Raw genomic sequence first — 138,645 nt, 5'->3', positions numbered from 1 at the left:
GATGCCGTAAAAAATTAGATTCTCACCTCATGATTCAAACATCCTTTGAATGAAATAGTTCCAGACTCATCAATGAAGAATTCAGTGTCTGGAGTGTTTGGAGTTACAGATTTGATTTCATAGTGGAATGTGGAGTTTAATGTCCCTTTCTCATCTCTGTCGTAGGCCAAAACTGTCAGAAGATAGGAGCCTTTTGGGAAATTACAAAGAGAGAAAGAACTTCATGTATTTTGTAAAAAAACAAAACAAAAATGCAGCCTTGTCAAAAAAACAAAACAAAAAAAAAAACAAGTGTATTTAATATATGTTTTACCTTGTGTGTTTTCCTCATCCACAGTGATTTCATACACATCCCTGTCGAAGCGCGGTGGGTTGTCGTTGATGTCTCGTATGTAAATCTCAACCCCTAACTGAGTGTCAGTTGATAGATCAGACTTTCTGGCTGTAAATTTCAGCTGTGAATTGACATGATTGAAGTTTAGACACAATATAAAGAAAAAAAATGTTGGATAAATTGTTGTATGCTGCAATTGTGATATAAAACTGGGTAAATTATGGTCATTTATTGCACCGCTCCGCTGTGTCTCCTTTGTCCATGCACTCCAACTATAAACTCTGTTTGCATCTAGTTTTTCTGGTGCATCTTTTGACCCCGGGTAGCAATAACATCATTATTCTATATATGTTTGCTTACAGGCCTTGCATCTGTCAGTGTCCCTGTTTTTAATCTGAGGGTGCTGCAGATGTAATCGAAATCATTGGATTAGGGCAGTAAAGCAGAGAATTGATGGTGAGCACTTCTCAGTGTGTTTAAGTATCAGGATCAGAATATAGTGTGTGTTGAGTCTAACCCTCAGCAACCTCTTCTCCTCATAATCCACAGACTTGTAAACAGTCAAGAATCCAGACTCCTTATGAATAGAGATGACTCCCTTTGGATCCTCATCCACTCCTTCCCCAGAGAGGTCAAAGTATACTTGATATTTACGGTCAACGTTGATCTAAAACACAATAAAAGACAGTGAACTTTGTGCCCAACATTTGGAATCTTAATCTACATTTGGATTAAAGTGATGAATTAAATTTTTGAATTCAAAATTCAGAAAATGTTCAGAACTGCTAAAATAAAGCTCATTTGTTACAGATAAAGATAGCTAATGAAAGATTTTGAGTTTGAGTGTTCGTATGTCAAGCAATGTAGTTGTTTAGACAGTTTGCCCAATTTCTTTCCTTTATGGTTTTCTCACCTGGCCCAGCACATAAGGGAAGGGTCCTGGATACTCCTCCTCTATTGTGAAGGAGTCAATAATCCAAGTCCTTCTGTGCCGACTCAGCAACTCTGAGCCTGCTGCAATTGACAAATATGAAACCTGAAAGACCAACAGTCAAAGGAAAGGTGAAGTTCAGTCAGGAGCTATGCAAAGAAGGACAATTAGCTCAAGGTGAAAGGTGAAGGTTCTTGATTTAAGTCATGTGTTCACTTAGGAATCAACTTGATTTATTGCTTTAGTGAACCAGTTTTCTCTGACTTGTTAACACGGGGGTAATTTACAACACCATATTTATGCACAAAATATTTTCAGCGGTGGCCTGTTGATTATGCCTCACTGTAAAGAGTTCGTCTTCACGCAGATTGACTTCTGAATTCAGAAACATCAATTGCACCACGTGTCCCTGACCTTATATACCTTATAGAGCTGGAAACTGCTGTTAACTGAAAAACATACACAAGGCCAGTTTGCGCATAATAATAATCAATTCATTCTCAGAATAAAGAATTAAAATGACAAGAAATTACAGAAAGATTTAAAGCCGTTGCTCTTTACATACCAAGAAGAAGAAGCAGAGCATGATGCTCGTTCAGGATCCAGCTTCGAGTGCTTGAGGACTGGCCTCTGACATTTGAACAAAGGGAGACGAGACCCTGCCCTCTTTGCTTTACACCCACACACAGAAGCATCGTAATCATGGGTTGCAGCGTGAATACGTATGGGTAGGTGTAGTTGCTGAGCCCATACTTCGTCTATAACTGTGAAGCATATCAGTGTTTGCTCCTGAGAATTTCTAAAGGAATGCACAATGTGTGCACTGATTAGGACTGACCCTGAAAGTAAATAATTTCACCATTACATTCCAGTCATTTATATTTATGTTAAGAGGTTGCATCACTCTGCCGGTGTTAGCATAGCATAGTCAACAACTATTTGTAGATTTATTTATGAGCTTGCAATGCAGGTTTTACCTCTGGTTTTAGCCTCCACGCCTCAGAGGAAATATCAACTCATCAAAGCTGCTTGATTGTTGATACTGAAGAACACAATGACACATTTTTTTACTTTATTATTAAAAAGGATAATGTGCCGTTCTAAAAAGGGAGCACATTTAAGAAATGTTCGACAAAATTCACTTGAAGTCATCAATTTTCTTCTTCTTTTTATTCGTGTAACTGCTTTGAAACCCTGGACATGTTAATGCTGTACAAAATTCATTGTTCAACTACAAATTCTGTGAGGTCAGTAAACTTCTCCTTCAAACATGCTGAAAAAGGAATGAAAACTGCTAAGAATTAGGACGTCTCTTTGAAGGTGCATTTACATGTCACGCAAATGACAACTTATAAATCAAAGGAAAGGTTGAAAATCGGCGATGAATGCCATAAATTAAGAATGTGGAAGACTTTCAGCGACTGACATCACAAAGGCCAGTCGTTGCCTCCAGCTGAAGTGTCAGCTATTGTCCTGCAGGGGAAGATGTGTTGCAGAGGGCCGAGCCCTGGGAGGATGAAGTGGTCTGAGTTTTTATGTTCTCTGTGCCTGGAGGCGCAGCCCTCCTCTTGACTGTGCTGGTGTGTGTCTCCTCGTCGTCTGAGCCAACCACGGGGGTGCTTCCTCCATTGGCATTGATGGTCTGGCTGTCTGAGGAGGAGTTCGAAGATGTCGAGGACACCTGGGTCTTGGCATCGATACCCTCAAGGACATGGCGAAAGAGTCCATTAGTGATGATTTCCTCGTTGTTGTTGTTTCCTGTGAGTCAAATGAAAAACGTTGTCAGGGACGTATTTTTGTTTCGTCACTGGTAATCAACACTTCTGGTGTGCATACCTGGCAGTGGGGAGGCAAGCACTCCCTCTTCACCACCAGAGCTGAAGAAAACATCCAAAGCATCCTGCTCAGAGATGTCAATCAACTCCATCTGATCTAGCAAGTCCACATTCACCTCCATAGATGAAATGCTGCCAATGGGGGCTGCAAGAAGAGAGGAGAATAAGAACTCATCCTCATCTTTAGATGAATGAATGTGCATGTCTTTACAGAAGTCTAACTCACGTCTCTTATAGTCTCTGATACAAAGGTGTGCCGATGACAGGTAGACGTCCACATCGTGCTGGAAGACCTCCTCGAAGAAACGCTGTCTCTCCCTCAGTTTGAGCTGCTGCGCTGAGTCCACATCTGGGAGCCTCTGGCCTCGCTCGGTCTCCGCTGGCAAAGAGAACGGGAAGACAGGACATCAGACGCCAGCTCAGGTAAAAGCAGAATCAGGAATAAAGATCAGAAATATGTTTTTATCGATCCCCGGAGGGAAATGGGGCAAAATGTTACACAACACAAAATTGTTTCATCACTCAAGAGGAAGCTCCCCTGCTGCCGCAGGGTGAGTCTACTGTCATATAGGAGATTTATGGCAAGAGTTTGGAGGAGATTTTAGTAGGTTAAAGGAAAAGTTTAGCAATGCATGACACGCTGAGATTGAATGATGAACTAAAACAGCAGGACGATTAGATAAAAAATCTATCACACATCTAAGGCTCAATAAAAGCTATCATTGCTATTGTAACTGTAAACATGGGCAGAGTGTGACTGCAGGGGGAGCGAGAGGAGGGGAAGTTCTACACTCAGGAGACACTGTAAATGTCAGCAAATATGAAATTAGGCCGAGGAACAATGCTCTGATGATTTTGCACGATATTCAAATGTGAATAAAAAATTGACAGCAATGAGTTAATGAATTAATGAATTAAAAACCTAAAGAAGTGATTGAAAGACACCGATATTCCTTTTTTGTTGAGTGATTGATATCACTCTCATGTCTGTCAGGTAAATATGAGAAGACTCAAAACGAGGAGTCGCCTAATCTGTGTTTGGGTGGTAGCTTTATAATTACCTCGCAGATGCACATATGAAGGGTGAGACTAGAGTACATTAAGAGGGGCTTCTGGAGATTGATGAATGTGTGAGATACGGTAGAATCACTTGCCATGTCTTTGGACATCTACTGTACAGCTAAGATTAAATTTAAACTACACTACACTTTTTGAAAAGAACGCTTGAAAAGCATTTCCTGATGGCTGACAACTTAATTGGTTTTGAGACTTTTTAGAAAAAAATAACCTGCCTGGGAGCTTCCTCTTTGTCCTTCGATCTCCTCCATAGTTATCAACCTGCACACAGGGCCAGAGGCCAGGAGGAGGAGATGCTGTGCCACTGCTGACTGGAGTCACAACTCATCTACACTAATGGAGAGTGGTAAAGACCATTGCTGTAAACTCGGTAAACATAAAAAGACACTTTACATGTTTGAGCACATGATCTGAGTAAGCAGGGACCGTTGCTATAATTATTGTCATACCCTGGGTGCATTTCCATTCTGTTTCTTATGTCGTCGTGTGGCTCGATCACTGCTGCTATGTCTGAGCTGCGAGGAGCGACAGCAACTTGCAGGCAGGGATTGGGCTAATTGGATGAGGTTCTCAAACTGTGTCTAAACTGAGAACAATGCACAGATTATCTGGTCTGTGTTGAGAGCGGCAGTCACAGCAGCTCTAAAAATATACAGCTCAAGATGTTTGCACATAGCGGGAAACGAGGGATTCTGGGGATTTTCCTTTGTCTCTGAAAGAAAGAGGGGAGACTCCTGCTGGCAGAGATCTCCCATAATGTACTAAATTTGTAACTGCTTTAGTCAGGATAAATGTACTATCGCCTCAAGTCCAAAAAGGTAGATGCAGCCTAAAAGCACCAACAGGTTGACGGTTCAGAGTGCTGCATCAGCACAGTACTCCCCCTGAGTCACGCCCAGGCACATGTCTGTGGTGACGGCAGGACACGAGCCTGTCACTGCTACTCTTCTCTGCCCTGTTTGACAGCTCGCCTCTGGGACACAAGGCAGACAGCTTAGGAAGGAAGAGAGGAAGAGGACAAGTCAAACAGCTGACAGCACCTGCGGGATTACAGTGTGTATCTACGGGATTCCCCATAGACTCAAAACAAAAATCTACAAGCGGTTACGTGTTTGGTTCAAATACTGGAGCTTTTAATAGGTTGTATGTCACATCCAAAAGCTTCTGTCATTTCTATTATTGGTCACCGTGGTCAGAAAGCAGGTGTCACGATGGGCCCCTCCCCACCCCTGCAGGACATGTTGGTGACAGCGCAGTGAAGGAATTTGACTGTCCACTAACATTACATTCATTCATTCATCTACAACCACTTATCCTGGTCACAGGCAGTGCTGGAGCCAATCCCAGCTCACTCTGGGTGAGGGCGGGGTCACCCTGGACAGGTCACCAGTCCATCACAGGGCCAACGCACAGAGACAGACAGAGACCAACAACCACTCACACTCACACTCAGACCTACAGACAGTTTAGAGTCACCAGTTAACCCAAACATGATGTCTTTGGATGTGGGGGGAAACCGGAGTACCCGGAGGAAACCTACACAGGCACAGGGAGAACATACAAACTCCACACAGAAAGGCCCCAGGCCAGGAACAAAACCCGCAACCTTCTTGTTGTAGGGCAACAGTGCTAACCACTATGCTGTCGCGCTTCCCTACCAAGTTACTGAGTATTATTATACTGAGATGATGGCATTGTACTGAGATGACCAGTGAGGTGTCAATCATTTTTGGCTTTTTGCCCTTATGTTGTTGCTCTATTTGGATAGAGATGTGAGACTGTGAGCCTGTCATGCACAGCTCTTTACACCGATACACAATTTTCTTAAAGAAGCAAAGGTGCTGACAAAGCAAGATGTCATGAATGAGAAAAGATCCTTGTTTAATGTGATCAGCTGCGGGCAACTGGTCAGAAACAACACTGCGTTCTCTTACAAAGGGAGAGCAGATAGCAGTTAAATATTACATTTATTGCGCTGCCATCGACAACAAAATTTTGCTTTTCATTACAGCTGACAGGTTTAAACAAATTGCTTATCCAGGAGTTTTTCCCCTGCTCACTTAAACACTGATTGATTACATCATTGATTGTTTCTGCCCAAAGGCCATGGCCCACGGACAGCTAAAGGTTAGCTGCAGATGCACCACCTCAGATTGATTTTGCCTCCCTATCCAGTTCTTTTTTCCACTGAACCACCTTCATCAATATGGCTTCCCTAGCCACAGACGGCCCCAGTGACCTCTGTTTAGTGCAGCCTCTCACACGGGAAAATCCTATCATAAGAAAAGCCTGACCACAGTGTCTGCTGCTGAGGAGCTCACATGTCCTGTTTGCCTCAGCCTGACCACAACACAGAGACTTCTGTTTCATGCCAGAAGATGTCTGGAGGGTCTGAAAAGCCTGCAGGCATGGGCTTGACCTCATATTCCAAAGAGTTTCTCCTTCTCCGTGACTACTTCCCGGTGTCTCTTTATCTGTCCCTTGGTCTTCTCTGTCCCACTCAATATTTTTAACTTTAACTATAATTCTTTGTCCTTCATTCTGTTTTTCTCCATCTCTTATGTTTCACTTCTGTCTCACATATTGTCTTTGTTGCTATTTTTTCTTTTCCTGATTCTTTTTTTATCCTCGTTCTTTGCTTGTCTTTCTTTATTTCTTTCTCTCCCTCTGTCTTTCTTTTCCCCCATCCTCTCCTTTTTCACTGAGAGCTCTGGGACTTGGAGAAGAAAAGGTCATAGATCAGGACTCAGGACCAGCTGGATATGCAGAATGACTGGAAAAGAAAGAAAGATAGAGACAGACAGAGCTGGCCACTCTGCCTCCCCACATAAAGACAAACCCAGATCCTCCGCTCAGGGGGCATGGGGAGAAAGAGCCCATTCAGAGCTGGACAAAAGCAGAGATGTAAGGGAACAGGACTGGCTTGCAATCCTTAGACAGGATGCCAGTCACAGGAAATCTTTTTTGGATGCAGTGGAGGAAGCATTCACCTAAACTCAGCCTTGAATTTGTCACAGAAAAGATAATGAAAAACAATTGGCAGATTATTAAAAGGCATGGGTATACAGTATCTATTTCCATTCCAATTATCTGGGATCTTTTAGTGCTCTACTTTCTTGTGTCTCACTACACTTGTAATTGTAGTCTTTTTGTAAACTGAGTATATTTGTCTGGAAAGTCGTAAGTGGAAATAATCAAGTATGAGTCATGGGACCCTCTCCACTGTCACATTTTCAGGCCCTGTCACATTCAAGACCCTGAAATGCTGGTTTAGAGGCATCAATGGTACAAAACAGCAGAGGCACCACATTGATCTGAAGGCTAAATGTAGGGATAGGCGGGCTTGGTGTCATTTGTAGCTCCCATTAGCCCATCACTGTGCCGAATGAAAATGTGAGCTCACAGTCAAGTTCCCCTCTGTCCAGGAAGAACGAAGGTCAGAGCAGCTCAGAGCTAGGAAGACCACCTCTCCAAACGATCCAGATGTTTTGGGTTGTCGGGGCAGCACAGCCAAGATCCCCTCAGTGGATCATGAGTTAAACAGAAACCCCAGTGGGAATCACTGTTTCTTCCTCTGCTTTGATTAGAGACCAGTTTGCCATGTTTGATACCACTCATCCAAGATTAGCCCTTTTTTTCTGAGAGGTGGTTTTCTTACACAAATGAATGAATCATCTTCCTTTAAATGGTTCTTGTTCATACTTCCATGTGTTGTCACAGCTTTTTGATTTTAAAAGGCAGAAAAAGCATCAAACACTGTAGTAACTGCTGGTTTGAGGGCAAAAATGTCAGTACTTACTGAGTTTTTTTCCATTCCCTATATATATGGATGACTTTTTGAACCGTAAATAGATGCGTAAAATATAAGTAAAATAAATAAATCGATGAATATGCCAATAAATAAAGTAATAAATGCTGAAATCGCTTAAGAAATTATTTATTTAAATACAGATTAATTATTAATTATTATTAATTAATCTGTATTATTAACTTATTAACTCAAAACTTTATTTTTCTTCAGTTATTTCCATAATTTAATTATGTATGTTTACATTTCCATTTTGTACTTCTGTAATGTGCCATTTTCAAAATGATTTAATTACAGCACTAGTCAAAAGTTTGGACACTATCTTGTCCAAATGGGTTACATTATCTCGTTCAAATTAATAGGAAAGTGTGTCCAAACTTTTGACTGGTACTGTATATGTAGAATTATCCATTGTTTTTTATGTAATATACAAATATGCATTTGTTTATTGATTGATTCAGGAATGGGTCATTTTTTCTTCAGTACCATTATAGAACGAGTAAGTATGATCACCTGCTGGCATTGAGGCTCCTATGTGTCAGGACAGCCCTGAAATACTGATGTAACATTTGTTTGGGCTGAAGGGCGACTACACTCTCTAGCCAGACAGTGGTTTGTCAGAGGAGAGAAAGTTTAATTCACATTGACAGATTCCCAACTGCAATGAGGGGGTGGGTGGTTGAAGGGAGGCGATAAAGGCAAGAAGGGCAGCAAGAGGAAAGGAGGAAAGGTCAGGGAGGACAGGAACGTTTTCAGAAAGGCTGAACATGAGCAGGAGGGTGACTTAAAAAAATCTACAGCATGATGGGAGAGAGGTGAGCCAAAAGTGAGTCAGCGCAGGGCTGTGAGTTGTGGAAGTGGAGAGAATAGAGAGAGGGAATTCTGCCCAAGCTCATTAGTTAAAGAGGACGTCTTGTTATTTTTACTGGAAGTCTTTCCCGTACCTCCCGGGCCTCAGCAACAGCAGCAGCAGGCTGTTAACTGTCTACAGCTGGTCATTAGTGGATCAGTGTTTCACTAATTAATGGTGTCTCAGTCAAAACGAACTGTGGGAGTCTTATCCTGATAGAACTAAGCAAATGAATGAAGTGCAACATGAATTTAAGTCTAAAAAAACATGATCAAGTCAAGTCACTTTTTATTTATATCATACATATAAATAATAAATACACATGATGTTTAAGTCAACCCAGTCAGCACATCCTGAAGATCTCTGTGAAGTCACTATGCCTGTTTTTCAGCTTCCTGCTTTCTAGATCCTGCAGTTTAAAAACCGTTGCATTCCCTACTTGTATCAATTTGTCATTCTTGGAAGCAGAAAACAGCTTGAAGAAAGGCAGACACACTTGAAACATTAACATTTTTCCTGCTCTGTCTCCTACTTTTCTTTTTTCTTTTCCAAAAATTGCCATACACTCAGCTCCACTTGCAAGAACAATTAATTATTTATGAGAGCTGTTAATGTTTCTTTGTGTGTTTATCTGGTCTATAGTTTGTTGCACATTCGTGTTGCTTTCATTTGCATATTTGCTGGATCAGATTTGTTGTTTGCACTGGGACAAAGCGGTGTCCAGCACCATTAGAGCAACAATGACATCAGTGTTAACCCTCTCTTTCCTTCCCTCTTGCCTGGATTATAACAAAGGGACTGTTTGTAGGTCAGTGTCATGTCCTACTGCCCTCCATAAACGCACAAGCAGACTGTCATGAGTACAGATCAACACAATAGGCTTTGCCAACAAAGTACCTGCAATTATAAATCCTCTTACCCAGAATACTCAGTCACGAACAGCAGAATAAGGTTATTAACTATATCCAACAGAGAATGAACTGCTATTGGATCAATGCCTGGGTAAAGCAGCGCATTAGTTATCAGGACAGATAGAAACATAGTTAGATGTAAAAATTTCAGAACCAATTACTAGAGTTTTTATGGAAATTAATTTTGAGCAGACTGAAAAACGTTTGGTTATCTAGTAACAGGCCAAGAACATCTGCTGGGCAGAAGAATGTCCCTCCCTGTGTCTAACAGAGAGAGAAAGGGGGATCCTGTTCTTCCTCCCTTTAAAATTTTCACATGAGCTGATGTCTTTGATTGCAGCCACTTCAGCATTCACACTGCTCCTTGTTCTTCCTGGAAAAGCCGCACTGTCTGTCTGGTTATTATGAGCGAGGTTCTATTTTCTCCTCAGCAGGGAAACCTGTAGGAAATATTTGAACTCAACACCATCACTTTGACTATATTACAGATCTATCCTGTCTTGTGTTTGTGCAATAATTGCATGGTTATTTTTTTTCTGTTTCATTGTATTTGTCAGTAGAGGTAATTTTTTTTCCTCTGCTGGAAATTACATGAGGTCACTAAACCTCATTAAACAATAAACAAGGCCTCAAGTCCAATCTGGCAAAATAGAAAACACTAGTGTTGCATTGCCTCTGTGCCTGATGGGTGCTGGACTGATAAACTTGTCTTTGCTTTATTGAGGTATATTACGAGCTACATTATCACATTTTATTTATGTTTGGAAACAACCCTGAAAACAGGAGGGCTGGAGTTTGAAATTGTTGAAACTTATTTCTATTCCTGGGAATAAACTATCAGTGATTAATAACTGCCGCACAAAGCAGTGGTTTACTTTCATGTGACAGGAGGCAAAAAAGACAATTTTAACATTTTTGAGGCTGGAACCAGCAAACGTTGAATAATCATTTAGCAAATAAGTTATACTTTCTGTAGCTTAGCTGAGTAAGCTACAGAGTTGGTTTTTGAATAACAGTTGGAAAGTTGAAGACTATAAGACTAAATGACAAGTCAAACGTTTGAGCACTTGAAATCAGCGAAAGCTTTTAATTAGTCTGATCCTCCTACCAAGATCAGTGCCAACAAACTGCAAATCATAAATAGTTGAATTTGTGTCACGTGCTTTGCACATTTGGGATCAGTGTTCTCATGATGAATTGCTTCTGTATTTCTGTGTAGGGCTCCAGACATTGTATGCCTGGAGGCATTAGCTCTATCTACACACAGAGGATGCAGCTGAACAGAATTTGTCAGAGAGGTAATGAGAGGAGCGAGTCTGTGTCCCCCTGGGCTGCACTCCTTAGACTATAGAATTGATGGGAACCTTCACCCATCCATGCAAGGCTGTTCAGTACAATACCACACAGAGACACACATGTAATTAACTTAAAGTGCTGACACGCCACCAGGCATTGTTTGTAATGGAATAATGTATGTATTTCCACCATGTGAGCGTTCCTCTCACGAGCAATGAGACTGTTAGTATTCCTATTATCTCTGAAGTATTAGCACATCCGATCCTCCAACAGTGATCGAACTGCTGACAATTTGCATTTTGATGCCTGCGGTTTTAACAAAAAAACTATAACCATCACAATTGTTTCACAGCAAAACGGGCAGAAGCCTTACATTTAGGAAAACTGATGTGGGGGGGAGGGGCATTTTTAATTCACCTTTTGCTCCAATTGATAATGAAATTGAATTGAGGCTGAATTAGTAAATCATTCAGCCTCAGGTTTTGCCTGATGTTCCCATCTATTGTGTCTCAGATATGACGCTCCAGTGACTACATAGCAGACCCGTACTGAGAGTATCCCTCTGAGTGTCATTAATTAAATAACAGTCAGATCATGATATGGATTCTTACCCCTCAAATTTGCACATTAAACAGAATTCCCCTCTTCTGTCTGTTGTGGGGTCGTGTCCAAGGAGGCTGAGCTGAGAATACATGAAGACTAGGAACAGTTCCACTCAACAGAATGCTGACTGTAACATGCTTACAACAGCTGGTCAGCCCCTCGGTCCATGGTGCACCAATGCACCTCTTTCTCTCTTCCTCCCTGGCACATTCCCACAAGCATCAAAACGTGACAGAATGGTGTATGGCGGCACCAAGGGTGGGGGCCAAGCAACAGGTGGAAGGTGTCCTGTGGACTCGCGGTCCTAATCATTTTTAGCCTCATGAAATCACACACTGATCTCACTGGGACTAATTGAATTTCAGGTTCCATCTGGGTTTGTGTGTCTGCATGGAACAAGCTGCAGACCTCACTGCAGTCAGTCAACTCTGATGAGATCTGCAGGCTGAATCCCATTAGAAATAAGATATCTTTGTCTGGGGCTGTGCAGTGGCCCCAATCCAGGCCTGCTTCTGTGTGTTTGTGTGTGTGTATGTGGGGATTCATTCCTGTTCCTGCGCACAGAGTGTGACCTATTCACTTGGTATTAGTGAACATTATTCAGGGTGATGATTCAACATTCCTGTCTGATTTTTGGCTGGCAAAGCACTTGGACCAGTCACTTCAGGCAGCATCAACACAATGGCAGCTATTTAACACACTGGCTGAGCTGTCACACTATCATGCCTTCACATTATGTCTCTCTCTCACACTCACACACAGACACAGCTTATGCCTCAGAGGGATGCAGCAGCAAATGAATTCAGTGTCTATCATAAATAAAGGAATTGCCAAAACATGGTCAGAAAAGTGTAAACTTTTGCTTTTACTTCACTTGTTTTGGACCATATATATTACACTGCTAATATCAAGTCTTAATATCATAATGAATGATTTTCTTTCATTAAAAGGTGAGCAAGCAATGATATACACAACCTTTCATACTAACTCTTGCGCTGACTCAAATGTTAAGTCAGTCTGTTTGTGTTTGTGTGTGTGTGTGTGTATGTGTGCTCTATATCAGACAACCTAATATGGAGAAGAATTAACCCCACTCTAATGTCCTGCTCCACATCGACAAAAAAAAATTGTGTTACTAGAGTAAACTTGTTATCAGATCTCAAAATATCCCTCTCAACTGAAAAATTAAGTTCTGAAAAGGTTTCCAATTTCAAGGAATTACTCACAAGGCAGGCGTTTGTTGTGCAAGTTAGATGATGAGGAGCTCATGTTGCTGAAGAATCGTGGGAATCTAATAAATGAGTGTGTGATGGCCGGTCAGCCCTGTGAGAGTCCAGCAGAGAGGCTGCCGTTCATCTCACACCTCCTCTTCTCACTGCAAACTGCTCCAAAGTGACTGCTGACTGCTTCCCATACGCTGCTCTCCTTCCCTCGCTGCCCTCTCTCCCCTCAGTGGACTCTGAGCCACTTGGATGAGGCGAGAACAAGTTTGTGGCTTTGTGGAGCCGACCAGCTGACCAATGACAGGGAGGAGGGAGGAGCTGAGGGAGAGAGTTAGGAAGAGATTGAGGAGAGGGAAGGACAGATTTTATGTAACACAGTGGAAAATACCAAGGAGAGACAGACTCATGCCTTTGTTATTTTTATCTTATTACACCCCCCTCCACCCACCTCCTCCGTTTTCTCTCTCTTGTTCCCTGTCTTCCTCTTTTGTTAAAGATTTAAATTCTCTATATTTAACCTTCAGGGTCAGGGTTATCAATGAGGGTCCACATTTGGAGAGATACATTTTCTGCTTTATTATTTTATTGTCATCTTATGTCTGTTGTTTAAAAATTACTGGAATAACGCTGACGTTTGCAAGCTTTCCCAGGTTTCATCTCCTCAGAGAGCATTTTGTCACAAACAACATCTTTATTTTGAAAATGTTGATGTACTCTGAACTTTCTCGTGTATCATCTTCTCATCTTTAAATTCTGTTTAAATCAGAATGAAAAAAAAAATACATTTTCTTCTCCTTGACTTAATTTTGGTGAAAACCCAGATAAACTATATTTTTAGACATTAAACGTCAATGTGTGCTGTTATGCACATAGATTAAAACACAATACAGGAGTCAGAGACATGAACTTGTCAGAACTCTGACAGCCTTGAGTATCTAAATGTATGTGTGTATCTTGGATGTCACCTAGTGGAAGTGCGATGTCACTTCCACTTCCTCTTTGCCGAACTTGGTGGTTACACAATTTTCGCATCCCGATGCTTCACAAAACAATATTACATCATTGCCTTTTTCAAACCACTGCATCAGCATTTAAGTGAGGCTTTTAAAGAGCATGGATGTGAATATATGAATTATTTTTACTTCCAAAGCATTTTTTTGGTACAAGGTTATTTACATTGTACAGCAGCCTTCTCATTAAGCTATATGTGCTGATATAAAAAATACATAGAGTTCAAGTGAATGCATAGAATAATCATGGAAACTTTCACAAGTGAAACTTCTAGTTGGCATCTGTGCCAAACCACAAAATGAAACTGCAGAAACAGGCATTTGTGTAGCAGTTGGGAAGTGGTGGGAGTGATTGGCATCTTTGATCAATAAAAAACATGCACTTGATAAAGGTCAGTGGTTTTGATGGGTTAGCCGAAATGTGCTAGTTGTGGCAAACACTCACCGTACAGTGAATCATCTATAACATGTATGTGTGTGTTCAGAGAGAGTACAAAAACTGACTGAGAGAAAACAGAGAGAGTGGGCAGGGGAGGTATGATGTGACTCAAAGTGAGATATCCTCTTCACCTCAAACAAAATTATGTGTGGGCTTTTTCATGAATAGGGGCTTCACCTGATGAAGCCTGCAAAATCAATAGCTAGAAAAGGGGCTGCTGTGCAACAGCCAAATATATTTTAAATCAAGATCATAGAGCGAGACAAACCAGCAAAAAGAGTGAGAATGTGAGGAAAAGAGAGCGCAAAGTAGGCAATGGGGTAAAGGTGATGGAAAATGTTTATGTTGTCTACACAACTATAAAAAGCCTCTTTTTCTGCAGAGGATCGGCTTTAGTACTTAATGTTGACCTTTGAGCTCTTTGCTCCAAAGCAATTACTAACCATTTCAAAGCAATCATTCTGTTTTGTGGCTCACCTGTTCAGGACAAAGGATTATTCGTATCTGCTCCTGAGGTGATTGAAGCAGGAAGAAGCAAAAAAAAATAATGCAGGCCCATTGCTATCAGACTGCAGATGTGATAGCATTATTCCTGATTTGCAGTTGCTTTTATCTTACATGAGTGTGCGTCCAGGCTCGTCTAAAGCAAGCGTTTCCCGCCCTCACTACACCGGGCAAAACGCCAAAGCTATCAGGCAGTCATACGCCTACCATCAGCTGAGGAGTTGCACAGCAGTCTCATTTCTAATTATACACCCAACAACAGAGCTACATGGAGAAAAGGAGAGAGTGTGAGAAATATGGTGAGAGAAAGAGGAGGGTGATTACAAATGGAAGAGAGGCTTAGAGTGCCACTCAGCAGCAAAAGCAGGGTGAGCGTGTTCAGATGCAAAAGAAAGGCAAGAAAGAAAGAAAGAAAGAAAGAAAGAATGAAAGACAGACAGAAGGAAGGAAAAAAAGACATCAAATCTGTCTGAGAAAGGTTAACAGGACTGACTGATTAGAGTGGGAGTGTAAAATGTAAAAGCGAGTAGGAGGGAAGAGAGAGAGGAGGAGAAGAGACAAGAAGAGAAAAGGAGGAGAGTGTGTCCGACAGACAGTCTGTTGAGCTTGTCTGAATGTTTCTGCTCATTCTGCTCTGCAGAGTGCACACAAGACAGACAGTTGTGTGTGTCCATTTTTGGAACATGGATGGAAGTGCCATGTGAAGATGGATGCAGAGAAGGAAAGACAGAAGGATGGAGGAAGGAATATGTGAGTATGGTCTTTTAGCGACATGAAGCTTCTCTGATGTCTTAATTCAGGTAAAGAGATATTCTGAATGTGTAGCTTTCCTAAGCTCCTAAATGAGCCATTTATGATGTATGCAACAGTCTTACTCTGCATGTTTGTCAACTCTTCCTGGTCTGCAGGATTTAGCACCAGAGGTTAAATGTGGTTGTGTTGTACCACATAGATATAAACATCAAGCTGACTAAGTGCAACGCTATTACTGCTGGCATGCAAAAAAATCCTCGATGCCGATTATTATCATGATGCCTTCAAACACATTAAAAACCACTGTCTATAAATTTCATTTAAATAGATTAACATGCTGCAGTGAAATATTCACCTCATAAGGTTATTAAGCTCAGGCAACATTACAGTGTAGGCCTGTTAAAGTCATGATCTGATCATGCCTTGCATGTCGTCATTGGGAGTAAGCAGCCAAAACCTCAATACCATTTGAATGAATTTACATTCACATTCCCTTTATTTATGTGTAACCCTTTCTTTACCTTTACCATAGGCAGGGCCCTGTGTTCATTACTTTTATTTCCCCCTTGTGTTTTTTAATTAAGCCCTTTAAAATCAGTGACTCAAAATTAAACTCTTTTCCTTTTTACCTGGACTTCTTACCGTAAAGTATGAATTATAACTTCTAGATATCACAAACAACTTCTCTCACATTAGATACATTTATTAACTAAAACGAAAATAACGACCCTCTCAGAGGAGATACTTTCACAACTTTTAAATGAACTTTACTCTTTTAACAAATTTTATTTCAGTATAATGAAATATTTCCTGTGTTTTTAATTCAACCTATAACACACATATCTATGAAATGCCTTTTGTTTAACAGTGAAATATAATAGGTTAGACTAATGGGCCCACACACTCACACTCTCACACAAGCCGGCAAAAATGTCAAATAAAGACAATAACCCCACGTTGCAGGCCTGTAGGAACTCGGGATCGTAGAGGCCAAAACAGGTAGCCGCTTCACTCTAGCCGAGCAAAACCAATGGCGAATACTCACAGTTTATAGCAGAGTTCGAGTCACAGTGTCTGTAGCGTGGCGGGAAGTGAATGACGAGCAGAAACACTAGCCGAGTCGAAGCAGTAGCCGAGCTGAAAACTCGCAGGTTGCATGCTCCAGATCCACCAACCAGGCAGACCAAACCGTCTCGCTCCCTCCACTAGTGGTCCTTTGCTGACATGAAGAAAAATGTCCTTTCTCCCTCGGGAAACAGACACGGCCGCAGGTGGACTCCTAAAGCTCCTCCCGAAGACGAACTTTTGCAGCTAGCAGGAGAAAAACCTTTTTTCCTCCGGCGCTTCACATGAACAATTGTCTCTCAGTTTTAGACTCTATTTTCTATAGCCTCACTGTTACGACAACTCCAAAACTTATATTTTTACAACTCTTTTTACATCCCGCTTCTTCTTTTTCTGCCGCTACAGCTCTCCTCCTGCTCCTCGTCTTCTTTTTTTTTATTTTTCCCGCCCCTTTTCCAATTACAACACAGCAAAATCACATGACTTTACAAACAGCCAATCATATTTAAAATAAAATAAACAAGGTAAGTTGTGCTCTCTCCCCCCCAAGGTAACACACAGAAACACATGTATTTGCTCTGCAACCTATCTATTTAAAGTGATACACTCATTCTTCATATCAAACTCAACACCTCAAACAAAATACACTCATCTTGAAACACAATATGAACTTTTACCATCTCAAATTATTATTACAATAAAGCCAGGGGGTATTAAAACAACCTAGGGCTACATCCTCCCCCATTTAAACGTCTGAATGTCCTCATTAGACTTATCAACCATACTTTTAAATACTAGAATTATGTGTATGACTTCCAAAATGGATTTTAGGAGTAGTGTGGAAAAGTTACGTGTAGTGTTCCAATTAGTTTATGTATCAAAGCTAATTTGAATCACCATGCCTTTATAAGTTATAGTCACAGGTCTGTCTGTAGGCTCTCCAAGTCGGTCATAGCTGAGGCGTAGAACAGGTTTCACCTCTCTTCTAGCACGGAAGTCAAGGGAGGAATCAACACTCACAGCCGAGGTGCTAGGTACAGGGACGTCTCCCTCTCCTAGTTCTGTGTCCACCACAGAGTCTCGGAGTGAAGGTGAACATTCTCTCAATTGCTCTGTTGCTTCCTGAGATTCAACTACAGTGTCCTCCTCTGCAGGTAACTCATGAATACTGGAATCAGCACTAACAGCAGTGTCTTGTGAGACTACAACATCTCTTTGCTCAAATTCCAGACCTTGCGTCCCCAGGCAGTTATCAAGCGTCCACTGGGGCAAGTAATATCCTTCTTCTCCTTCAGACTCTGAATTCCAGTCCTCTGGACTGAGAGGCTCTGATCTTTGTGTCTGACTTTCACTGTCCTTACTTGCTTTCTGTGCCCGAGTCACTGGTTTACTCATTTGTGCTTTCCTCTCGGGTAGAGTGGACATCCTCACTAAGTAACCAATAGGCAGCAAGTGGTCTCTATGCATAGTCTTCACAATGCCTGTCCCCCTCTCTGGTTTTACACGATACACAGGGAGATTGGGTAACTGGGCCAGGACTACATAGGGGAGTGAATTCCATCTGTCCTGCAGCTTGTGTTTTCCGGTGATGCCAAGATTCCGAACCAGAACTCGATCACCTTTCTCCAGGATCTGATTTCTGACTCTCATATCATACAGTCTCTTATTTCGTTCATGGTTTTTGGAAGCTGCATCAACTGCTAGCTGGTAAGCTTTCCTTAGTTCTTCTCTCATGTTAGCCACATAGTGGTGATGCTGTAGACCATCAACATCCTCTGATCCAACACCAAAGCACAAGTCGACTGGAAGTCTGGCCTCTCTGCCATACATTAGAAAATAGGGCGAGTACCCTGTGGCGTCATTTCTTGTGCTGTTATAAGCATGCACTAGCAAGCTTACATGTTGGCTCCATTTTGACTTCTTGGCTGGATCAAGGGTCCCTAGCATGGACAATAAAGTTCGATTGAATCTTTCAGGCTGAGGGTCACCCTGAGGATGATATGGCGAGGTTCTTGATTTGCGGATGCCAAGCATAGTTAAGAGCTCTTTTATGACCTTACTCTCGAAATCCCGACCTTGATCGGAGTGGATGCGAGCTGGCAGTCCATAGTGTACAAAGAACTTTTCAACAAGGACTTTTGCTACAGTTAGAGCTTTCTGATCTTTTGTAGGAAATGCCTGAGCATACCTAGTGTAATGATCAGTGACGACCAGCACATTTGCTATGCCCTTGGAATCAGGCTCGATGGCAAGAAAGTCCATACAGAGCAAATCTAAAGGACCAGTACTTGTAATTTGCTGTAAAGGGGCAGCTCTTTTTGGGATTGACTTCCTTGCTACACACCTTCCACAGTTCTGGATGTACATGGCAATGTCCGAGGCCATTTTAGGCCAATAAAAACGGTCCTTGATAAGCTCTGTGGTTCGCTCCATGCCGAGATGACCAATGTCATCATGCATGGCCCTAAAAACCATAGGTCGGTATTGCGCAGGCAAAACCAGCTGGCTCACATCTTTTCCTAATGATCTTTTAATGACTCTAAATAAGAGGCCACGCTTTAACTTGAGTTTAGCGCCTTCTCTTAACATCAGAGAAACATTGGAGTTTGAATGTTTTGAGGATAGAACATCTGTGCCCTTCTCGATTTGCACCTTTACCACACTAATGTCCGGGTCTGAGTTCTGCGCCGCTATCAGCTCTTTGAGGGACAGCTGTTCAAGCGGACTTATTTCTATTTGAGTGAGGTAGGCATAGGTATCCGGAATGGCTTCAGGGGAAACACCCAGCTGGTCAACACATCTAATGGTGTGCTCGTATGTGTCACTCACATTAACCAGACGACAAAGAGCTTTGACTCCCGAGGGTGGGATATCTACCCATCCATCCTCGGTCTCCCGCTGATGTCTTGAGAGCAAGTCAGCATCAATATTTTCACGACCCGGCTTGTACTGAACACTGAAGTTATAAGTGGAGAGATCAGCTAGCCACCGGTATCCCACAGCATTAAGCCTGGCGGTTGTCAATACATAAGTGAGCGGATTATTATCTGTGCGTACTGTGAATTGGGCCCCATACAAGTAGTCATGAAACTTATTGACTATTGCCCATTTCAATGCTAGATATTCTAGCTGATGAATAGGATAGTTGCGCTCAGATGGGCTCAATTTGCGGCTGGCGAAGGCAACTGGGCGTAGCCCTTCCGGATATTCTTGGTTCAGCACTGCCCCAAGCCCGTTTAGACTTGCATCGACATGCAGAACGTAGGGCTTGGTTGGATCTGCAAAAGCCAGGACTGGTGCGTTTGTAAGTTTCTCAATGATTAGGTGGAAAGCATCATCACACTCAGAGTTCCAGCGTTCTTTGAACGGCTCAGAAACTCTGAAATAGTTTTTCTGGTTGATATCTTTCTTTTTTTGTTGCGTGGGGGGGTATCCTTTGGTTAGTTCTGTAAGTGGGCGGACTATTGCAGAGTAATTCTGAATGAACCGTCGATAGTATCCACAGAAACCCAGAAAGGACTGTAGGGACTTAAGGTCCGCTGGTTTTTTCCACTGGGTGACTGCGCATACCTTCTCAGGATCTGTCGCCACACCAGAGGCAGAGACTATGTGTCCTAAAAACTTAACCTGGGGTTGGCAAAGGAGGCACTTGTCAATGGAAAGCTTGAGACCAAATTCCTCCAACCGATCCAGGACCTTGAGGAGGCGTTCCTCATGCTCCTCCAGTGTTTTTCCAAACACTATGAGGTCATCAAGGTACACAAGAACCTGCATCAGGTTCATGTCCCCAACAGCTTTCTCCATTAACCTCTGGAAGGTTGCTGGAGCACCCGTGATACCTTGAGGCATTCTCTCAAACTGGAAAAAACCCAGGGGACAAAAGAAAGCTGTTTTTTCCTTGTCTTCTTCAGCCATTTCCACCTGGTAGTAACCGCTTCTCAAATCCAGCACAGAGAACCATTTGCTCCCTGTTAGACAGTCAAGCACATCATCTATACGCGGCATAGTGTACTGGTCTGGAATGGTTCGTGAATTCAACAGTCGATAGTCAATGCACATTCTCACCTTGCCATTCTTTTTTCGTACAATGACAATAGGAGATGCATACGGACTACGTGATTCTTGGATTATGCCGGCGGCCAGGAGTTCTTGTAGATGACATCGAACATCCTCAATGTCACCTGGCGCAATTCTGCGAGATCTCTCTCTGAATGGACGAGGATCTCTTAATCGAATGCTATGTGTGACACCTTTTGCTAGACCCACATCCCACTCCTCCAGCGAGAAGACATTAACTCTTTCCGCAAGCTTTGTGGCCAACCGAGTCTTATATGCTTCAGGGATGGGTGACTCTCCAAAACTGAAAAGCTTGGGGTCAATGGACTTTGTGTGAGTCGAGTTCTTCTTTAATTCAGTGACACTGTCCACAAGGTACACTTGAGCAAGCACCGTTCCAGAGGGGAGAGTTGTCTCTTTTTCAGTTTCATTCCTCAGCAGTAATGAGAAACCATTGACGTCCATGGCAGAAGGTGGCAGCACAACCGGCGGCACTAGCACACCGTTGGGAAGGCCTGTTGTTTCATCAGCCTCCACCATGAGAATACTCTTTCCCATAGGATGATACTGCTCCACTTTGCATGTGGCATAGTGCACACCCCCGGGTGGGATTGTGAGAGGCCCAGGTCCTTGCCACTTGACTTGACCAACAACGCCCGCTGAGGAGGTTAAAGATGATGGGGGCTTTTCTGTTGGGAGAGTGTTTATTCTCAGAGTGTGCACACAGCCTTGGTCAATTTCATCACAATGTTTTTGTAAGGCACGTAATTTCTTACAGTTGGTGCCAATAATGACAGGAACTGGATCGGGGCTCTGTGGATCTGGGCATATTAAAGCCAACACGGAGACCTTCTCTTCCACTCCCCTAGATTTAAGGGGGAGCTCCAGCTCAACTGCCACATAACCTTTGTAGGGGTAATTGTCATTACTCAAACCCCATATAGCGAGGTTTGTGAGTGGCTGGATGGGGACATGGGAGAGGAACTGGGAATACCAGCTCTCAAATATGATTGTGACTCTAGAGCCACTATCTAAGAGGACTCTGCTTGGTTGTCCCTCAATTTTCACTGTAGTCATCTGAGCTGGACCAACCAGCCCTTCTGGTAAGCCACTCAATTGAGAAGTGTCAACTGAACCTTTCCTGATTGAAACAACCTCCTTGGCTTCAGCTGAACCTTTCGGTGTCCCTTTTTCCTCCTTACTTTTACGAAGAGCACTGAGTAATTTCTGAATTACTTTGGAGTGGTTCTCAGGAGCCATGCAGCGTGTGGCAATGTGACCATCTCCTCCACATCTATAGCAAAAGTAGCTTTCTGAGTCTTTTGTTGCATTAGGTTTTTCTGCTCTGCTGGCTCTCCCATTTTTGTGTTTAGGATCAGCTGTCCCTGAACTGTGAGACACAGACAATACAGTCAACTGGTGTTGCAACTGTTGCACCTGCTGCCTTAACATCTGCACCTCTCCAGAGTCGGTTTTGGAGTCTGCAGCTTTCTTATTTGAGTGTGACTTTAACTCAGTGGATGCCTCTTGCTGCTTGTTCCTTAACCCACCAAGTTCAGCACGTAGCTCTTTGACTTCTGCTTTTAGGGTTTGGATGTCAGTAGCTTTGGGTGTCATTTCTTCACAGGTTTTTACCTGTCTTACTGTGGTGTTTAGCTTGCGTCGTGCAATCTCATATTCTTCCTCCTCACGAATCTCACTTAGTAGCTTTAAGAATGTGGGGGGTTTCTCTTTCCGTTCTCTCAGTCTCAGATTTAATAGCATTATATCTGATTCTGTAGTACCTCTGATGACTTGGTCAATGCGTGCGCGGTCTGCTCTCTGGGGAAGAAGACCTCCTTTTTGTACTACTTTTGTCAGTGAGCGTTCAAGCCTTCTCAGAAAGTCTGACAACTTTTCACTTGGCTGCTGATACATGCTCCTGAAAGCAAAGTACAAATCTTCACCAGACTCAGGTGTTCCAAAAGCACTTTCTAAAGCCTCAATACAGCATTCTGGACCAAAATCTGGGTCGTTTAGCCGAACAGCCTGAATTATTTCCAAAGCCGGTCCCTTTAAGCTCTCAACAATCCTCTTTCGTTTCTCCCTAGCTGAGCAGTCGCACTCCTCAATCATCAGGCGGGCTTGTTCAAGCCAGTGATCAAGACTCTCCTCACCAGCAGGTGTAGGAAGGTTACCAGAGAACATCCGAAGGCGTCGAAATGCATTGTTCTCATTTGTTGGTTTCATGGTCTTTCCAAGCAGGTCTCCTACAGCTCGGATGATAGATTCCGGTGAATTCTCATTTGGAGACTCTGGAGGTATCAAAGCATGAATATCCTTTAGATTTTTTCCCTGAGATGCCATTAGTTTGTTGAGTTTGTCTAGGAAATCATCATCAGGGCTCTCAGGTGCAGTAAAGAGAGTGACTTTCCATGAACCTCCATTTTCTGGTTTCAAATAGGGAGGTATGCTGTCGGGCTTTATATATTCACTGCATTCACAGAGCACTAGGCTGGTGCCTGTCTTCGTGTCACTTAGTTTGTCTTTCACTCTCACTCCTCCGAAAGCCTTCACCATTAGAGCAGCACCTTCAATAGCTGCTTTGTCAGCGTCATTAGGCACATCATGTAATACAAAAGCATGGTTTGAATCTAAGCCTGCATCACTGCACCAGCTACTAAACTCAGATGCCAGCTGGGTATCAACAGGAGCGCTCATTGTCAATATTACTTATGTTTATTCTTTCTAGTCAGAAAAATACTACTTTAAAGGGCAAAAATTACAGGGAAATATCCCAGCGGTGCCTCCATTTTATGTAACCCTTTCTTTACCTTTACCATAGGCAGGGCCCTGTGTTCATTACTTTTATTTCCCCCTTGTGTTTTTTAATTAAGCCCTTTAAAATCAGTGACTCAAAATTAAACTCTTTTCCTTTTTACCTGGACTTCTTACCGTAAAGTATGAATTATAACTTCTAGATATCACAAACAACTTCTCTCACATTAGATACATTTATTAACTAAAACGAAAATAACGACCCTCTCAGAGGAGATACTTTCACAACTTTTAAATGAACTTTACTCTTTTAACAAATTTTATTTCAGTATAATGAAATATTTCCTGTGTTTTTAATTCAACCTATAACACACATATCTATGAAATGCCTTTTGTTTAACAGTGAAATATAATAGGTTAGACTAATGGGCCCACACACTCACACTCTCACACAAGCCGGCAAAAATGTCAAATAAAGACAATAACCCCACGTTGCAGGCCTGTAGGAACTCGGGATCGTAGAGGCCAAAACAGGTAGCCGCTTCACTCTAGCCGAGCAAAACCAATGGCGAATACTCACAGTTTATAGCAGAGTTCGAGTCACAGTGTCTGTAGCGTGGCGGGAAGTGAATGACGAGCAGAAACACTAGCCGAGTCGAAGCAGTAGCCGAGCTGAAAACTCGCAGGTTGCATGCTCCAGATCCACCAACCAGGCAGACCAAACCGTCTCGCTCCCTCCACTAGTGGTCCTTTGCTGACATGAAGAAAAATGTCCTTTCTCCCTCGGGAAACAGACACGGCCGCAGGTGGACTCCTAAAGCTCCTCCCGAAGACGAACTTTTGCAGCTAGCAGGAGAAAAACCTTTTTTCCTCCGGCGCTTCACATGAACAATTGTCTCTCAGTTTTAGACTCTATTTTCTATAGCCTCACTGTTACGACAACTCCAAAACTTATATTTTTACAACTCTTTTTACATCCCGCTTCTTCTTTTTCTGCCGCTACAGCTCTCCTCCTGCTCCTCGTCTTCTTTTTTTTATTTTTCCCGCCCCTTTTCCAATTACAACACAGCAAAATCACATGACTTTACAAACAGCCAATCATATTTAAAATAAAATAAACAAGGTAAGTTGTGCTCTCTCCCCCCCAAGGTAACACACAGAAACACATGTATTTGCTCTGCAACCTATCTATTTAAAGTGATACACTCATTCTTCATATCAAACTCAACACCTCAAACAAAATACACTCATCTTGAAACACAATATGAACTTTTACCATCTCAAATTATTATTACAATAAAGCCAGGGGGTATTAAAACAACCTAGGGCTACATATGTGTCACGGTATAATGGTGAGTGTTCACACAGAAACGTAAGTGTCTGTTCTCACACTCATATAAAAGAGAAACAACTAATATTATCAGACACATGCCTGTCAGAAAGTCAAAGAGGTCCATTCAGCGGCAGCGCTCAGTTATGATGATGACATACTATGGGGCATTGAAATGGGCTTTGCGTTGACAGGCTGTAAAAGTCCTGTGCTGCTCCTCACCTTCCTGCATCACTTAGCGTAAAGAAAGATGTCTGCAAAGCCGTGTAGGTAATGTAGGTATGTGTGTGTGTGGCCGCCCAGTGCTTATATTTAGCCGCTCTGAGTGCACTGACTCACCATGCATTCATGTAAAGAGGATGAAGGAGTTTTAGTACCTTGAGGTGTTGGCGATCACTTTGGACCTACCAGAGAAAGACAGAGAAAGGCTGCAGCTGTGTGTGTAACATCATGAACCAGTTTAGACAGCATGCACACGCTTTCCTTTGTTTCTCACGGGAATTGCCACATAAAACTTGACCTGAAAGATATTATATCCCTCAACGGAAGTTAATTTACGAATGAAACCAAACATCTAACTTTGCAAGCACCTGACCTTTTATTTTGTCTTGTCCCCACGACACTGATTCCTCCACCAAGAATGCTGTGTAGTATTTTGCTATCAAAGTAACTTTTTTTTTAATTTTTTTAAAGGAGTCGGCAGATGTCCATCAATCTAAACCACACCAATATAGATATAGATTAAATTCAGACTGATGTTGAAGTTATCATTGGAATGTGATGGATGAAGGTTGATAAGTAATTTACCTACATTTTAAAGAAAGACAGAAATTTTTGAGAGGCTCAGAAGAAGATGAAATTATTCCACTCCGCCTGACACATTGTTTGTGTAGCTATAGAATTTCGAATAATGTTTGTTTCTTCTACACTTCAGATCGTGACAACCTTGGACCTGATTATCTGCAATGCTTTCCAAGAAACTAATGGAGTCTGCATCACATGATCACAACACCTCCTCAACTTCTGCAGGAGGACACACAGCGCCATTGTGAGTGACAGGCAGTGTGAGCAAATGAGCTTCACGCCAAACCCAATTCTAGTCCCAGACAGGGACAGCCTTCCACTGAAAAAGAGGGACCAAAGACCGAGCTCACCGTCACAGCAGCAGCAGAGTGATGCTGCAACATTCAAGGCGCCTTACCCTTACAAGAATCACAGTGAGTTTAAGGCAAAACACACGGGCCCATTTCAGCCAGTGCCGAGGCGGGTCCCTGCACTCTATCAGCCTTGGATTCAGACTCACACATCCACCAGATCCAAGCCACATGTGCTGTCTGCATTCAGAGAGCATCATGGATGGGCAGAATGGAGAGAGTTTAACCCCCTGCACCCCGGGTGGGACATTTCACACAGCTATCAGCACCACAGCCCCATATCTGGCACACCTGCAGTTCACCCAGGGCAACCACACCACCCCTCCAGATTCTGCCCTCCCTCGTTGCTCTTCGAAGGTGTCCACAGAACGGGTGCAGGCTACAGCTGGGAGCAGTTCAAGACATTAAAGGAAACAGAAAGGCAAAGCAGTGATAGGTATAAAGGGCCATATGTGAGGAGAAAGGACAGAAAGGCTGAGTATTTTCCCAGGATCACAAAAGCAAGCCCACCATTGATGAGCACATGCCTACCTCACTCTCTACATGAAAACCAACATGATTTGTCGCACAAATCAACAAACAACATCAGACATCATGTTTCCGGACATTCCTTTCCTGATTCAAACAGCACATACACCTCAACGAAAGACCACACAGCAAAATCCTTCATTCCGCCTTCCTCCGAGCATGCTTCCTCCTCCTCTCCTAACCAGTTCCCATGGCTGCTCCCTCACTTTGTGGCTGGCTCTCTAATCGAGCTTAGAGACGGCCGGCTGAGACGAGTGGAGCACCTGCAGACGGAGGACTTCCTGCTGGGATCACTGGCATGTCCGGACCTACATCTGAGCTGCTGCACGGTGCAGAGCATCTCTCCTTCAGCTTCCTCCTCCCTCACCTCCCGCCTCCTCTTCCTCCTTCATGACCAACAGTCACAGGTAATGGAAAATCTGTACTATAGACAATATAGTATGCATTATTCATAGCAAAGCCCTTCACTAGAAGCTGTTATTTTTCTTCTTAAAGAAGTAAATGTGCCATTCAGAAGTTAAATGGCAATAGCTAGACATAAAGTTTATGTCCTTTTTCACAGATTTCACAGAACACTGTCTTACTATAATACAGCATTGACCCAGAAGATGTGTATTAATCCACAGCTGAAAATAGTCCCTGTGTCCCCTTCGTTTGGGTCATTGATTTTTGTGGCTGAATGCCACAGACAGCGCTGTAAGTCAAAGAGCACTGTGTGGATTTTCATGGGATTTGTCCACAACAACGAAGTATATTGAAGAATTACAGCCTGAATGCCGCTTTATGGTTTTCAGACGAGCTTAGACTGCATATATAGACACTTTTCACAAAGGTACTCCGAACATAACACAACACTGTGACAGCAAGATGCTGCATTTGGACAGAAAATTGTGTGAATAAGGGTCAAGGACGGGAGAAAAAGCAATAGGCACTACATACAGACTGGCTGCTCTGTGGACTGTCGATACAGACTCAGACTCTGGGCTGAGCAAGCATTTGAACGGATGATGAAATTGCATCACTTGCTTCTTTTCATGGCAATATTGAAATGATGCACTGATCTTTTAAGCTACTGACAGCATTGCATGTCACTTCTGTTTCCTTTTTGGACAACTGACCAAACAAACAAAAAGCTGATCTGACTCATTAAATCAGACTGTAGTTTCTGACACAGCTTGACATGAACCCTTCTCCAAAATGGAACAACACCAACCCGAAGTGAAAACTTTGCAAACTGCTCTCGGTTTCATTTCACTGTCAACGTGTATTTGCTTCCATCAGGAGTTAGTGGATGTCTATGTGGAGTACCCCTTCTTTGTGCGTGGGCGGGGCTGGTCCTCCTGCAGCCCTGAGAGGACAGTCCGTCTCTGCGGCCTGCAGTGCCGTCAGCTCAGTGTGGGGGACGTCTGCCTGGCCCTCACACCCGTCTCCACTTCACAGCCAACGCCGTCAGCCACTCTGGAGCCAAAAACCTTGCTAAGGAAGTCAGAGATGGGGTGTGAAGCCATAAAGGTATCACACCCGCAGGTTCCCCTGGGGCCACAGTGCCTAGCAGGGGGGCAGAAGAAGGAGGGAGAGGCTGGCCGGAGAAGACATTATTCAGCCCCTTAGCTTGAGAGATTCAGGGACAAGTTGAAGGGACAAGAGGGTCAGTGGTTTATAGGCAGGGAGCAAGTCAGTCTCTTTTTAGCTCTGCTACATTCAACCTATATTTGCTGTCTTTCTACCTCCTTTCTGTGCTTGACTGTCTTTTTCTACTTGTATTGAAGGCGTAGGGGAAGAACAATAAGTTTGAGTCTCAGGATCCCCTTGGGGTTATATTATCACATACTTGTCAAGGTTAGGGTCAGGGATCATGCTCTGTGATTGTGAGCAGAATCAGAGTTCAACATCACATCCAGTGCATGTCCACTCTCTTAGAACACAGATTAAAGCTTATCCGTGCAAGAGAGAGTGTTTGAGAGAAACTGCAGTGCAGAAGTACAGGAAAAATATCACCACAGCTAGCTGCTTCAGTGACAGTGAATTTGTGACATAGATCTGATGAATATTGTTTTCAATATGGGGGTTTATATTATTTCTGGCAGTTCTGACAGAATCCTTCTTTGCTCCTTAAAAAGCACATAAAATCAGTCCCTCAGGTCGTCCACTGCAGATTTTGTCTAAAAGATTGTCTTTTTTTTCCTCTTATATATATTAATGCAGTTTGAGAGAGAATTTCTCATTGACAATCATCATCATATATGATTGTGTCAGTTGAATTTACTTTCGTGCTTCTACCTCTATTTTTCTATTTACAGTGACAGAATTGTGTTTTTTATCAGTGTGGGCTGTGATGTAATGTACTTTGATGGGAGCTTTCAGCTTCTTGTTGAATGTCACTATGAATGCCTTTATTTGCTACATTATGTAAAGTATGTGCTTTGCTTTTTGTACTAATGTGTAGTTCAGAAGTGAAGACAATCTGTGATATTTTAAGTACGTTAACGACACAACCAGGAGCAATCAGTGTACAGTATAATTTGTCAGCACTGTGCTGTTATTTTCCTTTGAATACACGGTCCGTACTTCAATAATTGAATGGAAAAAAATGTGGGCCGCATAAACTCAACTCTGACCCAACAGATTAGATCCTTTGTGAAACTGTTTCCTCTGTTAAATAAATTGATTTGTCATGTACATTTGCGTGTATGTATTTGTGTGTTTTACAAAAACACATAATTACTAGGTGAAAACACACATTTGGTGGTTGCTTCTCTGCCACCTTTGGTCACATCACACGATCTTGGCTCTTTTGGAGAAAAAAAATGTGAGTAAAGCAGCATGGCGGCATAGTGGTTAGATTTGTTGCCCCACAACAAGAAGCAACTAAACCTTGTGGACAGAATAATTTGGCAGCTGTGGCTGTCAATGTCAGCAAAGCTCTGTCACTATAAAGAATATCAGTAAGGTTATTCAGGTAGAAACACACTTCAGATTTTGGTTTGATAGTTTCCATTTATTCAACTACTCATACCTGACAAAATAAAATTGCAGCCTCTGTTGCATTACCTGAAGCTCTGAATCCAAGAGCGGACTAGTGTGCACACACTGATGCCCATGTCATGAAGATAAATCACTGACATTTTTAAAGTCAAAGGCTCACATGCATATATCCGCATGTCTGCCTCTGGAAACTAGGACCACCATTCAGGTCTTTCAGGCCCACATGCTTGTTATTAATAGTCTTGGCTGTCATTTTTCAGCTCCTCTAACATCAGTGCTGTCAGCTGTATTACACCTGACCAAGTCCAAGTGGCCTGCTGAACAACCACTTCTAGTTCATAAGAACTTAAACACAGTTATGTATAGCACATTATATGATCCTGAAAAGGAGAAAATTGATTGAAACATTTTACACAATTTCAGACATATTTGGTCTGAGCTTCTGAAATAACTCCAGTCTCTTTAGTGCACTTTCTCCTGACCCACTAAAAAACAAAGCAAATCCTTCAGTCTTCCTCTGTCACCAATAGCTCTGATTGAGCCATGGTAGTGATTAATACTGCGTGGGTGGCTCATCTGCCGGTCATAACAGTCCCCCAGAATAAAACTTATTCTGTGGCAGGAGCTCCCTGATGAATAGGCAGTCAGTCGTCTTGTCTCTAGTGATTCTACCACTGCCATCAGTGACAGCCACAAGCTCTAACCACCATGTTGCGGTATTTCTTGAGAATGACATTAGAGCTGTCATCAAAGTAGAGGACTGAGATGCCGTGTAGCTGTGTAGGGGCGCAGCAGGGTTTAGGCACCGTTTCCGGGTTGATAAAGTGCACCTGTTAGAAAAAGCATCAATCAGTCGTCACAGCAAGAGGTTGTAGCACGTGTCTTTCACCAGGGGTGGTATGGGACTTACCAGAGTTTGCACAATAGCATGATTAGTAGCATTCATGTAGGAGTTGAGAGGGAAAGCACATTCCCCTTCACAGTAATATGCTGCATAGCCTTCTGGTGCTATGATCCAGTCCTGACCAGAGAGGGAAATCACACACAGGCTAGTTAACTGTCTCTGCTGGAATTTCAGTTTGGTCAAATTTAAATAAATTTACACAAAATTGAAGTCCTGAATTATACCTGCCATCCCAAATCTCTGAAACTGACATATAGCTCGTGTTTTTTACATCCCTCTTTAGAAATGCCAAGATTATCTGAAAGTGATAAGGACACACAAATGTGTTAAAAGTGTATAAAAGGTACCAGTCATTAAAGTTATATGATGATGAGATTTTAAGGGTCCAGACACCTGTTGCAGCCTCCACTGCCTTTTGTGTATCCTGAACAGTCCTGTGAGGTTTGGAGCGGTTGGACTGGCGACCTTTGTGGCCGTGGGCAGAGCGGATGCTGCGGAAACGCACCTCACTGGCTTTGAAGAAGACAACAATAAAGGGCTGCTTGTCCTGAGGCCCAATGCCTGTCACCAGTCCTGCTTGTCTGGGATTCCTCATCTGGCCTACAGGGGGAGACAAGGAAAGCAATACAACCACTCAATGTGACCGCTACAGACATCACTACTTTGACCACAACAACCACCATAGTGATTTAGTCTGACAGAGTTCAAGATGTTCGTACAAAGGCTCTACACAGATCAGCATGGAATTCGAAGCGCATCAATCATAACCATAAATTATTATTCCAGACAAACACTGTCATGGCTTTGATTCCCACTCCAAGACTGTGTAGCAGTGACTGACCGTGGCTGTCCTCCAAAACCAGGTGAAGTCTGAGGTTCTGCTCTGGGTTGACCAGCCAGAGGTTACTGGGGGTAGTCAGGTCAAAAACAAGCCAGCCCTCCTCTGCAGCCCAAACATCTCGCTGGTCCAGCAGCAACAGCTCCACTTCCCTATGAGGAAAATGAAATTTGTTTATTCCTGAGGCAGATCTACATTTTAAGGCATTTAATGAAGGGCCCCTATAAACATGTGCTTTCCTACCACAAAGTCAATTCTCAGATTCATTGAAGTCTCCTTGGAAGCGAGACAAGCAGTGATAAGATGCCCTGTGCTGTGTTTTCAAGGTCCTGTGCTCTGAATTTTATTCCTGAGTGAAAGGAGTGACTGTCTGGAAGCTATGGAAGCACTCTGAAGGCATGAGACATCAGGAAAACAGGTAGCTGTCATGCAAATGACAGAAAATTATTATGTCATAGGGGAAGAATGCCAAACTACATGTGTGGTCCTGTAATATCTACAGTGTAGAGAGAAAGTATGAGGATGGCTTGTTTTATTTTGTTTTGGTAGAAAACATCAGCCAAATGGATTTGAAGTGAAACAACTTTGAGATTAAACAACTAACTTTCAGCTGTGTGTCTGATAGTGTTTATATCCACACTGGGAAAACTGCATAGGAATCATCAGTATTTTTATACACAGAAGAATAATACATCAATGGCAACCAAAAGGTTTTATGGCCAAACACTGGAAGTCAGATTGATGACCTCAGTACAAATGAGAGCATGTTTCTCAGATTTGCTGAGGACCAAGCTGGAGACAAAAAATCTGTAAACAAGTAAATATGTTTCTATGGCTTTGGTTCCCCTATACTAATTAAGTGGAAGGGACAAACATAAGAAAATAATTACCACACAAGAACAATCAACTGAAATTTCATGTAATTGAAAAAAATGTATATTAATATGAACACTCAATCTAAATTTCCCTCACGCGGTGAGCCAACAGCCTAAACCACTAATCCACTGTTTAAGCAGCACTGCATTGATTTCCAAGAAGAAAACCCTACGCTGACGTGCGTTCTTAAGGGCAGATTTCACAGACAATAGATTTGTTTACAGAATGTTACTGAGTTTCAGACTGGGAGGCAGACGTCTTGTCTTTTAGTCCTGCTGGCTGCTCGTTTGAACTGATTAGCCTTTGTGTGTCTGTGAATGACTATGGAGTTGCCCTCAACACCACCATCAACCAAGCTGTCACCGATGCTGATTCCCTGTCTGATGTTTTGCACGTCAATTGGACAAAGATTCAGTAATATAGCTGATTTGGGATTGGCGTGGGGGGTGGGGGCCATGTTGTTATCCCATTTCAAACATGTTTTGAAGAAGGAAGACAGTGCGAGGGCAAAATGAAAGTTGGCCTGGTCGACTAACAGGCAGAGGAGGGATAACCACCAGTGTGAGACGAAGTCTTGAGGCTTCAGAGTGTTATTTGTGGTTGGAGCTACTTGTCATAAATGCAGGTCTTCGAGGGATTGTCCTGCTGTAAATGTGTGAGAATACATTCTGGTGAGAAGGACTGTGTTTCTGTAATTGACGGTAATGTCTGTATAGACAGACACGACAGATCTGTGGGTCCATGCAGCAGCTCAACAACCAGCTTTCACAGAATAACAGAGTGGCATAATCAGACCCGACGTTAGTACTATGTCACTAGAGTAAGTAGATAATCATATGTAGTGATGATAAATCCAGCTATCAGCAGATGGGTCACTTCACCAAACCAAAAAAAAAAAAAAAAAAGTCTAATCACACAAAGTTTCAACTTATATGAAGCTGCTTTTAAAAGCCACTGTTTTTGCCTCCGCACAAATACAACGGAGATAGGATTTTAGGATGGTACTTCAAAATCTGATCAAATACATTCAAAACTTCCAATATCGCTATATCCCATTAGAGATTAGTAAAACATGATGTTTTTCAAATAATTAGGCAAATTGAATGCAAAAACAAAGAATAACCTCAATAAATACAGTTTAGGTCAGCACGGCGGCATAGTGGTTAGTGTTGTTCCCCCGGGTGCTCGGGTTTCCTCCCACCGTCTGAAGACATGCATGTTTAGGTTCATTGGTCTGTAGGTCTACGTGTGAGTGCGAGTGGTTCTTTGTCTCTGTCTCTGTGTGTTGGCCCTGCAATGGACTGCCAACCTGTCCAGAGTGAAGCCCGCCCTCACCCAGTGTGAGCTGGGATTGGCTGCAGCACCCCTCGCAACCCAGAAATGGATAAGTGGTAGAACACGAATGAATGAATGAAATAATGTAAACATGAACATGAAACAAGATTACATTCATATATATATCAACACTGAATGAAAGCTTAAGATAAAACTCCATACCTATTTGGAGGCTCCTGCAGGACATGGTAGATGCTGACTCTGAAAGTCTCATTCTCATAGCGTTCCTGCATGAAATTCTTGTAAGTCCTGAACTCTGCTGCTGTCACAACCTCTCCCTCGGGAATACGGGAAAGGTCAAAACGAAATTCCCTTCTGTGCTTCTTTTTGAGAAGATCCTGATCCTGATCAACTATGAGGAGAGGAAGATGAAGACGATGTAAATAACAGAGCAGAACAACAGGCGATTTTCTGGCAGAGACTTACGTCAGAAGCTGTAAATCAACGTTTGATTGACACTTGTGTTTCATCTCAGTCTCCAACTACTCTTCAACCAACTGTGGTACAACTGTGAATAATGGTTTGCTGTTTTCCCCGCTGACACACACACAGTAAAATTATATTCCTGCCTCACAGGGAAAGTTTGTACATGCGTGGAAAAAGGAAACCACTGAGTGTAATCAGATGGTGAACCAGTCAGTGGCTGCAATAGCTGTCCAAACTAGGAGTGTGCCAAAAAATGGATTCATATAAGAATTGCGATTCTCATTTACTACAGTTCAGAATTGATACAGAAAAAATTAAACAAATCTGCAGGCTGTCTGTCTCCATTTTGTATGAGAAACTTCCTGACGTCACCACAGAGCCAGTTCTGGAACATACACACGGGCAGTAAGCAAAATCCATTTTATTTGTTCTCAAATGCCATTTTAATTCTTCCCATATTCTTTTTTTTTGTTTGTTTTTGCTTTTTCAGTATTCTGCTTTTAGCACTTTACACAAATTTAACACCGAGACAGTGTTTTAAGTAATGAAATACCGACAATATCTTCAGTTAGAACTGAAAACTTTAATGCTTCCACACATTTAAGCACAAACATAACAAGGAAACACACGTACATGATAGTCAACCTCTTTGACTCGTTCGACTTAGCACTGAGACAGCCGCTTCATTGGTCCTCTGAGAATTTTCCTAACAGATACATTCTTTTTTATTCCGAAATAAAGACCTGGGTCCAGTCTCTGGAATGGTCCATTATAGTCTTTGGGGGGGGCTGTCTCTGGAAGGGGGGTCCGGTGTCTCGCCTAGTCTGGTCTAGTACTCTCTGCGGGGGTCGGATCTCTGGTCTAGGACCTGGGGGTGGCCTTTGCCTTGCTGTAACCCAGTCCATCACTCATTACCAATTAACTAATTAACCTAGACATGTTCAGGTGCCCCCACCAGGAATCGAACCACACCAACAACGCTCAAGTACAATTATTTATTTATTTATTCATTCATTTATTTATTATTTATTATTGTCATTATTTATTATTCATTCATAGGTAGGGGGGCTTTCATTATTAGTGACCCCCTCGGAGCATTTTTGATGTAAAATGTCGGCCAGTTCCGTGTTATTCCATTTTCAAAATGAATTCCGTTTTTTAACGTCTAATTCTGTGATTCTGTGATCGCAGATTTTATAGGGCTCTATTTACCGAACGCCCAGGAACACCGAGCTTGACACGAGCTTCACAGCTTCACAATGAACCCATGTTTAACTGCACTTTTATTTTTGTTACCAAAGCAATGTGTGATATTGCTTTTATGCAACAGTTGCAACAATTCCATCTAAGCATGGATAAATGTTTAAAAAATAAATATATAAATAAAAATAAATGTGAAAAAGACACTTTAATGTTTCCATTTGTCATTATGTCTTGCAAAGCAGACTGGAGTAGATCATGAGGATCCTTTGCACACCTACAGAGTACATAGTCATTTTGAATTGAATCGTAGCCCCAAAAATCTGAATCTAATCGAATCATGAGATAGTAAAAGATTCCCACACCTAGTCCAAACTGTTGTGCTTTCCTCTGTCCACATCTCTGTCAGAAACAGGAAAAATCCGGCCTCCGTGCGTGAAGTGATTGATCTAAACATCACATAAGTGGAGTCTGCCATACATGCCAATGCGGGGGAGAAGAAACGCACCCAGTTTGGCTCCCTGTTTAAACTGCACACATGTGCTGCCCACAAGAAAGGGCCTGTTAAAGCACTGCCCGGAAAACCACAGCAGCCAGTGTGCTTTTACAAATACACTCACTTAAAGTATAGAAAGCCACACAAATTCGTGTGTGACTTAACTACCAGAGTCTGTGCCACCCACACGTCCCTGATCATTTTGCCATGTATCACTGTCCAGTGATTTCATTCTGATTGTAGGAGGGTGGCACAGTGGGGTTTCCACCGCGCCCTGAGCCAGCTGAGGCTCTCTAACACTCAGAGTTTCCACAAGAACGCTGGTCAGAGACCCCAAATCTTTCGAAAGCTTTCCAGCATTAGTCAATGTGTTGGTCCTCGGAAAAAGAGCAGTGGAGGTCTCTGTTGAAGGTGTGTGCAGAGCGGCGATTAGCCACTTTAAGCACATCCTGCCCAGTGGCATGCACCCTGACATCATCATGACATCACCCTGCTGTCCCCCTTACGGTCCACCATTGTTTGAATGTGCAGACACTCGTACATACAGTACCCTAACACTGAATACATAACTTTTTTCACCAAAGCACGCAGTCTTCTGAAAGCACTTTTATCGACACAAAAACACACACAAGCCATTGGTCGTTAAGAACAGCGCATTCTGAACCCTGCAAGTCATTTGTTTGACCGCAATTAAATGTTGGAAGGGAACGAGGGGTGTTTTTATGAAAGCAATAATTGCTTGTAAGGACTTGGTGTGTTTACGTTAGAGACCATTAGCTGCAAAGATCAGACCTCAGATATGCAAAGTTCCTTCTGGGAGGCATTTCAACACTTGAGCTTTCCTCTGACACTGCAGGGGCACACAGCCGCAAAGCTATCATTAACCCACTGCAATGTTATAGTAAGAGGATACTTTTTTTTTTTTTTTTTACAAATCAGTGTGGGTGATTATAGGATGCACCAAAATGTCTGCACAGAAATAAAATGGGTCTTTTTGAATAATAATAATTAGTTTAACTTTTACCATTTATATACATCTGTGGGATGTCTACAAAGTATTTTTTTTTTTGTTAAGTGTATGAACGATTGTTAACTTTTGTTTGTAGCAAATATCATTCTGCTTTTACCCTACCCTACGCTGATGAACTAAAGATTATAAGAAAAAACAAACAAATTTTGCTCCATTTCATAAATCTGCAGAAAAGGGAGGTGGGGATGAAATGTGTCCCATCACAGGAGGATGTTCAATTACAGCCAAAGTAAAAAGAAAGCAATTATTTTACAAGTGGATATACAAATAATGAAAAGGTTAATGAGATTTTCTGGTGGGGCAAAAGAAATTCTTCATATGATCTCCTTATGCTTCCTCCAGATCAGCTTAGCAGGACAAATACATTTCTTCCTGCTTGTTCTCAAAAACACAATGCTCCCTCTGTTCCTCAGTGAAACAGTCATTTCTTCAACTTTTGAGAGAGCTTTTTTTATGAAAGCCAGTGATATTTCTGGTCATTAATCCTTTTCTCATGCTCTGCAGGTGTGCTGTGGTCAATGCAAAAAAGGCCCATACTGAACACATGTGTACCATCTCCAGCAGCAGTAAACACGGAGGCTGATGTGAGGAGTGGCAGAGTGAGAGAGAGATGTAGAACAGCTTCAACTGATAGCAAAGTCAGGCCTCAGAAGTGCTTTCAATCTGTTTCTGGATAAACAAACACACAACAGCAACGTGCAGTCCAATAGCGGCTGTGTTGTGTAATGTTGCATGACAATGAGCTTAATGCTTTTTCCTGTGATTCTGGAGCACAACCTGTGGTTTGGCATTCCGATGGCAGTAAACATCCAGCCACGTACATGTATATGGATTGGTGCAACAATGTGCTGTAGACTTTAAACTCAAACTGCGGGCTTAACACCTCCCTGTAATATAGCTAATGTCGCTTAAAGATGCTCCGTAAATGTGGCTGATTCATTTAAAACAACTGAATGAGTGAAAGAAAACTGCTTTCCACCTGCATGCTGTGTGGGCACATGGGGAAGGGAAGTGCCACAGCAGCGCTCCCTCACTCTGGAAGCTGTGGTCTTTGGAAAGGAAACAATCCAGTTCAGTCTTGAAGAGATCATCCAGGGACCACCAAGACGGCCACCCCAGTACAATGTGGGAGAAGGAACCAAAAACTCTGCCAATTATCAGAACAGAAGGCCGTGGTGGCTTGAGACAGGGAAAAAATACAACGCTCATTGTGTCCTTTTTTCCTCCTTTGTATTTACAATCAAAGTCTTCAGATGTGGAACCACATAAATATGTTATTGGTTTTCAGAAACAATGTTTCCAGATCTCATTAGTGAAATGCTGTCAGTTAGAAGTTCACGACTGACGACATAAAATGTTATGTGATGCGATTCAGATTCTTTTTATGGTTTCCAAATGTTTAGTATTAACTGTGCATCCATAGGCTGACTGAAAAAATAATGGCTCCTCATTCAAAGTCTTCAGTTTGAAGAAAAACAAATGGAGACATATCTGAGATGAGCCAATTCCCTCTCGTCACACTGACCTGTAACCCTGTCCAAGCCGTGGGGCAGTAAAGGGCTGTACAGAAGGCAAGGATTGGCTTTGGATGTAACCACATCCGGATAAGAGCCACAGGCTCCATGCCACCCGCTCGTTTCTCCATAGTGATGTGGAGGCTGCCGAAGGATCTCCAAGGGAAACAAATGCAGGGGCAAACTCAATAATGTCTCAGTGAGCCAAACCTCCCACCTGTGACCTCTGTGATTTCCATCCAAACAAACACACAACACACACATACGGGAAGGCATGCACACCTGTGATAACAGAGATTACAACGGCAATAACATGAGTTTAGATGCCGTTTGTATCTTGATCTCACTCAACTTGTCTCCTATTCCCCAGGGGTTTAGAAATGCCTGTTCAATTCCTAGTCATGCGAAACAAAGCCATGCTAAAGCCTGCAACCCCCCCCCCCCCCTCACCAGCTTTGAAGGGATTCTGGTGAAATCGGATACAGGCATGTTGTCATAACATTTACAGCTCAGAATGCAAAATGCTTGATTTCAAGTAAAGAACGTGCCAAAAAAACCACAATGTCAGAGACACAGACTTTCACAAAGACACACACTGAAATAATGCACCCTAGTGCGGTCTGCTACGTGTGAAAGACTTGGCCTGTCTTTCACAGGTACCACACCATACACTTGATCTGTGAACAGACTGAAAAAACGATTTAAAAGCATGGTTCTTTAGCGCATAAACAAAGGTAGAATTGTCCCTAAACAGCACAACATTGCAAGTGACTGCCAACAGTTTGCCAAGAAATTCTTATCACTGGATACTTTTTCTTTTAATGTGTCCTATATTTTTTAGAAACGTAATTATTTTGTGGCCGATTTGATGATAAAAGAGGAGGAACTGACTCTGATTTTTAGGCATTTATCAGAGGTATGTGAAGTATTATGCCTAATGATATATAGCAGAAAAACGCAATTTTATTATGATTTTAGACCATTGCACGCTCAGTCTATCTTTATAATTTAATACAAGTCAGATACGTCGTGTCTTTAAATTAGGTGAAAAAAAAACATGAAAAAAGTCAGCAAGTTAACTTACCGAGGTTGACAAAGCTCATCACCATGTCTGCGTCATCTAGGAAGCGGCTGTCCTGGGGGGTCAGCATGGGAGAGGCCTGGGTCGGCAAAACAGGCTTGTAATAAGAATATCTGTTGGGCAGAGCGTCTGTAGATATGGTGTTGTACAAGTCCAGCATGAACATCGGAGCGGCGTTGTTTTTGGTGTGGAAGTGCGGCCGCGGGCGTTGCGGCAGCCCCAGGATGGAGAGGATCTCCCGCTGCATGTCCCTGCGCTCCTGGCTCCGCAGCCGCCGCTGGAGGAAGCTGGTGCGCACCGCGGTGTCCGTGGAAAAGTTAGAGAAGGCGACCTGCGTGGACAAGGCGCAATAACACCAAGACAGGACCGCCACTGTCGTCGCCAAGGCGCTTGATACCATTTTTTCCCAGATTTTTACGCGCGGCTCCAGCAAGTCGAAAAATGGAACTAGTGGTGCGGTTGTTTCCACAGAGAGTCCACCTTCATGAGGGGGCGTTAAACACACTATCTTCTGTCACCTCGGAAAATCATAAGCTCACCAGCTCCTGTTTCGCACTCTGCCTGCTGCGCGCTCCTCTTTTTGGCAACATTGGAAAGGATTTTATTATGCCTGTGTCAGGGGAGGGGCAGCAAAGGTCCAGAATAGGACAAACCGAGACTTGGGAGACTGGGGCAGTGTGTGGGAGTGAAGCAATTAAAAGTGGGATGCGTCCTTTCACGAGATACAAGCATTTCTCTATCTTGATAATAAGATGGGTGGGGTCTCCCATCACTGCGCCCTTTGTCTTTGACAGGACTGGTAGGCCTCTGATGAAAGTGGGACTAATTAACAACTGCTTAACCCGGAAGGCCTCTAGCAGCCAACTTCTTTCTGTGGTGACCATTGTAGTTAGTTGTCAAACAGTATATTGCTTTGTTTATAACAAACCAGGACAGTTTAAATGTATTAGCACTGTGACTCCACACTGCGCACATTTCCACAGTACACACGGTCAGTCTGGGGACGAGGTAGAGAAATCCCCTAATCCCTTCTTCAACTGCAGACACCTTTGAACTCAAACAATAAATTCAGGCTCATCCTAATTGTTGTGGGGGATGAACAGCTATAGCCGTCCAGGTGCATGAAGGGACATGTCGATGGCCCCTATGAATTACTACAACAATGCATACGGTACTCCACTGTGGCTGCTTTAACAGAGACCTAATGGGGGTGGAGGGTAAACAATGAATGACAAAGGAAGGATCAGACAAGTACAGATGAATGCGCCTAACTCTGGTTTAAGGACAGCTCAAACTCGGTCAGCACAAGAAAGTCAGGGAAAGAGGTTAATGTGTCATAACCTTCAAACTGAAATGACTAATGTGCTTTTTTGTTTCTCTGCTTCTGTTTTAAACTCCTATAAAGGAGACCACAAGAGAAACAAATACATACAAACTAAAATTATCCAACAAAAAGGAAATTCAAAACTACATGAGCACCAGAAAAATGGTTTCCCAGCACAAGTAACTTTTTGTGATTCATTCCTTGAAACCCAGAACCTCCCATATCCACAGCAAACACTTCTTCAGTGGTAACTATTTCAGACTGTAAAGCTCATTTCTGCTCTCTTCAGCAGAGCAGATCATATCAAAACGTCTCCTCACTGACAGTCTCTTAATTTCAAGTTTCAAGCAAATTCTACCTACATAGTGTGCACTAAGTCCAATCAGAGATAGCCATCCTTTTGGAGAAATTACTACAATGTGCCCTGTATTTACCGATTTAATGCAAATTAGAAGCACTTAAAATGGTTTGTTTTGTCATATATTAACGTCTATTATAGTATGAAATTGTGGGGGGTTCTACTGATCCTCCACAAAACCAATTCATCATCTGACCTGGTTGTTTTCCAGTAGCTACTATTAACGCAGGCAGAATCTAAATTTAAAAAGGCTACATGTTATTATTAGTGGCGAAATATACACAATGGAATCAATGATATGTCCTATGTTGTTTTATACCTCTGCTCCTACGCTGTCCACGGTATTTACCTGGAAGCTGTTATAGAAAGTAATAGAACTCCACTTCCTCAACCAATTGCAACTCTGATTAGCTCCTTGACAATGCAATGTTAATGTAATAACAAAACACACCGGCCTGTGTGTGCACCGCACTGCAGGTGTTTTCGGGGGACGGAGCATGTATGTTACGTGGAGGGGAGATTAAAATGTGGAATTACTTTCCTTTTTGTGTCCGTGTCGACACCCGGAGTGCACACGGAGGCTGTCGGTCGCACACCGCCATCCAGCGTCTCCCAGTCAAACGCCGTGCATTTTCCGCGGGGTAGGGGAGGGGGTTGTGGTTACGTCATCAACGGGCGACGTAGGCGAGGCACAAGCGCCACATTTTTTTTACTGCGCCAAATTATTTCGGCGTTTTCGGCTTTACCGCTTTAGCCACAGCGCGACCAAAAACAAAAATCTAGGTATGTGTTTTCACGCTGTTGCGAGGCTTGTGTTGCTTTGAAATGTGATGTCTATGTGGTCTCTACACAAGGAGGGAGTTTGGTGGTTTTAGAAACTGCATTAGCTAACGTTAGCTAGCTTTGAATTATCTTAATGTTATGCCCCACTTGACGATTACATCAGCAGCACATAAGATCGGATGTATTTCAGATATAGTCCATAGTTAAACTGCCCATATATATAGTTTTTAGGCAGGTCATGTCGTTAGCAAATTTCTGGTGTTTAGAGGCTAGCAGCGGTGAATGACAGAGTTAGCTCAAACATTAGCTGTCCAGCCCCGGCTAGTCAGTGTCAAATGTATTGGTCCACTCCCCCCTGCTATCCCCTCTTTTTTATATAATACACATCATTGGTGTTAAATTAGCTGACTCGTATTGAAAAAGGCCAGATAGTAAAAGTAATACAGTATAACGTAATGCTGTAACGGTGATTAGAACGGTTAAACTGTTACATTCACAGTGTCTGACTCAACGCTTCCAGGTTCTGTAAACATCAAAAACGGCTATCAATATGGTTTATTAAATCACACTGTGCCTGTGTCTTTCCTTCCGGTTGCACATTAGCTGCAACCTTCATGCACTATGAGCTTATTTGGGACGAGCGCCGGGTTTGGTACAGGAGGCACCGGTGTCTTTGGAAGCACAACGACCGATAGCCACAACCCCATGAAGGTAAGACAGAGGAGCGCAAAAGTACTTGACATGGTTTCTTAGAAGATGTTGTACTTACACTATGAAAACTGTACCCTCAGTTTATACCTGACCTGTTTCTCCCATGCTGTGTTTCTCATGTCCCACAGGATGTCGAAGTGACTTCACCTCCAGATGACAGTATCAGTTGTCTAGCGTTCAGTCCACCCACCATGCCTGGCAACTTCCTCATTGGAGGATCCTGGGCCAACGATGTAAGTTATATATTCAATCATGTAGTCATGGACATTGAAGTTTGTGTATTTAGAGGAACATAATGTGAGAGTCTGAATGATGCCTTCACCAAATCTGTCTTCCACAAAGGACTACTTCCTCACGATAGATGTCTCTAGCATATGTGCAAGTTTACACATTCTTCCTCTCTTGTGTTGTCTGACACTCAGGTCAGGTGCTGGGAGGTACAAGACAATGGACAGACTGTCCCCAAAGCTCAACAGATGCATACAGGTCCAGTGCTGGATGCATGCTGGAGTGATGTAAGTGTCATCAAGGAGAGTCCAAGTCATAGATACTGTCTACGTGGTCATAGAATAATTTATGATTTGATGTTCTCTTTAACCAGGATGGAAGTAAAGTGTTCACTGCTTCCTGTGACAAGACAGCAAAAATGTGGGATCTCAACAGCAATCAAGCAATGCAGATTGCACAGGTTAGATGAGAGCCCCCAAATCAGCTGTTTCATTTTAAAATGCAGTGTGATCATTTCATACCTCTTTCAATTTCTCTTCACAGCACGATGGTCCAATCAAAGCAATCCACTGGATAAAAGCCCCTAACTACAGCTGTGTCATGACTGGTAGTTGGGACAAAACACTGAAGGTGCAACATGTTTTCATTTGCAGACATTTAAAACGCTTCTAATCATTCAAGTGTTACATTTGAAATCAAGAGCTTCTGAGAGAGGTAACTTGGTCAGATGGAGGGTTTTTTTTTTTTTTGTTTTGTTTTGTTTTGTTTTTTTTGCTTTTTCAGACAGATTAGGGAATTGGCCCTGGAAATGGCCCTGTGAATGTGTTTGAAGTCTATGAAGACATGAGAACCCTTTGTGATGCTTAAATGACAGCTTTTTATATTTGTCCTTCAGTTCTGGGACACCCGTTCTCCAAATCCCATGATGTCTCTGCCAATGCCTGAAAGATGCTACTGTGCAGATGTTGTAAGTGTTTTTTAAGGAAAACATACTTCAGTGCTAGCTGATTTGCTTGTTGATTTAAGTTGTCTATTGTTTGTTTGTTTGTTTTTTTTGGAAATATGTAGGTTTACCCAATGGCAGTGGTTGCCACAGCTGAGAGAGGCCTGATTGTGTACCAGTTGGAGAACCAGCCCTCTGAATTTCGTAGAATAGATTCTCCTCTTAAACATCAGGTGAATACTGTATGCCATACTGTATGCCTTTTCCTTGTTTCTTTCTACACACTGCTTTTCATATTCCACCAAATTCATGATCTTTGACAATGAGTGTGAAGCCAGTTTTACTAAGATCTTTAATTTTTCATTCATTGGAACCTTTCAATCTGATGTGCTCATCTGACCTGGACATGGCAGCATCGCTGTGTAGCCATATTCAAGGACAAGCAGAACAAGCCCACAGGCTTTGCTCTGGGAAGCATTGAGGGCCGAGTGGCCATCCACTATATCAACCCTCCAAACCCGTAAGTGTATTAATGTCTCAATTTCTTAGAAATTAATTTTTATTGTCTTGGTAAGTCACTGAAAGACTTAAAAAGATTTTACTGTTAAAGTCTTGAGGCAAAAGATGACATTTAGGTCTGCCCATTGCTTTCTTAAGGGCCAAAGACAACTTCACCTTCAAGTGCCACAGGTCCAATGGAACCAACACAACCACTCCACAGGACATTTATGCTGTAAGTGTTTCTGAATTTGTGAGACAAAAAAAAATCTAATCTTTTGTACCTGCTTCTTTTTTTGTTTTTCAAAGACAACTTATCCAAGCTAATTGACTGGATGGTTAAGATTTCTTTAAAATAAGCGTTTTCTCAGCAGACCTTTACCTTGTCAAAGCAGGCAAAACACAGGTATGACTTATATGATGAGTGCTGTATGCTTCAGAAATTACAAAAATAGAAGTAAATCACTTCATTGTGCCAGTTGTATACCTGCGGCGACATGCCATATCTACAGTGGAAAAGTTATGTCAATATTCTTTAAGTATAGCTTTCAGTATCTGGAGTATTTATCAAATGCATAATATAATAATGTTAATGTGATTTATTTTAAATAATGTCATGGTTGCATCTATCAATCTTTCATTTTTGTTTTATGCATAATTTCTTTCGATTTTCGAAACAGTTTGGTTCACATTTGGTTTGGCTGCTGTTATGTGTATAATGTTACTTATTGATCGAAATCTGATACATGAACCTGTCCAATTTCTGTATGTCTCATCTGCGTATTTCCATATTCCATCAGGTGAATGCCATCTCCTTCCATCCTGTCCATGGCACACTGGCTACTGTGGGCTCAGATGGACGCTTCAGCTTCTGGGACAAAGATGCCCGCACCAAGTTGAAGACATCAGAGCAACTCGACCAGCCCATTACTGCATGTTGCTTCAATCACAATGGCAACATTTTTGCATATGCTTCCAGTTACGACTGGTCTAAGGTAGGAGTGTAGAATCTAACAGAGATTGTTAATCGGTGTATGGTCCTGTTCAGACCTGCCATCAGCATGCCCCCCTTTTTTCTTTCTCTCTTTTTTTTTTTTTTTTTTTTTTTTTTTGAGCCGATCACAATTGGATACCTCCAAGTGTTTTCGTTCATGATATATATTTTGGGTGCCTTTACTTTTAATACCAGATTGTGATTTACAATCTTTACCTTTTCATAATGGTTTGCAATCAAAGTACTCCTGTTCTGTGACCACTAACTGGCATGCTGAATCCCTCAGGGCCACGAGTACTACAACCCTCAGAAAAAGAACTACATCTTCCTGAGGAGCGCTGCCGAGGAGCTGAAGCCTCGGAACAAGAAATGGTGAGAGAAGGGCAGCCACTGTCTGTAAACCCAGAGATCAAGGTGGCTGGGCAGGGCTGCCCCACTTCCTCTGCCCTTCCTCTGAGGCACCCCTTCACATGACCGGGTTTTGGCAGTGAGAATTTTGAAATAAGTAGTTGTTTTGTATAGGATCTGAAGTGATTGGAGGGATTTTGAAGGGTTGTGTGTTTTGCTGCTATAATAGTGTATAAATTAAGTGACTTTTAACCCAGCTAAGCCTGTAAGACTTTGGAGAGTGTTCAACAACATAAAAAACTTTTTGTATTATTTATTTAATTATGGGGATAATGGTGACATAATAAGAATATTGAACACAGACAAGCAATAGCTTACAATGAATAGATCATTTGTTAGTATTTTTTTGTCTGATTTTATGTGGTTTATTCTGTTGAAAGAGGGACACACTGAGAACACCCTTTCAGAAATAAACAACAAAAGAAAAAAACTAAGAAAAATGTTCTGTTTGACTGACAGCTCCTTCCTGTTTTTAGATTCATCGTGCCAAGTCGCATCTCTTGTGAGGAAATGCGGAAGACCTGCTGCTTTAGTGTGTGTATACGCTCAAGACAGACTCCTTCCTTTCGACAAACACCTGGACCAATCCATGGTTCTGGGTGTAATGTGCATGGACCAATCAAAGGGGCCTACCCAACCTGGCATTGATGACCAGCAGTGACAATTGGTCTTAAAGGTCATCATAGAAGTGGGGTATAATTGTCATTCATCGTGATGTGTAGAGTTTTGTTTGTTTTGTTTTGGGGTTTTTTTTTCTTTTGTTTGTTTGTTGTTTTTTTTTTTTCTTAAGTGTTCAACTCCTCGTGTTTTTTTTTTTTGTTTGTTTTTTTTTACAGCCTTCCAAAGACTTTTCATTCTCTTTGAATTTGCTGTTGCTTTGACATTTAGCACCATTCACAAAACTGGGATATAAAATAAATAAAGTGCATACTCTTAGATTTGAACATGTTTATTCTTGAGGGAGTATGTAGGTCAAAATAATCTGTTTGCTGTAAAAACTATTGTTGGGGGGGGGTTTGGAACTGTAATGTGCATGCAAAACCATGACAATTATCTCATATTTCAGCTGTAAATCTCCATCTTGTGGGTCTCTGACAGTGCATTTCATCGTAAACTCAAAATGATAAACTTAACACAGAATCAGTGTCACAATAACCCCTTCTCTCTGCTTGTTTTAATACAAGTTAACCAGCAGGGTGAGCATTTGGCCCCTCAGTTACCTGTAGATAAGAACAGGAACTGTACTCCATGAGCTCGCTAGGGCAGATGAGATCAAAGCAGGACAGCAGGGGTCTTCATCCGGGTTAACTTCTTTTGACAGGGATACACGGCTGGAAATGGGAGGTTTATCAAGAGGATATAAATGAGGCAACAGGAGCAGCTACAAAGGCCATGTGTGAAAAGTGAACCAGTTCATAGAGGAGAAGGTGTGAATTAAATGCCTTTTTATTGAGGTCATTAGAGTATCACCTCACTGTTAGCCTGACCCTTGGTACTTAGCAGTGTGTCTGCAAGGCACCGAGGGCGGGAAGCTAAGCAGCTGCCACAATTCACCAGCTCCTCTCAACTTTCATGGGATGGCACTGGAACAACTCTTCCCATTAGGCTGCACCAAGTTAGTCAAAAAGTAAGTGAGCAGAATGTCCTCCAGGCTAGCTGCACTCATGATTACTAATAAGTGACTCACTCCCTCCTACAAGCACAAGGAGGCTTAATGTTTATCTGGACACTGAGGTAGATAGAAAGCTTTCACTGTTGGACTGACTTGTTGCTCTGGGCCTTCATGGGTAGTCTGTGAGTTGATAAATATACTATAAAAAAACGATGACAGTGAAGCCTGAGATCTCCACACAAGCTTTACTATTGCTTACATTTTTCTCAACCGCGGAATAACTTGTATGACAGTAATAAGGTGGTAATGGGCTTCAAAAAAGGACTTCTAAAAAAAAAAGGAAGGCTGGTGTTTTATCTGGGAATGATAGTTTTACTGTACACAGTATTGCACCAATACTTGAGTATTTTTGAGAGCATACTGGGAAGAATTAATGACAGCAGAGAAAATGACCTGAAGGCAATAAGAGTTTATTGTGTATTCCGTCAAGGTCTCCGCTGCTGACACTGTCTTTGTGCTCCCTGCCATCCCTATTGGAAGGAGCACAGTCAAACAGGCGCTCGCTTGGTCTGCTGAAGCTCAGGTTGCCCAAACGAAGGTCCGGTCCCGTCCAGTCAGTGAGTCCTCCACGTCTCCGCTCCGCTCGGTCCGGCTTTCCTTTGTGCAGTGAAGGACAAAAGCAGGTGCAGCTCAGCGCCGGCGGCGCCGGAAGCCAATGGCAGAAGCGGCTGCGCAAGTGGGCGCTCTGCGGCCGCGCTCATTGGCCAAGAGTTGGCTGTGGGCGCGGTTTCGGTCGCGACATATAAAAGCAAGCAGCACATTTCCTGGAGGGAGAGCAGCAGCCGGCAGAGACCCGTACCGAGAGCCGGATGCCATCAGGTCTGCGTCTCTGAGCGAGGGAGCGTCCTGTCCACACAGCTGCCGTCTCACTGATGCCGGGACGCTGCTGAGCACTCGGGTGTGTGTTGACTGTGACCCCCCCCCCCCCCACGGTCCTCTCTCCGGCCGACCAATGCTCCTGCATCAGTTCATGAACGGAGGTCTGGAAGCCATGCATCCCACACCGCTTCAGAAAGACACCACTTTTACCAAGATCTTCGTCGGAGGGCTGCCCTACCACACGAACGACGCCTCTCTGAGAAAATACTTCGAGGCTTTCGGGGACATTGACGAGGCGGTGGTGATAACGGACAGGCAGACCGGTAAATCCCGAGGATACGGCTTTGTAAGTACGACCAAGTCGGTCCCGCACCGCCACACACGCTGCTCCCATCCTGAACTTTTCACACTGTCACACCACATTGCCTTAGTTATATGCGTCATCTCCGTCATGTAGTTTAGTCCCTGGTGACTGTCATTAGAGCACGCTGGAAGTGCTGTGTTTCTGCTTGACAATCGTCTTTTTGTATGCTATTGTGCCCCCCCTTTTCCCTACACGTGTGTATGCAATGACTGAGGATAAATACTGCCTCTGTACTGCATGTCACCGCGGAGCTACACCCCCACTCCGGCTTAATGCACTCTTGCGCAGCATCTCTGTTTTTTTTTTCGCCAGGCTGGCTGTTATTTTAGCCTAATGAGGATGAGGGATCACACAAGTTGATGGGTAACTAAGGAGATTATATTTCAACATATGTCTGCTGTCCACCTCCACCCCTCCTCCCAGACCTCCCAATGAAGTCACCCCCATTACCCCTCAATATCCCAGTCTTATATGGCTTTGTGTGTGTGTGTGTGTGTGTGTGTGTGTTCGTGTGAGTGAGTGTGTGTGTGAGAGAGAGAGAGAGAGCAAGCAAGCGAGCAGGCATACACATCTTGCTTGCTTTATATGGATATTTCAGACCAATGGGGAGGCTGACCTTGCCCTCCATTGTCACTGAGCATTTGGCTGTAGTACACGATTTATATAAAAATTTTGACAGCTGAGAGAGAAATTCCAATATCAACAAGCAGGGTCTTATCTTACTCTGTAAGTGATGTTAAAATTTTCTTTGATCTGAATTTTTTTTGTTTGTGGCTGACAAGCCAAGCCACTACAGCCTGTGTTGTATATTTGTATTTTAAAAAAAGAAAAGGAGCTTGTTTATGGTCTGCAAACTGCTGTTCGAGTTCAGCGCATGGGATAAAGAGTGGCACAAAGTTTACATGTGATTATAATCACAACTTGATCCTTGGCAATTGTTTTTCTAATGAAAAACACTCAAACTCCTCTGCTATTTAATTCAAATCTCCACTAATAGGTGACTTATCCTGCCCCGGGCAGATAATGACTGCCATTCTCTCGTTGACACAAAGAACAGAAGCAGCACAAGAAATGCAAATATTTACTAGAACCTTGGAAAGACACATCAGCACGAATGCCCCGTCGGGCCAAAGAAGGACTGGAAAACTGTTATATCTGCATGTTTACTTCTAAAGGCAGAAATGTAAGACAATTGCTCTAGGTGTTTACTCGTCAGCCCTTGAACCCAACAGAAAGCTGTCTAGCGAGTTTCAAACGGCTGCATACAGAGGCTGGAGTTTCAGGTTAAACAGGCTCGGGGTGATGTGGGTGCTGCTGGGGACAAGACATGTATTCTCATGGTAGGGAAATAATCAGCTCTTCATACTTTTTATTCTGCACACTTTTTGTGGCATGAGGCGACCTGCAGATTCTGTGTCTCTGAGTTTCAGTTGGATAGGTAGCTGGTATCACGGGGGGGAGGGAAGTGCCCCAAAGCTTAACTCACCTTTTTTTCCCTCTCTCTCTTCTTCCTATAAACACACTTCAGAGGTGGATTAGTAGAGCCCCCCACAGTAAGGCTCTTCACAGTGTAAACACAGCCTTGCTGCTTCCTGTGTGTTCACAACACAGGCCCCGGAGTGGGCTTTGTTCCGATTCATTCCACTATGAAGAAGCTTGCTGCATTTAAAAATATCTGCTAGAACAATGCAAGCCATGGCCTACATTCACTGCTTGGTCCTCACATTGAGGTGACTGAACCCTCTGAGTTGGCAGAAAGTGGCATCAAAACAGAAGGACCTGTCTAATGCCAGGAGGGAAGAGAGGAGGGGTAGGCTAATGCCAATCTCCTTTAATATTTTGTCCCTAATTGGATAAGCTCCTTGTTGCTCTTCCCAGATCCATATTTCAGCAGCTCTGCCCATGGCTGAGTGGCAGTCGAGTGGCTAGCCACTTTTGCTGTGGGCAGTTTTCAAAGCTTATCATTGTTCTTTGTTTTGAAAGTTCTTTTCTCATTCAGAGAAACAGTGGAAAGTCTGTGGGGGGAATTAAATGACAAGACCAACTAACTGAATCTTGATTTTAAATGCATCGATTTCTTTTGTTTTACCTAAACAGTCAGTGTTTTTGGCTGTGGGTGGAGCATCAGTCCCTTCCTTGCAATATGAGGTAACGGATTCTTTAAGATGTGGTGTGAGGCCTTGTTGTGACTGTCTGACTCTGTTGCCAGGTGACAATGACAGACCGGGGAGCAGCCGAGAGAGCCTGCAAGGATCCCAACCCCATCATTGATGGCAGGAAGGCCAATGTAAACCTGGCTTACCTGGGTGCCAAGCCTCGCAGCATACAAACAGGTGAGGTGCTACAGCTTTGATTTACACATGACTGAAGGAGGCTTCATTGTAATAACTGTAAAAAATCACCTCTTTCAGCCTGATTAACACTTCTGCTCTTATTGTTTTGTTGTCTCAGGCATAAAACACAGTTTGATACCATGTATTGTATGTGACAGGCAGTAGTAGCTCATCAGTGCATTCAGTCAGGCAACCCATACTTTCAGTATTCAGCAGATTATATTTAAATATCAAACAGCATTCAGTTGAAAAATTACAAAATTATTTTTTTATTCCTTCTTTGAAGCTGTAGATTTGAAACTGACTCTGGCTGTGTCTCCCTGCCCTCTGTGTATTGTTCTCTGGTCCTCCTCTGTAAATGCAAATGTGTGTGTCTGACAGCTGGCCTCCTATCTTCCAGGCATATCCATCGGAGTGCAGCCTATTCACCCCGGACTGATCCAGAGGCAGTATGGGTAAGTGAGCGGGAGTAGGCAGTTGTTATATTCACTTGTGATGTGCTCTGCAAAATGCCACTAGGCTACTATTTCTTTGACAAACAGGGCCTCTGGAAAGTACATGTCAGTTTCTATGACCACACGCAATTCCACAAGTAGCCTGTTAGTGTGTTTGAGTTTTGTTGGGCTGGGAGATGATTCACATATCTGTGATAATAGAAGAGAATTCCAGAGGTGAATATGTGACTCCCTTGTTAACTTCTGTCAGAAGCCCTTTGACTCATGTACCTGCTTGATCGGTGTGTGTGTGTGTGTGTGTGTGTTACAAAGAAGTGACTGTGTTATAGAAACACCCTGGATAGAGTCGAGGAGCCATGGTCTGCTGAGCAGCTAATGAGCATTTCACAGCAGTAATGACTCTCGTCACCCCCTGCAGCTCTCAGATATCACGCCTCAAGCTACAGCCTCACCATTCATATTTTCTGCACCAAGCCTCTGATCTGTGTGGAAGCCTGAAACACCAGTCAACCCTATAAAACAGTTTAGTGAGCATGTTCAAACGCATAGTTCTTTCAGCTTTACAAACGGATAAAGAGTAGCATAATTTATGGTGAGATGAGAACGACTGATTTCTAAAAAGGTTTATTTGCCAATGCTCAGAAACCCGAACTAGCAATTTGAAAACTAGAGTATTACAGTTTTCTAAATTTAACGTCTAATTTATATCTGTCCTCAGTTTCTACATCAACATAATTTGTTTTTGTTCTTGTTTTTTTTTTTTTTTTTTTTTCCAGTCAAAATCATTGTGGAAATTGGCTCACTGTTTTCATTTCATTATCTAATGAATCAATTACATTTTTAATGTTGCCACATTGTAAGTTGTGGCCTCAGGATCAGGGAGCTTAGTCCCTTCACAAAACAATCAGTACCTGCTTAAACAATGGACACCTATTAATAGATGAACGATGAACTAAAGTTTCATTTTATACACACACACTATGTGGTTTTTGATTGAAGTTGGAGTTTATTTCAGGCTTTATGCTTGTAAAACAGACTGATATATATATATATATATAATGAGAGTAATTGGTAGATCACTCTATTGGTAGAGTACATGACTTGCAATGTGAGTTTAATGGAAATCCCCAGGGCTGTCCACAGGGACAGCAACAAAATGAGAAACATTTGGTTTTTGAAGTCGCTGAACCAGAAAGAGACGGTGACAAGAAGCTTATGTTGGCCATAGCCATTCTGTAACGTCTCAGTGGATCTGAATAAATCCAAGCGTCCACCACTAACATGTCCCATCATGTTCCAAGACCAGAGGAGGACACTGGAAAGTCCCTCCCTTTTCTATTCTCCTCCTGCCATAATGAGCATGAATGGTATCAAAACCCCAACAGTTTGAAATGTGCAGCACAGGGCTGCTCTGAGGCATGTGTCTGACAGGTGCTGGCTCGTATTACGGTCTTATACCCCCCCTTAATCTTCCATGACCACCACAGAGACTTGTAGAGAGGCACATGGAGCACCTGTCCACTTGCCTCTGAGTTTTTCTCTGTATTGTGGGTGACAGACGCAGGCCTCCCTAAGATGCCAGGCGTACAAGTGGCTTTTCTTTTAGCGCCCCCACCCTCTACACTCCCTCCCACCCCAAACCCATCTCAACATATGGTGTGAGGACAAGGTCTAGAGTGGGATTTTGAACTGTGCTGGTGTGCCGGTTTGGACTCACTCCTGTGGATGTGTGTATAGCTGTGGACTGTGAGGGCTGGGTGGGGGGTCACAGAGGCCAGGAATATTGCTTTGATAGGGAGAGAAGGAGCTGTTCAGCTCTTCAACTCCAAAGACAACTCTGCCGATTCTTTTTCTTTTAATCCCTTTTACTTATATTTCCATTTAACAATGCGACCTCCACCAGCACATCAGATGGAGACACTGAAAACTGACACCTCTGTGAGACAAGGAGGGGGAGGAGGGCGTTTAACAAGAACATTGAGGGGGAAGGGGATTTTAGGGGTGTGTTTTGGGATTAATGCTTAATGAGGCAACGGGCTCCCAGGGAAACGCACCTCTACAGGTGTCAAACAAAACACCCTTCTTTCTCCTGATGCTTTCAAAGAGTATTCCCAATCCTCTTAAACAAAAAGCAGCAAGGGCTATCAGGTCCTCATACAAGTTCTGTAAGGTGTTGTTTGATTTCCCCCACCCAGTCAGCCCCTTCTGTTTTCACACTTGGTGCTGCAGTGAGTCATGTACCGAAGGTCATTTGTGTTATCGTACAGAAATATTTAGCTGCTCCATGTGGCATTGCCCAGGCTTTTCACATTAACTCATTAAGTGGCTTTTGTTAATAACGAATACTCCAGCCTGAATTTCAGAAGATTTACAGGTCTAAAATGTTTTGTGGTGAGTGTCACTCCAGTGTGTGAGCCTGCAGAGTGGCACCGTGTCAAGCGTGCACCGACTAGCCGAGAGTGCAAAACCAGCTGACCTGACCACATTCCCCTACAATAGTCCCACAATCCACTTGGCATCTGCTGTCTCTGTGGCCCTTGAGCATCCCCAACTTATCTTTGGTCCTCATCCCCTTTTTCTCTTTATATAAATGTTCATATCTCTTTTGTGCACAAACCAAGGGTGTCCGACAGGAGGGCTTAGTCTCCCTGTAACTCACCTTTGACTTATCATATTTATACCGTCACTTCTCCAAGTTAAGGCTCTGGCTCTGGCAACACACTACCAAGGCCATAGAAGGCAACACCATACACATGGTGAGTGAAAGCGCATATGCCCTATGGCATTAATGTATGTTCATCTTTGAAAGCTGTGTGTGAGTGAATGCCTCTTTGTAAGGAGCTCAATAGTACTGTGAGAGCAAATGTAGTTTGCACGTGTGGATGGGGGTTGCCTTCATTTGCTTATGCTTGCTTGTTACATGCCACTGTAGTCTGGTTTGATGTGTTCAGAGCAGTGCGTCACCACATGTCTTAGGGAGCCTCAATGACTTTGTCAAGTGTACATATTGAAAGTTTTATGCAGGGTGTTTTGCACAGTTATGACTCTTCCTTTTTTTTTTTTTTTCAAATTTAGGCAATGCAAATTTCTGAAATCGCTGAAGTCAAACTTTTCTGTTTCGCCATTTTTTTTCTCAAACAAATTTTTCTATTGATTCAATGACACAATAGGACCTTTATATTGTTGCTGACAATAATCACTGCCATCCTTATGCCATGGTTGCTCTCTGCTGCCAGCTGACCAGTGCCACAGCAGAGGATCAGAAGATGCCCACTATACAGGACTAGCCCCCTTGGAGTGGTTTGACAGAAAATATCCGCCCACTCCCCCCTTCCCTCAGCCAGCCTCTCTCCAAGGTGCCAGTAATGGCTTGAGAGTGCAGTGCAGTGTGCTGTGATGGATTGAAGTGCCTTTTTATCTTTTCCCTCTTGTGTGATATGAAGTGAAGAGGTTATGCTGATTGTGGTGTGACTCTTTCCCTATTATGGCATGGTTTGGGGTTTGCAGTGGTAACTGGTTTGTGGGTTTAGAAAGGGGAGGAGATGGAGGACTTGAGCTGCGTGCGCGCGCGTGTGTGTGTGTGTGTGTGTGTGTGTGTGTGTGTGTGTGTGATGACATCTCTTTCCATGCATGCTACCATCTTTTGCTGTGTTGGCTCATGCCTGCCTCTCACTACTGGTTGTCCTCTTTTCATGGACTGAATCTGAGGGCAAAAAAAGTGGTAAAATTTGCCTACATGTATAGGATACAAATATAGTCCATAAAAGGAAGATTTTAACAGCACTGAGATGCAGCTGAACAGCTTAAGTCAATGTGATGTTTGCTCTGACTGTTTTCTTTGTCTTGGGGTGTGTGTCTGGGGATGTTTCTCCCCAAAAGGATAGTATCAAGGGCAAAGCCTCTTACAAACAGAAAGTTGCATCACTTTATGAGTGATGTAAAGACCCTCCCTCTCCTGAACATCTCTGAGATAATTTAGGTCCTGAGTATAAATAGACTTATCTGAAAACCGTTTACTTTCCCTTTCCTTAACGGATAAAGTCACAAGGCAAAGACAGAAAGAGAGGGAGAGAAGGTATACAGTCCAGACCCCACAGCTCTAATCAGCTACATCTGAGCCCATGAGGCCTACTAGAGCCTGGCACCCGGCCCCAATGAACTCCCCTGCCACTAACATCATCATCTGTGATAGCTGGTTTGAGATATACACACAACAGTGAGAACTAAGAGGCTGCAACTTCTGCACCAGCTTCATTCACTTCCCTTTTTGCGCGTGTGTGTGTGTGTGTGCGTGCGTGTATGCATATTCAGCAAGTGAAGAGCAGCAGCTGTTAAAACACTCTGCTGATGGCTGAACTTGAAAACCTGCCAGTAACGGCTGACTCTATCTTTCACTCCCCACCCCACCCCCCCCCCCCACTCACCCCCTCCCATCTACCTCAGGAAGCCCTACCTAACAGGTTTATTAGGTTTTACCAACTGACACAGACTCAGGGTTTAGTCACCTTCCCCTTCTGACCTCCCCTGCCTCTCATCTATTTTGTCTTTAATAACAGTGTATCTGTGTGAGAGTTTATATTCCCAACATGCTCACCCTCAGGGAGCAATGTAAACAATTGAAGCCAGGCCTTAGGGTTTCTCTGCTCTGCGACTGCTGCCCGTCTGTGTAACCACCCTCTTCTGTTTGGTCTTTGTATCTATGTGCAGGTTGGCTCAGCCGTATGTCTATCCACAAGCCTTTGTGCAGCCCAGCCTGGTGCTGCCCACTCAGGTTTCCACCTCCATCAGCACCAGCCCCTACCTGGACTACAGCACAGCCTACACCCAGTATGCCCAGGCTGCCTTTGAGCAGCAGTATCCATATGCTGCCTCCCCAGCTGGCTTCCTGGGCTACAGCTACGCCACCAGCCCAACAGCCACTGCTGGGCCGGCCCCTGCCACCACTGCCCCAGCCACCGTCCACCCAACCCTTCCCTCCGCTGCTGGCCCAGCCCCGGCCTTCCTGCACTATGCCCCACAGCAGCACATCCAACCAGACCGTATGCAGTGATCGGGAAAGAAAACAAGGAAGAGGGGGAGCAGTACAGGTGGAGGAGGAGAGATGAGCTTTGGTCACTGACCTTTGCGCAGAGGAGATGAACTCCCTACAGGGTGACCCTGCCGTCATCAGCAGGAGCTTTCAGAAAAAAGGGTGGGACAATTGCACTATACGATCAGGATGAGCCATTTGCTCTTTGGTTTAAGGGTTAAAGGGGTGGGGCTTTGAGGATTGTCAAGGTTCAGGTTGGGAAGCCAAACATCATATGGTATGTGGTTGCTTCCAAGGGCTTCCATAAGCTGAAACTTTTTTTTATTACTATTATTATTTTTAATTGTACTTTATTATTGTATTAATGTCCTTGTCATGTTTTGTTAAAATGCCATTATTATCAATGTTACCATATTTTGTGGCTCAGTCAGTGGAAGTTGCATGTCCATGGTAAATATTGATGTTGATATTGATTGAGAGCTGTCTGGAACACATAGCACCCCTTTTCTTCCATCAACATGGTATCTGGGGTGGATCTGATGGGCCCTGCTGCTTTAGGACCATGGGGGAGAGGCAGACATTGGGGTGCAAGTATGATATGATACAGAGAAAGCATGCAGTCAACTTATCAGCATATCTGTGATACCATCCTGGTGCTAACCACAGTGAGGCTGAGAACTGTCCCATAAAGCAACCTCCAGCGTTCAGCGTCACCCAGGGGGACGACAAGATAATTCACCTCAAGGACAAAACAGCGAGTTTCAGTATGAGACAGTGGAAGCTCCATTGTTTTGAGAGCATGATGTCAGGACTACATTTTTTTTTTATTTTTTTTTTTTTCCAATAAAAAATTCTTTTTGATTAAAGAGGCCTTAATAAAAGAACTTTTCTGAATCTACTGATTCTTCAAATGCTCGCCCCATGACAGAACCAAGTGCAGAAAGCCCTTTGTAACTGCCTCAGCAGTCAGAAATATTAATCTTGCTTACTTGGGTCTTGATCATTTCAGCAGATGGATGTAGATAATCACATGCAGTATGTGGGCAATGGAGACCAAGAAAGGTAGCTGACACTGAGCTCGAACACCAGTGTATTTCTTTTCTTCTTTTGTCACTGAGATTGTCAAACTCAAAAGGACATTCATGTACAGCATTTTAAAATGTTTTCAATACATTTACAATATTTATATGTAGGTATTTATAAGAGGTACTAAGTTAAAATAGCTTTTTTTGTTTTGTTTTATTACTATGACTATAGTTGTGGCACTGATGTCATTTAACCTGCAGATCCACAGGTGTTGTATTCATTTTGTTATGTCCTGTCACCATGTCAGTGGATTTGCCCATGTGCATGAAACTACATTTGATGCTCATCTGTGGATCCTTGACTGGTTGCAGCAGAATTTTTTTTTTTTTTTTTCAATAAAATGTCTTTTTTCAGTCCCTTCCAAGAAGCCATACCAAAAAAATAAATAAAAAGTAAGAATTTGTACATAAAGAGGCCTCCAGAGTTGTTCTTTCACTGTTCAAATTAACTGCCAAAAATAAATCAACAAATTTACTTCAAAATGCAGCCATTTGATTGTTTGCGTTGTTGCAGTACTACTGTGAGCACAGCAGCACTGAAAGCCAGAGCCTGCTGTGATAATGCTGTGACAGCCCTGAGGGGTGAGGGGGTTCAGCCGTGTGTGTCTGTCTGTGGTTGTTATCAAGGCGGTGCGTGCTGTTAGATTCTGTATTACTGCTACTTTTATCAAGTCAAAGCACCACCACCTGCCGGGGGTCCTGGGTGTTCCCTTGGCCAACACGCATGCTGGTTCTCTCTCTCTGAGAAGATTTAGAAAGAAAAGAAAAACTGAATGTTGTTTTGAAGCCCCATTACCCCGAGCTGCAAGTAACTTTTTTTTTTTTTTGAGGCACTACCACACATATTCAGTACTACACTACACTACACTACATGCTCACATCAGCTTACTGAAATACATATTAAACCATACGAATACATTATCTTTTGGCTTCTACCCAAAATGCATCTGTTCAGCATTGCCTTGAAGTCAATAAATGCTTTGTGGTGTTTTTAGGATGGAAGACCATTCAGACTTTACTTACTTGTGAATTTCCACACCTGTTATCCTTCTTACTCATCTGGTTTGTATTCAGATCCCATATACATGTGCATATATATACACACACACATTTATGTATATACAAATATATTCAGTCACACTGTCAGCTCTGTGAGGCTGCACCTATCCACAGTATAACATTTCTGTTGTGTTTGAATTACTTGAGAAGGAGGAAATTTCATTCTTAACATATGAACCTTTCTGACATGGACAAACCAAACAAATGTTATTTGTTATCAACTATTATACAGTCACTTTTATATGACTGTCTCTACTGTGACTCTACTGCTTTTATGATGAATTTACTGCACTTCTCAAAATGTAGCTTTAGTGTGTTTTGTTTTGTTCTGGAAAATGTCCACACCCTGGTTTAATTTAATTATCCTGCAATAGTTCATCAGGTCTGACTCCAACTGGCAGCGATATAAGCTCAATACCTGGGTGAACATCTTTGTGCTGGCTCTTTGACATTAGTACCATGTGTTCTTAACAGAAATTCGAGCTCAGATGGCTGTTTAAAAGAAGTCAACAGCCTTTTGAGGGGCCTTACCTGCTCTTAAAAAAACTTGTTCAAATGTGCTAATTTTAGTGAAAATAGCTAATCAGTCTCTAGCCCCAAACTGAGATAACCCTGTTGATGTCATTAGGGTTGTTTTTTACAAACCTTGGGAGCCTCGCCCTCCAGAGCCACAGAAGAGATTACGAGGGAATGTGATGAGTAAAGTTTATACGATCCGTAAAATCAACAGACTTCCCTTTCATTATGACTAGAGGTGTTCTGATGTTTAAAATGTGATGTATACATTGCTCCTCGGCATTCACATCACAGCTGGCGCTGAACTGGCTTTATAGCAAATCATGCAGTGTGTTCAGACTGTCTCTAAAAGATAACAACATGAGGGACAAGTTGCAGTTTTTATCATGTCACAGATTTTTAAACACACATGCATTCAAGTGAATTGGTGTCTGTACTGTTGTTGTTGTTGCTGTAGTGAGCCAGCTCAGGCCCCTCTGTTCACTTTACCGCTGTTTATCTTTCACTATCTCCCTCCTTTCTGCTTTCTGTTTGTGATTACACTCACATCTATTTACCCAAGTTTTCTGCTTGTCACTTGTGCCCCCCCCCCCCCCCCCCCCCCCCCCCCCCCCCCCAACATCTCTTCCTCACTTCAGTCCCTGTGGTTCTGTTTCTCCTTACATGCATGTCTTCCTCCCTCCCTTCTCCTCTGTTTCTGACCACCTCATTCTCCCTCTATTCTTTTCCCCTTGTACTTTCTTCATGAATCAGTCCAGAAGGGAGAAGAAACAGTGCTTGGTGTCAGCTTCATGAACAGGGTCATACAGCCCATGCAGACCATGTTTTGCTGAGTCATCATTGCCCTCTATATCAATGTCCACCACTTTAACTGTCTCTCACTCTCACTTTCATAAGTACATATGAAGTTGGCTGAGTCCAGTCTCACTCTTGGCACACTTCTCACTCTCGTACAACTCTGACGTCAAGGGATTCTTCAGAAAAGACAAAAAAGGACTCAGACCTCAGCTTGACACAGCAATGACAAATTTTTCATAATTTGGGGAATCCAGTGGAATATAGTTATAAAATAGACCAAGAAATATAACTCATGCTTCTTCTATATATATACATAAGAAATATTTAGCAACTAAATAACATTTATCATGTTAAAGTGAAAAGAATAGCAATATTTGGCAAAAGGTTTTAGAGTGCAATTCAATTTTGCTTGGATGCTTGCTGTGTCCAATTGCAACAGCACAATTACATCCATCCAGACATTGTAGCTTTTCATTCATTAGTTGAAATGATATACAGCATTTGTCTGCAGTCAGAGAATCCCCATGCGGAACTTAATGCGTTATAGAAAATCATAAATAGCTATTTCATGAGCTCATTATTTTGTCATGGCCTGTGATCATGCATTATTAGCATTTCACGCAAATTTTCCCTTATTAAGTGAATCCTAAAACCTGAGCTGAGGGTTTTATGCCTGATGGGCCCTGTGTCAGGATTCTTCTGTCTGTTGTGAGAGTTTAGCGTGGGTCCTGTGCCATCAGCCAGGCCTCAGATTCAAGTTATATTTAGTCAGTCCCTCACAGGAAATGACCAGAAGCCAGACACCCATCACTTCTACTGCTCCATAGCTACACCAATGGGCCATTCAGATAACACTGACAGGTCTGAGAGACAGTTAGTGGGTGGCTGCAGGGGAAGTGTAAAAGTTCCTGAGTGATTTTTCAGGATGGCACAAACAAGACAGTGAAGGATAGACCTTGTGCTGTGTTGAGTCATGTATTAACATAGCTTGTGTACTATACCCTGAGCAACTTGGGAAGTAGGACAAATAGGATTATCTGTGAGGAACAGTCATTAATGATAATAATAGAGTCATTAATACCAAATTTCTATACAGATGGGAAACCATGTGCAGAGCTCTGCTGTGACTGAAGGTGATTCAACCATTTGATGCCGCCACACAATGAGTAATGGTGCTATAGATGGTATTGCTTACATCGCTCACATGGTGGTTTAATCTTTAACAAAATTATATTAAAGGAAGAGGAAATATAGAGGTGCAATAAAATCCCCATATAGCAAAGCTTTTGTTACAATCCTGGACAAACAAGTAATGAGGAAATGTGGATTAAAAACGCTTCCAGTAGCTGTTAAACTGCCATCAACTTCTCACAAGCTGAGCAACTTCATCAGTCAGAGCTCTAAGGAATTCATCTGGTTCAGCCAGTAAGACTGGGAAGAAGGCTGAGACAGAAAAAAAAAAAAAAACCAAACAAAACATACTTGTGTCACCTACATAAACATGTCCCTTTGTCCTTGTCCAAATTATTATTTTTGACAACAGTTTTGGCATGGCTGAGTCAGAGATGAAGGCTGTTGACAAAAAGGACATGGTTGAGTGGACTTGGACTGCTTCCATTAGTCATTTCATGCCTTTTGAAGAGGGGACATCATACCTGTACCTGAGATATTTTGTTGGGGTTTTTACACTGTATGAGGAAATTGAGGCTTTTTATGTACAGTCGTTGATGCTAACAATGGGTAACATTGTCAATCAATAGCAACTTTGAAATCAATTAATAAATAAACAAACACTATACTGTACCTTGTTGGTCCCGACTGATGTTTTATTTTTGAATGTTTTATTTTTTGTCAATCTATGATTATTTTAATAAAAAGAGCTTGCTGACACATGCAGGTCAAAGAAAACTGAACTGGACAGTAACTGTGGTGTCTAGGCTTGATAAAAACGGAGGTATTTGTGGAACAGTTCTCAGGGCTCTCACAAAAATACAACTTGCTTATCCAACAGCAGCCCTGCATCTTATCACATGTTCCCAAGATTCGACATACTACTCTCACACTCAATTCTTTCTGTCACTTCCACCAGAGCTGGTGATAATGAGATGGAATCATGATAGGACTGAACTACTATTTGTGATTAAATGTGTCATCGACTAGACAGACTCTGGCAGCCACAGTTGTAGCTGGAAAAGGTTGGACTTCGAGTAAAATGAAGTGGCCAAATGTATGTCAATGAGCCAGGTGTCAGTGGGTCATAGATTGGTCGCGACATCCTTCCAGTGATCCAAGTCTACAGCTCTGAAATACGATCTGAGTTTTTCTCACTGAAGCAGAGCTTGTGGAGCTGCGCTGTAATCTCCCACTCAGACACCCCCAACGACCCCTATCCCACCCCCACATCTCCCAAAGCCAAGCAAAGTTGAGGCGCCACAGACGTTTCCAGCCTCATATCCTCCACTCATGTCCATTTCACACCACACCAGTCTGGCAGTGTCAGCATACACACTGAGAAACGAGTTCACCCCCACCAAACGTTGATCGAGCTCTGAGGAGAGAGTCGGCTTGTTCTGTGTCATTCTGCATGTCAGCGGCTAATGTTGCATGGGTAACAGCCCGCCCAGGCTGAGACAGAGGGGTGGATAGAGCACAAGCAGGCAAGAGAGGAGGCGAGCACATCAGTAAAGTTAGGTCAGAGCCCTGTTTATAATTTAGATGCCTGTTGACCCGCTCTGAACATTGGCACAGAATATGCCTTGACCTTTAGCCACCATCTCATGAGTGTGTGTTAGAAAAGTTCAGCCCAGAAAAGTGCCTGTGTGTGGGTTTAGTGCCTTATAGCCTTATCTTTGGCCAACATGCTTCTACTAACGAGCAGCGCCTCCACCTCAACCTTAACCCCGGCTAACCACTGTTGGGAGGCAGAAAAAAGGAGGAAGGGGGGGAGTGGGCGAGGTTAACTACGACAGGATCAACAAAGAAAGAGAGCGAAAGAGAAAAAGAGGCCCAGTGGCTGACAACTACTGACAGCTGAGCTTCCTCTCTCAGTGGGGCTTTCACAACCACAAATTGACACAATCTCTCTCTCACACACACACACACACACATACACAAAGATCAATCCATTTCATCCGTGCACATAGCAACTGAGTGGTCATGCACAAATTATACCCATTTTCTCTCTCATGCAGAGTTTGACATTGACTCTGTCAGACTGTGCTGTGCAATTGTTTGTGCGGAAGAGGAGCTGTTATGTAACAAATGCTGATGTTCAGTGTGTAAGTCTGTATGTGTGTGATGTTATTCAGATTTTCTTTTGCTATGGGCTGTAATTTCAGCTCAGAAGTCGCAATGGAACAATTTTGTGTATGTGCATTGGACATGGGTGTCCACAAGCGTTTCAGTGTGTGATGACACTGCACACCACAGGAGACAGTAAGCAGCAGGTGTAAAAGAGGATGTTAAAACATAGAATGAACTGTTTTCCTTCGGTCTGACTTCTGAACTTTTGCTGTCACTGCTGGCACACAAGAGCAGCTGTGAAAATTACCTGCTTCTGCATCTCCCATTGACGCAAATCCATCTGTGGCCTGTGTCAAAGAGGACATGACCTGTGTGTCATTTGGGCAGGTTTTAATGTCAGGTGGGGGTTAGGAAGCAGCTGCTGATGTCACACAACACAAAACAGGAAAGCAGCAAACAAGACATGACATCACTGACAACTGACTTCAGCAGTGAATGGGACATGGGAGTAAATCACATTTTCATGAGGGGAAGGGTCGGGTTGAAGATGTCAGTTGTCAGATGGAGATATAAACACAGCATGGAAACATGGAAAAAGGATGGAGTCAGAGAAGAACTCCATCGACTTATTGGAAAATACATTTGTTTGCTGTCTTGCTGACAGTGAGATATCTGTACAATAACCCATACACCCATCCCATACATTTTAGCCATTTCTGTTTATGGATTAAACAAATGTTTCCTCCTGGACACAGCTGTGATAACTCTTTCCTGTTTATGCAATTTTTTCTTCACATCTTTTCATGTTAGTTTTGGTGAAAAGCCTTCTGAAATATCCATAATAACTATTTCTTTCAGGAAAAAGTCACATAGGCATGGTAATGTCAAGTACACTGAGCAAGGGCCAAAAACGGACGGCTTTTGGACCAAGGATGGAAACTGTGTTCATATAAATTCTGATCATTTGAGATATTTTTCGACTCGTATTCATCCACATCTTCATCCCTAACCTCCTGCACCATCTTGGAGGCCGGGAAACCCCCATCCCCCTCACCTCCCATCACTCATCTCATTTTGGAGCTTTCCCCAAACTTCTCCTGTTTTAGTATGTTCCACCGAAAAAGATTTTCCCCCCAGTTTAAAGAAAGAACTCACGAAATTCCCTGTCTTCTCTCATAAATCAGCGTAGCCCTGTATGTTTGTATGCATGTGTTTCCATGCACCAACAGTAGTGTTCATGGTCCTGGGGGGAGTAATAAGTGCTTAGTACAGCAAGGAAGATAGTCCACCAGGATTCACCAGCAGCTCTTTATAAGGATAAGGGGAAAAGGCCGTGCTGCCGCTATATTTAGATAGACTTTATTGGGCCTCTTGTCTTCGTTTTTCTCCCTTCCCCTCCTCCTGTGCTGCTGCTGTTAGAAATCTCTCACCAAATCCATGTGGGCGGCCAGCCCTCCTCACCATCACAGCAAAGGGAGAGTGAGCCTGATAATGATCTGGGTGATAATAACAGAGCAGAGGAAACGAAAAAGAGATGAGAAGAGGATGGCGGACGGATGACAGTGAAGTACTGGGTGGTGAGAGAAGTGCTTCTCATTGTGTCTGCTTTGCGCCTCAGTGAGTCTTATCCACAGTGCAAGTGATGGCTTCTCCCTTCTCCACCATACTCCACGTTAAAGTCTTAAGAAAGAGAAATGTTATCTATCCAGCCATTCACGAGAAAGAGACTCTGATGTCCAAGAACCATGAAATGGATCACTTCAGGTTCCTGTTTCTCCAATTTACCCACTACATTATTAGACTGAGGCGGAAAACACAGACTTATAGCAAATTATGTATGAAGCAAGTCTTCCTATACATAGTCCTTTCTTTGGTCTCCTATACATACCTCTGTTGTCAGACCTTATCTCTAAAGTGAAGCATATTTCTCAATAGTTTTGACCTCTGCTGTCCATATTTGCTGCCAACGGCACACAGTGCTCTAACATGGCTCCCTCTTATCCAGCTCTCTGTGTCTCTTATCTTAGTTATTGCGTGGTGATTCTGACAAAGCATAGTCAAACACTAATGTCACTGTGTCTCGGGAGATTTTGCTGCTGAGGTAGAAGTGTAAGAGAGAAGAAAGTGTTTTAGCTGATTGGGAACTTGGCATGACTTGAGCAGTTTCAATGAAATAACATGAAACAGCTTAAAGCAAGCATTCACTAATGTGAATGTGATTCAGTGAGGTGATCATAAACATAAAAACACATTTTCTTGATACCTTTAATATTTGTAGAACATTTGACAGTGTATATTTAAGTACTGTTTGATTTCAGTATCATCAGGTAAACATACTTAAAATATCAAAAGCAAAAGCTGCTCCTGCAGCAAAAGGTCGCCAGGAGCTCATCTATTATATTGCATATGACATAATTATATTGTTGACTTAGACTGAATATTTTCTTTGTAGTGAAATGCCGGATAATCTAATCTTTCTACATCAGGTTAAAAGAAAAACCTCCTCAGTTGAACATCTAACAGACAACATGGCATACATCTTCAAGTCGAGACAGCTTTTTGTATAGGCTGACTGCAAAGCCAAATGTGTTGGCTGTGTGTTTAATTTCATATTCTTGTCTTGTGCTTTTATATAAAACCCTAATCTGACAGTTACCAGTAGCCACAACAGTCAGGTAATTGTTATGGATTAAAAGCATATTATTTACCTGTGCAATGTTGTCAGGAACAGGTAGTACACAGTAAGTTCGTCACTTTCAACTAATAGCCAATCTCCACTACAGGAATAGGCCAATTAAATTCATTTAGGTTCATTTTCTGGGCACCATGAAGACCTGTACCAAAGCAGTCCCAGTAATTGTTGATATGTTTCACTAAAAGCCAAATTATTTAGCCTTTGAGGATTATACAAGAGGAAAAGTCAGGACATCACCAAGGTCGGCTATCTGGAGAAAAAGAATGTGTGCACAAAAGCCATGAGAATTTGTTCTCTGATTATTTATATATTCTATTGTGGGCCTATGTGGGGACTAGAATAGCTAAATGATGTACACGTGAGGTTTGTTGCCTCGCCTACAGAAAGTGTATGACTGTAATTATCTTGTTCAAAGTGTGGGACAAAGAATATTTGTCTTAGCTTTAATGAAGGGCAAAGCACCCCAGACAGGTGAGGCCCCAATGAGCCAAAAACATTTGATTTGCATATGAGCTGCCAAATTCTGGAGTCATACAAGAAAAACATCAACTGCCATGCAAATGATGAGGCAAATTGGATTCAAATCAGGGCCAAGGTAAAGGAGTGGACTAAACGGTGTTTTGTGTATGCCCTACTCAGGATTATCTCAGCATCAGTCCATACAATTGTCTGCGTCTCTGACTTCAGGCAAAAGGGTCTGGCAAGTTTTAACACAACAGCAACAGCAGCCCGCTGGGGAAGGACAAGCCATGACATCAGAGCAGTGGAAGCAGCATTGAAGACAATAGTTCTCTGTGCAGGAGAAGAGCTGAGGCGTAGCCTGGCTGGACAGAGGCGCTTGTCAGTGGACCAGCCGGCCTCAGCAGCTGTCTCAACCTCTGTCTGTATCCCTGTCACATACACTATATCAATTCAGCATGAAAGTTGACATTGCATTCGGACAAAGAATCAACAGATTTATGTAAAATCCTTTTTGCCCCATGTACCCCCCTCCGGGTGCATGTGTGTCAGTCTTTCTTTATCTCTGCTCAGTTCTAGCTCAGGAACGCAGGGACGGAGGTGGAGTAGGAGGAGAGCCACGGAGAAAGAAACATTACAAACTGGCAAAACAAAGAGCCAATGGACAGTAGCCCCCACTGACAGGAGCTCTGGGGTGATGGCAGCAAAGTGTCTGTGTGCGCATGTTTATGTGTAATGTAAACGCACAATATGCAGCCTGTCCACGAGCGGTATTTACACTTTATTTGTCTTCTGATAATTGCCTGAGTGGATAGAGAAAAGGTTGCCAGACATGTGCACGCTACATGTCCTGTCCCAGAGTACTTAAATTCAAATTATTTACCCAGACCCTCCAGTGGAGAGCCCTCCTCTTCAAACAGCTGTAAAGGTTTACAGGCCATGACAGAGGGGAGCGAAGAAGCTCACCACAGAGCTGAATTTCACATGAAGAGAGGAGGCAGACACGTGGCCGCATGGAGCTGGTGGAGCCACACAGATCCCTCAGGGATGCACCACCTGGGCTGTCAAAAGGACTCTGTGGGGCCTTTAAAACACAGCTCCATATAATATGGGATGTGCAAACAGCAGATGAGCATCACTGAGCATGTATCAGCAGTGTACACTGAAACCCACCTGCCCTTCAGTTTAGCCCTATTGACAATAAATGCAACAAAAGCCCAGTGTGATACGCCCAGCCTTGAGGGGCCGCCGCAGCTTTCTATTCAGCCTCCATTCACCTGCGAGAAGGATTCAATAGGTCTGTATGTTATTAAAAGCTTTCATACACATGGGCTGATGGAATTATGAATTTGCGTAGCAGACAGCAGCCTTTGCTTTTGTTAGCTTGCTGAATGGCCACCAAAGTGGTTTAAAACACTAACCTGAATGAGTCTAAAATGGGCAGAGCTTCTTTGTGCTCTGCCTCTGACCAAGCTTCCAGTTCTGTGTGCATAAAATATAAACAAGCAGCCAGATGAGATGTAGTTTACCGTTAGAAGCGTGATTTTAGTGCAATGTTTTCATTGTCGTGATGATGCTGCTGTAGGATCGTGTCCGCTATTGTTACACTGTTCAATAGGGCTGAATAACTTTTGTTTTTTAGTGATGAGGAGCAGATTTGTATCACTAAAATGCCTGCCAAATTGCCAGATTATAAAAATAACCCAAGATTAGTGGTATCTCAGGTGTTCTCATATTAATTTTCCAGTATTTCTATAAGACCTCTGTTGCTAATGCCTTAACGCCATCTTGCCCTCATGGACCGGTTTGTAAAGGTTGCGCTATAACACATATATCATTTTAAAGCTCAAGAACCATTCAGGGGTTTAGTCAAAGACCTTCTTGTTTCCTTGGGAGGTAGAGACAACAGAAAACAGACACATTATAAAATCCTTCATGGCCAAGGAGATGGCCATGTCCATCCACTGAGGTACAGCAGAGACTTTTCTGTTATTTTTTAGTTTTTGTCTTAAGCAACATTGCCAAAGTGTTAAATCTGCTCATGGACCAGCCATGTGAGGGAAACCCATTGAGCACGGTATTATAAAAAATAGATACATTTTATATGAAGGTTTTGATGACTCATCCCTCGCTGCATCACTCGTCCACACTTAAAAACAGAGAACAGTCCACGACAAAGTGAGCTCTCCTGTTTGTATGATCTGATTCATATCTTAAATCCCATGGTGTGATGGTAGTTGGGGTAACCATGTGACGGTGTGGTGGGGGTGCAGTGTGTGTGATTGTTGTGTTGTCCCTTTGGATGACTGTGCCGGTCTGTCGCTCCACAGGATGAACTGAGTGACCCCTCACACACAGCTGCAAACTGTGAGACAAATAGTCTCCCACTTCAGCCTGGGATTGAGATCAGTGAGGATATCTTGAAGTGAAGACCAAACACACACACACACACACACCCTGCATTGAGACACACTGTGCACATGCAAACCGAGCTACAGGCTCTTTGCCTTCAACGCTGTTGGCCTGGAGAGTCACAAAGTACTGACCGCCATCTAGTGGCACGTCTGTGAAGAGGAACGCTTCACACAGCACGAATTGATCTCGTCTCAGGTTTGTGAACAGCTGATCACCTATATGGTGTTTGGGTTGTTATAGACAATTATTCTTTCAACGTCTGAGGGATGAAGCAGTAATGTCTTCATCCTAAATATTTTTGTTGGGAGTTTTTGAGCTCACTCTTCTGCACAGTGCCGATCCATCAGTAGTAGGTAACTGTAACTGTGCTGTCTCTCTGATCCACATCAGTGGATGGACATGGCCATCTCTTGGACCATGAAGCATCCTGTAAAGTATATTTCCCAACTCCCTAGACTGAGCCCTTGACTGGACCCTTGACATTTCTTCAGCATTTTGTAAGTAAACTTTTTGTGTGTAACAGAACATCTTTTACAAACTGAGCCACAGAGGAAAGAAGTCACTCAGATTCTATTAAAAGTTTAGTTAAAAAAACAAAACAGGAAAGCCTTTTCAAAACCATTTAAAAACAAATCTTAAAGTTTCTTTTTTTTTTCTTTTCCAGCTTTTCCTTATTTTGAAGCCAAAACCTCTGTGTTTGCATGACTGATTGACAGTTTTTATGTCAGATGCCCTTCCAGTTGCAACCCTCACCATTTTTCCAGGCCTGGGATGGGAACACATTTACCACTGGTTGGCGTTGTGGCTTGAACTCAGATCCTCTGCATTCAAAGCATGTGCTCTACCACTGAGCTACGTCCCTAAGCTCCTTACGGTTTTGTTAATGTTTGTTGATTGTTGTAAGTTTATGAATGCCTTAATTAAATGAATGGAATATGCCTGCCACTGCAACACAATAGTACAGAAACAGTCACCAACAGTTAACAAGACCGCATAAAAAAATACAAGATGGGTTTTCAGTGGGCTCATTATCAGGGCTGAAGAAACTACCACATATCCCATCTGAGCTGTTTCATACAAGGTTCCATCTTGAAGTAGCTGATTTATTCAAACATTCACCTGTACTGTTTTCATAACATTACCATGTACATTACGTTACAAAATAAAAATCAACATAAAAAAATTCCACTGACAAAGAAAAAAAAACTGTAAGAAAAATTCTCTGATGCGTAGCAAGTGTTTATGATCATTTTTGTTTTCTGTTGTACATAAAAACATCTAGAGAACTGTCCCTACTCCTCATGTGCAGCTGCAGTAAACATTATCATTTATCATAGATACAGCTGTGCACTGAGCATCTAACAGCTGTCACCAATATGCCTATCTGTGTGTGGAAAAATGCTTTCAGGGATATCCAGACAACCAACTGCTCTTCTATCCATCCAGCAGTTTGAGGATGCTCTCCCGCTCCTTCAGCGCTTTCCAGGCCTGGTCCTTCTCCTTCTTGGTTGGTGTGCGTTTCTTCTGCCGCGCTGCCATGATCCTTCGAAATCCCTCCATCACCTCATTGTCAGACACCCTGACTCGCTGCCTCAGCTCCTGTTTACGCATCTCCTCCTTTGCCAGCCTGTGAGACAACAGCCGATCAAAAGTTCATTCACGTACAGCTGATCATGCAGGGGGCCATAACTCTATACAATCTACTTCGTGTTGGAATGTGTCCTCACCGTAGGAGTTCCTGCTTACGAGCTCTGTTGTGAGCACTCAGAGCTTTGAGTTCTGCTTGTCTCTTCTGAAGTTCTGCCAGGACCTCGTCCTCAGAGTCTCCTCCTGGTCCAGGTCGCTCCTCAGAGTCCAGCAGTCCCTGGGCTACCAGCTCCTCTTTGATACGTGCCTCTAGGGACCGTGTGTGAGGAACACTGGAGGGGGGGGGGGGGGGGGAAGAAAGACAAAAGATTAGTGATATGTGGCATATAAAGTTCAAAAAGGTAATATATTAATCATAAATTTCCTTTATAATTAAGTATTCATTATTATGAAGTTAAAAGTATTATTGTCCCGCTTGGGTTCAACACTTTTTTCATTAAAATTCTATTTGACTTTTTTATTAGGCTGATAGGCTTTTATTAGGCTTACTGTGACAGTGAGTGAGAGATTGGCAATGGTCTTCTTTGGTGAGCTATAAGCCTCCACTTATTTTTTTGTTTTCATTAAAAACAACTCAGTTGTGCAACATGTGTGGTTAGAATTGATGTTTTCTGAATCTGTTCAGGCTTTCTTAAGTTGTACCAGATTGTCCTCTCAGGACCACTGTACGTGTCAAACTTTTAGCACATGCGTGAAAATGGTTGAAAAATGCAATTGGGTATCTTCGGTGGAGAATCGATGTCGGCGCCTCTGATATCTCATACATTCACAAGCGATAGCACAAATACCTAAAAGCTTTTCCTTGGCTTCGAGGGGAAGTCCCAGCACCATCGTTAGCATCCCTCCCTGAAATGTCTGGTATAGGAGAATCCTCCATGGGGGATATAATGTTCTCCTGAAAGCAAATAAGGGAAAAAAAAGACACATTTTTTAAAAAATTCCCAGTTTTCATTTTTTTCATTAATGGCAGTTTTACATCTATTTAATAATGAGTGGCACCTCTACAAGAGCCTGGAGCAGACGCTGCGTGAGAGGACCAAAGGGACAGCCGTCTTCTGGAGATTCATGCTGGGACTCTGACTTTTTCAGCAGTGAGTCCACATCTAGTTAAACAGTAATGAAAACACAAAGCTCAGTGTTGAAGTGCAGTAAATGTTGTCTCGTATCACAGCTCAGGCTGCAATCGACTGTCACCTTTTGCATCCAGTTCGGACAATGGCCCTCCCATGAGGCTCTTCTTCTTGTCATTGGCTCGTGCTCCTTCCCTTTGCTCCTCTAGTAGATCCTCTTGAGCCCATCGCTGAGAGTAGTGTTTCCCTAGTGCTGGAATCTGCAATAAACACAGAAAGCATTAAAACCCAACACACATCTAGTATAATAGAAACATGTAGAATTTTGATATTGGTCCTGTGAGCAGGTCTTTATAATATATAAACAAGGCTTTTGGTCATACTTTAAAATACTCTGCTTCATCCTCTGGGGGTTTAAGAAGCTCTTCTAGCAATCGTATTTCTTCATTTGTGATATCAGCGCAATAGGGCTCAACTGATGCCCAGAATCTGAAAACGTGGAAAAAAATGAAATGGCAAGTACTTTAACAGAAACACTAAATTGCTGAATACAACTAGAGCAATAAGGAATATCTAAACTAAAGTGGGAAATGAATGAAGAGTAGTTGATACTGACCTGTTGGGAGCATCGTTTTTAGGAGTGCGGGGAATGTCTTGAGGATCATCTGTGAATTCATATTCTTGGACTTTAGGCTGCAGGTTTTTAGACTTGGGTCTGCCAGGACCAGGCCCTGGCCCGTGACCGCCTTTGCCATCCAACTTCTGTTTCTTTGGCTTGTGGCGAGATGTGGCAGCTGGGTCTGGGTCTTTTCCGATCTTCAGAAAGCGCTTATCTCCCTTCTTGTCCTGCCAGTCTGTCAGGATCTGAGGCACATCACATCAGCACAGGTTGAGCCTCATCAGCGGCAGCGAGCACAGAATGGATGAAAACTACTTCTGAAACCAAACTGGCCATGAGAAACTGTAACGGTACTGTGAAGCAAAGTGCCTGTTCCCATCTGCCTCCTACCTGTCTCTGCTCCTCCAGGGCCCGGAGGCGGCGGCTGGCTGAGGACAGCAGTGTCTCCAGCTCCAGCTGCAGGGTGTCCAGCTCCTCGATGCCAATCCCATCGTCCTCTGAGCGGCCCAGCACGGCGGTGTAGCGCGGACACACCTTGACATGCTCGACGGGCTTGAAGTCGTAGTATTTAAGCGGAGGGCAGTCCTTCAGCTCGCTCATGATGCTGGGAGGCAGAGACCTGGCAGTACCCGGATGAACTGAGAGGGGAGGACAGTGTGGTCAAAAGCAGATGATCAGACACATCTTCGCCCAGCCTCTGCCCCTTCTCTCTCTCTCTCTCTCTCTCTCTCTCTCTGTCACTATTAGTCTGTGTCTCTCTATCACTCACACACCATAAAGACACACTCAAACACGCGCAGCTATTTCATACAGCGCGAGCAGGATGGGCCCAAACCGCTCAGATCATTTCACCATGTTAATATCGGCCGATATCATTTACCGAGTCTAAAAATAAACTTTAACACAGAGGAGCTAGACGCTAATGAGAGCTAAAAGACACGACCATGTAGTACAAATATAAATCTATGAACGTTTAAGAGCAACGATATCTACCGTCAGTGAACGGCATCCATGATGGGAAAAACCATAGAGGCAAGAGAGGGGGGTGAATACATCCACACACAATTAGGGCTCCTTTTCGACACATCAGTTGTGATAATATTATTTGAAATAATCTTTTAAAAAATAATAATAATTAAAGGCCACTAATTCTTCGCCTAATCTCAACAAAACTGGACACGATGTGACTAGATAAACCAGAACCTGGAATAGTATGATCGGGACAAACCATATCGTGTTTAGCAGCAACAGAAGGAGTAGATTGACGCTAATATCTCATATAATCGAATATAAACTACAGCAGATTTTCATTTTTATGAATCCACAAGAAGTTAAAAATGTCTGTTACTGCTTATGGACATCGGCCGCTGAGGGACTCGCCCCTAGTTCACATAGCAGAATGGACGCATCGTGGGGACGTTCGCTTCTATCACATCGCCTTCCAGACGGGCGGAGTACTAGCAGTACTTAAGCTACACGGAGAAATCCGCCTCCTCAAGCGAAGAGTTTAAAGTTAAACGAGCGCACCCTCTCAGCTCTCGCCGATGTAGGATTTACGGAAGAGGAGTCCCAGGCGTGGCTGAGGAACTTCCGTCTTTTACAGCGCAAAAATGGTAAGTCTGCTGCACCAACTCTGTCTTTGATTTAATAATTCAAACATGTCCTATTGGTGATCATCACCACACTTCAGGGCGAGGTGAGCTAGCTAGCTCGGTGTTTGCCTCAGACGGGGTTCCCGGTCGGCTGCGGTGAAGTGGCGGAACAGGCATCCCTGATAGGGTTTGTAGAAACTCCAGTGACTGAGCTGAGCCGTCTCTTCCTCCCGGCCCCGTTTCTGCTCATCACGGTGACCGGTCGATCCCTGAAAGCCCTGAGGGGAATCTGTGTTTACACCTCAGACACAGACTGACAAAATGAAGCTACACGCAAATAACGAGGATGTGATGCATTCAAGGCATTTAGTCAGCGTCAGTAAAAATCGGACAGGTACCAAGAACCCGTGTGTTGGTTCCATAGAGGTTTTTAGATCCAAGAGGGTGTTGATGGCTTCAGTATAACAGGCCAGTGAATGGAGGTGTACGTTGTTGATTACAGCTGACCTCATGAGTGTGTTCATTTATCCCCGCCCCCCAACAGAATGACAGCTTTATTTTGCATGCACCCTGATCTCGAGAATAGATAACACCGCGCAGCTAGATCATCGGTGCATTGTAATCCGGATTTGGACGTTGATTTTTGTCAACCGTCTCCTCAGACAGCGACCCTACGCCCCTACCTTAACGCTGTGAGGGCCACCCTGCAGGCGGCCCTCTGCCTGGAGAACTTCTCCTCTCAGGTGGTGGAGCGTCACAACAAGCCGGAGGTGGAGGTCAGGTATGTAAACCAACATGTGGTGAGATTTGGCAGTCTCACTGGATGTTCCCCTTTACTTTTAGTCTGCTTCATCTTGTTTCTCATGCCTCTAAGCTGTGGGGATATCATCAGCTGCTGCCACACAAGCATACACTTGTGCAAACTTGCATAGGAAAATTGAAGAGGAGAAAAATGACACAAGCATGGGCAAGCATGTCTCCAAACGAAGCAAGGGGACTTGCTGCAGCATGTTTGCAGACACCTTTCCAATACAATGAGATGGGTAGTTTTTAAATAAATTGCCAGAACCACTAAGTTTCTGTGTAAAGCCACACAATGAGAATTTCTACTATCTGTAAAACACAACAGATAAAAGCTGAGCAGGCCTGTTTCATGCATAACAAGTGTGTTTTGGTGTGGTCACAGGAGCAGTAAGGAGCTGTTACTGCAGCCTGTGGTGATCAGCCGTAATGACAAGGAGAAGGTTCTCATTGAGGGATCCATCAACTCTGTCAGAGTCAGCATTGCTGTCAAACAGGTGATTAAAACCAGCACCATTTTGGTAGTTTAATTTTTTATAGGTTAGATTTCATACATTTTTCTCCCATGAACTAAAAGACCACTTTATGACTGACCATAGGCTGATGAGATCGAGAAGATCCTTTGCCACAAGTTCATGCGCTTCATGATGATGAGAGCTGAGAACTTCTTCATTCTGAGGAGGAAACCAGTCGAGGTAAGGAGTTATCTGGGTCATACTGTATATACTGGGATAGATAGGTGAGTGACACGAGGAATCAATATACAGTGAACATGAAGAATCAAAATGAAAGAAGGAAGGCTGTGAACAGGTGCACAGACATCAAATATCAAATTTCTAAGATGCCAATCTACCTACAATATTTTCATTTCCTCTCCTGCACTGTGATTTCAGGGATATGATATTAGCTTCTTGATCACCAACTTCCACACAGAGCAAATGTACAAACACAAGCTGGTGGACTTTGTTATTCACTTCATGGAGGAGATAGACAAGGAGATCAGCGAGATGAAGCTGTCTGTTAATGCCAGGGCCCGTATCGTGGCTGAGGAGTTCCTCAAGAACGTAAGAAACCTGTTCTCTGCTCTGATGGCAAATGTCTGGCTCTACTATAATCCAGTTATTTATTTACACATTTTGTTGTTAGAGATAATGATGTAGAAAATAATTAGTTTGTCTCCTCCACAGTTCTGATGACAGTGTCCATTGTCCCATACAAACTGGGGAATGCTACAAGGGTCAATCAGCACATGAGTGGGGAACATGAGGGAGTGAACAGCCAATTGGCGAGGAGATAAGAGAAACACGACCAACCTGGCAGTGCCACCTGTTGCACCTGACTTGAGAATTTCCCTGTATTCATGAATATCAATGACTGTATATAATGAAATATTTACCAGTTTCATTTTCAGCCTCTTAGAACAAATCCCCAAACCAAGGCGGGTCCTTAAAGTATTAATCAAGTTGATAGCCATGAGTACAGGGGTGTTGAGGATGTGCTGCAGCAAATAAAAAGGCCAGGTTTTTGTATTTTGTGTATGTGAGTATGTCTGTTCTGTCACTGTTGTTTCAAATTAAATTTTCAAATGTCTCTCTTCATGTTTAAGGAGAATAATCTGTGTGGCTTTTAATCACTTGGAAAAAGAGCTGTCTGTAAAGAAGCTCCAAAAGCCCATGTATGGACAAACTCGAGGATAATAAACTCCATTGTTTATATTTGTGTGGTACCTCATCATTCTTGGTCAGTCATGGTAGAGTGGACATACCTGTAAATGGATCTGTTCTGCTTCTGAGGAACTTGGTTTTTAGTCAGCAGTTTGACCACAACTAATTCAGTTAGGCTGTTATTTCAGCTGCAAGGAAGAGGAAGTAATAGCTTCCAGCTGCAGACAGTGTTTTATTTTAGTTGTATTTCTTCAAATGTACAGTTCACCATTTAACTAGATTATCGTCTCACCAAAAATATCAGGAATTCTTCACACTTTTGCCAGTCATGCAGTACATCCCTGCGGTTAGATAGAAACCTGTTTCTACACTGAAATAACGCTGGTAGAACACTTTTTTTTGCTTTTGACAAATCGGCTGATTAGTGGTTAACTCAACCACTATGGCTAATTTGCCTCTGTGCGAATCTAGAGGAGGAACTTCTTGGCTCAAGTCATCATTGCAATTTAGACTGCAAACAACTGTAGTCACAGTTAATCAGTTCACGGATCATACAGCCTTCTTTTTTTTCCATTTTCTGTCAATTTTATTCAGATTTTTGGAAAATTCTTCATGTGAAAATTGAAACATTTAAAGACAGGAAATAAGCTATGGCACCATCTTCAGCTTTGATCAAGTAAACAGAGATAGTGAAATTTTATTTTATAAAAATAGCATCTTTATTATTGTGGAACAGGGATGTACATTTGGAAATCACAAAACACATCAACAATATTGAGCTAATGTTGAAGTTTTGCATCTCTTGATACAATGTCCTGTGTTTTTTCCACCAACAAATATTAAAGGCAGGTTTTACTGTCAATGAAGGTCTGGGTGTACCACCAACATTTGCCAGATTTAACAGATCTATATTACACTCAGTCAAAGATTTGCTGTAAACCACACAGCTAAATACAAATAATTTTTTACATTACCCATCCAGGTAAAATTTTATATTAACGTGACCATTTTCACCATAGAAAGCCTAATAATGACACAATCCATTCAGGAAATCACCACACTGTTAAAATGTACACTTCATAGCTGTTTTCCGAGTTGGTTTGTAACCTTTGAATTGCACATCATTGTTAAAAACAAACTTTGAATGAAACAGTTGCACAGTACATGATCAATAGATGAAACCACACGATTAATACTTAAAAATGTGTTGTTGTAGCTGTCAGCATTAATTCCACTGCCGCACAACAACTCAACACAAAGGGACCATACACAATATCGTAGACAAATAGACAGGGAAGTGCAGTGAGGCCTTTGAGCAAGATAACTGGATCTGGGTTGAACACTGAGACTCATGGGGATCATGTGTTCAGGTTCCTTTGAATCCCTTAAAGAAAAAAAGACTATCAGAGTTTCAGAGAGATGTGTGCCAACATTGTTCAGACTGGAAAAGTCCTTTACACTCACTCACACGCACGCATGCACACACACACACACACACACACACAGAGAGATCCAACTTGATCCTCAGTGGGCTCCAGCAGCAGGGGGTCAGAGGTGAGCAGGGACGGTCTGCAGGGCGTCTTCAGTTGTACGATGGATGTTAACATTCTGGAAAGGAAAGCAGCACTGTCAGACCACTTTTGTGTAATTGTGTGCATACAACAAATATAAGCAGGCTTTCAGAAGTTTTCTGATTGATGCACCCACAGCTTGGTAAGGGTAAGCAGAGTGACCACACTGATGAGTGGTCACTCTGCTTGTTCCGTGTTGATTTCAAAGTTCATTAAAACGCAGTTCGTTAGATATTTCAATAATTTACCAATTCTGTGTAGGAATGTCATTGTCATATGTCATTCGTTTTACTTGTTCATAATAATTCAAGCCCTTTGAAATGTTATTTTTCTTGTTTACAACAGGGCCTTCTTGGTCTTTTTAACTGGTTTTCCTCAACATTTTTTATTCTTAAAAACATTATTTCACAATGTTGCACATACTGTAATCAAACTAACTCAAGGCAGAAAGAAACCTGAGTGTGACACAGTGAACGTTCTGTCCTGGCTGATGAATGGCAGCATTTTCATATGCACCCTAGTGGAGTCTTTGCATATCAATGAATGGGGAAGTCAACCAAGACTTCAGTTTGCACAGCAAAGCAGGAAGGACACTGCCCTACACATCTTGTCTGTAGACAGTAGAGAAAGGAAGGAAATGAAAAGATAGAAGCATGTAAAAAGAAAAATCCATCACCATACTCTGTTTACCAGGCAAACCCCAATAATCCGATATATGAGAAGACAATAGTTGGGTTTTTTTTTTTTTTTTTTTTTTTAAATTGACAGCTTTCTAAAATGAGGCACAAGAAAAGTGTTGGAGGAATACACGAACTGGTTAAGTGGAGTTTATTTCAGACAGTAAACAGAAATATATTCCTTTTCTCATCAGTGATACGGACTTGCTGTTCATTCACATTTTTTTTTTAACAAAAAAATAAAACTGGGTATTTCTGTACTTCGTTAGACGTAGCAAAGAAACTAAACAGTTGATATAATTATGTGCAAAATGTTAAAATAAAAAAAAAAGAAAGTTTAGTATTGTGTCAGTCTATTAGCCTATGATTAGGGTTTTTTAACGATCAACATATGTATCAATGAGACACTGGTAAAAATTTATATTATAAATGAGTTCAACAGACAAGAACAAAGACAAAATAAACTTTACAGTCAGTGATTCAAGAGAAGGTGCTGGAGTTTCACTGCTTCACAGTTAGGATTTACAGCATCCATTCAAACAAAAACCATCGTTTGCTTTTCATTCATTCTCCAAAAATAGGAGAGTGTTTACGACACCAGAACTGTGTCATTGGTTTCATAATCTAGAATTAGAAACTGGATTCCAGTCAATTACCAACATCATCACATCCTAAAATATAAGTAGAAGAAAAACAAAAGACGAAAGTGGAGAGAAGTTCAATCAACGAAAGGTGCAGGAGAGAGATTACTGATTTTGGCAGGTATATTGTGCGTCAGATGGGTTCGGTGTGTGCAACCAAGGGTAAAGTGGGGAGGGAATGGGGAGGGGGGTGAGAGGGAAGTGCCTCATAGGTGAGCTGGAACTGTTAGCAAAGCCTCCTCTGACATCCGCGACACCTCTACGTTCTGTTTGTGAAAAACACAAAGAAAGAGGAGGATGGGATCAAAACACACACGAGACATGAAATCCTGAACACACACAGCGAATCAGTTATTTTGTATATGTGCTTGAGATTTTTGTCTATCTCCAACAGTACTCAGGGCAGCAAAGCAGCATAGTGGTTAGCCTTGTTAGCACACAACAAGAAGGCCATGGGTTCGGTTCCCGGCCTGGGGTCTTTCTGTGTGGAGTTTGAATGTTCGCCCCGTGCCTGCGTGGGTTTCCTCCCGGTACTCCGGTTTCCTCCCACCGTCCAAAGACATCATGTTTGGGTTTACTGGTGAGTCTAGACTGTCCATAGGTCTGAGTATGAGTGATTGTTGTTCTCTGTCTCTGTGTGTTGGTCCGGCAATAGACTGGTGACCTTGCACTCGCCCAAAATGAGCTGAAACTGGCTTTAGTACTCCCTGCCACTCGTAAACAGATAAGCTGTAGAATACGAATGAATGATCCAACAGTACTCTGTGAGCAGTGCCAGTAAGAAAGAATTCAAACCATTGCATATATGCTTTTCTTATTAATAAACTAGACGACCGTCAGTTATCAACTACCATCATGTTTCTACTTTTATCAGAGCTGCTTCAGAGGCACGTTTATCTTAAGGGTGTGAGGGGAAAAGTGTAGAGCATTAGTAATTGTTTCTCTTACTTTCTTATAACCTATAAAACACAGATAATCCAGCACAAAATCTGCTCTGAGTTAGTTTTCCACATAAACATCTGCATCAACTGCACCTGCTAGTGAACCTTACCTTGCAAAAGGTGGTCAGTTGTGCTTTGTGTGTGTCACTGGGTTTGTTGTTATACCCACCTCTGGTCTTTCTCTGTGTGTGTCGACTGCCTCCACGTTTAAGCTGATGGACTCCACTTTACAGCCTGAGCCACAGAGAGGTAAGGTTATTAGTTCAGAAAACAAAGCAGGAGTACATGCTGGTATTGAACAGAAAACATTCAGAAGGTGTCCCACCGTAGGCCACTGGCGTTAGCTTCAGGACAGTGTGCAGCGAGCATTTCAGATACGGCAGCTCCTCTGTGTGAAGACAAAAACACGGACTAGCGGCTCATCAAACTCCCAGAATAAACAGAACTCTAGTCTATCTTCATATAAAAAAATAAAAAACACAGGGACAAAAGCACCCTGCACTAACATGAAGCTCTACATTGAGTTATACTGTTTACTCTAGCATCTTTGAAAACACAATGGGCTACAAGACAGAGGTCAAGTCAGCCATGACTACTACATATTTATCTTGATGAACACATGACTTTATGACCCAGTCGAACATGTTAGGTTTCAACCTACTGTGTAAACAGATTACAGTCAACATTTAACTGCATTGTTTCACAGACTTAGGGGCCCACCACAAGATTGAAATTGACCAACACATACTATTATACAATTTCAATTGGGTCAAATTTAATTTCTTTGCATAAATTCAGGCATTATACTGATGTAAACAGATCCAGCTACATTTGTTGTGTAATTACAACAAATGTAATTACAGTTGTGTAATTATCAGTAGCACCTATTTATTTCTGTAGTGCCCCTCAGTTAGCTTGCGACGTATTGTGTCTAAATTTTTAGTTAGTGCATATTTCCCTTAATCTACTCAGCAAATTTTAGCTAATTTCCTTCACTTCCCACAATACTGTTTAACAACTTAGTCCACTGGAGAGACTTTTTGTGTACTTGTCTGTGTCCTATTTTAGTACCCAGTTAACAAACTAACCTGCTGTCTTGTCCAAGAAATAGGCTAATAAACAACGCATGACAGCCTGGTGACAGATGACCAGCACATTCTCCTGCCTCTCCAGCTCCATGATTACTGGCTCCAACCGCTGCACCAGGTCCTCATAGGACTGAGTGAGACAAGACATGAAGTCAACAAACCAGTGGATGAAAATGGGGTCAAACTTAAAAAAATGAATGAATAAATAAATACATAAATAAAAATAATGTACTCTGCAGAAGACGTTGTAGATTGTAGATCAGAGGAAGCTTTAATCTAATCTTGTGTAGTGAAGATATTTTGAGATCATGAAGTTTGTATCTATAATTAAAATGACTGAAAAACAGCTGCAACTCTATGAAACTTCCAGGGAGGGCTTTTTTTTTAATAAACTTAGTTATTTATATTGATATGATTGATATTTGAACAGCTCATGCAGTTTCTCTTGAATAATACTGGCTATAACAAGACTCCCAAAAGCACCACATCAGTTCTGCGTCTCCTGGCAGTGAACTAATGCCCAAATCCATCATGGTAATGGGACGAACTTAAGGTGAGAACAGGCCAGCAGGCATTTGGGCCCATCGTAAACACTTTTAGCCCACATTTTTGGCAAAGACTAATGGGAAGTCTTTGTTTACTGTGATCTGGTGTTAAGCCAAGCTGTTCATCTGAGCTGAGGCTCATTATTAGAATATGTGGCCAGTAGCCATCTGGATACAGTTTAATAGTCTGGTCAGCGTGTTGTGTGGGATTATGTGTGCGTGAGAGTATGTATGTGTCTTAACATTAACAAAATGATGTCCAACTGTATTTTGAAACTCCAAACAGAGACACTGTCCATAAGCACACCACAGAAAAATACACCTTAACAGTTATTCATCATATCTTTAGACAAAATGACACAAAAACTACTGCTGCTGACCTCGCCTTTCGGGTAACGATAGCGGTATTTGTCCTGGTCCCTCAGGGCAAACTCCAGAGGATAATTTTCCTGGATCTCCTCATACATCATCTCCTCACACACACCCTGAAATAACATCACACAGATTTAAGTCCATTATAACTGAACTTATGTCTGTGCTTAGTAGTTGAGAGGATTGTACTTACAGCATCAATCTCATTCAGGACCTTCCACTGTTCATAGGGCACACTGAGAGCCTCAGCTGTCTGGATGGTTCTCTTCATCTGGCTGGTCCACACCTTCAGGTCACTGATTTTTTGTTTCTGGATGAATTGGCTCAGCTTCTTAGCAAACTATGGAGGAAGAAGAAGACACTTAACAAACTCATCTAGCTGGATGGAAAAATATCTTTTCCTGCAGAAGACATACCTCCTTGCCTCTCGGAGTGAGGCCAGAGTCTCCTCCGATGCGTCCCTTGACATTAAGATCACTCTCGCCATGGCGGCACAGGTAGATGGAGCGTGGTGTGATGTGGATGTTCATGAGGTAGTAGACAATCCTGCTCTGTATGTGGTCCAATACCCGGTTGACCAGATAACGCTGACCAACATCCATGATTTTAATGAAGGAAAGATCCCTGAGAGGAGACCAAAGATAGGGTGTGGGGATCAGACCCAGTGGAATTGAGGACAACTGACACCCATCGAGAGAAGACACCCACATGATTAACGTTTCAGGTGGCTTTCCAATTGTCTGAAACTGTTTTTCTCAAATGTTAAGCATCAGAAAATGCTCTCAAATAAAAGTTCTAAATGGCAGGAAATACAACATTGTTGCCCCCTCGTGCTGATGAATAGACATACTAGTAATACTGAAATGGCAAACCAGTCTCTTATGTCGCATGCTACTGCGCACATGGGACATCCTTGCTGATACAGTTTGCACTCCAGCTTCTGTCTCACCTGTCCAGAACTTCATCCAGTGTCTCGTAGGAGTTTTCATAGCACTTGATCCGCTTCATAAAGTCCTGCACTGCATCCTCTGTGTTACAGTTGGTGTAGTCGGGGCTACCCAGCTTCACTTGCTGAGCAGAGAAAACGATGAGTAGGTATGATATGGGCAGAAGTTCATTTACAGAGATTTAAAAAAAAAAAACAAAACACACGAGAAGCACTCACCACTATGTTCTCCTGTATGACATCTGGGTCTTCACACACAGACTCAACAAAGAACACCTGAGAAAAAGGGGAAGGAGATCAAGCTGCAGTGTGTCATGACTTTCATCTGCTTTAGTATTTAATATCACAACAGTGAGCTAAGAACTCACCTTAAAGCCGTTCTGCTCAGCAAACTGGATGATGGTTTCTCTTCTTTCTCTGGTGGTGTTTGTTGCATCAAAAACCTGTAAGACACATGAAGCAGTACATAAACATTGTTCTGAATCGAACCAACAGCAAACATCAGATGCAACAATGAACACTGGACTTACTGCAACTTGCCCTCCTTCTTCTGTGAGGTAATATCGCACATCATTCAAAGCTGCTGAAGCACACTGTCTGTCAATTTGAAAGATGATTTTGATTAGAAATGTTTCATGGTGGGTGGCTGGATAAATATAAAGATCAGCCATGCTTACTGTCTGATCTTCAACCCTTCCTCATTGTCTGGACGGAAGAACTCAAAGGATTTATAGATTTTCACAAATTCCCTCCTGTACTGGCCAACATTGAACTCTGAAAGACAAAATAACCTCTCTCTTTAAATACATACCCTTCATCCTCTCAAAATCTTTACCTACAATTTTGTCCTGACTGAATTCACTGGGGCAATTTGAACAAGTCCTACCTTTGGTCGACACCCCAATCCAGTTGAGATAGCGGGTCAGCTTCTTGGAGATATAGGTCTTCCCCCTAGCAGGAAGGCCCACTGTCACAATTAGTGTTGGACAGTTGGTCATGCATACTGGAATGAGAGAGGGGAAAGAAAAAAACAAAGATTGAGTCTCACATCGGAATATGAGCCACCGTTGCTTAAAGCAGAGGTCTCCAAATTCGGTCCTGGAGGGCCACTGCCCTGCATGTTTTAGATGTTTCCTGCTCCAACACACCTGATTCAAATGATTACCTTGTCATCAAGCTCTGCTGAAGTCTGATCAGGAGATCAGGACTTTGAATCAGGTGTGTTGGAGCAGGAAACATCTCAAACATGCAGGACAGTGCCCCTCCAGAACCAGAGCTGGAGACCTCTGACTTAAAGAATATGACTAAAAATACTGTGTATATTTCAGAATTCATAATGATTAAACAAATGATAAACAACACTTGATCATCCTTATCGGTATGAGTATAATCCAGCGTTATCTGCTACAATTACGAAGTCACATCATATCACTCTGAGAACATTGCCAGAGAGCAGAGGTCAACAGGACAAGTTTTGTGTTGTAAAACGCTGCACTTAAACTCCTCTAGACATCTGGAAAGAGCCAACAGCCAGTTTCCACACATCTGTGTGCACAGATGACTGGGTCAGAGAGCATGGTATTTTTTTTTAAATGCGTGCTTCTTGACCTTGTATTATTTCTCAATGATGATGATGCCCATCTGTGGAAGCTGGCACAAAAGACTGGGGCAGTAAGGTTCACAGTGCAACAGTCTATTCAAACAGCTTTCTGACACATTAAGCACTCAATACCGCACTCCTGATGTTTACATTTGCTCCTGTTATTCCATTTGATCAGGTTTACCAGCTGGCCTGTCAAAACCTTTTCACATATTTGGACAAACACTGGCATCATTAACTCCTTTTCTTCCGAGCTGGTGATTTCAAAAGCCCTTCCTGATGGTTCATACATCCCTCCTCACTCAGGCCACAGTAGGAGTCAGGGGCCACCCGGGCCACACATTGATATAAAGTACAGCAGCACATTGGCCACATGACCGTGAGGACACAATCCCTGTTTACCAACACCTGGTGCTTGACTTGGCACAGAGAAACAAAAAGAGGGGCAGACCCCCAGCACCAGTCCTTTCTCCCCGATGCGAGCAGCCTTGATCTGCAGTGGAAACCCAGTGAGTCCTTACATAACCGTGCGGGGCAGATGGCTGCAGCACACCGGCGGGTGAGCTCTGGTGGCCGGACTGAGAGCCAGATGCAGAGTCCCGACAAACACCGGACCGGAGACGAGGTCAGCGGGGGGCGGCTGCACAGAGACTATTTTGTGGCCACGTCGTCGTACGTACCCTTCCTCTGAGAAATGTGTTTTTCTGGAAGGCCATTTTTATACGGCATCCAGATCTTCTTCAGCGGGTTCTGGGTGAGCTCCCGCGGATTTGGCGGCGTTTTGTCCTCCATGCCGTCGGTCGCTGAGGTGGAGGCGACCTCGGCGGGAATTCGGGGATTCTTCGCGGGATGCTGCTCTGAGGATGACCGGTGTTTCATCCGCGCTACCTCGCGGGAATGACACCGGGCAGGCGAGCGGCGTCTCAGGCTGTGCTCCGAGGTCACGTGCTCCGATCTGGCGTTATTAACAGTCGGCCGAAATGGGCACCGTACGAGCGCGAGAGGCCGGCTGCGTTACCGTAAGTGACAAAAAGTGTGCTCACCCACAAAGCACAAAATGAATACGTAAGGGTGCGCGCGCTTTTAAACCCGGGGAGGGCTGCAGATATAACGAGCTTATTTGTAACTCTGATAAAGGCCTGCTTCTGTTTGGCTTTTCAAAATGGTTCTAAATAAAGAAGAAGAAATAAAAATAAAAAAATTGTGCTAAATAAAGAAGAAAAGTCAATTTGACTTGTTTTACAGCAAAACTTGTGTTAATAACTAATAACTGAGAATTTACACACAAACATTACCTAAAACCCTAAAGCAATACAAGTGTTGTTGGTTTTTTGTTTGTTTGTTTGTTTGTTTGCCAGTGGCAGCAAGACAGCTTGAACATAATGTTCAGATTTTACATTTTAAAAGTTTGGACAGTTCAATGATCTGTTTTTAGGGCCATTTGTCACTGGTGTGGTGTCAATAGCCTCAACAACAATAACACAAAACAAACAAACACATGCATTGTTTGATTTTACAACTCCACAGCTCATCTAATCATATTGCTTTGGTCTTTTAAGTACACACAGTAGAGAGAGACCAAAAGCATTGAATATCTCGAGGTGTTATCTAATTACTAGCTACAGGGTCCAGGGTAATTATCTAATTATAAGTATTATAATTATGATTATAAGTAAATAATTATCTTATCTTATCCTGCAAACAACAACAGAAAGACCCTCAATCCTTTGCATTTTTTGAACTAACAGCTCAATGATGAATTAAGAAACCACACTGCTTTTCTCTCAAAGTTGCTTAATGCTTGACCATAGGCCAGGTTGTCCTATTTTACATAACTTGCGTGACATAATATCAACCAGCAAATTTAGAGGTGAACTAATTAGTTTTACTTTCAATTGATTATGTCTGGAGTCAGGCAAGTAGGAAAACATGTTTGTTTTAAATTATTAGCTCATCAATCATTGCAAAAAAAGAGAAGGCTCTTGTTGTCACACAACAATTTAAACTGTTTTGGCATTGGGCAAACCTCATAAAGACCACAGTTTAATGATCTTAATCATTTGTGAGCTGTTTTACAATATGATAGCTGGTTGTGGTAACTTGTGCAACTCCTGGTCCTTCTGTCGTGGAAAAGGAGGACGTGGCACAGTCCAGTACCATGCGTGATACGGGCATAGACTATGAACTTAACCAGCACTTTTAGTACATTCTAGTGAAAGCTGGTCCTTCTTGGCCTATTCCTCAGTGTTAATTAGTTTTCTACCCAGGACATGTTGACATGATACCACAAGAAATAGAAAAGTGTAAATATTAAAGGAATGGTGGCTGAATTTAACATTCAACCTCCTGAGTTTCAGGATCCCGGTCCTATGCATGCCATGGCAGTTGAATCAACTGACGCCATCATCAATATTATTCATAAAACCCAGTTTTTTCTATCATGAGTTAAAATATCTTATGGAAAAAAAGGCCTAGTACGTGAAGCACACTTTCACCCAGTTCTGCAGGTTTTCACAGATAAAGTCAATAATCCCCGGTCTGAGTGACTACATTAAAGCTTGTTCACACAAACCAACGGCTAACAGTGACTACATTCCACTTCCTAACACTGCAGGTTCTGACACTACCCATCAGATGGCAGCATCACTCCTTCTCTGTCTCTGTATGCCTGGAAGGGTTGTGAACCACCACTACAAGAAACACCTGTTACATAGTTCATCTCTACAACAGATTCTGTATTTCCTCCAGTTCTATAGTTGTACTGTTCAGTAACACAAAATAGATTCACACATCATTGCCAAAGTCTCAACAAGGACTGAGCATTACAAGCTACACAGACATTTTGAATAGCATTCCGCAGGTGTAACTTCCAGATGAGCAGGCCTCTCGCTCATCTGTTTATATGTTACTTTTGGACCACACTGACAGACTCATGTTATACCAAGCGCTAGAGTCAGTCTTGGTGTTGCAGCAACAGAGCCTGTGACCTAAATATGTTGAGAAGAAGGTTTTCTAATTAAAAAGCTCCACCACTTTCTCAAATTCCCTGACTGCTAGTAGACTATAATATATGTCAGGTTCATCAGGTCCACAAATACATGGCACACTAAGTAAAGCATCTATTTTTAGTGTTTTTCAGCCAGGTAAAATAGCCATAGTACAGAGGATGGATAAGCAGCAGGCACTCTCTGGTGATGTGTACTATTTTGTCTTTTTGATCTTAGCTATGTAAAGCTTTGGTAAGCTGTGAGGGGAACGGAGCAGGCAGCCAATCACACGCTCAGCTCGGAGGCAAGTGATTTATCTCCCATACAGTACATGTGAAACAGGAAAGAGATCAGAGCTCCTCCTGTTCCTCACAGCAGCTGAGCTGAGCCGGACAAGTCATCTCTCAGCACAGCACGTAAAGGTTACACTTTACAGCAGAGAGCGCTCAGTGTCCAGTCAGACAGACACACCGTGCTGCAGCCAAGCTGGAGCTGCACAATCACAACAGTAACACAACGAACGGCCAGAAAACATCACGACCACATAAGCACGAACCTCTGGAGCGGCATGGGGACGAACACCAGTGTTTACAAAGTGAAAGTTGCAATATGATAGCAACACCAGGAAACAGGCAGCTCGTGTCAGCACAAAGCCTCGGATGTGTGTTTCTGAGTTGTCGATCTGATGTGCAGAAGCTGTGCAGCGCTCGTAAACATCCGCCTGCTGCCGTGGCTGCTCGCCTTCAGAACAACAGCTCGCCTGTTGTTATTTGGGGGAAAGGTGACAGATCCTACACGCCGACACACCGACTCTTGTTTACATCTTGAACGGCTGCTCGGCCCCCTCGCCGATCGACTCCTAACACCCCCTAAAGGTGGATGCACACTCGCATCTACTACAGCCCGAACAGCGCAGAGTCTCACCAGCTCCGTCCTGGCTCGGCTTGGCTCGGCCGGAGCAGCCTCTCATCATGGGCGTCTGCGTGATGGAGCTCGGCGCCGGGCGGTGTGCTGTACTGCCGAGCTGTGTGCTGATGCTCAGTGTGCACACACCCACAGCGACTGGGGGTGGGGTGGGGGGGGGGGTCTTAACCTCAGGCTGGAAGGACGGGTTTCTCCAATAGTGGACGCGGAGATGCACGCGGCCTACCTGCCCCCGTGCCCTCCCCAGACCCCGCCCACTCTCTGACAGCTGGGAAATGTCCCCGGCAGCCGTCACTGAGCTTGTGAAGTGCATGACATTGATGGCTAAATTTAGGATGGGTCCACCACACACACAGTTACACAGTATTGAGCTTAAATACACAGAGCTCAGGTCTATCAGAGGCAGTCGCCCACGCCTGCTTTATCACAGAAAATACACAACAGGACAACCATGACTGACGGCATGTATGCACCTCAGAGGAAATTTAAATGGCAGCGTTACAGACTGCACGTATTCACAGTTGGCTTTAATGCCAGAATGAATGAGTCCGACGTTCCAGGAACAATCCAACCTGCAGAACTTGTTTTCCTGCAGTGTCTGTGCAAAGTGTTTACCACGCTTAAAATCCTTCGCTTTTGACGAATTGATATTGCCGAGGCTTAATCTGGCATTTTTGACACAGGTAAAAACAAGGATGTCACATAAAGAACAAAGTGTGACAAAGCCTTTACAGAAAAATACAAATTGACTGTATATCTGTGTGCGTCTGTGCCCATGAGTCACTGAAACCAAGTTGTTTATCTGACATTATCTGTCTGTAATCAAGGTATGACAAAGAAATTATGATGAAAGACTCCCGCATCGGAGACAAGTTTGTTAAAAGTTGTTGCAGTGTCAGTAGCAGTCTTTGAAGATGTAGAAAAAGTCTTCCTTTCTAAATGTACAGTGAGAAATAAAAAGAAGATGGCAAACGTGGTTAGTAATGGAAACCAACAAGAAACGTGAACAATAAGAGGTTTCCCAGGCTCAAAGAAAAGAAGACGCCATTCAGTAGAGAATATTTTTTACTTCTCCATCAGACATTTCTTTCATTAGTCAATGTCTGATAAAACACTTAATCCATAAAGTACAGCTGGATGTGAGCAAAGGGGAGTTGAATACTATGAAGTGTTAATTATATAAGTAATCACCCATTTTCATTTTCCCTTCTCCTCCTGTTACAATGCTTTGAAAGTCTAATTTTTGTAGGCCAGGATGATTACACAAAAAAACACACACACACACACACACATTCACTAACCTGACAGCACTATGACCCTCTGGAGATCATATAAGCATCATGTGACCCGTCTGTGAGGACTTGAGGCTATTTTAGTGGCAGTAATGATACCCTTATAAGCAGCCCATTACAATGATGAGACTAATTGTTGAGTGTAAGGTCTGTAACTGAACATCTGTGGATTAATGAGACCATCTCAAACACAAACACACACATTTTGTGAAAAGAAAGACATCAGGGAAGCCTTAAGGTCTATAAAATAGAGGGAACGAAGCTAAGAGCTGTGCAGGTGACACATATTGAGTTTGATAGAAATGAAGAAATAATCTCGGATCACTCTCTACTGGCCTCAACAAATTCCTACCTAAAGGGCAGAGTGCCCCCCCCCCCCCCGGCAATACTACACTCACTTCTACGTCTTGCACCCAAGCTTAAGGCTGTATAACCATACTTTGTCGTACAAGTCAGGCTTGTCTCATTGTCCTTTATCTGAGATAACCCCCTTATTACAAGCCTTACAGTAAACAGTATAACCTTATGTAATGTATGTATGTATTAAATGCACGGTTGCCCATAATAAACTTGCAGTAGATTTGATGGATGAAGGCTTGTTTCTAACCTTGCTTCACAAGGTACACTTACATGAGGAACATGAGGAAATTAAATTGTTTAATGAACCCCTTCAAGGCCCAAAAGACTAATAAGAAGACAGTAAACTAAAATATTGAAATGGTATCCCTCTGTTTCAATATGGCTGAAAAAAAACAAACCCGTCCTAGATACAGTGAGTGCTGTTACACTCAGGCCCTCACTTTGTTATGGCTACACTGGCTGGTGCAAACTGATCAGTAACTCTTGTGGAATTATACAAAAAGGAAGTATATGACACACTGCTATTTCAACATCAAAATTAGTGACACAATAACGGGGCTTGTCTGCACGAAATGGCTGGCTGACAAATGAAGAAGCCAAAGCACTGCCTCCTTAACAGGAGAAAGTCTATACGCAACATACTGTAAAATGCCATCCACCAGTAATCTGTCATATTCTGACAACTGTTATGCTTTTCAACACAACACAGCATCAAAGGCTGTCCGGTCACACTCTGTTTGGGCCACAGCTGATCATGGCAGGCATCCCATATTTATAGCAGGGAAGCCAAGTAGTTTTTATGATTAGCTTCCCCTAAAGACTGCAAGGAGACCATGTGACCAAAGTGGGGGAAAGGTACTAACCTTGTAATCTAAACACAATAATGTTGACCTTTACGAGGCGCTCACCAAGTAAGATGGGGCATGTCCCAAATAACTATTCCTTTGCTGCTAATAATAGCAGCCTAACAAAGCCTAAAAGACAGTAATACAAAAACAACAGCTCTGAGTGAGAAACGTCCCACACATGATTAGTCTTGCTGTGGTTTCTCAGGTTTAATGTACAGGTGTATGGACAAGTGGAATCTTTCCATTGTTCCGTTACAAGACTGCACCATCTGCTAATGATTTAATGTGAAACAAAGCTCACTATTTACAGGAAGGACTTTACACAACCTTCATAAACACACACACGCACACAACACACAAGACTTTTTTTTAAGAAAAATGTCACAACTAATCTTTGTCAGACAACCATTACCCCACTGCTTACATTAAGCTCTCTGGTCTTCACACAACAGGACAGCAACATGACACAACACTGTGCCAATGAAAAATACCTCTTCAGTTTTACCTGTCGGTCATTATGAAGGCTACATTTTATTGACAAGACAGTTTGTGCCAAACTATGATTTAATTTCTATCAGGAAAATGGAAAAGACAGACAATATTAAGACAGCACAGTTAATGTTGAGTGTTCTAGTTTCAGTCTGTCCACATTTGGTTTCTCTGTCTGTGTCTGCACATGTGCTCAAACAGGCAATCCAGCATTCAAATAAACAAAATATTATTTTTACAAACACTTGATTTCTCCATCCAGCATCTACAAAATTACATAAAATAATTAAAAACCAATAGTTCTGCACTGAGCAGAAATGTTGACTTCCACCGATGGCAGGCGACACGGGCAATATCACATCTTGATATGTCCTATGCAGTAACTGTTCACTTTGGATGTTCTTGTTCCTATAATGCCTCATTGTTTTGGAGAGCATGCCCTCCACATCCAGTGTCCCAAGAGTCCTAGAGGTTCTCTAAATGATCCTCTCCTGTGAGAAACGTATTTGCTGCCTTCTCAGAGCTGCTTTTCCTCACCATTGGCTGATGGGTCTGGATTTGCAAGTGATGACCTTCTGTGTGTCACTGACTCTGGCAGACAGTGGACCCGCTCTTGGCCCTGGCAGCAGCCTTCTTGCGTCTCTTGTTGAGGAGAGGGTTGCTTGAAGTGTCCAGATCCTTGATCTTCACCTGGTCATAGTCCACACGCATGGTTGCTAAAGCGCTGGTCATCTCTTCCTGTGTGAGACAAGGCAGAGTTCAGTGATGACCTCTTTAGTGCTACACAGCACGTCTCTAATAAACAACCCTTTGATGAATCCTATCCTTAAACATAGGAGTTTCTAAATGACTGACATTGCTGCTTTGCCCCACTTATACTTATCCTACTTATGACGTACACAATTGACAAACCAACACAACACCTGCTGCATCTGCAAAACTCAATGACTGAGATATATATTGTATAAATGTTTTGCCAAGTAACCAGCAGAGACCGAAGGAAGTTTCTGCTCCTGGACAAGAGATATTCCAAAAAGGAGCATCCCTGTTGAACATCTGACTTTACAGATGTATAATGTTCTAACATTACCTTCAATTTGAACCAGGCTTTTAGCCTTATATTTAACATGAAAACTTTTAAGTTTTAACCATTTGTAGTGCAAAGGAAAATAACCAAAGGAGGCGAGACAGAAAAACCTGTCAAGGAGCAGCTTTACAAGATTTATGAACTCAGAGAAAAGGTGAGGTCATCAGAAGGTGGAACCAAAGCAGCTTTCAGACTCTCTTCAGAGAAATACACTAAAACAGGTCTACAGACTCAGCGTCCCTAATAATGTCAACTTTCAATCTCCGATTTTCTTTTTCCTTTTTGTCCACGACTTGAGGCCACATGTCAGTCATGATCTATGTAGAAAGAATGTAACAGTTAGTTTTTTGTGCTTTTTGAGAAGTGGTTGTTCTGGAGTACAATGTGTGAAATCTTTATGCAATATTGGCTTGCTCATTGCAAAAGTGAACAGTGGTGTGTTGTGCACCTTATTTTGGCGAAAGTACATTCTAAACATTCTCACTACAAATTCACCTCCTCCTCCTGATTAGTGTTCACATTTAGGGAGAGGTAGTGGAGAGGTAACCTCACACTGACTTGATGTGAGTAGATAGTGTTTGTTCTCTCTGAGCAATTTTCTGTATGAGTCGTAATTTTTCTTCTTTGAAAAAAGTAATTGAAGAGACAAGCTGAGATCTCAATTAATCAACAGTGACAACTGGTTCCCCCCAGTGGTCAACATTAAACAATGGTGGAAAAATATCAATATTGATACATTTAATTAGTTAAATTCACTAAACAACTTAAAACGCGTTTATATTTACAATTTCCTTTGCTGGTTTCCATTTTGTAAAAAATTTAATTATCAAATGTGCTTTTTTTGAATTTCACAAATAAATAGCTATTTTCTACTCATGAAAAACACAACTTGGTGTCATCAGAGTCAAAATATATTTAACTAGTAAGTCTTTATACTTGGTATAAAGTGTAACTTACAAAATATGTACATTTCCCAGATATGCAGGATTTAATGAACGATGCTCTCATGTTCCACTATGAGGAGTGCATGGTTCAATATTTTCGGGCCTTGCACCATACTGGGGGTTGAATTTCAGGTTTATTTGCCTTCTGCTGTTTTTATCAGTAACTCTGGAGGCCCAAACCTCAATGGAGAGATCCCCTAACACCAACTAAAGACAACAGGGTGTAGGGCCAACATTTGGCCAGAGGAGGTCAGTGCCATCCTGGTGCTGACCTTCACATCCTCCCACAGCTCTCTCTCTTCAGTCAGGACTCGGGTGGTGTGAAGTGGAGTCGGGGGGACCACCATGGACTTCTGCAGGGTGTAAACACGTCCAGATGAAGACAAAGAAATGCACTGAGAAATGAGAAACAGTGCTTCACACTGATACTCACATTGATCCAGGGATGGTTCATAAACTGAGTGATGGTCATTCTCTCATTAGGGTCTGTCTTCAGTAGCTGGTGGATCAGGTCTTTTGCTGGAAGAGCAAAGGGAATGAAAATCTCATTACATTATTAGCAGTAGCACACGTACCACATTATTAGTAGTAACACACACACACACTCTCTCCTGGTCTCAGGGACAGACTGGCCTACTTACACAGCAAGAGTGACAGTGAAGAGTAAGTGAAAGAATAAAATATGACTGTATGTGCGTGGTTACTGTCACTGGTTGTTATGAAAGCACCATGTGCCTGTTATTGCTGCCTGATCTGTAAAATATCTTTCACATTAGTGTGAGCGTGCTCGTTTGTTATAGCCACTGACTGTGTAAAACTCACTCACTCACTCAAGGTTTTCAGAATGAGAACTCCTTTGGCAAGGACACCCTGCAAGCAGTGCTAGTGCAGCACTGATATATTCACTTTAACTCACTGTAACTCACAATGAGACATTTTAAGTGAGAAAAAGCATCTTTTGGTAAAGAGCTAGACTGACTGGGCAGCTTGGATGCTATTCGCTCTCAGCAGAAAAGGTTCAGTTGTTTAACTCCTAACTCATATTTTGTGTTGGATAGAGCTGAACACACAACGCAGGACAAATCTTCCTGTTTATGCTACATGGCCAAGAACGCAGTGTGTTTGTAAAATAAAGTGATTTATCATGATGTGATAAATCACTTTTCAACTATGTAAATGGAAAAGGTCTGTTTGGACGGATCTTCTTGGCGGAATCGTACCTTCCTGTGAAACCTCAGCCCATTCTGGGTTGGGGAACTCGTACTGGCCCATTCTGATCCTCCTCTTCATCCCCGGTGAAATGGCCTGGCCTGTGTTGGAATAAAATGGAGGAAAGCCACACAACCTACAAAGGGAGACAAGTTGGGTCAACTTCCAGGCTTGGATGAGCTGTGACATTCATGTGCTCCCAGCAGCTACGCACAGTACTCACAAGATGTACATGATGACGCCCAGAGACCACATGTCACATGACTTGTCATATTTCTCCGGACCCAAAACCTCAGGAGCTTATCACACACAAACACACACGCACAGACACGGAGGAAATACACACACGGAAATCAGGCTTTTATAGCGGAGGCAAAATATGACTCAGCATCAAAGTTTTTTGATTATAAAATGAAGTCTTCTAAACATGAGACCTAGAGATGAGTATAAAAGACTAGGACTATTCCCTCTGCCAGGATGGGCTATACTCATTGGAAAATAACACAAAACAACATACCCACATAGTAGGGGGTGTAACAGGGGGTCTGGAGAGGGTTGTGTAAAGTGGTCTCCTTAGCAAAGCCAAAGTCTGTCAACTTAAGGACCCTATTTTTCTCTGTAGTGGTATACAGCAGGTTCTCTGGCTGGAGAAGGGAGCAAGAGAAGAAAATGTCATTTCACATCTTCCTTTCATTTTGCAGAAATGATTCTCACATTGTTTGTGTTTTGGGGGCGAGGAGGTTGGGTGGGTGAAGGGGGGAGGGGGGGGGGTCTTGAGCTTTGCACCTTGATGTCTCTGTGCGCGATGTTAATGTTGTGGAGAAAGTCAATGGCTGTGCCAATGTCCCTCATAATCTCAGATGCCTCTGGGAAGAAAAGAGAGAAACACAATCTCTCACACCAGAAGGAACACAATCTTTGAAGGTGCATGGTGCACTCTTCCTCTCTGACGTGTTGTCAGATCTGTCAGTCCTCACCTTTCTCAGTGAAGGCCTGGTCTCCTCTGTCCTGGATTCGACTGAACAGCTCTCCTCCCTCCATACTGGACATGGACACACACACACACTTTAAAAACTGCACAAATGGCACTCCCCCTGTTTGAATATTCTATTCATCTCTGCAGATGATGATACTCAATACCATATCACTGTCTAGTGAGGATTAATCTGAAATCTGAATGATTTTAAGATATGGTTGAAACATAACAAAAGGGAAGGTGTCAGGTCTTCTAAGTACAACGTTTGACTCCTGTCCTGATTATAAACTCCTGTCAGTCTTTTTCTTCTCACGGTGACATGAACACACTGAAATCTGCTTCAAGAAAGAGTGGACTTCTTGTGGTCGATGAGCACACAGATAAATAGGTAACAGACAGAAATGTGAGTAAAATAGCCCTTACTCACTCAGGAAATAAAAAATAAATAAATAAATGTGATAAAGTGAGGCAGTGAGTCATGAGTCATGGTTTAAACTTCCCAGGCACAGAGGATAGTGTCTGTGAAGTTTCTTTAGAGTTCAGCTATGTGTACGCACCACAATGCTTCGGCACTACGTCTGGAGCCATCGCGAGTATTACTACCAACCACTTGTGTTGAAGAACAAGTTTAATATCTATAGCCCAACTATAACTGCGTCTCGCCATCTCACCATCAGTGCTGACAACCTTTAGTGTGGATGAATGTTGGGCCGTAAGTGACACGGACTATAAACAGACTACAAGAATCTATTTTGTGTAAAAATACATGCATGTGTATGTACTTATCGCAAACATTTAGTTCCATTGTAATGTGCTGGATACTGAATTTTGATGTCTGCTTGTATTGATTTTTCTTTCAAATTATCACCATGGTGGAAAGGAGGAAACCACATATCGAGAAAATCTAGTGAATGCATGTATGAATTTCGCCGGACAGAAAAAGAGGAAATAGCATCTGTAGATATGAATTCTTTACTTTTCTCTGAAGGATTCAAAAGACATTTTCCACATTTATGCAAACATTAAGAAACATGGCTCACATTAAAATGATTGTAAAAAAAAGTTAGCTCTATGTTAAAATGACATATATTCAGTGTGTGTGTTTTTTTTTTTTTTAAGAATCATTCATGTTCTCATTTTCAAGAAAGTAAAAAGTTGCAGTGGAAACACATGGAACAGATTTAGTGTCATTTCTTATTTTCTGGCCAGCATTAAAACATATCACTGATGGACTTCACTTGCTGATGTTTACTCAGAAGTCTTGCTGAGCCCTGCTCAGACCTGTGAAGTATGGAAATTTGAAGTCAGTGCGAGTTACACTGCCAGTTTTGCACCTGATACTAAAATAGCAGGACTCATCGTTGTCCAGTGGAAAACATCTGTCTACCTAATGTCAACGTTTCAACAAGAAGAGCAGACTTATTTTAAACTTCCTTGCAAATTGTTTTTTGTAATCAAGTTTGAACGGCCCTATTAGGCATAGGTAAAGCTAATCCTTCAGTCCTTTTCTGAAAACCAACTAACAATCTCAATTTACTAAGATTTTATGAGGAGGCCCACATACTAAATATTCAGTTAGGTCCATGAACTGAGATTGAGTGACGAAATATGAATCGTACCACTCCATGATGATGAGCAGGCATTTCTTCCCACGATGCATGTTTTCATACAGGCTGAGGATGCGAACAATGTACGGTCCATCTGATACTCGCCAGTGAAGCTCCACCTCTCGTCTGGCTTTGGGGCTGTCGTACAGAATCTGGGGAAAATGGAGACAATAACAATGGGACAGATAAAAAAAATAACTTTAAGAACTAATGAATTGAAAGTCAACAAACTTATGAACGTGAATTTATAAGGCTACTTTGCTTTATTGCAATGAAATGAAAGTGAATGAATGAAACATTATATACAGGGGTTTGATCATAGAATTGGGTACTCTGGATGCAATTTTGATGATGATGTCATTACCGTAATGCTTCAATGAATTCACTGGTAAAATGATAAAAATTAAAACAAATGAAAGGATTTGCTGCATTTCATATTAATGCAAATTAAATATACGTGCTGCAAGATGTCACTTTGAGACCAGGATATTGTGATGAGCGGATGTATTCAATGAGAAAATAATCTGTAATAATCTGACAGTAAAAAACGTCAGTTGGCTAAATGTCAGTATCAGAAGGCTGCATATTTATTTATACCATAATAATAACTGTCTTTTACTTCAACTAAAATTCCGCCCATCAGCATCACATCACATCACATTTTTCAAAAATACTTGTTCAATTAATGAATAATTTTTTCTTTTCACAAATATCAGCCATGCACTGTTATATGTTATACATATGATATCATATTTGGTTTGTCTCACAGCTTAGGTTTATAGATATTAAACATCTCAAAAGTGCATGCTCTCTGGCACTCCACGGACTTAATCTCAGTCAACAAGGAGCTCTTGACCAAATGACAATGATAAAACTAGTGAGGAAAAAGCCTTATCAGTAATCAGTGCCATATGAGATGCTCGTGTTCAAATGCGCTCACTCAGATTCATTTACCTGACCACTGATCATTACTGACAAACAGGATCTAATCCGAAGGCTCTCAGCAGCACTAAGCACTGAGCAAACACATACACTGGACAGCTTGACAAATTTTTTATCAACTAGCACTGAAAATGGCAGCGCAGTGAGGAATGCAGCTCACTGAAGTCCCAAACCCAGTGTTGTCATGAGTATCTGTATCAAGACAAGCAGCAGCACTGGTGATTTATGAAATGTAGACGCTGCATCAGCAGGAGTCATTGAGTGGGAGGCCACACTGATGAGTTACTGCACGGTTATCTGCAAACTGAAGAAAAATTACCACATGAGCAATGTCTCTATTCGATACACAGATAAAAAACGCGTGCATAAAGTTTCAATCCTCATCCAGGGAGGTGGATGGAAACTAAACAATGCAATGGCTGTAAATCAACACACTCTGTCTTGTGAATTACCTTCAACAGCTCCACTTAGGAAATTTTTTTGCTCATGGGAGTGATGCAATTGGACTGTGAACCGTTTGTCTCACTATGACACCAAGCCCCCACCAGGGAACAGTGCTCAGCTCTGAGCCAATCATACACAGCATAAGTTCTCCTTCTTCAGGATAGACGGCAGAAGATTTTGGCTTTTGGGCAAAGACATTTACTCAACATCGGCTGTGCCGAGGGTTGGGGTTAGGATTTGTAAAGACGAACTCCTCTACCAGTTGTAGTTCCAGCTAGTCTAGAAAAAAAACAAGTTGATCACATGACTCACTGAGAAGAGCTGAGCCGTTCCAGTAAAATAATTTGAGGACACAGAAAAGGCAGCCTGGCCACACAACAGGATGTGTGTTTGACATAAGCAGTTGCAAGCACACCCACAAACTCTCTTTCACACACACACGGGCAGGTGGCAGGCCTTGACATAGCACACATCTTCAGTCAGGGTGTATTTTTGGATGCAACAGCGATGGAGTGAGCTCCTCCTGTCCTATTCACAGTCTGGTCACAGGCCCAGTCTGAACTACAAAACACACCAAGTAACTGAGTGACTCATGAACATACGGCCAACACACAACGTTAAATCTGTGTTGTATGGCAGGTGAAAGGAACATGTATAAACCCTCATCCTGATGTGTGGGCATGAATTAAATACCTTCACATTTCCTGGAAACTCCAAATGTCAGATTTAACACCACATAACTGGAACGTTGTGCTTTTGCTTGTTAATGTCAACGAGGAAGTGACTGCAGCCGGGTGTTGAAAGTAGAAGTTGAGGTTTCCGGTGACTTGCATGTCTGATCTGCTTCATATTTCCTATTTTCTTCAACCTCACCCGCTGACCAAAACATTTAACCAAGCTTGGGAAATTTGTTTTAGCTATGTCATTTATAGCTTTATGACCTTGATCAGAGTAGGCAGCTTGTGAGCTGGCTACTTTAATTTCCTACAGCAACCCAGAGTTGGCTATAATAAAAGAGGCCGATATGGATTAAATACACACATAAAACGAAGATAGGCCACATGATACGGACAATGCTAATCTTCCGATGGACTCTGGATTTTCCTGTGAGGAAATACAATGGAAAATGAACACACACTTGTCGCTAATCCTGCTCCAAACCAGTCAACCTTGTCTCAATGCTCCTCTAAACCCAATCAGCAAATTTACAGCACACAGAATACTATCTGTACGATCTCTCTCCCCCACACCCACACACACATATTAAAGGTTGCCAGGGTGCCATCCATTTATCATGTCTTATCTTTACAAGTCCAAACAATAAAGTGCTGCTCATAAAGTCGACAGAAAAGCTGTCTAGAAAGCAGCACACAGTTCATCAATAATCAAAATGTGTAGCAATTTAATGATAGCACTAATGTATCATCGCTTCTTATTTGAGAAGTTGTTGTAACCAGACTAGGATGAGCATGATAACAGACTCACAATGGCAATAATAACATGCTGATGCGCCATAATCTGCCTCTTTATTTATCTTGTGAACATTTAATTGAAAGACACCCAGTAGCTTTTGAGACATTACAGTGAGGATCAGTCAAGGATGTTGGGTTCTGTTGAGTTCTGGTTCAATACCAAAACTTAAAAAAACAAGTACCAAAAAAAACAGATTTCACACCCAACTTTTAAGTCAAATTAGAAAACCACCCTCAACATTTTTGTATGTAAAGTAAGTATGTAAAGTTCTGTGAAAGCTTGTTTGAATACTACACAGAGTCAACCACAAAGGTCAATGAGGTTAAAAACTGAAATCTGAAGCATTCAAATGAAATGACTTCGATGAAGCACAACAACAAGGTTGAATTGCACAACATCTGAAGCCTGTGAGCCAGTGCAGGCTTGAAAACACAATAAAACCAACACCTCTGTGACTGATTAACTATTTTTTTAGTTGTTAAAGGGACACTAAAGGAGATTTAACTGCAGTTTTTAAAAGAAAATCAGTTTTGTGCTGTGTGTGACTAAGCCACTGGCCATTTTTAATGATATTTTGGAGTGTGTGGGTCCCAGATGAAACCCAGATGTGTCACAAGTACGCCAGTGCTCTTACCACAAAGGTGAACATACACAAAGACCCCGAAAGGAAAGGTTTCTCTACGAATGGAAGCCTGTATACAGACCTGTAGCTTTTACAGCTAAGATGGAAAGCACTTCAGACACTAAAATGGAATAATCGGCAGCCAAATTTGTGGATCTGATGGTACTGACACTGATGGCGGTGCTCAAGCTGACTGCCAAGCACCACTGGGCTCTTTCTCAGACCCCTCAGCCTCCTCCCTGGAGTCAGACAAATCCAAGTTAAAAGAAACCTAATGACTTTAACTGAATTAGATTAAATGGATGGTTCGCCCTCAGTCTCCTGTAAAGTGGATTAAACCTATGCTCATTTATTATGTTTAGTGCTCAGAGCAACACTTAATTAAAAAGCAAGTGAGCAGGTCATCCCTCTCCCTCCCCCCTCCACATCAAACAGCTTTTGTTTATTTCCTCTTGCTTTCTACTTGCCTTGAGATTATTTCTCTAAAAATACAGGGGGAGTGCATATTATCTTAAAAGGCAATAAAATAAATAACTCCATCAGGTGCTCTCAAAAAGCTGTCACTTGGAGGAGTGTAATACTATTTAGAAGCAAACCTACAGAGAAGGCCGGAGAGGACAGAGTGTTTTCCATAGCTTCTCTAAAACCCTTTAACATGTTTTCAGAGAGCAAATGATGTCCAGAGGCTCAGTGCAGTGGGTTTGTAGTGGTGTACTTTTTCTACGTACAAACCGTCAGCTTTGCTTTGTGGAAGCTGAAGCATGTCAGGCACAAGGCCGTTCTGTTATGGATGCCATCAGTAGACACAGGAAAAAGATATTTCACTTCTTAAAGTGCCAGCTACCAACGATCCGAAATGAACTTTTTAAAAGTGAGACCCTCATTTTATTGGCCTGTAGTGTTTTTGAATAAATTATACTGTTCTCTGCTCTGCCATAAACAATCCCTTAAATTCTTTTCAGCAAGCGGGCTATTGTTTTTTTTTTTATTGTTCTGTTGTCATTTAATAGTTGTTTTCTTTCCTCTTCCACTCTCACATGATGCCAAACATCAAACACCCTATCCCCCGGCCCTCCATCTGTTGTCATGCTATGCTCTGTTGCAGTTTATTTCCCAGTCCACAGTTCAGCTTGTGACGATGCTGCTGCTGGGTTTGGCAGCTCAGATGGATTACTGTAAACTGGTAATTCTCTCAGAGTGTAGTGGCCCTTGGTGACAGGTGACAGCCTGATGACCTGAGCCTGAGCATTTGTGCAGACATACATGGAAGCATTTACACATGAATGCACACCGGTCACAGCCCTTCAGAAATAGATCTTTGCACCATGACAGGAGAATTATTCAACATCACAAAGATCGCGTTTGATTAGTCACCTCTTTTACAACTCATGTGTTAGTCTTCAGTTTTTCCAGGTTTTTAACTCAAACTTGTATTTTCACACACACATAGAAAACGTTACAATGGTATAAGTGCTGTTTGAATACAGTCTGTCTTCTACTACCACGCTTATAACACAAGTGTCAGGTGGCTGGAGTACCTTCAGAGCGCACTTCTCTCCGGTCTTCCTGTTGAAACACTGGAGGACTTTCCCATTGATCCCTAAGCCCAGAACCTGAGTGGAGATCTTGTAATCGTCAGTCACAGCGTGGCGTTTTAGCTCCAGTTTGGGATGGACGGGCAGCGGGAAGTGCGCGGACTCGGGGTTCGCCTCCTCTCGGTCGGGCTGTTCCTCAGGGGAGTCCGGCTCTGCCTCGGCCATCGGAGCCTGCAGCTGTGACTCCTTTCCGTTCCCATTTTGCAGCATGATCAGAGTGGCCTGCTGGCAGAAGAGGAAGGCGACTGATTCACCAGAGTGACTGCTGCCGTCCTCCGGTAACTGACTTCAGCTGCGGTCCGTCCGGCTCCTGGAGGAAGCCCACAATCAGTCCGCTGTCTCCGATTCCACTTTCTGAACAGCTACATTTGTTTACACTGACTCTTCAATAAACTTTGACAGTCGCCTATTCTCAACTGAAATCCAGACACGTGTAGAAGTCCCAGTCGTCAGCTGATGGATGTGTTGGTGTCCTGGAGTCCTTCGGATGGACTCACATGGTCAGACACTTTCACTTTTTGTGTAAGCGCCACCCTCCTCCACTGACCTTAAAGGAGCAGGCTGTATATTTACAGCCAAGAGGCAGCGTCTCTCCCCACCTCACTGAAAACAGAAGTAGGTACATGTGCACACAAAAGTGACAAAAAAAGAAGTACATATCTGAAACTCCTACGAAAAACAGAAGTAGGCTACGTTACCAATCAAACGTGTCTCATTCATAGGAAGGTGTGTCCAAACTTTTGACTGGTAGTGTATGTACATGACTGAAAACAGAACTGTGTATATACAAGTAGACAGATAATGAGAATAACGAAGAAGACTCAAAGCAGCTACAGCCAAATCAACTTTTATTTACCAAATCAATCAAACATAACATGGAAACATTATATTCACATTAAATTACAGACTTCAGAAGCGTTTTTAATAGCAAGATTTAGTACCATGTGATGCCTAAAAGAGTATCTTTTGATGTGTAATTCATTTGAGGAACCCTAACGCAGACAGAGTGTGAAGCAGAATGGTAAATGGAAAAGCTGGTGTATGTTTCTTTTCAGTAGTCTAGTGCACACAGGAGGGCCACCCCCCTTTTGATCCAGTGTCTCTGGCAGCGATCTGTAGGCAGCTCCACTGCGATCACATAGTTGGTGGAATGACCGGTTGTGGAGAGTGTCCCTGTAAAAGCACACAGAGCAGTTTCAATGACTTTAAAAAAGATGGTTGTCGTGAAATCGTTGGTTTCCTCCATCTCTGCACTGACTAAAATGTTCCCAGCACATGAGTTGGATACATGGTGTGAGTGGAAAATACAGATCTGCGCTTTCAGACACTTCATGAAACAGGATACTAACTAGAGTCTATTTTGGGCGTGTAATAAAACCACAAAAAAGGAGAGACACACAAACACTAGAGTGAGATCCCGAACACCTTGTGACCCAGGCAAACAGAGTTCATGACCAGAGTAATAGTTTCACAGACACTGGCTAATCAATTTCCTTAACAATTTTTTCATATAGCTTTAGAAACAGCTTGTTAGTTAAGCACTATCTAAACTACGTGTAATCAAGATCCATCCAGTCATGATCAGGTGCTGTGTGTACTGACCAGCACGTGTCAGCGTCTTATAAATGGGACAAACATAGACTCCAGTGGCCGGAGGTTTGCGGTCGGGTATGGGGATCAGCCAGATGACAGCCATTTCCGTGTAGAGCTCCTTGGGCCTGCACTCTGTGAGTTGACCTGCACTGATATCCCAGCGAGCCCCCTCCAGGAATAGACCATGGATGTAGCAGCCAGCATTTGGTTTCTCTGTTATTTCTGCAACTGACTTCGCTATTACCTGTGAGAAAAAGTATTACAAAAGAGATGTGTAAAAACTGGTTCATCATTAAACAGAAACGATAAAAATATGTGATGAAAAAAATTCATTCATTGATCGTCAACTGCCAATCTGTTTCCGTATCGCAAAAATCTATAACAATAATTTATTGAATACATGAATATTCACTCTGACATGATTTAATCCTCTCAATCCACAGTGTTCTACTATAGAAGTTCATATTGTGCCACTTATGAGGTAAAAATAGAGGTGCACGCAGCCAGAAATATTGCTTACTCTCTGACCTCAAAATCAAATCCAATTGTGTCGATGGAGATTCTGTGGCGACGGGCGTAATTCTGGAGAGTTCCAGTGAGAAATGCCTGTGGAAAAAAGAAACCGCTAATCCAGAAGACAGGTGGAAGACCATCATTGATCCATCTCTGCAGGAAACTGATCCTCTGGAGCAGGTCAGACAGCCAAGAAGCCAAAGGTTTCAGAGATGGGTAAGCCTGGAGGGAGGGAGATACGGCGAAAGGCCAGAGTTATTTTAATTCTTAGAAAGCAGAGCCTGGGATTATTGGAGCAGAACAAAAATGTCAAAAAAAATTGATCTGATGTCTTAGAAACAGAAATCACTCCCAAATGTTCATAGTTCATAGTTGAGGAAGCTTGTGTGTGTCTACAGTGAGCTATATATAACAAGAGAACAGCTAGAAAGATAAACATATGAGAAGAAAACTGTTTTATAAGCTAGTTGTATTTGTATTAACGTCATATTTCTCATGGACCATTGCTATTAATCAAAAAACAAATAGAACCCTGTGAAAAACCTCTGACTCCTGGTGTTCAGAAGCAATAAAAAAGGTCAGAAGCGGTATGAGTCAGAGAGACTTGCCTTGGCTTTCCACATATCAGGCACCATGTTGTTGAACATACTGTTGGCCATGCACTCCAGTTCTGATGACATCACTACTAAACCCTTCAGAGCCTTGACAATATCTTGGAGACTTTGAGAGATGACTGCCAGCAGCTTGTTATATCTGAGGGCACAAGACATACAAGGAGCCATTACTGAAGTACTAATCCTTTAAAATGAACTAATATATTCATAAATTGATCCCACAACTCACAAATAACTAAAAGAATAAGCTGCTATTGCAGTACGATTATAAAACCCTATAATTATGGTTTCTGGCTGTGACTTTCAAAATGATTCACATTCAAATATGTACACACAAGATTAATCCATCAGATCTAAGTTTGGGATATTACTGACCCTAAAATGTCTTTTTATAGTTGATCAAATCTTTAGTTTCAATTCTGAAAATATGATATTTGTTTCCGCTGATTGATAGTGATGTGCTATCAGATCAATGAGACTGGCATCATTGTTTTTTACTGTGTAAACTGATTTACTGTGTAATGTTACCTGATGACCTCCTGGATGAGGAATGTATTCATGGACTCTTCGTAGAGAACTGGATACTTTTCCATCACTTCCTGGACATTGAAAGGCTGAGGAATCTTTTCAGCAATGCCACCCACTATCTCCTCCACAATCTGCAATACAGGAAGAGACATATCACACTGTGATCAAATCTTTACACATCACAACTGTATCCCTGGGATGCAACTTAACACTTTCTGTGAAATGGTGACAGTAAGCCAAAAATGTAATTGATGGAAAAAGTAATTGTCTCACAGCTGGTAGTTAGTTAATATACACACAGGCTAACTGAAAAACAAGGGAAATCAAATCAGTCCATATCTGTACCTCCTCTAGACTTTTTCCCCCAGCAGACACGGTTCGAGGCTGCAGACAAACTATGGCTCCCAGCAGGGCTGAGGTCTCATTTTGTGCAAAGCTGATGTTCGCATTTTCATGGAGGCCAAAGATCTCAGGTGTATCATTGATGGGCAAACCATGAATGTATGCCAAGTAGCCCTACAGTCAGAGTTACCATGACGAGATGTCACATAATGATTGTTACCAGTTATCATCAATTTTTTTTGTTTCGTTGATGTGCTCTGATTTAACTGTTATATTTGATTTAATAAACAAATGCATAAAAATTGATTATCAAGCATAAAATTCAGTCATTGGAAAAATGTTTTTCAAAAATCCAGAAGTGATAAGGACTCAACATGTATAACTCCTGTGTAACCTATTTTTTGCAGCATGACATACTTACAGTCATCCGTCTTACATTTCCTTCTTAGTAAGAGGCAGCAAGAACAGAGAAAAGTTTTTGTTATTGTGAACTCATTATAGAAAAAGGTCAAAAAAACAACACAAACATGTTTCAAATATGTTTCTTGTTGTTTTAAATGACAATATATGCTGGTGTTGCTCTTTATGGTTGTGTATGGTTGGTTGTGTACAGGCTTACATTAAAACTAGAAAAATGTTTTTTAAAAACATGTGAAACATGTCCATAAGAGTTGTTTCAGCCAATGATGGTAATACCTTAAAAGCAGAGCATAAACAATCCATATGATTGTGATTGTGATCATATCATCATGCTTAATAAGTTAGTTGCAATGTTTCATCAATGTATGAGTTTTTGTCATGTATTCGGAACAGTGAGTTAGCCTTTCATTCTGAACTATACACAATGTACACAGCTATAGAGCTAGAAAGATGCAGATAAAGGCCAAACCTTATGCACTACTCTTATTGTGATTTTTTTCAGTATCTCTGTATTTTCCAGTATCTAACCTTGATATCCAGATTTGTGTCTATTTGCCGGTAGATTCCAGACGAAGAGTAGGCATGATCATTAACAAGAACAGCGGAACAGTAGAAATCCTCCAGGACACTGAGCAGACATCGCCTGTCCCAGTCATCTGTTACACGGCCACCGTAATTTATCTCACCTGCAGTGTATTTTAGCACCTGGACAGGTGTAGGACAAAATGAGGAGACAGACAGATGAACACACAGACATTGTCTGAATGAGGATAACAATCCTCTTTTGTCATTGGAGGGTTAGGGTTTGGTCTATGTTTTTTTCTAAAGTCACGACTTAATCATCCATAATGAGAAGAAACATTCAAAGTTACATTGCAATTTAAGTGTGGTTGTTTCAGGAGAATGCCAAAATGAGAGAATATGAGAAAATAAATGATCATCATCAGCTCATGTATCACACCTTGAATGGGATCTCCTTGTACTCATCTAGAAACATTTTGAGTTGGCTGATGCAGATGTTCAGGTCTCCATCTGTAAACTCATAGGGAATGTTGAAACCCAAAGGGCCAAACTTCCTTCGCTCCAAAGCAATCCCATGGAACAGACAAAGAGACAGAAGCAAAGACTTGAAGTTTGTTATCTATGGAACAGAGACAACAAGAAAAATAAGGTGGAGTCATTACACCCTTTCTGGTAACACTACAAAACACTGTACTACAGCAGATGTTTTCAAAAACAAAACTGATCAGAAATTTTGGATCAAAAGTAAATGATAAGGAAGGTAACTGGGGGAGAGGTAGACCTTGGTGGAAGAGGAAATAAAATCATTATTAAGCCTCAGGTATGTTTTCTTCAGGTTGGCCTTGATGCCCCTGGGAGGCTCAATGGTCATCTTGGAACCATTTTGAAGAATTGACACTGGGAACCTGTTGCTGGGTAGACTTGTGAGCCACAGACGGAAGTCCTTGTGCACCTATGGAGACATGTCCATGCGTTTAACTAGTCTGTCATGCAGTATATATCAGCTCACTAAAGCAGTTGTGTTTTATTGATCTAATTCTGTGTTTGTAGCTTGTGTATGTTCATGCTCTATTGTATGTCTGTGTTCTGACCTTTACTGGATTGATGTTTTCAATGAGTCTCTCCAGTGTAGGCATCCAGCTGGGAGCCAGGTGACAGTTCTGAAAAAAGACCCAATGACCTTTTTCCATAGCACTGTGCATCATAGTTTCAGCCAAGGGGCCCTGAATCCACAAACCAAAGCAGAGGGCAGGACAGAGTTACAGCACGTTTAATGTGAACATTTAACTGAACATTAGTAAGTAAAGCTGTCAGTGTTCAATGTGATTCAGGATGATGAAGACACTGCCCAGTAATAATCAGGATAATCAAAACTAGACTACACAGCCACCAGTGCAGTATGCTGTTTACTTTACATGAGGTACTTGTGAGTTCAATAAAAAAAATTGTGGCCATATTTAGCAATGTGAGAGAGAGGGGGAATTCTCAGGTATCACACTGGCCCTGACCTGGCCCTGGCCCAGAGAGATGGCATTCATTTTCTTGGAAAAGTGCATAATGTCAGCAAACTTGTAGAGGTCAGCAGCAGGATCAGTTCCAGGGGACAGGACAAAAATGAGCGGAGTGGAAGGAGACGATTCTGCAAACACTACGGACAAGTCTGATGTCTGTGGAAAGATGGAGGGAGAAGGACTGATAAGCCATGGATACTGCTGCAAACAATCTGAATTAGTTTTCAGCTTTTTATGTTCTCTAAAACTTTAAGAATGTTTGCACAATTTGAAGAGTAATTACTACTGTTATAGAGGAGGAGAGAGGAGCAATAACCCAGAGAAAGGTTATCACAGTATTTCTATGTTTTTTCAGTTCAGCTTTATTTCCTAAAGTACCAAACCTCAGCATACATTGTTTCAAGGTCTTTAACATATTTAGGTAAAGACCTTATCATATTGTACTGACTAAATGAAGATTAAGGCAAGAACGTGGCTAGACAACGTCTTCACCTGAGGTTCAATGAAATGCTGTCCCAACTGCGCTGCAACAAAGTCCTGCAGGCCTTGAATGAGGCAGTCAGCCCTCAGACAGCGCAGGATCAACAGCTTCTGGAATGAGTCCAGCTTTGTTTCCCACTCTTCTGGGAGGGGCTCCCTATAGGCAAACATGTACACCTTGTTAGACAGTGACAGCTTCTATACATGTGAATGGAGGAAAAATTTGTCTCTTCATTAAGAAAGAGTTTGCCAGTGCATGCCTGTGAGGCTGGTTGCTGTCAAAAATTCTTTTGAAACCCTGAGGATACTTAGTGAAGCTCTCCGCCAGTTTGCTGAAGTTGTCCAGAGCACTGAGGGCTAGGATGTCTTGCCAGGCGCGCTCTGACAACCAGTTTACAGCAGGGTTGGTCATCTCCTGCAGGGGAATCCCTCCAGACAGCAGGTAGCGCCACTCAGCCTGATACAGATCATTAAATGCACTTCGATTAACTGATATGGAGTTATTTGTGTGATTCTCAGGAGAATATCAACAGACAAGCAGATAGTAAGTAACTGGGAGGTCCCCTGTTGCTCACCATGTCAATTTTGCTCTCATTCATCATGATGCGAGTACAGAGAAGGAAGGCAAACATGAGTTTATGCTTTTCAAACAAACTGCGGCAGACGTTAATGTACAGACTGAAGGTGAAAAATTCATTGATGTTGATGATTCTCTCCTTCACTGAGGCTGTAAGAAATATATTAGAAAAAGGGCAGGGGGAGAGGGAAAATATCTTTTATATCTTATTGGACTACTAAAAATCAACTCTTGTGAGTTTTTTCATCTACAGAGGCAACATTCTCAGTATGACAGACAAACAGCCAGACAGCCAGACAGAGAGCTAGACAGACAGATTGATAAATACTATTCATCCCCTAAGGGGAATTGAATTGTCCAGCAGCTCTTAAAAACAACAACCAGACATCAACAATAATATATGTCAACAGCATATCAGTGGTCTACAACTAAAAGGCATCATTTAATATATGATGCCTTTTCTACCTGCTTCCTCAGAGTTGGCAATGCCAGACAGAAAGATGCCAAGGAACCACTCCAGAGAATACTGGTACATTGGGTCAACAACAGAAAGGTCCGATGCGCAGAAAAAGAGAATCTGCGTCCGCACAGCCACAGGCACATACTCCAAACGCGTGGCATCAATGTCGCGCTCTGTCTTTTCTGCTGCCATTACTTTGGCCTGCCAGTGAAACCCGCTTGCGTTAGTAGAAAATCCAATAAAACAATGAAATTTCGTATTTGGAAGGGTTTCTATATCAGAAAAAACACTTTCAAGATATCTGAGATATTAATTCTACACTGCCTGACCTTAATCTCTCCGGCCTTGATCTTGGAAGCCTCCAACACTTGGATGAGCTCTTCATTGTCCACAGGGTTTCCCTCTGTGGAGCTGAGTCGGGAAAGGATTTCATCTTCAATTTCTTTCAGCTCCTGTTTCATCTGAGCGCTGGTTATGATCAGCTGGTTCTTGGCCTCTTCCAGGTCTGGACGCTCCTCAGCTACCACCTGGGCCAGCAGCTGGTCCTCTAAACCACTAAACAACCACAAAATGCACTTTTACATATACACTTAACAGACAGACAGATCAGTGTTAGTTAGTAGTAACATGAACTTGACACGGATGACTTGACACATTAAGCTGTTGTGACATTTGTGATATAATCAGTGTTACACATATTTTTAAACAAACCCTTGTTTAAAAATATGTGTAAGATTGTACAAAAAAGTGATATAGAAAAACCTGACCAAAGAATATTCTCAGGAATACTTCAATAAATACAAGTATTGTAGAACTTTTAGCTTGATTATAGGATTACATTGACATTAATAACTGTTTGTGTTACCTGGGTGACAGGGTGAAGTTAATGAGTGTTACTTTTGCAGAAACCTCAGGAGAGTAGTGTGGATTTGGAAGCTTGGTGGTGATGTACATCTTGAAGCTTTCACAGTAGGGGATTAATGAATCTCCCAACTTAAGCAGTATCCTGCCTTGCTGCTTAAATGTCTGAAGGCCACAAATATATGTTAAGCAGGTCAGTTTGTGGAAGATCTTTGCATGGCATTGGCAAGTTTAGAAGAGGTCTGTGTATTCACCTGTTGCAACAGGACAGGCTCTAAAGTAGGATCCAGCTCCTCTCCTACATTCTCCAAAAGACAGGGTTTACCAAGGTAAATGGCATTCTCAAGACTGCGTAGGAAGTCCCGGTCACTAAGCTTTAAAACCTCTAATCCATTGTCCTGCTCCTGGGGGACAGCACAAAGCAAGTAAAGATAAGCAGTGGATCAAGTACAACCGTAGATACATATAAGCTTTGGGATGCAACTTTATTGCTTCTAGACAATGGCAAATACCTATTTAAACTGTTCAACCAAACCTGATTTGAAATTATGTCAAGGGATATGTTTAAACCTAGGTATGGGTATTTTTTTCATTCTCTGTTGCATTAATATCATTTGTGACTTCAGTGATCAGAGGCACAGTTACCATGTTTTTGATCCATGTGTTTGCTTGTCCCTGAGGATCAATGAACAGAGCCCAGCGTAGAGAGTACTGAGCAATCACACCATTCTCCACTGAAAGGTTGTCCTTGGGCAAACCTGATATCTATACACATAAAGAATAACAATAACATTAACAATGAGTTCTTTTCTCTCAGAGCATGCAAGAAACAGGTTGTTTCTGACCTGCCAGGAGCGGATCTTGACTGGATCTCCTAGCGTGTTGATCAGATTGGGTTCATCAGTGTGTGGAACTCCTAGTTCTTTGAAACAGTGCAGCCATTCCTCTGCCATGGCTGCTCTGTATTCTCCCTAAGCACAAAAACAATTAATCTCTATGCAAATTATGAAAAACTTATATATACACTACCAGTCAAATGTTTGGACACACTTTCTCATGCAAATGAATAGGAATGTGTGTCCAAACTTTTGACCGGCAGTGTATGACTACAAAAACAGGCAGATAAACACTGGCACCTGACCTTAAACTTACTGTACAAAAAGTAAATATAATGATACTAATAATTTCCATAATACTGAATAATTATATAAAAGTTTTATGAATTATTTTTGTTGTGTTTGTTGTGGCATCATAATGAATCTTAAAGCTGCTGTTGAGTGTGATTGAATATGTGTGCATATTTAGTTTATGATGGGTAATGCGACTTTTTAATATGTGGTCATACCTACAGACCCACAGAGTTACAACCAACTTACAGTGAAGGGGCCCAGGTATGCTACATATCCAGCAGATAGAAGCACATCACCTGCCACATTATTAACCATGTAATCTAGATGCTGCACCGTTTCCTTCCAACGTAGTTTTTCATCTGCCAGTCCTCCTATAAGCTGGAGATAATCAATTTATCATCATGACTACACTATCAATACTACAACAGATAAATAGAGAATAAATGATGAGATTATTAATCTTATATGGCACTATTTCACTGCCTTCACTTTGGCCTCATCTTCTAAGAACAGGTATTCAATCATATACCAGTACTACTACTACTCCCAGATATATCTGCCAAACCTAACCCTCTGCACACACACACAAAGTTCTGTTCTTAACCATGTTTCTCAATTGTTTCCAGAACTGCTGTATTGCCTATTTTATGTCCTGTGATGTTTTGTCATATCTTATCTCCTTCTGACCTTGTCAGCTCGCACAAGGCGAGCCTCACACAGTTGATACTTTTTATCCAGCTCATCTTTCTTAGCCAGACAGTCCTGGTACTTGGCCTGTAAAGAGGTAATACCACCCTCTACTGTTGCCAACTTTTCTTTGGCATCATTCAGGATGCGCTCGGTCACTGCTAGGTCCTCCTGTGCCTCCTGGAGTGCTTTCTGTACAAATTATAATATTTTCAATGTTTAGATGACGCTGTTAAATGTCACTCAACTTTAAATATATTGATCACAAGTAATGATTATCCAAGACTATGGTTCAAACAGGCAGTTCGGTTTTTACCCTTTTAGGCTCCACAGCCTTGGCCACAAAGTGATAGACATACATGGCTCGGACCCACTGACAAATGGAGGTACAAGCTTTTGAAATCTTGGCAATGACCTCTGGCTGGAATTCTTCATTATCTATGTAGGGTTGAACTGAACTGATCACACGATCTGGGATGTTGTCCTGCAGAAATGATCAGAAAAGGGTCACAAAAGGCAGTTTTCATTACCTGTCGCAGATTTCAAAAAGACAATTACCATATCAGCAACAGAATTTAAAGGACAATCATTTTTATGGAGGGACCATGTCAACATTTGCTATATTTACAACAGGGGGTGTTTTACCTTATCATACTTAAATAAGCTCTCCAGAAACTTGCCAGGGTCCTGTAGTAGACCCTTTCCAGGTTCCCAGTAGTCATTGATCTTAGTTCCAGCCTGCGGTCCAGGTACCTTTTTGGGTTTGATGCCCTTCATTATGCACACAGCTTCAATAACCAGCTTCACCCCCTGGGGTGGTCGTTGCATTGCTCGCACCTATGAAAAACAGTGCAACAGGAATTAAGATGACAAAAAAAAAAATTTAAGGGGGTTATATATTCCACCTATGACATATAATATACACAATTCAATATTATTTGAAGACTATCTTTAAACGTTATCATCTAAAGCTTGACCTCAGTGACATCATTCTTATTGAGTGACTTGAGGCTGGTGAGGGCAGAATCCAGCGCTGGCAGAGCCTCGTCCAAGTCTTTCTGGGCATCTGCTGCAATTGCCCCTGCAAAGCGTGCTTTCTCTGAGGCCTTTTCCTCCTCTGCTTGCACTGACTTTCTGGTGTCCTCTGCAACCACTGTGTCTTTCTGCAAACATGAAACATACAGGACACTAAAATCCACATGAATCAAAAACAACTCCTGATTAATTTCTGTGAATTTATCATCTTTTTTACTTACTTTGATGGTCTCCATGGTGACCTCAGTGTCCCTTGCGGCCTTTTCCAAAAGAGGTCTCATTGTCTCCAGTTCCTCTTGCATTTTACACACATCCTCTGCTGTACTAAGAAGCTACAAGAACACAGATTTGTCAAGATACAGTGGAATGGAAATTAATGGAGACAAATTTACATGTTCATTCATACAATTCAACGTTTTTATACATGTCAAGAAAGATAAGTAAATAAACTAAGAAAAATACTGAGACACGTCATACAAACTATTTCCAATTTCTGTTTAATCTTCCCAGTGCCTTGCCTTGTCCAGACCAGTCTTCATGCGCTGACGAGCAGCACACAGTTCTTGCTTCTTGCATTTAGTGAGATCTGAGAAGATTTTGAGAAGTTCCAGGTAGCTCTTTGGTGTGACATAGTTGTAGCGAGAGAGCTCAGCCAAATACTGCTTGCACTTCATGGCTACCATCTCATGGATATTTACACACATAGTTGTCTGGAGAAAGGGGAAGATATTGCAGAGACAAGGCAAGTTATTTCTGTATTAAGCATTTCAGATTTTTTTTTCTCTTTTCTTTTTGTTTTTAAGCAGGTACTAGATAATATTTATTAAACAAACAAAAACAACTGTTTCAACTGTTGTCGGTCCCTTCTTGAAATGTTGAGGACATTCTGCTGTGTGTCAAGTTTTTGCAATGAAACTTATTTCTCAAAATAATTAAATAAAAATAAATAAAGCTGGATGAATTGAAGAAGTGATTAATCTGAATGCTTCATGATTCACCATATATCACAGACATCACAGAAAGGTTTTTAGCCAGAGGTGAGGTTTTCATGATATGAACAAAAAGAGAGAAGCCTTCCAAATGAAAAGCAATTAGCTATTGTAAAAAGAAATTATAAGATTACAAAGAGTCTACACAATGTAACATTGTTTTGTGAGTTTGTTTATTAATAGTGTTATTTTAATTCAATTGATTGGATTTATGTTTCTCTGCGTTTTTCCCCTTTATTGTTGATTAATTTTTGTCCCCAGTTGGGTCTCCCCAATCTTTCCAAGCATGTTCTGTGTGTGTCTCCAGTTGGGCTGGGTTGGCCAACTTTCTCCTCCATATTTACCAGCTCACCTTCTGCTGATAATCCCTGATTGGCACGATGCACTTATCTCATATAAGGTCCTGGTCCTGCTCTCCAGTTGGTTTTTTTCTTTCCAGCATTGTTTCAAATGTTTTGCTTGTTTGTTTCCCACTCTAACCTGCTGTTTCCTGTATATCAGGTCTAGTGGTTACTTACTAGCTCCACTCCAGCCTTCTTTAGCTTTTGTTGGTACTTTTGCCCCACCTGCACTCTTCAGCCCTGCAAGCCACTGCCAGTTTCCAGTTCCTCAGTCCCTGATCCTGGTTGTCTCAAAGCCATGGCTGCTTGTTACTCTGCCCAACCCCCGTCCAGCTTACCCCATCTCAATAAAGCCAGTAGACACAGCTTAAGACCAGAACATAGCCTGTCTCTCTTCCCTAACCAGCTAAACTGTCTCTGAGTGTCTGCATTGTGGGTCTACCCTAGACTATTACAAACTTCCATGGATGGCAATATTATTTAAAACTGTCATATTAATGAAGCTAATTAACACACACAATCAGCACCCTCACCAGTCCTTTCATGGCCATGGGGCTGGCTTCCAGTTGTGGCAGGTCATTAAGAAACGATGTGGCTACTGCCTTCAGAGCCTCCTCTGGCCAGGCACTGAACCAATCTATAGTACAGCAGGTAACTAGCGTGGGAAACTGCCTCAGCCGTGCACGAAAAACCTCACCAATCGGACTGCAGTGGACAAAATAGACAAAATAGAAAATTTCAACATTTCATTTACTTCATACTTGTCCTTTGGTATAAAAGAAATTTGCAGTTACAGACCTCATGCATAGCACAATGTGGATATTGCTACGGACCCTTCTGATGTAGGTAGCCATGAGGTTAGCTTTAGTTGGCTGATGGCCCAGCTCTAGCACAACTGGCTTCATTGCTGCCAAGATGCGCTCTTGCTCGTCTGTTGCATACAGGTTGGGAACATCACCGGAGTTCAAAATGTTGTTGATATCTTCCAAGAATGACTCATTCTTAATCTGGGACATTAATGCAAAGTTAATAGCACTCTTTCTCGTACAATACTTCCACATTGAATTAGGATGATTTAGATCTACATTGTAAAGATTATGGTAAAAATATGTATGGCAACGATAATGTTATTACCACAAATAAACACATCAGATGATAAAGTATGACTGTTTACCTGTGTGTCTACAAAGAGAAAGGTGATCTGCTGGTTCTGAAGACCAGTCCTCAGCATGACACTTTTAATATCTTCCCTCCACTCTGTTTGACCGTAGTTATTTGAGAGTTCAATCTGAAAACACTCGTATTCTGACCTGAATACAGACAAGCACATGGTGAGAACTGGGCCACAGCATTTGAAATTTTTCAAAACAAAACCATCTTGTACCCACTGTCAGCTGAGCATAACGCAACTGGTCAGCAAAATGTTAACTGTAATTAAGGTAATTGAATAAAACAAACAAGCAAACAACAAAACACAGCTCAATGTAAATTAGCCCCAATCTAAAATAAGCAATAATTTAAAGCATAAAAAAAATTCTGGTTCATCAAAAATGTTATGTTTAGTCTGTTAAGACTCTTCACATGAGAAATAGAAGGGTGTCAGACTCTCACATATGTGATGCAAGTTTGGTGAGTGACTGGCGTCCACTCCCACCCACTCCAAGTAGCAGGGCATTGCCCAAGGACTGGCGAAGGATGCGGCTGATGCGGCACACATGTTCCATTGCATCCATGAAGAGCACCAGCTTCATCTTGGTGTTACTGCTCTGGTTGTAGTCTTCCATGTATTCCTCCATCACTTTTGCTAACTGGATAAAATAACGATATGCAATATCAGTCTGTGGTAGATCGAAAACATATATAACATATATAACATAACATACACTCACTCTCATTCAAATTAATAGGAAAGTGTGTCCAAATTTTTTACTGGTAGTGTATATACTGTACCATATCAGAAGGAGAAGTATACAGTCAATCAAATATAAGCATGCTATTATAATCTACAACTTGCTAATTAATTGTAGAACTTTGAATTTTTACAGAAATTTTTGTGTACAGGAAAATTATGTACCTGTCTGTCAGTTAGCTTGTGTATGGTGGCAATAACAAAACACACACTGCATGTTTCATACTCCACTTTTAGTCCACCCACCTTTTCTTTATCTTCAATGAGTGTGTAGACCTTGTTGTCTGCTCCAGGAATCATGAAATCTCCATACAGAATAGGTTGACAAGGCACAACCTCTTTGAAAATGCAGTCAAACTCCTCAATACAATCTTTCAGGAGCTTGGTGAACCAGTCTCTGTCCTCAGCACAAACCAGTCGATCCTGGAAAACCCGGCAGCTTTCATGATACCACAGCCGCAGCAGCTGCACTTTGTCCTAAGAAACATTACCAGAGATAGGAGATAAAATATCTTATATTTTTTTCTTTTCTGAAGGAACAATAAAGTAATATTGTTAATAATAACCTGAAAATAAACCTGAAAAAGATATTGCTACAATTAACAGTAATGTAATTATTTCACATTACTAGATATTAATACCTCTATCATGCTGGCCTTTGCCATGAGTATGCCCTGGAAGACCTTGGACAGGTCTCTCAGGCTAAAGGTGTAATGGGACTTGGATGGAGTTGGGAGAAGTTGGCATGTAATAGCAGTATAGATCCGGATAGTGGCATCTACAAGAGACTCATTCAGTGGATGGATTGCTGATACAGGTCCTAATGAAAAACAAGAGGAATGAAGAGTGCAACAATAACACTAAAGGAAAATCATTTTACTCATGGCTGTTTGGACAATGCATTATCGGAAACATCAAATCACTAGGATTCAAACAATGTTGCTTTGTGTATTATCCATACTATGTTAAAGTAGACTTTGAACTATTTCATTACATTTTATATGATTTGCACAATTGTCTGCTTCTTTCTATTGCATTGTCTATTTTTACTCATATGAACATGTGCAAGAAAACAAAGATTACAAAATGGAATCAGTACTTAGGTAAGTTAAATATTTTATACTATGCAACAACTCTCCTGACACTGAAATACGAATGTTTTATATTCAAAAACTTTAACAGTATTGACTCACCCATCCAACTGCCTAGAATGGTTGAAAAAATTTTCTTCTTGCTGATATCATCCATTTCAGTGCAGGATATGAAGTTAAAATGGCGTGTGAAGCGCTGAGTGATGGGATTCCGACCTCCACCTGGAGGTCCCATGGCACAGACAAAATTGATGTCCACCAAGTGCATGAAAGTACCTGGAAAGAAAGAAAGAAAATATTTTTTTACTGTCGTTATACAACATAAACAATTGTAGTCACAGTAAAAAAGAAACTAAAAAGTCACAATTTTTTAAATTAGTACAATGAGAAAAAAGACTTTAGTGTTATCACCTATCTGCTTCCGGTCATACCACCCTCCATGATCCATCCACTGCCGCAGCAGTTCAATAGGAGGCTGGGCACCGTAGGTCTCCAACATTGGCATGTTTAGATCATCAACGAAGAAGATGATGTGCTTCCCTATTGGAGGCCCAAACACACCTTTTCGCCTGACACAAAGGCACATGCATTATTCAAAGGTTGAGTGATAAACGTGTAGTTGGATGGAAAATTGTGTATTAAAGTTGAAGGGGTTTACCTTTTGTCTAGTTTACTGTCAATATAATCTTGGGTCTGGTTGGCTGAGGTGCGGGCAGAGAACATGAGGAATTGTGTGATGTAGTCAGAAGACATGTTTTTCAGCAGCTTGTCTGATATGATTAGGGTCTTTCCTGTGCCAGCAGGCCCAACACATAGAGCCTTGATCACAAACACATATGAATAAAAATCTAGGGTAACTGACTTTTCAAGGAAAGGAAAACCTTGTAATATCAAAACCTCTATATATTCTATGTTGAATACTGATATAATTTTTCAATAAAAAATGTTTATAGTTTAGACCGACAGATGATACAATTAGACTTTTGAAACATTTCTTTGAAACAAGGCATTTGCAGACAGACATGTGAAGATTAGCTACAGTCAAAGCACTCACAGGCTTCTTGTTGGTTAAGAGCATATGAATGAGGAAAGACATTCGGACTGTGTCTGCAGTAGGAATGATTATGTCTGCATAATTCATCTCTGAAGTGATGCTGACACTCTTTGCATGTTTCATCCAGCTGACCCACTGGACCTAGAGCACAGGCAAAAAGATGAATGGACCTATAGAAAAAAAATATGTAATAATCTTAGGTGCACTCAACATGAATTCGGTGGGCTACGTTTACTTTTCTTTCCTCATATTCATCATCTTCCTCCAAGTTACTAATCCCTGCGTCATCAAGACTGTAGTCATATACCAGGCCCTCTGCTGGAAAACATAATTTAATCTGTGGGACAATTACATTTATGTGAATTAAAATTCATCTCAGCAATTAATATTTATTCCATTTGAAGTAACACAGATTGAATGTGACCTTCTCCTCTGCCATCTTGTTCTTGAGCCAAGCACTGAAGTGCTGGCGGCTGGCTGAATCTCCTGTGGCTCCTATGCTCCACACTAAAGAAAAAAAGAACCAGGGTTCTATCAGCTCATTCAGACGGTCCAGTTTCTTTAGAGTGGGTGGCCCTTCATCCTGCAAGATAATAAAGGAGAGGTACAGTCGACACAACACGCACCATATACAACAAGCCATCCTAAGAATAGGACACAGAGCTGAATCCACTTTCTTGTCTGTTCATTAAGTTCACTTGTACATACCTTTTTAAAGTCAAAGGGATGGAAGAAACAGTCCATTAGTTTAAGCAGACTACAAGTAAGGTTACTGTCGAGCGACACGATGACCTCCTTTACTGATGTGCGAACGAATGTGATGGCATCCTGTGTGAAAGTATGAAAAATAAGCAGTACATTTTTTATCAAGTCATAATCAATGACAATAAAAAACAACTTACAATGCCCTACTTCTCATTCTCAATGACAGCTTCCTGCTCACCTGAAGGAATCTGGCAAATAGGCTGTTGAGCTTTTCTGCATAGGGGTTCAAAATTTTGGGGATCTGTTTCAGCCAGCACTCTGTAAAAGGGGTGAGGCCCAAAATACTTGGCTCGAGGTAGACCATACCACAGCGTGAGACTGTGGCTGGGGAAGCCACTGCCAAATCCTGCACCTCAAACATCATGGTCATTACCTACAAGGGGAAGATACCAGACATCTAATGTACATGGGACAGGGCACAACACACCCACTGAAAATTCAACACCGTTTTAAAAATGTAACCTTACATCAGTCAGTTTAATGATTTCCCCTGAACTAAGGCACAACTTTTTGTTGTCATCTAGCACGGTGTTCATGTTCTCAATCCACACAGCATCCACTGGTCCATCAAACATGTACCACTTTGTTTCTTTGTCCATTGATGCAGCTCCGCCACGTATAAGAGATGACAGGATACCATCTGTCCTGCATGGGTGGAGAAAAAGAAAAGGTGGGTCTGTACTATAATGCTGTCTCTGTCTATTTATTTTGTTCTGTTTTGTTGTTTAATACAAAGCATTTCTTACCACTCGTGTGTGAGCAAGTCATACTCCCCATAGAGCTGGCCCATGGTGATAGATTTGGGATTGAGGACATATATTTGAACTGGCTCATACACATCACCACTCACAGAGGGTTGGCCCTTCAGAGCTGTTATTGCTTCACCTAGTATCTCATAACACTAAAATATGTAACAATAATGCTTAGACACAGGACTCTACACTGTAAAACACGTATCGTTACCAATGTAATAATAAAAATGTAAAAAATACTTACAGCAACATGTAATAGACTCACCTTTGTTTTACCAGATCCAGCAGGTCCAACCAACATAAGGCCATGTCTCACCACAGTTGTCTCATACAGTTGAATGCACTTGCTAATATATGCTGCAATCAACACAATGCAGTCATCTAAGCATTCTATAAATACAGGATACAGCATATCTGAAAAGAAACACTCACAACACGAACCATTCACATCTTTGAGATTCTTCTTGATGCAGACATTGCGCATTGACTCTTCCAGTGTGCCATAGTTAATGGGCTCCTGTTTTGTCTTAGGAAAGAGATCGGACACAATACCCTTAAAGAGCTTCAGGTCGTCCTGTAAAAACTTTGGTACATTGACATCTTGAATGGCCCGTAGACAGATCAGCTCCTGGAAAATAGAGAGATTCCTGAAGATTAAGATATTAATAGATAGTGCGTCTTTTTAATGCTACTGAATAAATGTGTCCTGTTTACTTTGCTCCTATCAAAAGCAAAAGATGTATTTCCAACCTCATTCATATCAAGATTTTCTCTCTTCAGGTTTCCAGCAGCTGAAATCACAGTCTTCACAGCTCTCATACCAAAATCATAATGATCCTTCAGATAATAAGAGTAAAAGACAGTTGGTATTTTTTTGCTGTGTCACTACAGCTTGTACAATTTTTTTATATCATGTGGATTGTGGTAGTACCTGAGAGCTGAGCTGTTCAGAGGACAGTTTGAAAGTGGTGGTGATTTTCTTGGAGAGGACTTTGGCATCACTGAAGCCAAAGGAATACAAGGAGATTTCAGCTATCATTGCATAATCAGGGACCATCATGGCAACAGGACGAAACAAGGCCTGAAGAGGATAGAACTTGTTGAACCCAATCTGCTTGTCAACAATGTTATGCAGTTATTTAAGACCCAACTGTGATTTCAAACCTTAAGGTTGTCAGGCAGTTCTGTGCGGCCAGCGTAACCAGGATTCATCGTAATGAATACAGCACAAGAAGGAACTAGAGGGATCTCTGACCCCTCAAAAACAAACCGCTCTGCCTAAAAGCACACACAAAAAATGATTTTAGAGAACCCTACCTGGCCTACATGTCAGTCTAACTGTCTAATCTCTTCAACTGAAAAAGTATATATTCAATGCAATAATGTTATTTTTAAATTATAAAATATTCTGTGATTCAACTAATGTAAAACCAGTAATGCACATTGGATTTTTTTTATAAATAAATTATTACTAGCTTGACATTACTGCTAGAAATTTATAGAAATTTAACCTTTTATGATGTGAAGATATGAAAGGCTACATTACACTACGCTGTATAATGTCTAATAGCCATTTTCACGATAACTTTATTCCAAAAAATGGTTTAGTGAAATTTATGAAATATACCAAATCTGTAACAACGTAACATCCAGGTGGTTTTTGAAAAGCAATAAAAAATATTGCTAACAAATACATGAAAAACTCTGAATACACAGTAGAAAAATAGGTAAAGTAAACAGTTTGGGTTGTGGGTGCCACTGTGTGAAATTCTTTTAAAGCATTTTCTCACCCTTTGCTGTTGTGCTTTTTGTATGGTGGTGATCTGTTGTGCTACCACAGACAGCACCTCCACATCAATACGATTAAACTCATCAAAGCATGCCCAGGCACCAGAGCTAAAGAATGGAAGATGGATAAGACGTCCCACAAGAATATGATTAATAGCGGCTGACAATCCTTTACAGTAAAAAGTAAATGCCTCTAACCTTGCCAGTCCTTTTAGGAATTTGCCCATTGCAATGAAGTCTAGCTGATCTGAGCAATTGAAAACCACTGTCTGGATGGCAAGAGCTTTTCCCAGGTCTTTAGTGGTTTCTGTCTTTCCAGTCCCTGCTGGACCTGCAGGAGCTCCTCCAAACTTCAGGTGGAGAGCTCCTGTCAGGGTCAGGTAGCATCTGAAAGACCCAGAAAATGGTGTGATCAAAGATGTAAATGGCACTCAGTCAATAACAGAGGTGACAACATTATTCATGGGTGCTAAATGCCTACCTGTCAGTGAGTGGAGTGATGACCAGGCGTCCAGAATTACCAAGATACTCATATCCGTACAAGAACTCTGCATTCACAGCACGGATGTACATGTCATCTTTTTCCCAGTAGTACCTACAAACAATCAGTATATCACCCATCACCACACACATTATTTAAATAGGATAATATCCAGTCAACTCCACGGTCAGGATTAGTGGTGGATTTAACAGTGGGTAAAGACAAGTAACGGTAAAAAACAGATTACCTAAGCTGGCTGATCCATTGAAAGTCACTGATGCTTGAGACCCCCTGCTCTACCAGCTTAGCTGCTACATCCTTTGCATGGACTTCTATGACAATGAGGGCTGACAGAACAGCTCGCTGCATCTTAGAGAGCCCTTGTCTCACCAGCTGCACCAGGTCACCCAGCTGCAGAAATGAAAAGAGAAATGTTTTGGGTATTTTTTAATGTGAAGATTGCAAAGTGCCTGTATGAGTTATTTGGTTGTAATATTTCCAGCCTCGGAAAAATAACAACAACAACAGTCATAATAATTCCACACCTGTGTCTGTAGTTGGGGGAAAAGTCTGTCAGCTAAATGTCCCTTCTCCAAAGCCTCAGACACCTCAGCAGTCCAGAAAACCTGACAGCCAGCTATCACTACTTGACCAGGCCATGATAAAACCCAATCTACACGAGGATGCTGATGGAGCACAAGGACACACAAACATCACACATCACCTTAAAAATTCTTCAACTTGAATTTTCAAAAGAAACTATACAAGATTAGAAAACACATCATAACCATCAAACTGAAGGTCAAGATTGCAGACCTCAGAGTAAACTTTGAGTGAGCGATTGATGTTATCCCTCAATGTAGCCTTCATAGACTTCTCAACATCCCTCAGCCAAACTTCCACATTTCCAGTAGGCCACACTGGCAGGAACAGTTTCACCTCCTCCCCTTCTCCAGAGTACATATGTGTGATCTGTAGATCAGACTGGAACTGAAGCTGAGAACCAACAGATGACAGTCTCAGTCATGTGGTATGCATGCCATGTTTCCAATTACCTAAAAACAGTGTACTTCTAAAGAAACAATTAGGCAAAACAGACCCGTGTAATGTTCTCAAAACATTTGCGTAGGTGTGGTTGAACAGCGGTGGGATCTTTGGTTTGGGACAGAATTTCCAGGAGCTCATCGTCTGACAGGAAGTAAAACCTATAAGCAAAAAGTCATTGTGTATAAAATCACACCATATTTGTCTGCTTCAATGTTTTTTTTTGTTTTTCTCTTATGGTTGCAAATGGCCGCCGAAGAGAGTTCATTTGGCCACTAACTAGCGATGACAGGGGTGACAACGTGAAAAAATTATGCATGGGATCAAATGCAGAGAAATCTGTTATTAATAGTATCAGAAGTACAAGAAGTGTTTTCTGGGCATTTGCACTCCGATTTACCTGGGGAAGGATCCTCGTTTTGTTTCCAAGTACTCACTTAGACCCTTCTGCACATGCTCCAAAGATTTGTTGCACTTCTTAAGGGTATCAAGTAGATGAGCATCTGGACACAGCTTAATCACCTACATATAAATGCAGAAAACACACAGAAGTGGTTAAAAATACTTAAGCATTAATATTTTCTGCTCTCTGCTGTGTCCTTTAATAAAGGGCTTGGAAGTTGTCACCTGTGGATTATTGAAGGCACTTTCCATGATACTTTTCCATTTTCGCTCAATGCGCTGGAATGTTTTTCCCTCCTGAGGGAGCTGCTGGTTGATATCATCAGAGCTGAAGATGGGCTCCAGGTAGAGCCAGGAACGCTGGCATGTAAGCCACTCCTCCAGCACATCCTGCAAGGACCAGAAGAGGGCGGTAGCACAACATAACACAGGAGAAGATGCTGCATGATAACATAGCATGGGTACATGAGTACTTGGGTCATTCGGAGCTTGCTCTCCCAGGCACTGATGCGACCCTCGAAGGCTTTCTTGAAAGGGGAGAAGGACATGCTCTGTGTCAAGACAATGTGGTCATCCAGCAACTGGGATGCTTCATCTGGGCTCTTCAGGATGTAGGTGCCTGTCTCCTTGTATGGCAACACATCAAAAGCTACAGTTGCCCACTCCTGCTCCATCTTTTCCAGTGCCTGAGCGAGAAGGTTTGATAAAACTGTCACCAGTTGTATTGAAGATATTGACACACTTTCACAGTGAGCAAAGTTGGGTGGAATTACACAGAAGTTGAAAAGAAAAAAGACAGCAGCTTCCATTGGTACGTAAGCTTGCACACTGATGGAAGCTGCCGTGTGACTACTTTCACCCTGGCATGCAAAAATCAACAGTCTTAATTAACTCCAAATTTTAGCAACATTCTATTTATCACCTATACAATATACAATATATAATAAACACTTCATACATACATACCTGCTCAATGGTGTATTCCTTCCCAGCTACCACAGACACATGCGTTATGTCATCCACATAGTTCTGCAGGCCAAGCTCCAGGCAGTGGGAGAAGCTCAGGTCATCTTGGAGCATGATTTTCATGTGAATACGTTCAGAAAGCATTTCCCAGTGGCGGCTCCTCATCCCTGGGTTTCTCAGACCCTGAATCAGAGGGATGTGAGGCTGGAAGTCCTCAATCTTGCTGTTAATTAAAATTGCAACCATCTGGCAGTCTAGTGTCATGTAAGGCATAGATAGAAGGCATCAAACATGGTCAGCCAGAACATAAAAACACTCTTTACTTTTACTTAGTTTGAATGGTAATAGATGTGCCACCGACCAGGAATGTCCTTGAACTGTTTAATACATTTGTTTATTGTCTTGTGGGCATCTGTGACACTGCGCTCAAGCTGCTCAGGGTCAATAGAAGATAATGGGTTTTTGAGCCAGCTCTCATGCCATTGTAGCCAGTCAGAAGTGGTGATCCATAGGTCTTTAAATTGCTGGAAATCCTTAACCAGCTTCTGTAGACGATCATACTGTAATATAGATATTTAATTGTAAAAAGAAATGAATAAAAGAAAACAGCAAGACATTTCATGCTGTGATGAAAAAAATCCCTCCTCTTGACACACCCTACAACTTACATTTGTGACAGGAATACCAAAGAGACGTTCTCTGGAGTTGTAGGTTTGGGCCAGAGTCTGGCATTCCTTGAGTTGCTTGTGTGTACACCTCATCTCATTAGCCATTTCATGGGCATGGTCAATGTCTGCATGGGCCCTAAACCCAGCAACTAGCATCTACAACACACCATTAGAGGGATTGAGGTTCTTACTTTTATCATCAACATCATGAACAAAGGCCTGTCTACAATGCATGTTTTTAGATACATATAGATATATATAGATATTTTTTTAGATCTAAAAAAACTTAAAAGAAATTAAAGGGATAACCACACATGATAAAGCGTCTGACAGCTCATTATGAACAATCATAATCACCAGACAATTCCTGTGATGTTGAGAACATTTCAGAAAATTCATTTGAAAATCACCTGGAACCCATCTGGAAGTTGTGGACACCTGGCCAGAGTTAACACTTTAAGTAGTTATTAAACATAAAGCCCTAGTTGTCTCAACTGACCTGCAGAGCATCTAAGTGCTCATTGAAGTTGTTCTGTTGTGCTAATTGAATCTTGAGGAATTGTTTCTCATCCTCCACATGCTGGATGACTACTTTTTCCATTTGGCTGATTATCCTTTGAGGCCATCCAATAGCCGTCCACCTGCATTGATAAGTAACTATAGCAATCAGTAATGAAACTCCCACTGAATAATTTTAATCCTCCATTAGAAAATATTTTCTCATGAGATTTTTATAAACATCATGAATATACACCTACTTTTTTTGAGCATCCTCGTCTGAAAGACAGTACCAAAATTCTTCCAGCACCTCATAGTCTGACTGGACCTTGCTAAAAAGTTTCTGTTGTGGATAGATTGGAGAAGTGTTATTGGCGAAGTAACCCTTCATGTGACAAGAATGGGAAAATGCATCCAATTCATTATTCAATCTCTACCTTAAAGTTCGCGAGATTTTCTGGGATTTGTTCCATCCAGTTCCTCTTTTCAATCAGTTCTTCAATGCAGTTGGGGTTTTTTTGCAGCTTTCTACTCATAAGGTCACAATTTTCACATGCCTAAACACGCAATATACAACTTTGAAAGTGCAAGTTCAGAGAGTGGCATAGGTCACTCTTCAGTTGAAGTATATACTGCCACTCTGAAAAATTACCAAAAGGCTTCAATGCACTCTCTGAACAAAATTAAGATATGACTTACCTCATCAATCTTGTTGCGTAGCTTCTGAGCCAGGTGACCCAACATGGCATTGGCTAGAGCCTTTCTTTTGTTGGTGAGAGCTTGACGTATGACCATCACTTGGACAATAAATGGTCCAATCACAATGGAGGATGGCAATGCACTTTCAATCTTTTCCTTTTCTTTGAGCTGTTGCTCCACCTCTTTCTTCACCTCTTGGGATGTCTGTTCTGGATGGGTATGAGTGCTGGCAGAAAAAATAGAAAAGTAACAGAAATAAGGAATCATTCAGAGCCATTAAACAAAAGAAGCACCCTGAATCTGAAGACAAAAGTCTGTAGATTTGTGTCAGTGAGTTTTCAGACCTTTAATACATAACTTTGAACACAAACTTACTTGATGAAGGTTTCTATGTCCATGTTGTAAAGCTCTAAATATTTTTCATATTCAGCAGCATAAGCTCTGAGTGGTATGGTTGCCTGGAACAGTGCATTGCGGACCATATCTCTCAACTCTGTAACCTCTGGCTCCCACAAGTCCACTGACTGGAGTGATGGAATGTCACCAATAAACATTTCCTGCATCACCAACTTGCATAAACAAGAGATGAACAATTACATTCATTTTCCTTTTGAATTAAATACTGATTGATTGTCTTTATTTTACCTTATCAAGCAATGGTATGTGGTATGTCGTAGTAATGCTCATATCAAACAGGTTAAGAATAGACTTAACCAAATTCTCCAGCGGTGTACTGTAAAAAACCCCATTCTGGTCCAGAACCAAGTCCACCAGGAAGAGTGGTTTGATTTTTGGCCTAGGCATGGGCAATGGAGTAATATTATCTACATATTTATGAATATTAAACAGTAAAAAGATAAGTCAAGCTTATGATCCCTCATTAAAATTGGAGCAAGCAAATAAAAGTAGAACTGACTTCATAATACAGTTAGACAATAAGACAATACGTAATGATACAAGAAGAGAACTAGGCAGTGTTTATAAGCATGTGCCTGTGCATGTTCTTACTTGTACTGGCTCGTGATAAGGTTGCTCCCCCAGCGCAGGCCTCGAGGACACGTCAACACACTGTGGCAGGCATCCAGTATGAGGTGAGTAAAGCTGCTCAATGAGTTCTGCACAAGGCAGCGTAGAGAGTGCTGCATCTTATAGTGTACAACAGTGATCAGTTTGAATAGCTTGCTCTTTTTGTACGTCCACAAGACAGACTCCTTGATATTGTATGCGCCCTTGGTAATATATCTGAGGTTGGAACGGATACTGTGGCTCAGCGTAACTGTCCACGACTCCCGAAGAAATATGCCTATCTAGAGAGGCAGAAAAAGATTTAATGCTTTGTTTTGTTTTGTTTCTCTGGTAACATCAGCCACAAAATGTGAAAATTAAAATGAATTGGAATTGATCAAGAGTAAGATGGCATTATCCCAATTACCCATTGTTTTAGGAAATGTTGATGTTATAATACCTCAGTAAGCATTTGAGACTGGGTGACTTCATACTCATTCAGTTTCAACGGTTTGGTCGAGGAGAGTAGCTTCATGGTTGATACTTTGTTACACTCCAACCATATTTCAGACATTGCACCAATCACCTCTGGCTTGGTCAGCAGGGAACGGAAAACAAATGCAGATTTGTTCTCCTTAAATTCAAAGTGAGGAACTGCAATGCGCCCTATAAAACAACCCAATATTTAGATTCAGAGTTGAATATCAGGTTCTGGTTTTTAATCAATTTCTTTAATCTTCACTCCAGTGCCTTTGTACAAATGTGTTCAAGGCAAACTAGCTTACCATTTTGTGGTACATACTCTGGGTCCTTCTTTGGCAGAGTGATGTGTGAAAACTTGTCTGGATTTCGCATCACAATTTTGTCGAAGATCATGCGGTTCATAGTACAGTCATAATCCAGTTTGATGTCTTTCTCCAGGTCCCCTATATACCGATCAATTCTGCATATAAAATGTGTGCTTTATTCCTATTACCACTTGTGACATGACATTTTTAAAGGTGTGAACTTAAAAAACAGGCTATAGCGAACAAGGGGAAACAGCATCACTAATATGAGATATTACTTACATGCTCTCCCCGAGCCCAGGTGCCGAAAGGGCACGCTTTTTTATACGCTTGAGACTATGACTATCAACAGATGGTGTTTTCTCCCAGATAGGCATACAGTCCACACACAAGTGGTAGAAGATCAGGGCCTCTGTATTTTCTCTTGAGCACAGGGCATACTGAAGCCGTTCTACAAAGACATGTGGGTCTTCAGCAAAGAACAACAGTCTGATCCTGGGTACCCAGTGCTTAGTGCCTGGTAGCAAAGGGTTTGCTCCTATCCAACAGAAGCAAAGGGAAAGTATATAGTATAGTACATGACATAACACAATTACTGGATGACATTGAAGACAAATATGAGACAATACTCTCCTATTGTGGTGCAAATACATAAATATAAACCAGGAAATTTACCATCTTTGTGTCCTTCATTTAGGTTAGGATTTCCTTCTTCATCTGTAACTTTTTGCACGAGGTATTGGCGTTTCTCTTTACTGTAGTCAAGAACCCCAACTATTTGCCAGCTGTATTCCTGGCAGGAGCTGTTAGTATCCTCTTCAAGAGAGAGTAGAGTAACTGTTAAAGAACAGAAAATCTCTTTGTTTATGCAGTGTATTTTTGAGGTCATTTTACCTGAGGGGTGGTTGTTATCTGTTGAAAGCAGAGCTTTTGCAGGGATAGGTCTTTGATTGGGTGATCCTTCAGCATTGCCCATAGCCAGCCAGTCTTCTGGAGTCCTACAGTCAAATTCCTCATTGTCAAATATCTAAGGGGGAAGCACAGAAAACATAGATATGCCATGGTGCTGCAGAACTGTGACATGTAACATCTGAAATGCACAGACAGGTTTGTACCAATAATGACTCACCTCCAACTGAAGATAGGGTGATAGAGGATTGTCTGGTGTCATGTCATTATCACTACAGCTTGGCTTTCGCTTCTTTGGCATTATAAGATTAGAGTCAATGCCTTTTTCTGACAGCAGCTGCTCAAAATTAAAGGCCAAATATTGTCTTCGATGTCTAAAAGTAAACAATAAAAACTGTTTAATAATACTCACGAAGTGCCCTCTTTTTTCATATATGGTGAACACAAATATCTCAAACCTCTCGACTGCTAACTTGCGGGGTATCTGACCAGGAACTGCGTGATAGGGTATCTGGATCTTGGGTGTAACTCCACTCTGGCTGAAGTAAGGATTCTGAGATATATGTAAAATGGGTCCATAGTCCTCCTATTCAACAAAATTGCACTGGTCAGATGGAGTCACAATAATGGAAAGTTATTAATTTTCCTTATTAATAACCTAATGCGTTTTTTTTTTTACCTTTAACTTGGATGTAGTGATATCTGAGGGGTCCTCCTGTTCATTCCAACAGCTGTTCTTGGTTAAAGGAAGGCGTCTGTGCCTTGAATGTGGCTTGGCCACTGGCCATTGGTTGGGGGGATGTGGCACCAGTGCCCAGAAGCCAGGCGCATGCCTCGCCTCCATCTTCTAGGATTATAAAATTATTTACATATGAGCAGTTAATCCTGAAACCAATACCCTGAAATAACATGCATTGCTGCAGTCAATATGTAGATAAAATGTTAGAACTGAATGAATGAATCGCGAATAAGGAGAGCTTAGAGTTTATGAAGCAAAATGCTGAAAATAATTATTAGTGACTATTTTGAATTGAGATGAAAAAGAAACTGCGAAGCCAGCAGAGACTGTCAAACCTTACCTGGTATTTTGTTAAAGTCCAACTGTACCAGGCAGACAGATGGAGCTGAACGCGTCAGTATGTCAAACCAATCACTTGTTGGAAGAGATTTAGGTTTGCTGCTTTGGTTTACTCGCCAACAGCGAGCAAACATTTTCACATATATTATTTTATGAACGGTTGCGACAGTTAAAGTTAATGGCTAGTCCGCTCGATTTCATGAAACAGTTAAGGAGAAGTGTTAAGCCAGTCTCAACAGTTTGTGCACACACACAGTTTACAATACCAGTCATGACAACCTGAACAAGTTAAGGCCTATTACAGAGCGCAGCTGATCATATCGTAACTTTAGCTAGCGTTACGTTTAAAGCAAGGTTTGCGTTCAGCGCTTGTCTGAATGATTTCAAACTAGCGGGGGTTACTTTAATGCAGTTACCTAGTGAAATCAAAAATAAAACATACCTCATTCGGCTTCAGTAGCGTTATATTTGACAACAACGGGTCGGTTGTGCCGAGCTGAACAGTTCGCTGTCCAAAGTTATGTGCGGGGAGACGCGGAGACGGTTGCCACGGAGACGGGGATGAGTTCGAGGGGACATGGTGGGTCATAACACAGCCCAGCCTATAAACACATTTATCAAATATGGCAGCTGATGACATGCCTTGTAGTTTAGTCAGACTTATTCGTCGCATAGAAAGCGACTTCATATCTAAAAACAAGACAAAGACTTTCCATTTATGTCGATGTGTGGAAGTGACGTGATTCTAAATGATGGCAGAAATGCCATCCCTTTTCGCACTCTTCTCCCTTCCACACTCATGTCCCATGCTGCTCCTGGTGAAGATGGTGATGGTAATGGCAGTAATGATAATCTAACATAATTTGAATGGAATGCACACTTTTCTTTATATCATACATATGACAGCTTGAATGAGTCCATAAGGGGGGAAACCTCATTGACCCATGCAATCACGACACTTCTGGGTCACAAGGTCAACATAACGTGTCTGTTTCCCATGGCAGATCAGAGCCATCGTGCACTGCAGCCCCTGCTCCTGCAGCTGGCCTCTTCAGTTGAAGCACGTCGGAGCAGCCTGACACTGGGTAGCCAAGCACAGATTCTTTCTCTCATGTGTCTGAACCCTAACATCACTTATGAAGGACATGCTGCCATGCAGACGGGGTTAATTAAGGTTGAGAGTGGCTCAAGTATACTCTGTGTGAAAATCTAATCTGAGGGCACAGGAGTTTGTATGCTTGGATGTGGCAGAGATTATGAGAATTTGGGGAGTCAGAGACCTACTGTGTATGGCTATACTCAGCTCTGTTGCTACAGCGCTGACAAGCCACTTTAGACGAGAGCCAAAGAGCAAAGGTCAAATTCACAGTGTGTCTTGATATGGATGCTATTGACACTACAGCTTTGTTCCGCACTGCCTAAGATTGGTCTCTCTTGAAGTGTTTTGTGATGACGCCTTCTGCTTCATTTGCTTTTCCTTAATGGCATTGTATCAAAGCAATGACTTCACCCTGTGACGAAGCCGGCAAATGAAAGACTTCCTCAAGGGTCTAAATAACCCACAAGTAATAAGGATATTATCATATCAGAGTGGCTTGAAATCATCCTGACCACAGCGGTGTATTAATCACCAACACATGTGTAATTCCATTGATTGAAGCAGTGAGGGGATCTTGGCCAGAGAGGTTCCACAGAAAACTACACATGAACCACAAGCCTCTGATGAGTTGGTGGTCTCCATACAACGTTTAGTAGGCAGTAGTTTAGCCATCTCTGAAGCCAGGAGCCCACCATGGTGACAGGACTTGATTGGACAGATGTGGACAGCAGCTCTGGGTGAGTTTAACTGATTAAATCCTAACAAGCTTTGTTACAGCTTTGATCCACCCCGTAATCCTCTATCTCTCCCAGAATGCCTCACTTCCTGCCCTGTGTAAGCAGCAGATACATTCTGAAATGAAAGCTCTGGCTCAACATCAACTACTACAGGGCATCAATAATAGTTAATTCGCCCAGATGTGATGTGTTACCCATTCTATACGCTCTTTATCTACTTCTCTTCCTCTGTCTCTACAACCTTTACAGTATTGGGCTGTTGAGAGGGTCATGCCTTTGTGAACGTAACTCCCACTTTATACTAATGACATCAGCATGTGCTGCCAACTTTAGCTCTTGCTGAAGGCCAGATGTTAGTTGAAGGGATCAAACATGTGCTATCGCTGGGCAAGTCTAAAGGATTCAGTGGTCACACAAATTCCCACATATCCTTATTTTTTGCCTGCAGAAGCTCATAATCCAACCACAAATGTGGTCGCCCACCTCTGTTACTCTGTGATTTTATTTTCACATTCTTTCACAGTAGACGTGTGAAGGTATGTTATATTTTCCAGCAAAGTCTCATTAAGCTTGAAATAGCTGAAATTTGGTGTAGGTATAGCAAAAAAGGGATAACATGCAGGGAACGTTTGCTGCAGAGCTATATAGTCTCCTTTATATTTACCACATGCAACCTGATACCCATCACGGCATCCCAGGTGCTTTTTCTCTTTTAGGGCCAAGCTGATCTATGTCACAGTGCTACGTTGGTCAATGAGCACCGAGTGGTTTAGAGCATGTGACGTGTAACATCCATACACATCCCTGTTTGAATCCAGCCATGGATCAATGCCGCAGGTCATTCCTCTCTCTCGCTCCCTGGTTCGTGTTGGCCTCCCCGCCACTTACCAGGTCAAAAAAGGCATAAAAGTCCATCATTTTAGTCAGGTACTAAAACTATGAGGTAAATTTGAAATTTGACTTCGCCCAACCATATAAGGTACTGCTGTTTGACTGTGACCCTTGTGGTGTTTGCCATAGGATGACGTGGCCATCAAGGGCTGGGTGAATCACAGGTGAACTCTCAGAATGCCAATAAATGTGTGTTTAATGAGTTTAGAACAGCCTCAAAGCAACACAGTGGCCAGACACCGACTGCAACCCACCAATCGGTGGCCCAGGACCTCTCATTGCTGCATTGGATTCTTGGATGTTGGTCTTTAAAACGTTACAAAGCTCACCGCATTGGGCTGACCCCTGACCAACAGGGGTCAGCCCACTCTTTATATGGCTTAGTTCCACTGCTGATGTTTTAATGTCATTTTAATAAAGTGTCAGATTACTATTCCATGTGAATCAACTGATGTTGTTTGAGACAGTTAACAATAAATTGTTCAGCAAGCAGGCCAAGTCAGTTTGTTTTATCTGTGTGGGTGTGAGCTGGAAGAATGAGAATGCAGAGCTGAATCTGTAACACATGTTTATGTGTGTTTGTGTGGCAGAAAACCAGTGTCACTGCTGGCATTCTCTCTTGTTTATGTGGGAGGGCGATTGAGAGACTCGAAAGAGTTATCAGGAAATTGAGTCTCTGTTTATGTGTGCAATTTCATGCGCTTTGGGGAGTAAAAAGTAAATCTTGAGTTCGTATTTGATGGTGTCATAAAAAATATATAAATAAGTCAGACAGGGAAATGAGATTCAGTGAGCAACTAGTCGGAGCGAGTGTTTACAAGTGTGATTGTGTGTGGGGGGCTGACTAGTTGTCCAATTGTGAGTGGGAGATTCAACTATAAATAAGTCCTCGCTACTCAAATGAACCCTCTTCAAGTGAGCCACCCTTTAAAATTGGTGACATTCCTCTTCATTTGGAATTCATAAAAAAAAAATAAGTAAAAACAGTTCTGCATAGTTTTCAGTCACATACACACATTAGCTTGTGACAGTAACCCCTCCCTGAATAAACACGCACAAATCCACTCATAAGCTCACAGATGCGCACGATATTGGTTTGGCAATGGGCCCAAGTACTTCACAGAGGCCTTGATTTGTCATCCTCCCTCATCTGGCCTTTATCAACTTCTGGTCTGACAGCTTAATCAGTGTCATTCATTCTCTCACATCAAAGAGGAACCATGCAATCTAAACCTACCATGCTAGTATGCAGACTCACACACACAAAATGGATCTGCAGATGCATATGTGAAAAGGCTTACTTAAACTGCGTCTCACTTTATCAAAAAGCCGTCATCATTACAAGGAGCATGACAGCAAACACCAGCAGGGATGACACAAATGATCATGCTCAGTGGCAAATTCAAGTACAATAGTCTAATTCACATAATCCTAGAAAAATCAAGTTAACTTAGTCTTTAATGATTTGACTTGAACTAGACATTTGCAGTTGACCTGTAGCCTTGACCTTTTCACCTCAAACTATGTTTTTCCAGGGTTAAACACTTAAGAGGATTTTCTTATATGGCCTTACACAGTACAGCTGTCTAATCCAGAATTTCCTGCCACTATATATCAGCCATAAGTTAGACTGAAGCTACATGTTTTAGTCTTTGCAAAAATTAATCGGGATAATTAACTGTGACCAACAAAAACAAATGGAGACATGTAAATTAAACTGACAGGGAACTTAACTGAGATGTGAAGTTTAGTTAAACAAACTGATAACTGATAACTGATTACTGACAGTAAAGTCAGGTTAGGAAACGGCTTAGTCCTCTTCATTCCTGGAGGAATATATGAACTGACATGCAGAACTCAGGAGAAGACATGGAGGCGAAGGGAGATGGAGAAGTGCAGAGTGACACCATGTGCTTGACACATGCCTGTATGAACAGCCTGGACAAATGCTGAGAATTATTAGGGTGGGAAGAGGGGTCCTTGTTTGCCTGGGCCCAGCTCTCTAACCTCTGGCGTCCATTAAGCCCTGAAAATGAGAGAAAGAGGAGCAATTAGAGAGGCAGTCGTGGGGCAGGTAGGAGATTCCAATGACCTTTCCTCGCTGGTATTTGACCTCTCACAGGTGGGGGGGCATGGTGAAGGCATATCCTGAGCATTGAGAGAATGTATTTGCTGAAAAGTACGGGATGGGTGGGGGGGGGGGGTTAGGGTTGCATGATTCCACTTGAATTTCAGTGAAACATGTCACACTGTGAATGCTGTTGTCTAGCCATCTTGATAAACAAGTGTGTTATTGGGTGTGGGTAGCTCTGCATTCCTAAATCACAGAAAATTACCCCTAAGTACAATTTTCTCAATTAAGAACTCAACGTGTTTTGCTTATTGAAGCTAAAATGAGAAACCAAACACATTTAACGTGCACTTGAACCGGCTGCCCATAAAAATGTTTTATGGCTCTGCTCTGAAAACTTTGGCCTCAAACCTCAGTGCCGTACATTTACTGAAACTTACTGTTACATTTACAAAATTACATTTGCAAAATACTGTCACATACAGTATTAACTTCTTTCATATATAAGCTGTTTTTTTTTAGAAAGGTAGAGCCACAGTTGGGCCACACTGAGAATCTGACTCTGTGTTTTATCCATCACCCTCCTTTCTGAAACAAACAGCACACAGGAACCTGTGAGAAGAGGTGGCTTTCATTTCCATGTGTCCCAGTGAGCCAGAACTGAGTCTAAATCAACAGCAGCTGTCTCTGTGCCACTAACATCAACAGATAACAGCAAATCCCTCATAAATGGCATTACCCTAATCTTCCATGAGGCTGTTTTTTGCATATAGAACACGACTGGAGTGAGACAAAAGGAGAAACTAAGATGCGTGAAGATGAGGGACAGCCTCTGGGGTTTTATTGTACTGAGCCCTGCCAGACGAGAGAGCTGGTGTTAGAGTAGAAAGCGGGAGGACAGAGAGATGAAAGGAAAGAGCTGGGTGGGGTGAACAAAGACAAATGCACAACAGATAAAGATGGAGTGATATGTGGGGTGGAAAAGAAAATGAAAAAGTTAAGCAGAAAGGTCATTTTAAAATTAACACAGATGGAAAAATGTCACATTAATCAGGACTGATGTTGGGGACAAAAGGATGTGAGTAATCCACTGTCAGGTGCTCCTAAAATGACATCATATTATATTTTCTGTCAGAGCAAACACAGCATAGATCATCATTGGCAGCCCATGTGTCTTTCCTTAGTTATTCTGTGTTTGTTCTCCTCTCTTGGGAAAAGCAAGCAGAGCAGGTCTGTAAACAGTTTGTAAGGCATTAAATATATTTATGGAAACCAACCAATTCTGTACATCTATTCTAATTCTCTGAGGCCCCTGTAAATGAAGTTGAGCCATAAAACTGAAGAGACATGGTGTTTATTCATCAACTCAGTGTGTGTGTATGCTGGGGAGGGGAAATGCATCTACCACAGTAAGGGGTTGTACTTTTCCTGATGTGTGTGGTTCAAAAGATTTATAAAAGTGGAACGGTCATGTATCAGACCTTGTATTTATTATCCAGCGTTATAGTAAAGACTTGCAGAGTAATCCATCCAGTCAGGCGGAGAAAGGCCCTTTTCTAGTCCGGTTCATTTGCATGAAACTTCAAGCTGTCAGATTCTTTTGGTGCCACAATGAGCTACCAAGCTGCAAATAACGGCACTGAGGACTATTTTTGTCTCCCTACTCAGGTTTCTGCCTGCCAGACATCAAAGAGACGCGTAACTTGGAATTATTGCATCTGAAAAAGAGGAGAGCAGAGACAGATTAACTAATTTCCTCGGACTGCTATGAGGCTCTGCTTAGTGGAGAGACCAGGTCTAGCAGTGCGGCTGGATCACATTAAGTGCACTGACAAGCCAGTCAAAGTCCCAAGTGTGTCCTCCTCTGCGCCGGATCTTTGATGGGGTCCTCATGGGTGGATATTTGCCAAGCCAAATAAAATGTACATCTTCTCGGGTACTTTGGTTTTTAGTGTTGTTGCAGTACCACCTCTGCAGTGTATGTGTGTGTGTGTGTGTGTGGGCGGGGAGTTGGGGAACGGCGGACAAATAGAGCGCAAACTCCAGCGCGTAAATGTGTGCAGCGCCAGACATGCCTGCGCACGGAGCTCATAGATTGGCCGTGAATCAAAGCAAGCGTTTACACGGATGAACGATCATTGCGAAAAAATGGGAGAGGACAAATATTTAAATGGAAATGATCAACTTTTCATGATGTCAGACGTGGAGTATTAGGTCTTGGACTCAGTAGTGATACTCTTTTTGCTACACCCAAGGCACACAATCCACCTGGGTGACGGAGATGCCCGAGCTGTTCCGGAGGATGCTGTGAACTCTGTTAAGGTTTGAAAAGTGACATTACTCCGGAGAGGACGTCGAAGAAATCCTCCGAGTCCGTGCGAGCGCTTTTGCGCATTGCGTAATTGGCAAAGAAATGCGCATGTTCTTTAGACGAGCGCCACATAATGTCAGGACTCATCCCTCCTGAAAGGCGTCCATCGCACCGTGCATGTTGTAAACACGGGAGACACGAGGATGAGAGGATCTGCTGAGTCTGGGGACGGACGGCATGGGATGCTGGCGGCGCTCTGTTTGCTGTTTGCGGTTGTGACTGAGAGCGGAGCAGGTGAGGAGCCGTACAGCTTATTCAGTGTCTCTCTGCGTTATTGTCCCTAAAGATGCAGCTTTCCCCGCTGTGGTTAAACAAGGCGGCTCCATGAGCAGCTATCAGTGGTCCCTTAGCTGAGCTGGACATTTCCGTTTCTCGTTGTATCTGCTTTCTGCGGTCTAAAGGCCAAAGGTCATACTGCAGCAGGCACATTTGATCTGGCATTACATGCAATCGGAGAGGTTTATTGTTATTCAGTGCGGGAATGGCAGAATAATGATAGGCTTCATTAAATATTCATGGTAAACACAATGGAAAAGCCTTTGCTGTTGCCCTTGACACCAGTGATGGAGGCTGCTTGTTTTTTCAGACTTCTCTCTGATATAAATAAATACATAAATAAATACTGAACTAAAAGTGCATAACCAACTTTTGCCCTTTTCCCTCCATCCCCGTGTGTCAGTTTCCAGGTGTGTGGATCATGCCTGTAGTCCACCTATAGGAAACCTGGCCAGTGGCAGGGCCCTAACTGTTCACTCAAAGTGCTGTGTGGACAGCTTCCTGAAGCACTGTTCTTGCCACTATTCTCCTGGGACCCCCCATCTGTCCCCTGAGGACATGCACCCACCTGCTCACATGACCGACGATCCTTTCTCACATCCAGACACCTGGTGGGCATCCAATGCAGGTATCACTGTGCAGGAGCAGCAGGACGAGATCCGGCTGGACATGGAAACCCGGTTCTGTCTGTCCCATGTGGTTTTGGTGTTCAGGTCGCCGCGGCCCGCTGCTATGACGTTTGAACGTTCGTCTGATTTTGGGAAGACGTGGGAGGCCATGAAGTTCTTT

General features: G+C 42.2%; 12 protein-coding genes across 27 annotated transcripts in view; 5 read left to right on the top strand and 7 right to left on the bottom strand.

Moving 5' to 3' along the window:
- Positions 1-1,960, bottom strand: part of cdh27 (cadherin 27) — a 5,773-nt gene extending 3,813 nt beyond the window's left edge. Inside the window, exons 1-5 of the mRNA XM_029503143.1 lie at positions 1,909-1,960; positions 1,248-1,345; positions 852-1,001; positions 314-455; positions 27-190 (exon numbers count right to left, since the gene is read on the bottom strand). Coding sequence (XP_029359003.1) covers positions 27-190; positions 314-455; positions 852-1,001; positions 1,248-1,345; positions 1,909-1,960 — 606 coding nt within the window. The remainder of the gene's footprint in view (positions 1-26; positions 191-313; positions 456-851; positions 1,002-1,247; positions 1,346-1,908) is intronic.
- Positions 1,961-2,468: 508 nt separating this feature from the next.
- Positions 2,469-13,088, bottom strand: LOC115044130 (dysbindin-like). The gene is made up of 4 exons (XM_029502988.1): positions 12,872-13,088; positions 3,327-3,479; positions 3,102-3,245; positions 2,469-3,023 (listed from the first exon to the last, which is right to left on the bottom strand). The coding sequence occupies exons 1-4, from the start codon at positions 12,912-12,914 to the stop codon at positions 2,731-2,733; spliced, it is 633 nt and encodes a 210-aa protein (XP_029358848.1). The 5' UTR covers positions 12,915-13,088; the 3' UTR covers positions 2,469-2,730.
- A 2,344-nt stretch (positions 13,089-15,432) lies between these two features.
- On the top strand, positions 15,433-29,088 carry LOC115044116 (uncharacterized). 2 transcript variants are annotated; one of them, XM_029502965.1, is made up of 3 exons: positions 15,433-15,571; positions 25,717-26,871; positions 27,746-29,088. In XM_029502965.1, exons 2-3 carry the CDS (start codon positions 25,855-25,857, stop codon positions 28,073-28,075), a joined length of 1,347 nt encoding a protein of 448 aa, XP_029358825.1. In that variant the 5' UTR covers positions 15,433-15,571; positions 25,717-25,854; the 3' UTR covers positions 28,076-29,088. The 2 variants fall into 2 exon arrangements, with proteins under 2 accessions (XP_029358825.1, XP_029358826.1); XM_029502966.1 differs by lacking the exon at positions 15,433-15,571 and having other exon boundaries at positions 25,696-26,871.
- Positions 29,089-29,453: 365 nt separating this feature from the next.
- On the bottom strand, positions 29,454-41,448 carry LOC115043606 (bone morphogenetic protein 7-like). 3 transcript variants are annotated; one of them, XM_029502214.1, is made up of 9 exons: positions 39,149-41,448; positions 39,095-39,101; positions 38,042-38,065; positions 33,565-33,722; positions 31,185-31,343; positions 30,747-30,943; positions 30,578-30,651; positions 30,360-30,470; positions 29,454-30,279 (listed from the first exon to the last, which is right to left on the bottom strand). In XM_029502214.1, the coding sequence occupies exons 1-9, from the start codon at positions 39,547-39,549 to the stop codon at positions 30,130-30,132; spliced, it is 1,281 nt and encodes a 426-aa protein (XP_029358074.1). In that variant the 5' UTR covers positions 39,550-41,448; the 3' UTR covers positions 29,454-30,129. The 3 variants fall into 3 exon arrangements, with proteins under 3 accessions (XP_029358074.1, XP_029358073.1, XP_029358072.1); XM_029502213.1 differs by lacking the exons at positions 38,042-38,065; positions 39,095-39,101 and having other exon boundaries at positions 33,565-33,754; positions 39,153-39,521; positions 41,406-41,433; XM_029502212.1 differs by lacking the exons at positions 38,042-38,065; positions 39,095-39,101 and having other exon boundaries at positions 30,747-30,953; positions 31,195-31,343; positions 33,565-33,754; positions 39,153-41,439.
- A 28-nt stretch (positions 41,449-41,476) lies between these two features.
- Positions 41,477-46,463, top strand: rae1 (ribonucleic acid export 1). Of its 2 annotated transcripts, XM_029502217.1 has the most exons (13): positions 41,477-41,614; positions 42,218-42,325; positions 42,454-42,558; positions 42,748-42,840; positions 42,927-43,013; positions 43,097-43,183; positions 43,449-43,520; positions 43,622-43,729; positions 43,910-44,016; positions 44,154-44,229; positions 44,795-44,989; positions 45,275-45,360; positions 45,873-46,463. In XM_029502217.1, coding segments are annotated over exons 2-13 (1,107 nt in total). In that variant the 5' UTR covers positions 41,477-41,614; positions 42,218-42,235; the 3' UTR covers positions 45,874-46,463. The 2 variants fall into 2 exon arrangements, with proteins under 2 accessions (XP_029358077.1, XP_029358076.1); XM_029502216.1 differs by lacking the exon at positions 45,873-46,463 and having other exon boundaries at positions 45,275-45,364.
- A 1,387-nt stretch (positions 46,464-47,850) lies between these two features.
- On the top strand, positions 47,851-57,544 carry LOC115043940 (RNA-binding protein 38-like). Its single transcript, XM_029502732.1, has 4 exons — positions 47,851-48,233; positions 50,461-50,584; positions 50,985-51,039; positions 55,747-57,544. The coding sequence occupies exons 1-4, from the start codon at positions 48,021-48,023 to the stop codon at positions 56,087-56,089; spliced, it is 735 nt and encodes a 244-aa protein (XP_029358592.1). The 5' UTR covers positions 47,851-48,020; the 3' UTR covers positions 56,090-57,544.
- Positions 57,545-69,423: 11,879 nt separating this feature from the next.
- On the bottom strand, positions 69,424-73,780 carry tada3l (transcriptional adaptor 3 (NGG1 homolog, yeast)-like). 5 transcript variants are annotated; one of them, XM_029502575.1, is made up of 9 exons: positions 73,202-73,780; positions 72,065-72,312; positions 71,672-71,919; positions 71,439-71,544; positions 71,180-71,315; positions 70,985-71,088; positions 70,774-70,880; positions 70,066-70,257; positions 69,424-69,965 (listed from the first exon to the last, which is right to left on the bottom strand). In XM_029502575.1, the coding sequence occupies exons 2-9, from the start codon at positions 72,272-72,274 to the stop codon at positions 69,773-69,775; spliced, it is 1,296 nt and encodes a 431-aa protein (XP_029358435.1). In that variant the 5' UTR covers positions 72,275-72,312; positions 73,202-73,780; the 3' UTR covers positions 69,424-69,772. The 5 variants fall into 5 exon arrangements, with proteins under 5 accessions (XP_029358435.1, XP_029358436.1, XP_029358437.1 ...); XM_029502576.1 differs by having other exon boundaries at positions 73,355-73,780; XM_029502577.1 differs by having other exon boundaries at positions 73,665-73,751.
- On the top strand, positions 73,189-75,782 carry LOC115043839 (actin-related protein 2/3 complex subunit 4). The gene is made up of 6 exons (XM_029502579.1): positions 73,189-73,287; positions 73,929-74,047; positions 74,453-74,564; positions 74,667-74,762; positions 74,961-75,131; positions 75,255-75,782. Exons 1-6 carry the CDS (start codon positions 73,285-73,287, stop codon positions 75,258-75,260), a joined length of 507 nt encoding a protein of 168 aa, XP_029358439.1. The 5' UTR covers positions 73,189-73,284; the 3' UTR covers positions 75,261-75,782.
- A 633-nt stretch (positions 75,783-76,415) lies between these two features.
- On the bottom strand, positions 76,416-88,187 carry pfkfb4a (6-phosphofructo-2-kinase/fructose-2,6-biphosphatase 4a). Of its 8 annotated transcripts, none has more exons than XM_029501736.1 (15): positions 88,039-88,187; positions 86,042-86,062; positions 83,399-83,515; positions 83,190-83,286; positions 83,043-83,109; positions 82,881-82,955; positions 82,732-82,788; positions 82,516-82,637; positions 81,983-82,190; positions 81,760-81,906; positions 81,575-81,679; positions 80,650-80,779; positions 79,887-79,949; positions 79,731-79,795; positions 76,416-77,339 (listed from the first exon to the last, which is right to left on the bottom strand). In XM_029501736.1, the coding sequence occupies exons 1-15, from the start codon at positions 88,070-88,072 to the stop codon at positions 77,280-77,282; spliced, it is 1,368 nt and encodes a 455-aa protein (XP_029357596.1). In that variant the 5' UTR covers positions 88,073-88,187; the 3' UTR covers positions 76,416-77,279. The 8 variants fall into 8 exon arrangements, with proteins under 8 accessions (XP_029357596.1, XP_029357590.1, XP_029357591.1 ...); XM_029501731.1 differs by lacking the exons at positions 76,416-77,339; positions 86,042-86,062; positions 88,039-88,187 and adding exons at positions 78,038-78,886; positions 84,008-84,015; positions 84,789-85,045; XM_029501730.1 differs by lacking the exons at positions 86,042-86,062; positions 88,039-88,187 and adding an exon at positions 84,793-85,046.
- A 2,522-nt stretch (positions 88,188-90,709) lies between these two features.
- mapkapk3 (MAPK activated protein kinase 3) lies at positions 90,710-102,475 on the bottom strand. Its single transcript, XM_029503019.1, has 10 exons — positions 101,855-102,475; positions 96,848-96,987; positions 95,230-95,294; positions 95,039-95,118; positions 94,770-94,896; positions 94,476-94,551; positions 94,264-94,388; positions 93,477-93,562; positions 93,316-93,396; positions 90,710-91,750 (listed from the first exon to the last, which is right to left on the bottom strand). Exons 1-10 carry the CDS (start codon positions 102,119-102,121, stop codon positions 91,595-91,597), a joined length of 1,203 nt encoding a protein of 400 aa, XP_029358879.1. The 5' UTR covers positions 102,122-102,475; the 3' UTR covers positions 90,710-91,594.
- Positions 102,476-102,962: 487 nt separating this feature from the next.
- dnah1 (dynein, axonemal, heavy chain 1) lies at positions 102,963-130,177 on the bottom strand. Its single transcript, XM_029503137.1, has 76 exons — positions 130,013-130,177; positions 129,792-129,919; positions 129,554-129,707; positions 129,319-129,451; positions 129,088-129,240; positions 128,707-128,941; positions 128,422-128,579; positions 128,097-128,302; positions 127,640-127,938; positions 127,277-127,427; positions 127,007-127,200; positions 126,632-126,857; positions 126,370-126,489; positions 126,193-126,275; positions 125,934-126,075; positions 125,435-125,590; positions 125,128-125,326; positions 124,767-125,020; positions 124,274-124,486; positions 124,026-124,190; positions 123,799-123,920; positions 123,454-123,559; positions 123,171-123,350; positions 122,900-123,040; positions 122,602-122,765; positions 122,355-122,468; positions 122,072-122,260; positions 121,876-121,981; positions 121,250-121,363; positions 121,017-121,166; positions 120,836-120,922; positions 120,527-120,713; positions 120,351-120,442; positions 120,080-120,234; positions 119,801-119,978; positions 119,512-119,706; positions 119,277-119,396; positions 118,993-119,151; positions 118,804-118,905; positions 118,569-118,709; positions 118,173-118,333; positions 117,926-118,083; positions 117,617-117,790; positions 117,065-117,243; positions 116,670-116,900; positions 116,126-116,322; positions 115,689-115,824; positions 115,313-115,521; positions 115,048-115,219; positions 113,703-113,894; positions 113,406-113,516; positions 113,127-113,312; positions 112,795-112,986; positions 112,466-112,633; positions 112,150-112,341; positions 111,709-111,840; positions 111,178-111,303; positions 110,978-111,097; positions 110,587-110,736; positions 110,337-110,497; positions 109,801-110,026; positions 109,477-109,672; positions 109,010-109,161; positions 108,695-108,891; positions 108,447-108,591; positions 107,952-108,110; positions 107,535-107,666; positions 107,225-107,395; positions 106,883-107,062; positions 106,450-106,626; positions 105,505-105,675; positions 105,160-105,290; positions 104,626-104,770; positions 104,033-104,239; positions 103,514-103,748; positions 102,963-103,084 (listed from the first exon to the last, which is right to left on the bottom strand). The coding sequence occupies exons 1-76, from the start codon at positions 130,175-130,177 to the stop codon at positions 102,963-102,965; spliced, it is 12,429 nt and encodes a 4,142-aa protein (XP_029358997.1).
- A 7,169-nt stretch (positions 130,178-137,346) lies between these two features.
- Positions 137,347-138,645, top strand: part of LOC115043469 (netrin-4) — a 5,593-nt gene continuing 4,294 nt past the window's right edge. The window contains exons 1-2 of the mRNA XM_029501986.1: positions 137,347-137,814; positions 138,260-138,645. The exon at positions 138,260-138,645 is cut by the window's right edge and continues 105 nt beyond it. Coding sequence (XP_029357846.1) covers positions 137,724-137,814; positions 138,260-138,645 — 477 coding nt within the window. The 5' untranslated portion in view covers positions 137,347-137,723. The remainder of the gene's footprint in view (positions 137,815-138,259) is intronic.

Source organism: Echeneis naucrates, chromosome 5 (assembly GCF_900963305.1).
Source record: "Echeneis naucrates chromosome 5, fEcheNa1.1, whole genome shotgun sequence".
Taxonomy (NCBI): domain Eukaryota; kingdom Metazoa; phylum Chordata; class Actinopteri; order Carangiformes; family Echeneidae; genus Echeneis; species Echeneis naucrates.
Note: the sequence above shows the minus strand (reverse complement) of the source record. Positions and strands in the feature narration are given on the sequence as shown.

What these genes read in the sequence shown, in the direction of transcription:
- LOC115044130 (XM_029502988.1), bottom strand. Translation starts at nt 12,914, where the DNA reads ATGAGCTCCTCATCATCTAACTTGCACAACAAACGCCTGCCTT. An exon ending in GCACAACAAACGCCTGCCTT is followed by an intron (nt 3,480 to 12,871) that starts GTGAGTAATTCC and finishes TCTCTTTGCCAG; the next exon opens with CGGAGACCGAGCGAGGCCAG. An exon ending in TATCAGAGACTATAAGAGAC is followed by an intron (nt 3,246 to 3,326) that starts GTGAGTTAGACT and finishes CTCTTCTTGCAG; the next exon opens with CCCCCATTGGCAGCATTTCA.
- LOC115044116 (XM_029502965.1), top strand. Translation starts at nt 25,855, where the DNA reads ATGAGCTTCACGCCAAACCCAATTCTAGTCCCAGACAGGGACAGCCTT. An exon ending in TTCATGACCAACAGTCACAG is followed by an intron (nt 26,872 to 27,745) that starts GTAATGGAAAAT and finishes TGCTTCCATCAG; the next exon opens with GAGTTAGTGGATGTCTATGT.
- LOC115043606 (XM_029502214.1), bottom strand. Translation starts at nt 39,549, where the DNA reads ATGGTATCAAGCGCCTTGGCGACGACAGTGGCGGTCCTGTCTTGGTGT. An exon ending in TCAGAGATTTGGGATGGCAG is followed by an intron (nt 30,471 to 30,577) that starts GTATAATTCAGG and finishes CTCTCTGGTCAG; the next exon opens with GACTGGATCATAGCACCAGA. An exon ending in ATGCTATTGTGCAAACTCTG is followed by an intron (nt 30,280 to 30,359) that starts GTAAGTCCCATA and finishes TTTTTCTAACAG; the next exon opens with GTGCACTTTATCAACCCGGA.
- rae1 (XM_029502216.1), top strand. Translation starts at nt 42,236, where the DNA reads ATGAGCTTATTTGGGACGAGCGCCGGGTTTGGTACAGGAGGCACCGGT. An exon ending in ATAGCCACAACCCCATGAAG is followed by an intron (nt 42,326 to 42,453) that starts GTAAGACAGAGG and finishes CATGTCCCACAG; the next exon opens with GATGTCGAAGTGACTTCACC. An exon ending in GATGCTACTGTGCAGATGTT is followed by an intron (nt 43,521 to 43,621) that starts GTAAGTGTTTTT and finishes GGAAATATGTAG; the next exon opens with GTTTACCCAATGGCAGTGGT.
- LOC115043940 (XM_029502732.1), top strand. Translation starts at nt 48,021, where the DNA reads ATGCTCCTGCATCAGTTCATGAACGGAGGTCTGGAAGCCATGCATCCC. An exon ending in AATCCCGAGGATACGGCTTT is followed by an intron (nt 48,234 to 50,460) that starts GTAAGTACGACC and finishes CTCTGTTGCCAG; the next exon opens with GTGACAATGACAGACCGGGG. An exon ending in GCCTCGCAGCATACAAACAG is followed by an intron (nt 50,585 to 50,984) that starts GTGAGGTGCTAC and finishes CCTATCTTCCAG; the next exon opens with GCATATCCATCGGAGTGCAG.
- tada3l (XM_029502573.1), bottom strand. Translation starts at nt 72,761, where the DNA reads ATGTGTCGAAAAGGAGCCCTAATTGTGTGTGGATGTATTCACCCCCCT. An exon ending in ATGAAGCAGAGTATTTTAAA is followed by an intron (nt 71,316 to 71,438) that starts GTATGACCAAAA and finishes TGTTTATTGCAG; the next exon opens with ATTCCAGCACTAGGGAAACA. An exon ending in TGCTCCAGGCTCTTGTAGAG is followed by an intron (nt 70,881 to 70,984) that starts GTGCCACTCATT and finishes ATTTGCTTTCAG; the next exon opens with GAGAACATTATATCCCCCAT.
- LOC115043839 (XM_029502579.1), top strand. An exon ending in TCAGCATTGCTGTCAAACAG is followed by an intron (nt 74,565 to 74,666) that starts GTGATTAAAACC and finishes GACTGACCATAG; the next exon opens with GCTGATGAGATCGAGAAGAT. An exon ending in TGAGGAGGAAACCAGTCGAG is followed by an intron (nt 74,763 to 74,960) that starts GTAAGGAGTTAT and finishes CTGTGATTTCAG; the next exon opens with GGATATGATATTAGCTTCTT.
- pfkfb4a (XM_029501731.1), bottom strand. Translation starts at nt 84,991, where the DNA reads ATGAAACACCGGTCATCCTCAGAGCAGCATCCCGCGAAGAATCCCCGA. An exon ending in GAAGGGTTGAAGATCAGACA is followed by an intron (nt 83,110 to 83,189) that starts GTAAGCATGGCT and finishes TCAAATTGACAG; the next exon opens with ACAGTGTGCTTCAGCAGCTT. An exon ending in ATCGTTACCCGAAAGGCGAG is followed by an intron (nt 80,780 to 81,574) that starts GTCAGCAGCAGT and finishes TGTCTCACTCAG; the next exon opens with TCCTATGAGGACCTGGTGCA.
- mapkapk3 (XM_029503019.1), bottom strand. Translation starts at nt 102,121, where the DNA reads ATGCTGCAAAATGGGAACGGAAAGGAGTCACAGCTGCAGGCTCCGATG. An exon ending in TGAACCATCCCTGGATCAAT is followed by an intron (nt 93,397 to 93,476) that starts GTGAGTATCAGT and finishes TACACCCTGCAG; the next exon opens with AAGTCCATGGTGGTCCCCCC. An exon ending in AGCTGTGGGAGGATGTGAAG is followed by an intron (nt 91,751 to 93,315) that starts GTCAGCACCAGG and finishes TGTCTCACACAG; the next exon opens with GAAGAGATGACCAGCGCTTT.
- dnah1 (XM_029503137.1), bottom strand. Translation starts at nt 130,177, where the DNA reads ATGGAGGCGAGGCATGCGCCTGGCTTCTGGGCACTGGTGCCACATCCC. An exon ending in ATCACTCCACTCACTGACAG is followed by an intron (nt 122,261 to 122,354) that starts GTAGGCATTTAG and finishes TGGGTCTTTCAG; the next exon opens with ATGCTACCTGACCCTGACAG. An exon ending in GACTTGCTCACACACGAGTG is followed by an intron (nt 119,979 to 120,079) that starts GTAAGAAATGCT and finishes CCACCCATGCAG; the next exon opens with GACAGATGGTATCCTGTCAT.